This window comes from Stigmatopora argus, chromosome 19, assembly GCF_051989625.1.
Source record: "Stigmatopora argus isolate UIUO_Sarg chromosome 19, RoL_Sarg_1.0, whole genome shotgun sequence".
NCBI classification, from domain to species: Eukaryota; Metazoa; Chordata; class Actinopteri; order Syngnathiformes; family Syngnathidae; genus Stigmatopora; species Stigmatopora argus.
Genome location: NC_135405.1, coordinates 3,949,490 through 4,069,422, shown reverse-complemented (window position 1 = coordinate 4,069,422; position 119,933 = coordinate 3,949,490). Strand labels below are relative to the sequence as shown.

The 119,933-nt window shown below is 39.9% G+C and overlaps 2 protein-coding genes, 1 long non-coding RNA gene and 10 other non-coding genes across 19 annotated transcripts; 4 read left to right on the top strand and 9 right to left on the bottom strand.

Moving 5' to 3' along the window:
• Positions 1-17,375: 17,375 nt before the first annotated feature.
• LOC144065044 (uncharacterized) lies at positions 17,376-23,338 on the bottom strand. 5 transcript variants are annotated; one of them, XR_013296947.1, is made up of 4 exons: positions 19,945-23,338; positions 19,275-19,373; positions 17,779-19,185; positions 17,376-17,709 (listed from the first exon to the last, which is right to left on the bottom strand). It is a non-coding gene; the product is annotated as an uncharacterized LOC144065044 (long non-coding RNA). The 5 variants fall into 5 exon arrangements; XR_013296949.1 differs by having other exon boundaries at positions 17,376-18,387; positions 18,448-19,185; XR_013296950.1 differs by having other exon boundaries at positions 17,376-19,185; positions 19,945-20,046; positions 20,211-23,338.
• An 8,148-nt stretch (positions 23,339-31,486) lies between these two features.
• On the bottom strand, positions 31,487-54,174 carry ptchd4 (patched domain containing 4). Its single transcript, XM_077587410.1, has 3 exons — positions 53,200-54,174; positions 47,342-47,837; positions 31,487-33,601 (listed from the first exon to the last, which is right to left on the bottom strand). Exons 1-3 carry the CDS (start codon positions 53,797-53,799, stop codon positions 31,938-31,940), a joined length of 2,760 nt encoding a protein of 919 aa, XP_077443536.1. The 5' UTR covers positions 53,800-54,174; the 3' UTR covers positions 31,487-31,937.
• A 5,605-nt stretch (positions 54,175-59,779) lies between these two features.
• On the bottom strand, positions 59,780-61,527 carry ift20 (intraflagellar transport 20 homolog (Chlamydomonas)). 3 transcript variants are annotated; one of them, XM_077587413.1, is made up of 3 exons: positions 61,370-61,505; positions 61,180-61,260; positions 59,780-60,332 (listed from the first exon to the last, which is right to left on the bottom strand). In XM_077587413.1, exon 3 carries the CDS (start codon positions 60,327-60,329, stop codon positions 59,931-59,933), a length of 399 nt encoding a protein of 132 aa, XP_077443539.1. In that variant the 5' UTR covers positions 60,330-60,332; positions 61,180-61,260; positions 61,370-61,505; the 3' UTR covers positions 59,780-59,930. The 3 variants fall into 3 exon arrangements, with proteins under 3 accessions (XP_077443539.1, XP_077443540.1, XP_077443538.1); XM_077587414.1 differs by having other exon boundaries at positions 61,180-61,257; XM_077587412.1 differs by lacking the exon at positions 61,180-61,260 and having other exon boundaries at positions 61,370-61,527.
• Positions 61,528-62,761: 1,234 nt separating this feature from the next.
• Positions 62,762-62,833, top strand: trnah-gug (transfer RNA histidin (anticodon GUG)). The gene has a single exon. It is a non-coding gene; the product is annotated as a tRNA-His (tRNA).
• Positions 62,834-64,023: 1,190 nt separating this feature from the next.
• trnah-gug (transfer RNA histidin (anticodon GUG)) lies at positions 64,024-64,095 on the top strand. Its single transcript has one exon. It is a non-coding gene; the product is annotated as a tRNA-His (tRNA).
• Positions 64,096-65,142: 1,047 nt separating this feature from the next.
• Positions 65,143-65,214, top strand: trnah-gug (transfer RNA histidin (anticodon GUG)). Its single transcript has one exon. It is a non-coding gene; the product is annotated as a tRNA-His (tRNA).
• A 4,916-nt stretch (positions 65,215-70,130) lies between these two features.
• trnah-gug (transfer RNA histidin (anticodon GUG)) lies at positions 70,131-70,202 on the top strand. The gene has a single exon. It is a non-coding gene; the product is annotated as a tRNA-His (tRNA).
• Positions 70,203-71,025: 823 nt separating this feature from the next.
• On the bottom strand, positions 71,026-71,097 carry trnah-gug (transfer RNA histidin (anticodon GUG)). The gene has a single exon. It is a non-coding gene; the product is annotated as a tRNA-His (tRNA).
• A 347-nt stretch (positions 71,098-71,444) lies between these two features.
• On the bottom strand, positions 71,445-71,516 carry trnah-gug (transfer RNA histidin (anticodon GUG)). The gene has a single exon. It is a non-coding gene; the product is annotated as a tRNA-His (tRNA).
• Positions 71,517-72,535: 1,019 nt separating this feature from the next.
• Positions 72,536-72,607, bottom strand: trnah-gug (transfer RNA histidin (anticodon GUG)). The gene has a single exon. It is a non-coding gene; the product is annotated as a tRNA-His (tRNA).
• Positions 72,608-72,961: 354 nt separating this feature from the next.
• Positions 72,962-73,033, bottom strand: trnah-gug (transfer RNA histidin (anticodon GUG)). Its single transcript has one exon. It is a non-coding gene; the product is annotated as a tRNA-His (tRNA).
• A 2,596-nt stretch (positions 73,034-75,629) lies between these two features.
• On the bottom strand, positions 75,630-75,701 carry trnah-gug (transfer RNA histidin (anticodon GUG)). Its single transcript has one exon. It is a non-coding gene; the product is annotated as a tRNA-His (tRNA).
• Positions 75,702-76,062: 361 nt separating this feature from the next.
• Positions 76,063-76,134, bottom strand: trnah-gug (transfer RNA histidin (anticodon GUG)). Its single transcript has one exon. It is a non-coding gene; the product is annotated as a tRNA-His (tRNA).
• Between the last annotated feature and the right edge of the window lie 43,799 nt (positions 76,135-119,933).

The following is a 119,933-nucleotide window of genomic DNA, read 5'->3' as shown; positions in this document are numbered from 1 at the left end:
AGTGGGAATTGTTCCCTCGCTGTGTGCACACAGACGGATACAACTACGTCAGAAACTCATAATGTAATTAAATAAGAAATGAACGTGTTTTATAATTGCTTCAACATTCAAGCTTGTATGTTGTAATGTCGCAGTGTGATAAAAAATGAAAAGCACATCATGATTTAGTAATTACTGTATATGCTGCGTAACAATTTTCAAAAAATAAAATACACAGAACCAATTTACATCAGACTTTAGCAAACTAGATTAAGCCCTTTTGCAGGCGTCTCAGGTTTTTTTTTTTTAATCCTGCCCTTGCCATCAAGTAACAATAACATTACATACAACCACTTCGTTTGTAACTACATAAGTCTGGTTTTATACATATTTTATATTAATGTTAAACTCTTTAGATGGTCTAACTTTGAATACAGTTTGAGCAACTTTTCGTATAGTATCCTGTTCTATTTATTTGCGTCCAGGGTTCGAGTAGAGCAGGGGTGTCAGACTCGGGTTTGTTCGCGGGCCGCTTTAACGTCAACTTGATTTCACGTGGGCCGGACCATTTTAGATATAATATTTAGATTTTTTTGATATAAATGGATTAAAAGAACTGGATTAAAATCCCTGAATAATCCGTTTTTTTATAGATCTAAAACAATGTTTATTTTAGCTGTTTTTATATATTTTAGATTTTACAAAATTATTTTTGAACTAAAAACACAGAAAAAATTGATTAAAAATTACAATTATTGATTTAAAAGGGGCAAAATCAGGAAATTTAATATACATCTATATCTCTTCATTTTAATTTGATCCTAAAACAGAAAGTCGGCACTGATTTACTTTCCCGGGCCACACAAAATGATGCGGCGGGCCAGATTTGGCCCCCAGACCGCCACTTTGATACAGGTGGAGTAGAGCTTTAACAAGTGTCGTTGTCGGGGTCCTACAAGTTTAGAGTTGGGAATACACAATGTTTTGCCCCTAGTCTTGCAGCGTGTGCGGTCGATTGGTCGCCGGTCTTTTGGTCACGGTCTTTAGGTTGCCCGGATGTTTGGTCGTCGTCTTTTGGGTCGCCGGTCTTTTTTGTCGCCGGTCTTTGGCTCGTCTTTTGGTCGCCTGATCGGCTACTGCCATCTACTGTCAGGTTCATTGGACGCCTATGACAGTCAATGGCAGCAGCCGATGTGTTAAATGAGTGCTCTTATTGATATTTTGATGTTTGATAAAAATGACCATCTAATCTAAAGTATTTCAACATTGCAAGTTCTCCCAGAGAGAATGAAGGTTCATTGGACGCCTATGTCAGTCAATGGCAGCAGCCGATGTGTTAAATGAGTGCTCTTATTGATGTGATAAATGAGTGCTGTTATTGATATTTTGATATTAGATATTTAGATCGTTTCAACAGTATTTAGATCGTTTCAACAGTATTTAGAGTCTAAATACTGTTGAAACGATCTAAATACTGTCTAACTAAAAGTATACTAATACTTTTATTTGTTTGATAAAAATGACCATCTAATCTAAAGTATTTCAACATTGCAAGTTCTCCAGAGAGAATGAAGGTTCATTGGACTTCTTCAATAAAAACACCATCTGCTATTTAATAAATTGACAGTAGATGGCAGTAGCCGATCAGGCGACCAAAAGACGACCCAAAGACCGGCGACAAAAAAGACCGGCGACAAAAAAGACCGGCGACAAAAAAGACCGGCGACAAAAAAGACCGGCGACAAAAAAGACCGGCGACAAAAAAGACCGGCGACCCAAAAGACGACGTCCAAACTTCCGGGCGACCTAAAGACCGTGACCAAAAGACCGGTGACCAAAAGACCGGCGACCAATCGACCGCGTACCGTCTTGCAGTACCCAGAGAGACTCTTCTTGATTTGAAAATCTTTGAGTTGAGATATTGAATATTTATCCCCTAACTGAAATGAAATGTTACAGGTAATAAGTGATCCAAAGCTTCACTTCTTTGCTGGATGTGTGTTTAGCAAATCTGCTTCAGAGTTTTGAGATTATTGTTCATTCTTTTGCTCTTGCATGTTCTCCCTGTGGGTGGGATTTCTATGGGTACTCTGGTTTTCTCTCGAATATCCCAGTTAATGTAGACCAGACATAATCGAAAAATCGTGATGTAGGCTCACCCCTATTATAACTTTTTTTCCAGTGCTGAGTCCTAGTAGCAAGAGTGGCTTCCGCTTACGAGTTTCAGGGTGGATTTTCACTTTTTTTAACTTAAAAAAATAAATGATAATTAATAGCGGAAAAAATCGCGAAGTTGTGAATTTGCGATAAATGAAAACGTGATAATCGAGGGATTACTGTATTGTCTGCGATTAGCTAATGACCAGGTCGGAGTGTAAACCCCATCCTGCCTATAGTTACCTGGGAAATTTAACAGCACCCCTGCGACCCTTGTGAGGACAAGCAGTATGAAAAATTAATGAATTAATATTTTTAAGTTTAGGAATATAAAGAAATTTGAGCCAATCTCAAATGTTTCATTTGTGGTATGTAATTTATCAATGTTTACAGTGTACTTAAATGCACCAACAAATCCTGAGAGTTAATATTTTGAATATATTTGGTTGATACAGCACTTGTGTTTTTTTGCACAACTACAAGTATAATATTCCCCCATTCATACGTTTACATAAGAGCAATATTTCGCAAGTCACTTTATATGCTCCTTTGCTCTCGGGCCATGGAGATTGTGGTTAAACCATGCGGGCAATATTTATGATTGTGCATGATTTTTTTTTCTTAAAATTGACAATTTAGAACAGAGCCAAAGTTGTAAACTGTGAGAGTCGAAGAGCGACGACACCTTACGTCAGAAGCAGGAGAAAAAAAATACAATCTGCCAAATTATTTTTTTAAATATAATTTATTATTTATTTTTAATGCACCCTGATGAATTTGAGTGTGTTTTAAGAGAGAATAAAAATAAGAGAAGCATGAAATGAGGCAAAGAGCCACAGTATATACAAAATATGATAAGAACCATTGAATTTGGCCGGGAGCCGCGTGTTGGCCACCCCTACTTTAGAATGTTGGCAAGCACAAAACAAAATGTCTTCATCAAATGTGTGGGCATGACAGCTTCATTTGCATTCTGAATGACCGTGTATTGTAGCAGCAGAAATAACTAAGAATATTTGAAAATAAATTATTCCATATTTTTTCATGGCGCTTTAAAGCCCCATGATTGATAATGCTGGTGACTCAAGAGCCCTCACTGAATAGGCTTGTCCTACATTATAACCTTCGCAAATTACCACCACTTGTTATGACTAACGTAGATTATTACATTTTAACTGCCTGTTACTTTTATTTCTCTGCTCTGTTTCAACTGGACTTTTAAATATCCTCCTGATGATGTCACTTAAAAGCAGTGGCTGATTTTGCCTACAACATCTGCTACGCTACAAATCATAAACATTTGTTTCCAATGAAAATGAATAGGTTAGAACTTTATTTCATCCCGTAGTATTCAGGAAATTTCTTGATTGCAGTAGAAAGACAGACACAAGACACACAAGACATTATAGACCTAGTTAAAAAAAACTGGAGCCACAAGGTGGGTACCTTCTGCAGACTGAGACTGAGGTTACCGCACAGTCCCTCAGTAATGATGATGAATTGTTTACCTGTCTGTACCAACCACCAGGAAAAATCAGGAAACCAACTAACTAAAAGCAAAAAAATAAAATAAAATTCTAAACATTTCACCTCCATTGTGCCACAACACTGCAACTGCACTTAAATTATGTTTCTGCCGCAGAGGCACATCAATCGCTCAATCAATGCATCCTTTTGACTGAGGATGGCACAAAATTAGGTCTAGTGAAATCTATTTTATTTTTATTTACAGCTATATCTGCATGAATAGAATCTAGCCCTCTCATCCATCATGAATATATTACAATTGTTTTGTCATTATTAAGAGTGCTATGTTAGTTGACACTCAAAATCCATCAAGCCTATTGCAAATAGCTTCTCTGGTCAAATTTATATAACATTGAGCTTCAGAAGACTTTCTCAATGAGAAGGTGATGGTTTCATTGAAAATAAGCAATATTTTAAAATTATTATTAGATAGCCCCTCTAAGATGTGATATAATCATGAAACTGGCAAGGTATGAGTAATTTGATGTATCATCGTTATATACAAATGCAGACAGGATGCCCTCTATACTGCTTAAATTTGTACTGTGGTGTTTCTCTGAGCCGGTTATAAATGCTGCAATAAGCCTTGTTAATGTGTTTCCCTGTTTTCTTGACACCAATCACAAAGCACGCTCTCCAATCTTAAATGTTTGGATATCTCGCACTGTCTGTAGCACTTGCCTGCCACTGAGCCTATTGTTATAATGTAATGTTTTGCTTTGGGTCAAACAAAACATAACCAACATGCTGTATTTTGTGAGATGTCATACATAATTGTGCATAATTTATGTTAAATGCCAGCAATGAACACAAATGATGGTACTGCTTTTTAATTTTGTGTTGCGATGTAGAATTGATTTCTGTCATGTATGATTGTATGAATTACAGGACAAAAAAAAACCTCTACATTAGCTCTGCTATGCTTCGACTTGTATTTTAGCCAATAAAACCACTTCTCATTAATTTAGCAAAACTTGATTTTTAGAGTTGATTTAAGTTTTAAAGTACTATAACAAGGCAAAACTTACCATATTTTCTCGCATATAAGCCGTACAGTGGTACCTCGACATACGATCTTAATCCGTTCCGGGACTGAGATCGTATGTCGAGCATTTCGTAACTCGAGCGAACGTTTCCCATTGAAATGAATTAAAAACAAACTCCGGGGTTTTTTCCACGACAACGCACTCTTAACCGAACAAACAAATTTAAATTAACTTGGATTAATATATACAGACACACTCAAACATACGTTTAATGTAACTTTACACAAAACTGAATTCTAATTTTGATTTAATTTTTTTTACCTTCGTTCTGGCCGGGTTAGTTGTTTGCCACGCCTCCACCCTCACGTTCGCTATCGATGGGCTGTTTGCTGCTGTATGTATTCCCTTCAAAATATTCCGAAAATGATGCACACAGATGTCCTCACAATAAGATAACACACGACCACTTGCCAACGAGAAGTACTAGTCTTGAAACAGCGATCGCTCCGCCAACGGGAGCTAACAGGCTAGGGCGAAAACAGGAAATGCAATAGCCTACCCACGTATTGATTGTGGGTAATGAAGTTTTATTCTGAGAAAAGGTGCCATTGCGTATCGGCGTTGTGTGCACGAGTATACTTCATTACCCAGAAATCCCTCTTTTTGCCCGCGCATGCGCCTTGTGCGTTTCCTGGTCGAAACTCGTCTGAATAAATCGTTCAGTGCTCGTAGATATCAGTTATACACGAAAGAGATGCGGCAAAAAAGACTGCGCTACAATGATAAACAGCCTCTCATGTCATGGCCACCTGGCTTGGTCGCATCTCGAAATTTTGATCGTATCGCAGGCGAGTTATCCGATCAAAATTTTCATCGTACCACGAGCATGTCGTACCACGAGCTGATCGTAGGTCGATGTACCACTGTATTTGTAACTCAAAAAATTGAAGACTGAATCAAGGCTACAGCTTATATGCGCACAAGATTTACAGCGCTGCTATACTCTATTTAATATGAATGATTGTCAACCCACTCCAATTTCCTATATTGGGACAAGAATTGTCACTTTTAACATACTTTAGATAACGGGATAATCCCATAGTGCCTTGACAGTGTCCATGTAATCCAGCCAGAAGACCAGCCCCTGTGAGCTGTAGCCTCCGCGCACATTTAGAAATCATTGAAAATTATATTTTCAGTTACGCTGTCACTACTGAACAGCCTCTGATAGGCAATTCTTCTTTGAATGTGGTGGATTTTAGAATGATAATGGGCATAAAACAAAACGTGCATGATGGGGCTGGAAAGTTTGTTTGGCAAAGATCAAGATTAATTTTTCCAATTTCAAACAGGCAGTTTTAACATAGTTTTTTTTATTAGATCTGAAAACTCCCACTTTTAAGTGCTAAAATCAACCTTAAAAAGCAGTGTTTTACTTGTGTTATTTTAGCTTATCGGTGTCCTTTGATTTGTGTAACATTTAAAATCACCATTAAGGTACTTTGTCCATGTGCTCTTTTTAACTAAAAAATAATTATTTTCTGACCACTGCATTAATTGCCAGCATTTTTTTCTAAATGCATTCAACAAGGCCCAGCGGATGAGTGGTTAGCACGTCGCCCTCAAAGTTCTGGGGTTCTGGTTCAAATCTAGGTCGGTTCACCTGAGCGAAGTTTGCATGTTCTCCCCGGGCCTGTGTGGGTTTAATAATAATAAATAATAATAATCGGACATAGGCTTTGTCATCATCATTGACTCGACAAAAGCCTAATTGTCATCATACCCAGAAACTGCATATGACGAAATTGGTGGTGCTTCTCCATAAGGTGCGTTTTCCAGAAACTGCGTATGACGAAATTGGTGGTGCTTTTCCATAAGGTGTGTTTTCCCGGTAAAAGACCCAAATAAGTGAAAATAGTTTCAGACTCGTAATTTGGCATTCTGCCGTGATGGATACATCGCATGACCACCCGAGCGGATCACTTACCTCTCACTGTCTTTTACTTAAAAGAGTGTGAGTGTGCATGGTAGTCCCGTCTTTACTTATGTGCCCCACTGTACATATGTGTATGTGTGTGTGTGTGTGTGTGTGTGTGTGTGTGTACATACATATGTACAGTGGGGCACATAAGTATTTAGTAAACCACCAATTGTGCAAGTTATCCTACTTGAAAAGATAAGAGAGGCCTGGAAGTGTCAACATGGGTAAACCTCAACCGTGAGAGACAGAATGTGGAAAATATTTTTTTAGTTTTTAAAGAATTTATTTGCAAATCATGGTGCAAAATAAGTATTAGGTCAACACCAAAAGTTCATCTCAATACTTTGTTATGTACCCTTTGTTGGTAATAACGGAGGCCAAACGTTTTCTGTAACTCTTCACAAGCTTTTCACACATTTTGTCCCATTTCTCCACTTGATCTCCTCTAGAGCATTGATGTTTTGGGGCTGTCGTTGGGCAACACGAACTTTCAACTCCCTCCACAGATTTTCTATGGGGTTGAGATCTGGAGACTGGCAAGGCCACTCCAGGACCTTGAAATGCTTCTTACGAAGCCACTCTTTTGTTGCCCTGGCTCTCATCTTCAATGTCCTTGCTGATGGAAGATTTTCAATTAAAAAAAAAGGATACATGGCCCCATTCATTCTTTCCTTGCAAAAAAACAACCCCAAAGCAGGATGTTTCCACCCCCATGCTTCACAGTGGGTAAGGTGTTCTTCGGATGCAATTCAGTATTCTTTCTTCTCCAAACACGAGAACCTGTTTCCAACAAAAAGTTCTATTTTTGTTTCATCTGACCATAACTCCTTCTCCCAGTCCTCTTCTGGATCATCCAAATGCTCTCTAGCGAACTGCAGATGGGCCTGGATGTGTACTGGCTTCAGCAGGGGGGCACGTCTGGCAGTGCAGGATTTGAGTCCCTGGTGGCCCATTGTGTTACTGATAGTAGCCTTTGTTACTGTGGTCCCAGCTCTCTGTAGGTCATTCACTAGGTCCCCCCGTGTGGTTCTGGGATTTTTGCTCACCGTTCTTGTTCTCATTTTGACGCCACTGGGTGGAGCCCCAGATCAAGGGAGATTCTCAGTGGTCTTGTATGTCTTCCATTTTTCTAATACTTGCTCCCACAGTTGATTTATTAACAGCAAATGTTTTACCGATTGCAGATTCAGTCTTCCCAGCCTGGTGCAGGTCTACAATTTTGTCTCTGGTGTCCTTCGACAGCCCTTTGGTCTTGGCCATAGTGGAGTTTGGAGTGTGAAAGACTGAGGTTGTGGACAGGTGTCTTTCATACATATACATGTATATGTATTTATGGTGAGAACAAGAAGCTTGTACATTTTCATGACGAGTGGCTTGTTAAATAGACCTTATTCAATCGTCGAATCTTCCAGGAGTCAAAAGCATGGGAAGCAGAACCCATCGAAAATGTTGAAAAGCCTGTCAGCTGACGTTAATCTTCCTAATGCCTTTCCTGACTGAGTAATTGATCTGTGCATAGCCGATCGATAGACCTCTATTGGTCATTGGAGACATTCAGTTTAATCTTAATGAAATTTACTGAACGGCAGGCTATTTAATTGCGATTTCCACTATTGTGTTTAATGAGAGAGGCTGCTTTGACAAGAAAATACCACTGGAAAAAAAAAAACTTATTGCAAATGGTATGAATGTTTCGTTCTCCAGTTAAAAGACAATAAAGCCATGTAAAGATAGTTATACATGTCATTTAATTTACACTAAAAGAGACATGTCAGATGCATGTTTTGAGTCTCATCTCATTTTCTGAACTGCTTTCTCCTCACTAGGATCGCGGGGGGTGCTGGAGCCTATCCCAGCTGAATTTGGGCCAGTGGCGGGGGACACCCTGAATTGGTGGCAAGCCAATCGCAGGGCACAAGGAGACAAACAACCAATCACTCTCACACTCATACCTAGGGGCAATTTAGAGTGTCCAATCAGCCTACCCGGAGAAAACCCACGCAGGCCCAGGGAGAACATGCAAACTCCACACAGGTGGACCGCCAGGCCACCCTGTGTTTTGAGTTACCTACTGAATGTTTTGAGTTTCAACTAAGATGCAAGTTCGCCTCCAAGTGGTACATTTAGAAACCACATGACAGTATTTTCTTCTAAAACACTTAGTTGTCTGCATATTATACATATGATAAATGCATAAGTGGTACAGAAATTGTTCAAATTGATTAATCGGGACATCACTTTAATATTAATTGAGTGTTAAAGAAAATGTTTTATTTGTCAAATCCGTTCCAATACAAAGAGCATATGAAATGCAGGGTCGATACAAGTACAGTAAAATGGGAAAAAGTCTTCAAAATTATTGCTATTTTTATGTTTAAAACCAGAACACACTAAAATCGATATTGTTTTTTTCTTTTTGTTTATGGTTAGTGTATTGTCAATCCAAAGAAAAATAACAAGGCTATACGTTTGAGAAAACCCTCAGTTGAATAACAAGTTTTCTCTAAATTATGCAATTTTGGATATTTAACCACCTATCTATTCTCCTGAAGATATTTAAAAGATTTAGCGACACTGCGAGTAAAGGGAATGATGAGGAAAAAAAACAAACATGGCCCATGACCTATGATCCTTCAAATTTCACTGCTTTAATAACAGACGTAAATGATATTCTCACAATGGTTCAGAAAAACTTTCTATATATATATATATTTATATATATATATATATATATATATATATATATATATATATATATATATATTTATATTTATATATATATTTATATATATATACATAATCGGGGTCGGGGGGCCAATATATATATATATATATATATATATATATATATATATATATTGGCCCCCCGACCCTCGTGTGGATAAGCAGTTCTGAAAATGAATGAAAAAAAGTTCTAGATTATTTATTAGGATGACTCCAAACTTTAAGATGGAGAGTGATCTAAATAAATAGTTCATTGTAAGTAATTATCGCAGAAACTCACATTTGGCAATGTACTCCACTTCTAAAAAAGAGAAGAAAATCTGTCGCCATGAAAGTGAAAGGAGAAACACGTTAGTGAAGAAATCCATCAATATTTTTGTTATTAGCAGGGCAGATGTTAGATAAACTCTGTAGCTATGAAGTTCTGATTAGATGCATATTCTTATATGCTGGGATAAAACCTGCTATAAATAGCAGTGATAGACAAATGAATTTAAATTTACAGCAGATAGATGAAAAGATCCACGTGATTGGGCGTCTATAATTGTTAATGGCACTAAAATAAATAAGAAGGGAGAACATTGAAAAAGAGGAGGAAGAGGGAGCACAAATAATCCATTGCAAAGACATGTGACATGATTAAAAAGTGGCTAGAGACAAAAATACTCTATCCAGGGTCAAAATATCCTGGTGCAATAGCATAGCAACTAAGTGAAATATGACAGCAGAACGTCCTGCTGTCAGTCTCTTAACTGAGCAAATTGAACATTTGGGGGATTATAAAAGTGACACTCGGTTACACTTCTCTTAAAATTTGCAGTGTCAAGCAGTAACTTAACCGTACTGGGAACTCTGGAGCCGTCACAATACTCAACTCGATTTCTGCACGTAGGAGGAGCTAATCAAGACTACTGTCTTATCTTGTACTTGCACTAAAACTTCATAGGCTGCTAACCACTTTATACACACACATGTATGTATATATATATATAGATAGATCTAGATATATAGATATAGATATAGATATATATATAGATATATATATATACATGTATATATATATGTATATATACATATACATATATATATATATATATATATATATATATATATATATATATATATATATATATATATATATATATATATATATACATATGTGTGTGTGTGTGTGTGTGTGTGTGTGTGTAAAGTGTATAAAAACGACTGTTCTACGTCATCTTCAAAACATGGACATTGAGTTGGGAGGACAAACCACCTCGTGGAGCGGGGTAAGCACGCCACCATCTTTTCCACATTCAATATGGCGGGGCAATAAATTAAGCAGCTGCGTAAATTAAGCATTTTTATCTTGCTACCGGGAGACTTTTTAGGAATTAATCGACCCAAAAACGCCAATCAATCTGTTAGTTTACACCCAGGTTGAACACACCGTCGACAATTTAAGTTTGGGCTCCTTTTCCCCACTGACTGTGTGCCGTATGTGACTAATTCTCTTAGCATTAGCGTCACGGCGACACTTCCCATTTGATTTAAAAAGTATGTTGCCCGTTTTCTCTCCATAATTGAGTCGTGTGTCTTTTAATTTAATCAAACAAAGGCGAGACATCAACGCACAGTTTGCTGGGTAAAGGCTCAATCATGAATGACAACAAAAGGCACGACTTATTTCCTGGTGTGTTGTATGTAATGAGAGTTTTCACTGTGAGTGCTAAACACCCGTTTCTAATTTGTAATTCTAATTGTTGTTTTCACAAAAAAATCATTTATAAAAAAAAGTGTTAATCCAACTTTCTCTTAGCTGTTAACGTCACTCTGTATGTTAATCGCCTTGTCTGGGAAAGAGAAAATAGCATGGAGCACTCACTAACTTATTTTCATTCTTTATCTTGACCGTTGATTACATTTCTTGTAAGTTTTCTCTTGCCTGTAATAATTGTTTGGCAACTTCCAAATAGCTTGGTTAAATCACGTTTTCCCTCTTCAGCATCAAGATGCAGCTATTCCTGTGTGCCCAGAACACTCCCTTGAGGTTACAGGAGAGGAGACTGCGTAAAACTAGTTTAAAAAAGACCTAATCCAATCTGTTGAATCTCCTGTCTCTGTATATGATAACTTTTGCTTTTGCACACTTCAGGCCCACGTCCAGACACTCCAAGAGTGGTATAAGAGGATGTCGGACAAGGCAGTCGCTGAGCGCATTGTTCATGAGTACAAGGGTAATACTCATCTTTTCAAGTAAATTACTATATTCCATTCTGATGAGCATTTTATACATAAATAAATAGGTAATAAATAAGTTAATAAAGAAATAAGCGTGTTGCTGAAATATATATATATATATATATATATATATATATATATATATATATAGTTAGATGTACAGTTTTAGCACCTATCTCTAATTCCTTAACTCAGTCTGATCCTGTCTAACAACTGTGCGTGTTCAGCATCGAAGGAAGAGACCAGGGTTTGCGAGTTACTCCACAGATGATTTATTCCAGATATTGATCCTTACAGAGCTCCGGGCCCCCTCCCAAATAATAATAAACCAGCTGCGCGTCGTAATGCACAGTGGAGGATGAGAAAGACAACGGTCCACACCCGCGTTTGCAGTTACAGACGCTCCTCTACTTACGAACGCAATTGGTTCCGAGTGATTGTTCATAAGTTGAATTTGTTTGTAAGTTGATTCAGTGCTATATTTTGTATTATAATTTATGTTTAAGGCCGATAGAAGTATATTGAAGGTTTATATAAGTGCATTTGTATGTTTAAGGCTTGTATAAGTAACACGCATTGGTTTGTACTGAAAAAAAAACATTTAATAAAATGGAGAGAATATGTACAGTACTGTAGAGAGAGAGAGAGAGAGAGATTAAGTATTAGAAACTGGCCAAAAGAAGCGACCTAATGACGATTGCACAGTTTTCTTCTTTTTTTCATCATAAATGATGCGGTAGCACTGTATGGCATCATTCAATTGATTTGCAAACTTTGTGCAATGTTCAATATTTGGGTCCTGCTGCTCGATCTTTCTGTTTATAAATGGTACTGACGGTCGAACGATTCAAGTTGTATGACCGTGCAACGCTCACCACTCTCACGCGCATCAAGCTTCGTTATTATTGCCACTCGTTTCAAATGAAATGGCTTGCCTCTTCCTTGCAGCTCCCTCAATAGAAGCCTTTAGCTTTTTACCAAGCATATTCAATATTGGATGCATGAGATATTTAATGATACAAATGAAAAAGGTTCTTTGCACACTGGAGATACATTCACGCACTTCCGCACTGCAACAAAGAAGAAGGTAGATGCTGGGTGAGCTGAGCTCTCACAGCGCCAGGCGTCGGTATTAGCGGCGGAAAGAAGTACTACTCCGAAAAAGGCGCGAAATACAAAATTGGACTTGCGAACATTTTTGGACTTAAACGCAATTTGCAGAAATGTTCGTATGTACCGTTGTTCGTAAGTTGAATGTTCGTAAGTAGTGGAGCGTCTGTATATAGTAAGGCTTTTTTCTTTAAAAAATCGACATAGTATAGTAAGGCTAAGAAAGTCGGAGAATAAATCTGACTTCTGATTCTTCTCCTAGTTATTGCTGTGGTCCAGTGGCAAAAATATTGGTTCAGAACTTGAGGTGGGAATCAGGAGTGAGTTCAATTCCACTCTTTGCAATTCACAAATTGTTTATTGAGGTAATGAAAAGGATAGATATAACTTCCAAACACATCATTTCAGAATTCACTGTGGTCCAGTGGCAAAGACAATGGGTCAGAACTTCAGGTGGACTCTAGTTCAAATCAGGAATGAGTTCAATTCCACTCTTTGCAATTCTCAAATTGTTTATTGAGGTGATGAAAATGATAAATATAACTTCCAATCATCTCATTTCAGAAGTCACTGTGGTCCAGTGGCAAAGACAATGGGTCAGACAGACCTTAAGTTAGTGGATTTGACTGCCATGTGGGAGATGGGGTTCGATTCCCGCTCTCGTTTGACTAATCACTACACTAGTAGTTCAGTAAATGGGTAATCCTTTTTTCATTCAAATAAAGACTTAGTCATTTTTTTCAGCAAAACAATATTTCCGGTCAGCCTTCGGCTGACCGGAAGACAGTTGGGAGGGGGGGGATTCCTGGTGGTGTTCGACAGTCGGCCTTCGGCCGACTGCCGACACTATACAGTCGTTGACTGGCGACACCGGGACGTGAACCCTCGACACCCACGTCGCAGGCAGGTGACTAACCCACTACACCACGAGGCGGCCCGCCTATACATGTTTGGAAGTTATATTTATCCTTTTCATTACCAAATAAACAATTTGAGAATTGCAAAGAGTGGAATTGAACCCACTCCTGATTGGAACTTGTGTCCACCTTAAATTTCAACCCATTGTCTTTGCCACTGGACCACAGTCACTTCAGAAATGATGTGATTGGAAGTCATATTCATCCTCTTCATTACCTCAATAAACAATTTGACAATTGCAAAGAGTGGAATTGAACTCACTCCTGATTTGAACTTGTGCCCACCTTAAATTTTGACCCATTGTCTTTGCCACTGGACCACAGTGACTTCTGAAATGAGATGATTGGAAGTTATATTTATCATTTTCATCACCTCAATAAACAATTTGAGATTTGCAAAGAGTGGACTTGAACTCACTCCAGATTTGAACTTGTGTACAACTTCAATTTCAACCCATTGTTCTTGCCACTGGACCACAGTGTCTTCTGAAATGATGATATTGGAAGTTATATTTATCCTCTTAATTACCTCAATAAACAATTTGAGAATTGCAAAGAGTGGAATCAAACTCACTTCTGATTTGAACTTGAGTCCACCTGAAGTTCTGACCCATTGTCTTTGCCACTGCACCACTGTAAAGTTGGAAGTTGTATTTATCCTTTTCATTACCTCAATAAACAATTTGAGAATTGCAACGAGTGGAATTGAACTCACTCCTGATTCCCGCCTTATGTTCCGACCCAATGATTTAGCCAGTGGACCACAGCAACAACTAGAAGGTGAAGAATCAGAAGTCAGATTTATTCTCCGACTCTCTTAGCCTTACTTGCTGTCATTTTTTAAAGAAAAAAAGCCTTACTATACTATGTCGTTTTTTAAGAAAAGAAGCCTTACTATACAATATCGTTTTTTAAGAAAAAAAGGCTTCCTCTACTATGTCGTTTTTCAAGAAAAAAAGCCATGCTATACTATGTCGTTTTTTAGGAAAAAAAGCCTTACTATACTATGTCGTTTTTTAAAGGAAAAAAGCCATACTATACTATGTCGTTTTTTAGGGGGGAAAGCCATACTATACTATGTCGTTTTTTAGGGAAAAGCCTTCCTCGACTATGTCGTTTTTCAAGAAAAAAAGCCATGCTATACTATGTCGTTTTTAGGGGGGAAAAGCCATACTATACTATGTCGTTTTTTAAGAAAAAAAGCCTTACTATACTATGTCGTTTTTTAAGAAAAAAAGCCATACTATACTATGTCGTTTTTTAAAGGAAAAAAGCCATACTATACTATGTCGTTTTTTAAAGGAAAAAAACCATACTATACTATGTCGTTTTTTAGGGGGAAAAGCCATACTATACTATGTCGTTTTTTAGGGAAAAAGCCTTCCTCTACTATGTCGTTTTTCAAGAAAAAAAGCCATGCTATACTATGTCGTTTTTTTTAGGGGAAAAAAGCCATACTATACTATGTCGTTTTTTTAGGAAAAAAAGCCTTACTATACTATGTCGTTTTTTAAGAAAAAAAGCCTTACTATACATGGTCTTTTTAAACAAAAAAGCCTTACTATACTATGTCGTTTTTAAAGACAAAAAAGCCTTACTATACTGTGTCGTTTTTAAAGAAAATAAGCCTTACTATACTATGTCGTCTTTAAAGAAAAAAGCCTATACTATGTTGTTTTTTAAGAAAAAAGCCTTACTATACTATGTCGTTTTTTACGAAAAAAAGCCTTACAATACTATGTCGTTTTTTTTTTAAGAAAAAAAGCCTTACTATACTATGTCGTTTTTAAAGAAAATAAGCCTTACTATACTATGTCGTCTTTAAAGAAAAAAGCCTATACTATGTTGTTTTTTAAGAAAAAAGCCTTACTATACTATGTCGTTTTTTACGTAAAAAAAGCCTTACAATACTATGTTGTTTTTTTTTAAAGAAAAAAGCCTTAGAATACTATGTCATTTTTTAAATAAAAAAGCCTTACTATACATGGTCATTTTTTAATAAAAACCCTTAATATACATGGTCATTTTTAAAGAAAAAAGCCTGACATAGTATTTATTTTTTAAACAAATAAAAGCTTTACTTTACATAGACCACTTTTTTTTAAAAGAAAAAGCCTTACGATGTCCAGCCATTCAAGTCATTTTGCATGCCAGCTTTACGTTTGTACCAAATCTTGGGGTATTCTTTGCTCAGTTATGAAGCACGTCTAATAAGATGAATAAATATTTGACATTATCGTCGACAAGGAAAAAGAGTGTCGCCAAACTTTCGTCAAAACATATACAGACGCTCCCCTACTTACGAACGCAATTGGTTCCGAGCTGGTTCATAAATTGAATTTGTTTGTAAGTTGATTCAGTGCTATAGTTTGTATTATAATTTATGTTTAAGGCCGATATAAGTATATTGAAGGTTTATATAAGTGCATTTGTATGTTTAAGGCTTGTATAAGTAACACGCATTGGTTTGTACTGAAAAAAAATAAAAAATAAAATGGAGAGAATATGTACAGTACTGGAGAGAGAGAGAGAGAGAGAGAGAGAGAGAGAGAGATTTATGTATTAGAAACTGGCCAAAAGAAGCGACCTAATGACGATTGCACAGTTTTCTTCTTTTTTTCATCATAAATGATGCGGTAGCACTGTATGGCATCATTCAATTGATTTGCAAACTTTGTGCAACGTTCAATATTTGGGTCCTGCTGCTCGATCTTTCTGTTTATAAATGGTACTGACGGTCGAACGATTCAATGCCCGTGAAACGCTTACCACTCTCACGCGCATCAAGCTCGTTATTATTGCCACTCGTTTCAGAAGAAATGGCTTGCCTCTTCCTTGCAACTCCCTCAATAGAAGCCTTTAGCTTTTTACCAACCATATTCAATATTGGATGCATGAGATATTTAATGATACAAATGAAAAAGGTTCTTTGCACACTGGAGATACATACACGCACTTCCGCATTGCAACGAAGAAGAAGGTAGATGCTGGGTGAGCTGAGCTCTCACAGCGCCAGGCGTCGGTATTAGCGGCGGAAAGAAGTACTACTCCGAAAAAGGCGTGAAATACAAAATTGGACTTGCGAACATTTTTCGACTTAAACGCAATTTGCAGACATGTTCGTATGTACCGTTGTTCGTAAGTTGAATGTTCGTAAGTAGGGGAGCGTCTGTATAGTTAAACAAAAATGAATATTCATTCGCTGATTCTAATGATATGCGGACTGTCCCACGACGATTCTGGAGGGGTGTCCCCTCCTGAGATCTGCTTGCCCGCGAATCCACGTCTGGCCTGGTCGCCCTCTCCGCAGGAATTCCTTTGTCTCTGGTATCATCTGGACCATCGCCCTCTCCGCGGGGATCCCTTTGTCCCTGGTTTCATCTGGACCACTTATCACCGGGACCACTTGGCACCTGGACCACTTATCACCTGGACCACACCTTGAAGCAGAAACTCAGACAAAAGACCTATTGTTCATTGTAATTGAGTTGAGAACAATAGTTTTAATCCTACTGTGGTACTATATCAAAATGAAACAGCTACATTAAAATGAAGGAGTAAAATATGTCATATTCTTCTATATATATATATATATATATATATATATATATATATATATATATATATATATACATACATACACACATACATACCGTATTTTCACGACTATATGGCGCACCGCATTGAAAGGCGCAGTGTCAGTATTTGACACACACACAAGGCGCACCACACCAATACAGGCAGCCAGGCATGGCAAAATATACACCAGTTTAAACATACGGACACACGCTAAAAACCAGTTTTTAAAAAGGCAACGGAAGCAAAACTGAGTTCGGTTGTACTTCATTTAGCCATTTTACAATGTAGTCACGTTTTTTGATCAATCATCACCCACAAATCCATCAAAGTCCCCATTTTCTTTGTCCGAATTGAACAATTGTCCAAATGATTCATCAAAAACTCTGAGTTCCCTCTCTTCGTTGTCGGAGTCACTCACATTGATGGTCTCGAAGTGATCTTCCTCACAGGTTGCCCACTTGATGATGCCTCCCTTGCATCATGTGACGTCTCTGAACTTTGCACTCTGGAGAATGCTGGCAGGCTTCTGGGAGGTAAATGTATTTGTTTATTGTAGAATATCCAAGTATTATAAATTAAAAGCATAAAACTTCACCATAATCTTGTGTAACTTGATCTATTTCAGTGAGGTTTCACTGAACATAAGATGCAGTGTCTTGTGATTTACTTCTTCCCCTCTTATATAGGTAAAGTCCACAGCTCTCTGGCTCGTGCTGGCAAAGTGAGGCATCAGACTTTAAAGGTAAGCAGGATCTTATTTTAGTCAAATATATTAAAGATTAGAAACTTAATTTAATATTGGCTTCTTAAAAAGTCGATTTTGGAGCAGTAATTTGTTTTGGTACAATCCTAAATGTTTTTGTCTTTAGCAAAGTTCAATTAAGTGTAAAAAATCTGTCTTAGAATAAGACAGTTATAGGTTAACTATGTCTGCAGGTGGAGAAAACACTGGCCACACCAATCAACACTGCTAAGTGTGCTGTTTTGAAGATGTTTTCCTGTTAATAAAAAACTTTAACTTGTCATGTAACTTGCATTTTTTGCTAGGTAAATGTGAAGAATAACATGTATACACTTTAAGAACATTTATTTTTCCACAAAAATTCAATGTAGATTTTGAGATACGTTCTCGTAGGCCGTCCAGCAATTAAAAATGGAGCAGTGCAATCAGTCCTTTGCTCATAGTCAGCAGGCCTTCATCCCACTGCAAGAAGAAAGCAAAATTAAAGCCACAAGAGGGGACAAATGGAAATATTAGACATACCCCTCTGATGACTTTAAAGCTCAGTGGCTTGGTCTACTTTTTCTTTTTGACCGCTGCAGAGAGACTCAAAACTAAGAGTCTCTATAACAGGGATCTCTAACTCCAATCCAGTCTATTTTCCCATGTCTTCCAACACCAAAATCAAATAATCGTGACCGTCCCACCCCCTACATGAGTCTATGGAGTCCCTCCGAAGCTCTTTTAGCATTAGACTGCGGCACCCTCATTGCAGGAAGGAGCGCTTCCGCAGATCCTTCCTCCCATCAGCTGTCAGGCTTTTTAACAAAAAAAAATGGCTGTGTTAAGACCTACCGTATGTATGCATGTATATTGCTGAAATATATATATTTCAGCAACACGCTTATTTATTTATATATTTATTCATGTATTTATTTATTAACTTACTTATTGCCTATCTATTAATGTCTAAAATGCCTTTCCTATTTCTGCATCCTCACCCTCTTGCTACTGTGACAACGAAATTTCCCGAATACGGGATGAATAAAGTTATCCAATCCAATCCAAGCCCTTGGACATCTTGCTGATGAGTTGATCATTTGATTCAGATGTGGTGGGCGATATGGAAAACATACTGGACAGGGGCCCTCGAGGATCGGAGTTGGAGACCCCTGCTCTATAACGACAAGTACCAGTGGGGGGACGTTTTTGATGTCAAAGACTGCGCCGTTCACCGTGTCACCCTTTCTTTAGTGTTGATTTGGTAAACTTGGGTGGGCCCTGAAAAGAAGAAGGTTACAAAATGAGTAGATTTAGTACACATGACATGAAAATAAGAAATAAAATAACCTGAAACATTTGGATCCTACCTCATCCACAACTTCTGCCTTGACCTCTTTGGTCTCGTCGATTTATTCAGCCTTCACCTGCTTTGTCACCTCTTCCACTGCCTCCGTGGCTTTAAACCTCTACAAAACACCACAGCGTGATTATGTAATTGGTTATTTAACCATTTGGATGCACAAATGACCCACATTAATTTCCCCTGTTATTTCATCCTAGATGTTTTTGTCAATCATTTCAAATCCATTACCTTTTTTAAAATAAATATCCCAAAAAGTCATCTTTGCTTCCGTTTTTCTCTTCTTACACTGAGGAAAAATGGTTATTTTACCATATGTTAAACTTGAGTCAAAAATGACCCCTGGGCTATTGTTGAATATCTCACTTAGGCTTTGTCATAACCACATTTAAAACTAAAAATAAAAAGGTCCAAGCTCAGGGTAAAGGTATATTCATTCTACAAGTGTACCGTTTATTCCTTACACCTCCACTGATGGCACTTGTGTGGGTGATTTAACCACACGGGTGTCATGTTATCAAAAATCAACACCAAACCAGTTAAAGTGTTTTCATTCAAAATGTAAATGTATCACAATAAAAAAGCTAATTGAGCAAAGTCTTGAATACTGAACGCTGATATTTTATGATTAAACGGACAGAGAAAATAGAAACTAGTATTTAAAAAAAATGACTCACTTTGCTGACAAACAGCTCATTATGGCGTCGACAAGCTGCTCCTTTTTTGGCCATTTTGGCCACATTCTTGATGTTTCCCAGCAATCTGTGCTCGTTGAGAAACTGAAACACACAATGGAATATTTCTTTTCAAACATAAAGAGCAATGTAGCCAATTTGTTTGCAAACATTTTTCTGTCTCCAACCATGTGGGGCTACATCACGCCAACGAGGCATGCTCCCGTCAAAAAGTACTCTTAAAATGAAATCCCCAAATGACAACGTACCGAATGCGCTGCATCGTCCTGTAAGAACTTTATCAGGTCTTTCTTCGGTAAATCGTGACTTCTGAGCTGCTCTGCAGTCCACTGCCGTACTGTGGCTCATCCGCCATTTTGAAGAATGGCGGCGGCCATTTGAACTCTGACCTCGGGGATGCGTATTAAAAATAATTTCATAATAGTAACGTATATTCGACTAATACGTTATTATGAAAACAATGTAGTATTTTTTGTGTCTATTTTTTGTGCATTTCACATCTACACCTTCAATATTGCTACATCTGAATCAATCCAACCCTCAATAACTATTTTATGGCTATAAAACCTTTACTGCAGCTACAGCTGCGACACATGCAAAAAGCATCAATAGTAACCTCATACAATTGAAATATTATTTAGGATATGTATATCTGCTTGTGCAGCTCGGTGCAGATACAGTTTGGTAGCTCTGGCTAGTCCACTCTATCACTAGCCAATCATAGTTTGTGAAAGCGATGACGTATCGCTATGCCTGCGAGAAGGCGTTTGTTGTTGCCAACTCGAAATCTGATTGGTTAAAGCAACAGTTTTAGCGACGCTTGTTTTATGCTGCAGGGCCTGCAGAACTGAGTGTGAAGGCCTCGAGGTAGATTTCTGACCCTGTCAACAAATAATGGCTTAAATGTGATTGGTTAAATGCTTAAATATGAAAACACACATCTGGAAGCGGTGGCCCGGTGAAGCGAGCAGTTATCGTGTCGGCTTCACGGCTCTGGGGTCCTGGGTTCAAATCCAAGTCACGTCCACCTGTGTGGAGTTTGCATGTTCTCCCTGGGCCTGTGTGGGTTTCCTCCAGGTACTCCGGTTTCCTCCCACATTCCAAAAACATTCATGGTAGGATGATTGGACACTCTAAATTGCCCCTAGGTATTGGTGTGAGTGTGCATGGTTGTCCCTCTCCTTTTGCCTTGCGATCGGCTGGCCACCGATTCAGGGTGTCCCCCGCCTCTGGCCTGGAGACAGCTGGGATTGGCTCCAGAACCCCCCGCGACCCTAATGAAGATCAAGCATTTCAGAGAGTGAGATGAGACATCTGGAAGCAGCACAACCACTGGAAATGCAATGAAAGGAAACTGACAGACAATTTGGAATTATTTGATAAGTATTCATGGACAAAATATAATTAACATCAGTCTGTGATTCAGATATTTTTTTTACGCCAGCAGAGAAGGCCTTGCAGGCCCTGACGTTCCACCACTGAAATATGTAGATATATAGATATATGGATATATAGAGAGATATATAGATATACATACGCATGTCTTTTGGCATTTCCTCCCAGATACGTGTGAAGGCATCACTGAGCTGTTGTACAATCTGAGGAGCATCCTGGCAGCACCTAATGAACCGACACATAATTTCCCACAGATGACCTATTGGGTTTAAGTCAGAGGATCGTGAAAGCCATTCAATTGTTTCAAATTCTTCCTCCTTCAGATTCTGCCTCCATACTCTTGCGACATGAGGAAGCCAGGACTTATGTATTAACTGATTCATTTCTAACATACAATATAGTGTGTTTAGGTTGTTTGTTACCTGATATGTTTCGGTGTTACGTCGATGGCAAGACGTCATGGCGAAGTAACGAGGAATTAGGACCCAATCGCAGGGAAGCAGGCGAGGACGAGGGAGGTGGAGCTCAAACCAAAACTTCAATAACTTAAACAGGGTCTTAGAAAATAACAAAGACTTAGAAATCAAATCACATAACCAAACCCGACAAGGGTAGACACGGGAAAGGGAGGAACGAGGCACAAGGAACATGGATCGAGGTAACGAAACAACGCGTGGACAGACAAAAGCAGACGATGCTACGAATGACATAACAATCAGTGGGGTTTGAATAGACTGACATGGGTTGACAGGACAATTAGGAACACCTGGGAAACACACGAGGGAGCAAGCAGGGAATACATCAGGGACGGAGAAACCCCAGCTGAACACAATGGGCAATCACTCAGACAGGACACCAGGTGGAAAAAAGCATAAAACCAAGCAACCCTAACATTCGGCATGTTACTTCCACCTTCATCAGAGTATCACTCAGTGAGCAGGTGCAAGTAAACAAATCAGTGACCAGTAAACTAATTAGTTATAACGTAGATAACTACAAGAATACAAAATGAACTTAATCTAACAACAACGACCTACTGCACCAGCGTAGGGTCTGACAATAGGTTCAAGTATTTCATCTTGATATCTTATGGCAGTTAGAGCACCATTTCCTAGGTTAGAGGACTATGCGTCCCTCCAGGGATAAGCCTCCCCAGACCATCACTGACCCACCCACCAATCCTATCATGTTGAAGGACGTTACAGGCAGTAATGTTCTCCTTGTCTTCTCCAGACTCTTTTAAGGCTATCACAGGTGCTCAGGGTGAACCGTATATAAAAAGTACAGGGCGCGAGTCGCAGATTTGCCAGTTCTGGTGCCAGTAGAGCTCCTCTGTGCTGGGCAGTGAGAACAGCACCCAGTACAGCAGCGGTCTCTAACCTTTTTCCCACCGTGGACCGGTAAATGGGAAGGGTGACAACTTAAGACAAAATTGTGTGGGGATGGGGTGCACGAACGACCTCCACTACGGCAAAATAAAACAAAAAAACCAAGTCCCAAGCATAATAGCAATTATTTATTATTATTATAACAATTTTTCTCATTTCAAGTAGAAGGGCGAGATTGAAACCGTTAATATTCATTACTCTAACAGATCGGCACCAGGTGGCTTCCAGACCAGTACCGGTCCACGAACTGGTGGTTGGGGACCACTGCACTACAGGATGTCGGGCTCTCAGGCCACCATCATGAAGTCTGTTCCTGATTATTTGGGTAGAGATATTCACGTGTGGCCCTTTGGAGTTATTCTGTAGGCCACAAGCAGTGCTAAGCCTGTTCTGCCTTGCACAAAGGTGTAGGTATCGGTTCGATTGGTGGTTTGACCTTCAACGGTCATGTTCTAGAGATTGTGCTGGCAGACACATTAAATATTTTTGCTGCAGCACGTATGGATGTGCCAAGACAGAGAACTTGGACAACCTGTGCAACCTCTGTAGGGTTAAGAAATCACTTCATACTGCCAGTAAAAATAAATACTCAAGCCAAAACTATCACAAGTTCAAAATCCCCTTAAAACTATTGAGAGGGAGAAACTTGAAATGTTCTCCTCATCTAAAACCACTTGTTTTGAGGGTTTTCTAATTGTTTATTTATTAATTCCATGAACACCTATACAAGTAAAAGTGATTAACGATGCCCTCAATATTTTACATTGAATTAGCATAAATCATTCCATAATCTTTAATGCTACGCCTTACACCCTTTAGAAATTATAAAAGTATAATATTTTAATATGAAATATATGTGAATGTATCAAAAAAAGAGAAAAAAAGAATATTTGTTAAGCAATTAAAATGGGTAAGAAAAGCAGAGACAACTTCTGGGTGGAATATGTATATTCGTAGGTGAGGGGTAAGGGCCGCGTGGGGCGCTGGAGCCTATCCCAGCTGACTTCGGGCTCCAGGCAGGAGACACCCTGAATTGGTGGCCAGCCAATCGCAGGGCACAAGGAGACAGACAAGTACTCACGCCCACACTCATACTTGGGGGCAATTTAGAGTGTTCAATCGGCTTAGCATGCGTGTTTGTGGGATGTGGGAGGAAACCAAAGTACCTACAGAAAACCCACACAGGCACAGGGAGAACATCCAAACTCCATACAGGAAGGTTGGAACCCACCAACTTTATAATCCATGCAGTTTATAGAGTGAGAACTCATTCAATCATTTCATTCATTTTCCGAACCGCTGGACCTCACAACCTTCTCTAGTGGTGTTGGAGCCTATCTCATCTGACTTCGAGCACCAGGCGAATTGGTGGCCACCCAATTGCAGGGCAGACAACCATTCACATTCGCACTCATACCTAGGGGCAATTTAGAGAGTTCAACCAGCCTAACCTGCATGTTTTTCAGATATGGGAGGAAACCGGTGCAACACAACAAAATACAGATCAAAGGTGCAAAACAAAACATCTACGACATAGGGATAAGCCATTTTCAAAAATAACCTTCTACTCAAGATGGAAGCCAAATCACCCAAGCATACTATGCAATGAGGATTTTTAAAAGGCTTTGAGTTTGCTCGTATGAAAACAGCACACAGGTTGAAAAGATAGAAATGCTAACCATCACAGGTTTCCAGTTCTTGCATTGGAGTGACGAGTCCCCTAGTTTCTTACAGAAAAGAGAAGCCTGTGTTGTATTCTACATCTCTTAGCTGTAAAAATGGGTACCCAGATGTTTCGTCGAAAGACGTTTGGTCCCCGGACATTTGGTCGACCGGACGTTTGGTAGACCGAACGTTTGGTAGAACGGACGTTTGGTAGAACGGACGTTTGGTAGAACGGACGTTTGGTAGAACGGACGTTTGGTAGAACGGACGTTTGGTAGAACGGACGTTTGGTAGAACGGACGTTTGGTAGAACGGACGTTTGGTAGAACGGACGTTTGGTAGAACGGACGTTTGGTAGAACGGACGTTTGGTAGAACGGATATTTGGTCGCCGGGTTGTTACCGTTGAAACCAGCTCTCAAAATTATAATCATGAGAGAGAGTGAGAGTGAGTTTAATATCTAAATATCTAATATTAAAATATCAACAGTAAACTCTCTGTCATAATTTGACAGCGAGCGAATCCGTCGACCAAACGTCCGTTCTACCAAACGTCCGTTAGACCAAACGTCCGTTCGACCAAACGTCCGTTCGACCAAACGTCCGTTCGACCAAACGTCCGGTCGACCAAACGTCCGGTCGACCAAACGTCCGGTCGACCAAACGTCCGGTCGACCAAACGTCCGGTCGACCAAACGTCCGGTCGACCAAACGTCCGGTCGACCAAACGTCCGGTCGACCAAACGTCCGGGGACCAAACGTCTTTCGACGAAACGTCCGGTCACCGTAAAAATGAGACCGAAGAAAAAAATTATTCAAAGCACACAACCAAAATATTGACAATCTGTTTTTCGGATTATAAGTCGCAGTTTTTTTTCATAGTTTGGACGGGGGTGCAACTTATACTCTGGTGTGACTTGTGTGAAATTATTAATACATTATATAATTTCACATGTTTTCATACTAAACCGCAAGAGAGCGAAGATTTCATTGGATTTAGTGATTTGGAGTGAAACTGATAGTTTGGTAAACTTGTTAGCATGTTCTTTATGCTAGAGTTATCTGAATAACTCTTAATATGTTACGTCGTTACTGACATTACCAGGCATGTCAGTCATGTAACGTTAGTATACCGTACACTTATTCAGCCTGTTGTTCTCTATTTTATTTTAAATTGCCTTGCAAGATGACATGTATGTTTTTGGTGTTGGATTTTATCAAATAAATTTCCGCCAAAATGTGACTTATACTCCAGTCCGACTAGTTTTTTTCCTTCTTAATAATGCCTTTTTGGCTGGTGCGACTTATACTCAGGTGCGACTTATAGTCCAGAAAATACGGTAAATGTAAATCACCAACATTGACAGCGCACTGTGTAAGGAATAAGATCTAGTCTACTGGTAACATTCCACTGTTTATTACTGGTCTACTGTGTTCAATTTTTACCATTTTTTTCTTTTAGTATAAAAATCATGTCAATAAAAATCTGTCTTTAGCACATACTGTATTTCTTTAGAAAATATACAAAATAGTATAATACATTTATTTTACACATGGAATATCCTCTGGCTTTTGTTGAAAATCATACATGACTCATTTTCTTATTTTAGCAGCTCGTGGTAGGACAGAATATGTATTGAAAGAACAAACATTCACCAGAAGAAAGTTTGCGAACAAAATAAAACAAAGTTCCATACATGCTTGCATACAATGCAGTGCCATGCAAACACAATCAATTTCCCCCCCAGCCCCAAAAACTATTTTTTTCATGCCTTCTTGCTATACATAAATACATACTCTTTTCTAAGGAGGGCAACGTCTGATTGGTGGCAGGTAGAAGTGCGAATTCAACACTGACTTGTCGAAAGAACCTTCCCCATTGCTGAGGTGTCTTTTGTGGCTAGAAACCAATAGTTGTTAAATTCACACACAACACTCTATTCCATCACATATTTCACACAATTCCGTTGATCCGTCATGGACAGTGCAATCATTCTACTTGACAAATACTCTCTCTCACAACACACACGCACCTACGCACACAGATGACTGTCTATGCGTGAACCATTCACTTTGTCATTGGCACTGCAAGTAAAGTTTCTCAATAACAAACTTGAAACAATGCACTGTCAAGCTGCCTATTTCATTGAATGATGCCATTGAAAGTCTTATGTCTATACAGGCATGTGACCTATGAACTTGGTTTCCAAGATGGCGACAGAATGCATTTGTCATTAGTATTACAAAGAAAAAAAATGAAATCAAAATCTAATATATGAATAAAATCATGTGGAAAGAATAAATCGTGATTATAATTTTATATATCTCCTTATATATAAAATTGATAATCAAATTATAATAGTCTGGATTTTAATTCATTAAAGGTTATTGTAGTGCATAATACTCCCATGATTTCAAAAGAAAAAGTTGTCTAACAATGTAGAGCAACTTATGTACATTTAGTTACGGATGCATTATAATCATTAGGTACACTGATATGATCTTTGACCTCAATAACTCAAAAAGGGATGTTTTGGTTGTGTAGATTTCTCTTCAACTGGGACACAACACAAACCAAAATGGAATATTGTCTAAGACACAGTAATTATTTAATTTTCGAAACCCAAAATTACATTTAACTGATTTTTGATTTCATTTTCAAAATACCATAATGCTCTTTTAATATTTGTTAAGAAAATGTAAATTTCCCCACTCTAAAAAAACAATTTGTGCTGCAAATTCAAATTTGGAGAATTAAAAACAAATTGTCATATCTAATTACTTTTTAAATATTTACGCACAGTTGGGAAAAGTAAAGGTTAATTTGAAATACAGTGGACCTCTACTTACGAACTTAAATGGTTCCAGAAGTTTTTTTTTGTAACTTGGATTTTCTTAAATAGAGGCGTATTTTACAATTTTTAATACTACCCCTAAACGCTTTAAACATTATAAAATTATACCAATTTTGTATGAAATATGAATGCAAAAAAAATCAAAAATATAACATTTTTAACCAAAACAAAACAAAACCGAAAGTCCAATTCTTCCGTACTGTCACTCTCTCTTTTCCATCACTCACTCGATGCGGTCAAGAGTCGTTAGATTACAAATAATAAATACAAGCAACTTGTTTAGAACCAAAAGAAAATTGTTGCGCTTAAAAAAAACTATTTTGAAAAATGGGTGTTTAACAAATAAAAGATTGAGTTTACACACTGAGAAGGTAAATAAATGTAATCACTTGTCTATTAGGATCCGACAGCCGTTTCTGGCCACCATAAAACATTTCAACTCTCTACGTTGCATGGTTTGGACAAACGTAGTGAGAGAATCTTAACATACACACAGACACACACCCATCCATAAATCACGGTTTATAAGGATTATAGAGGTCGAAGCCTTGCCACCACCTTGAAATGCAGAAGACTGTGCTGCCATCTTGGTGCGCTTCAATTGTTGCGGGCAAGAGTCGTTAGGTTACAAATAATAAATTTTTGGTGGGGTTAAATCTTTTTTTCCCACCTTTCCAAGTTTGTCAATGTTTGATCTTCCTTTTTCGTTTTTTAGTGACTTGGATTGCGATATTTCAAAACTTTTAATAAAATTGCATTTTTCACACAGAAAATGCAGCACAAAATGCTCTATACAATAAAATACAAGCAAAATTAGAGCCGATGCCACATGTTCTAATTTGTTATTTCAGTTAGAAAGTTTGAAACCCCAAAAAAACCTTTAATTCATTACATGACTAAATGAAACCCTCCAGAAGTGCTGCTCACATCTTAAAGTCCTCAGCAGTTATTATTCACTTACATAATTAGGGTTCGTATTTAAACACCGGCCAAGCGCAGTAACAATGTTTTGTTTACTGATTTCTGTGTATTGTAGAATTCCCCATGTGACGTATAAATGTGCTACATTTAAAGAGAATGAGAACAGAAGCTTTGAATTGTGTTGAATGTTATTGGCATGCCCACTCTTGCAGGAGCACAAGTCACCTGATTTTAAATACCTCTGAATGCATGTCTTTAAGTATGTCAACACAGATGTCTAAATCAGCTCACAAAAGGCATAAAAATAGAGTAATATTTAATCAATACTGTATATGAACCAATATTTCTTATCACATGCAAAAAAGGGATTCAAACTAAGGTGCAAATATTACCCCAAAAATTAAATATAAAAAAAAAACTGAACTAAGAATCTCTAGATATATTGAATTACATATTTATTTAATGACAATGTTTTGTTCTGTAAAAATAAAGGACAGGGCCTCATTATACTAATGCATAATGATTAGCTGACTTAATCATGCTTTGGTTTGACTAAAAGATTTGTTTTAACTCTCGATCAAGTGTAAATATAGTAAAAATATATTAGTTACCCATTCAGCCTAAAAGCTATGACTAAACAATTGGAGCTTTACAATTTTATTTCTTTTACTATGAATTTGTGATGGAACTTTACCAAGTAACAACCATGCCGGGTAAATGTATGACATTAAAATATCATTTGTGGAGCTAACTAAAAATGACATCTGATGTATTTTTTCAAATGTAGTTTAGAAGCTGTTTTAACATTTTTTTATTTCATCCCATCGTGTAGACTTCCCTGGTGGTGACACATTTAAATGATGAATAGTATCAATCCTAAATGATCATTTGGTCTTCCCCAATATGGGAAGATCTTTTGTGATGTACCGTACTTTTCATGTAGTTCGATTGTGCGACAAGTTGGAGGAGAATGTTGCAAAACAAAAGGATTACTTTTTCTGTGTGGTCAAATGTTGGTTGCCTGATTTTTTTCCAATTGCCGCATAAATGAACTGCAAAAAACGGAATAAACACCTATGGTTGATCATGAGATTAAACTGCGTTTTGTCACACTAACATACCCATACCTCAGTCTCAGGCTGCAGAAGTTCCGCACCTTGTGGACTTCCTGTGTGTGGCTCCAGTTTTTTTTACCTAGGTCTACAATGTCTTGTGTGTCTTGTGTCTGTCTTGCTACTGCAACCAAGAAATTTCCTGAATACGGGATGAAATAATCTAATCTAATCTGATGATTTCCACACACTGCACAAACTGCTGTATAATTTCTATTTATTCATTCATCTTCTGTATTGCGTATCCTCGCAAGTGTTGCAAGGGTTGCTGGAGCCTATCCCAGCGAACTTTGGGCAAAAGGCTTACTACATTGTAGACTGGTCACCAGTAAACCGTAGGGAGAGACAGACGACAATTCTCACACCCAATCATACCACCACTACCAAGCCGGAATCATTCCTACGTTCGTCTGCACAAAAATCAGGCGAATGAACCCCTACACCATCAGGTGCTGTATAATTACTAATACTTGTTAATTTATAGATGTAAGTCTGGACTTTGGCTGCCACTTTTTCTGTATTAAAATTTAGATATATTCATATATTGTCATGTTATCATTTTTAGAACCATTTCAGGACTGTCATTATATTAAATATATGGAATATTTTAATTTGACCGCATGAATGCTCCAGAAATCCTCATTATATTATGTAAAGTTTAATGCACAATTGCAATTTAACCAGCGCACTGAGTAATTTTTAATGCATGAGACAGTGCTGTATTAGCATGCATGTATAGCGCTCAGATAAAGTAGTATGCTCATCTGACAGAACACTGGGGACTTTAAAGAAAACTTGGATTCCTGCTCTCATCTCATTTTCTGGACCGCTTTATCCTCATTAAGGTCACGGGGGGTGCTGGAGCCAATCCCAGCTGTCTCCGGGCCAGAGGCAGGGCACACCCTGAATCGGTGGCAGACAAGGAAACAGACAACCATGCACACCCATATCTAGGGACAATTTAGAGTGTCCAATCAGCCTACCATGCATGTTTTTGGAATGTGAGAGGAAACCGGAGTACCCGGAGGAAACCCACGCAGGCCCGGGGAAAACATGCAAACTCCACACAGGTGGACGTGACCTGGATTCGAACCCAGGACCCCAGAGCTGTGAGGCCGACGCGCTAACCACTCCCTCCACCGGGCCGCTATGGATTCCTGCTCTATGCTAACAGAATTCTGCTAATGGTAAAGTCTCGTATGTATTTGTTATTTAGAGAATATTTAAAATATTAATAATAAACATTCATGCATCTTCCGTATCGCTTATTCTCGTACAGGTTGTGGGGTTTGCCCTAGCGGCGTAGCCTATCCTAGTTGACTTCGGGCAAACGGCAGACCACACCCTAGACTGGTTGGCAGTCAGCCGTAGGGCAGACAGAGAGACAAAAGACCATTTGCACTCACAATCATATCGGCACCAGCAGAAATCGAGCCCGTGGGTGCCCGCCCTGAAGTCAGGCAAGTGAACCACTACACCATCAGGCGGGTCTAATAATAAACAAATGGACTCAAACGAAATTTGAGAAAAATACAGTCCTCTTGTAGCACGACCATGGCTGCTTCTCTCGAAGCCTTCTCTGGTATTCATACGTTAAAGTGTTAAATAGCATACTTTTTTTGCCAGTAACTGATCATTGTATCCTCACTCCCTGCAATTATCATTATAACTTCTTGCCACCCAACCCACTGTGCATGTGCCGAAATATGCCAACAAAGATCCTCCTATTGGAATTCTACATTTCATTGACTTCAATTAGCGCTGGCAATCAGACAACTTTGGAATAGTTGCAAATTATACGTGTGGACTGCTGTACGGCCTTCAAAATGAAGCTAGATTCTTCTTTTTTTTTACATTTTCCATCATATTCAGCACAAATCCAGACAGTAACTATGAAAAACGTAAGCATCAGTGTGGAGAAGAGGAGCATACATATCAGTTGTATTCTTCATAAATCCCCAGTAGTATGTTCAAACATATAAAGAACATCATAATCCAGATTTTGCTATGAATTGACAATAAAGTGTATAAAAAAGGTAAATAAAAGTGCAAACATGTTTTGTTTTTTCTGGGACTAATTAGCATATGGAGACCACTGTCAATACTCAGTGCATTTAATTGGTTAATCAAATTTTCCGAGAAACAAATGTGCACTTTATGGGTCTGAAAAATGAGATCAAGATCTTAAATATAGATGAACTGCCCCTGATTTATTGGTAGTTTCTTAATGATTACATTTCCACCAGCCTGTTTGCACTTTCTTGGCTGTACAGACTGCTTTCCACCACCCTACATTTGTCAATAAGGGCTGTTGGAGATAAAATTGGACTTACAAATATTTCAATAGAGTAATCTACTATATATATATTCATAATTTGTGTACACCTCTCATAACCTAGTTTCACATATACTGTACCTAATAGTAGAAGTATGAGTATGTTGTGGTTTGTACCAATGAAAGACACTGACAGTACATATGTACTGAAAGGTTGTCCAATAAAACTGCGCTATACTAAGGACGCCTTAGCTGCTATTGGCCAGAAGCAAGCAGTGCACACATTAAAACAGGTGACGGATATTCTCATCGCACTGCATCTGAAGAGTTGTTTCATGACATTAACAGCGAAAAGGACAAAGCAATCAAACATTTGTCACATGATCCGGATTCTCTCTAACGTCTATGCATTCAATCTCTTCCCTTTCTCTTTCCCTCTCCCGCTCCCTTTCTTTCCGCTTAGCCCGTTTCTTTTTCTTGTGTCTCTTCTTAGACGGTGGGAAGAAGGTGAGGAAGACGGGCAGGATGACGAAGCAGTGAAGCACGGTGCAGCTGGCTGTGAGGAGCGAGCACTTGAACAGTGTGTAGGTCAGATTGGAAGGCACAAACACTAAAGGTATGATCCCAATCACAAAGCAAGATGTGTTCTGCAGGATGGCCGCACCATGCTCCTCGAGTGCCAACTTGATGCACTGTGTCCTTGTGTGCTCAGTGGCCAGCACAAAAGTATATAAGTGCGGTGCACAGTGATCCATGGCAAAGTTCAGGGTATAAATAAGGCACAGAATTGAAATGCTGTCCATACCGACATTCCAAAGTGTCATCAAACCTAAGACGCCTAGCTCCACTGATGTAACTGTGAGAATGAGCCAGAAGTTCCCCAAGGGGTTAATGACAAGGAAGAATGTAAGGATAAGGATCGTGAGTACGCTAAAGCCTGAGGTCAGGATTGGAGAGATGACAGAGGAACTGTAGCGGTCCATGAACACAAAAGTGGGATTGAAGGCAATGAATTTGATGCTGTCAATTAGCATCAATGGGCGAAGCTTCTCTAGAAGCTCAACCACCTCCTCGCGCTTTTTTTCTGTGGTCCGTGCCACTAAGTATAGGCGTGAGGCAATTATATCGTACTCATTGGTGTCACGGTTCTTTGAAAATATGATGTCCTCCGTGAACTGCTGATACTCAGGGCTGCGCAAAAACGACTCTTTGAGGATATTGATGAATTCACTCTTAGTCGATGCGCTCACATTCACCACTCGCAGGTATTGGAAAAAGTTGTCAATCCAAGAGATCTTGTTGAAGCCGTGACCGAGGGTTTTCAAGTGCTCCTGTACTGTGGAGTTCCAATACTCAATGGGCTCGTAAATGTAAAACCCAATCACAGGGCTGTAGTTGCTGAAGTATTTCTGCTGAGTCATCGCATATGAAACACTTGGAGAGTTACTCGCCAGCAAGTTCACAATGTTTGAACCGTCGCTAATTTGTAAACATCCCATGAAAGAGAAAGAAGCATAGATGAGATAGAGAATAACCACAAAGGGTTTGACATAGGTATTGGTAATCCACTCCGTGTAGTGCTCACGCAAGAAGTGCTGAATAAAGTGGTTCTGGTAAGGGACACTGTCATGGTGCGTAGAAAGGTCATGGCCATCACTCATCATGGTTTTAAACCAAGTGGGCTGCCGTTCCAAGTACTCCACTGAGGGGATTTTACAACAGAAAACGCTGTGATAGCGGTTCTGCTCCAGTTGTCCGGCGAATACCAAGCAGGAGCCGTAGAATGAGAAAACATAGAAGTAGTTGACCAGGATGGCAACACACATGCTCTGGCAGAAAATCTTCACAGACTCAATATTGGTAAAAGGGCTTGCTCCCATGCCAAATGTAATGATGTAGAGTGAGCTGGTCATTGTGTAGCACACCATCACATCAGCAAATGCATCAGCCACACGCTCCTTAAAAGGCAAGTTTTCCCTTGTTCTCCTCCAGCCTGCCAGCAGTTCAAAGACGCCCTTGGTTCCATGGCCTATAAAACACAATAAAGAGAGACCAGTGAATCATAAAGTATACTTCACATTTTTAACTGCACAGTTTGTAATTTACCTGCATATACATTTGTATCTTCTGTGCATCTACAAATATACGTACAGTGGTACCTCGAGAAACGAGCTTAATTAGTTCCGGGACTGAGCTCGTATGTCGATTTACTCGTAACTCAAATGAATGTTTCCCATATCTGAAAAAGCACCCAAAATAGAATATTGGATTGGACAAACATTTTTATTTGTTCTAATTCGCCATCTATTAACAAAGTAACAAATAACTAGTGGTTTAATAGTACTAAAATGCGTTTAATATTACTAAAATTAGAGGAATTTCGCGGAGGGGAGAGAGAGGGACAGGGGGGAGACTTTTTGCATGGCAACGCGCTCGTAACATAACAAATTGAAATTAACTTGGATTACGATGCAGACACCCTCAAAAATAAGTTTAATCTAACCTTACACTAAACTTAATTCTAATTTTGTTTTACATTTTGATACCTTTCTTCTGCCGGGTCGGCTCTATTTGCCCCGCCTCCACCCTGACTTTCAGATGTAACCTATCGAGGGTTGTTTGCTTTTGTCTTCCCTTCAAAATTGTCCCAAAATGATGCACAGAAATGTCCTCACAATAGAATAACGCACGATCACTTGTCAACGAGAAGTAGAATGCTCCTCTCGTATTAACGAACAGGCTCCGCCATTCGCACTGACGAAAAGGGGAAAAAAAACACTGAAAAAATGCAACGCTCCGCCCAGTAGAGACATTACACGAGGGAGTTGCAACCAGAAAGACAGTGCCAATGATGTTCTTAAGAGCAGCCTCTCGTCTCCGCTGTATGCTCCTATATAAAAATGTGTCTCGTATCTCAAGATAAATATGTGCCCGAAATTTTTATCGTATCTCAAATTGCTTGTATGTCGGGGCACTCGTATGTTGAAGTATTACTGTTAAAGAGTAGATTGTGTAGCTGGTTGTTAAAAAAAATGTCTGCCATTGGTGCTAGAAATATGGCTTCACTTAACCAAGAGAAGAAGCTGAAGTAAAATAAGGAAAGGAAAAAATGCATAGACGGCAAGCTGCAACTCGATGCTTATCTGATTTGGAGCTCATTGGAGATTCTCTGAATGTATGAATGCTGAATGACTCAAAACCGGAACGGGTGGATGATGACACGCTTGAGAAGAGGAGTTGAAGTAAAATGTGGTGGATACAGAGATGAGAAGTTAAGAGCAACAGCACATTAAAACAGAACATTATGCTTTATTTAAAGCACATATGGGCAAACCTTTGCCTCATGGGACACTTTATTATTTAAAACAGGTTGATGAACAGATGGCTAAGATCATTCAAAGGTGATATAGGGGAAAACAATATTTTATTTGTTGATAATTAAGATAATCATAATCAAGGAATTATTTATATGCATAGGTGAACCTGAACTCTTTACTCACCATTAAAGACGTTAAGCGCCCCGTTATTTGTGGTGTTCGGGTAGTGTAATTGCAGTTTAGATGTATCGAATTTTATAAAAAATTTATTATTATTGTTGACAAAAAAAAATTTGAGGATAATTATCGTTATCATATTATTGCCCGGGTCTAGTAGAAGTCCAACAGCCCAATTTTTCTGTGAGCGGGGGCAACAATAAAGTAAGCCAAACCAAAGCATAAAGCATAAAAATACAGTAAATTGTCAATGCATATCTTTTGGTATAGAGAAGGGGTGGGCAAACTATTCCACAAAGTGGGTGTGGGTTTGCATTCCAACCCATAGGGGGCACCTTTTCACCAATCTGGTGTCCTACAAGTGCAATCAGTGGATTGCAATCAGGTGCTTCTTGTTTTCTGTAGAAATCTCATTGGTTAAACTCTCTATGCTGGATCGGTTGGAACAAAAACCTGCACCCACGGCGCCCCTCGAGTACCGGTTTGCTCATCCCTGGTATAGAATGTACTTTGATACGCCTTTCAACCTCACCAATTTGATGATGCAGCTGCTTGTTTTTTTTTCTTTACATGGATGAACTGATTCATAATTGCCTGCAGAACCTGCTGCAAGGGCCAATCACATACCCTTTTCCACAAGAGACAAGCTGTGCTGTTGGAAGGCACTGCCGCAATTGGTTAGAAGCAGGGCTGGCTGTAGAGTGAGTGTAAGATAAGAAACTATAGCTCAGTATGAAAGGATGCACAGACGTGAGCGATTGTATTTCAAACCTTTCTCACTTGCAGGTTGAGGGCTCAATGGAGGAGGGCAGTTTGTCAATGGCTGTCCGACAGGCTATTTTATCTAGAACTGAGGTTGTGTGAAAGTTTGCGTGGGTGTGTGCACGTGTGTGACTGTGTTCAATAATCCAACAACCAGATCACGTCACTGTAATAATGGAAGCCTTGGCTGCGTTTGCCCTTCTGTCCTCCTTTGGCCCACACCAAAATGCCACCGAGTCATTAAAATAAATCACTTCACGAAAACCTTTGTTGCTCTCACACCCCAAAAACACATCAATCATTTGGTTAGAGAGCATGTCAGCTCTTACCACCCACCAGACAGTCTACCAATCAGGATGGCTGCAGGAATGACAGCAGAGACAATATTGTAAAGAGGACGTTGGATTGCAGACAAGATCGAAACTCAATAAAAAACACACAAGGAAAGTGAAAGTGATGACGAATGCATGTAAGGGCGAAATCAATCTTCAAATATAAATCAATATCTGGCAGAGAACACTTTTTATAAATGCCAGTCCTCTGGCCTTCTATCACAAAGAACCAACTTTTGATTATGGAAAATATCTAGTTGTAGGTCCCCATATTGCACAAATATGAGGCCTTTCTTCTCTTGGGTCAGATTTTTAAGTCTAGTTCCCTTTCAAGGTGCTGTAGTTACCTCATTTATCAAGATTAATATGTTTCAAGACCTCCCACAATAAGTGAATAAACGCGATGTAGGTTTTTATGGTGACTATTGAATATTATTTGAACCCTCTCAGTATTATTTAACCCACCTTTTAGAATACATTTCACTATTTATGCATTAACTATATGTTAACTATATATACACACATATATATATACACACACATTATATATATATATATATATATATATGTATATATATATATATATATATATATATATATATACATATATACATATATATATATATATATATATATATATATATATATATATATATCAGTGGCGGGCCGTCAGGGCCTTCAAGGCCTTTTCTGCTGGCCTAAGAAATATCTGAATCACATTATATTTTGTCCATCAATACGTACTTATTATTCCAAATGGTCTGTTAGCTTCCTTTCATTGCTTTTCCCCCTGGTTGCACTGCTTCCAGATGTGTGTTTTCATATTGGAGCATTTAACCAATCACATTTCAGCCATTATTTGTTGCCAGATCAGATCTGCCTCAAAGCCTGCACAATCAGTTCTTGCGGGCTCTGCTGCAGTTAACTAGACTGTTGCTTTTAACCAATCAGATTTCGAGTTGGCAACCCCACAATGATTTTTCATAGGCGTTAGCATTTTACTGGCTGGGTCATGTCATTGCTTTCACAAACTATGATTGGCTAGTAGACGGGCCAAAGCAGCCAGAGATCGCAAACTCCACCCACATGGCCGACAGAAGCAGAAGCAAAAACAAATTGATTCTGTTTGCTCACAAAGCTATTTTCCAGTCAACTCCGAAGCTAGCAAGCCTGTTACAGCCGGGAAAATGGTGTGTGGGGCACTTTCAGCGCGCTAACTTAGCTCCACAAGCAAATAGTATATTGCCTCCTCTGATTTAATGCTATTTTCAAAACGGACTATGCCGGAAATATGACAGGACAGGCTCGACTTTCACCATTAGCTTCGATGGCGATAGGAAAGAAGGAAGAAAGAAAGGAGGATGGATATTGTGTAAAAAGGATTTTTGGTGAGTAAAATTACAAATATGGCTATATTCCTAAATAATGATTCGATTGTGGGCCAAGTTCTGATATCTGAAAAGCTCCAGTGTTTGTATTCAATCAATAAATGATGCTAGGAAGTGGATTTTACGTAATTTTAGTGCATTTTTTGTCATTTCACGTATGGACGTATCGACGTTCATTGCTGTCTTTTTACCGGGGAAATGATACTCCGGGCCCGGTTCTGATGTCTAAAAAGCTCCAGTATTTGTATTTAATCAATAAATGCTGTTTTCGGCTGGATTTTACCCCATTTTCGGGCAATGTTTGCCCGTACGCCATTGACATTCATCGCTGTCTTTTCCCGGGGAAATCACCCCCTGGCCTGGTTTTAATGTCTGAAAAGCTCCAGTATTTGTATTTAATCATTAAATGCTGCTAGGAAGTGGATTTTACCCCATTTTTGTGCATTTATTTATTGATTACTTTTTATGTGTCGCAGCTGTAGCTGCAGTAGAGGTTTTATAGCCATAAAATAGTTTTTGAGGGTTGGATTGATACGTTGAAGGCGCTACCAGAAAATGCACCGCCCGCCACTGATATATATATACACATCACCCATCCTAGGTGTTTTCTGTCAATTTACTTAGAACGCGGGCTTTGTTGAATTAGAACGTAAAAAAGCATTTGTCCACTCCTCTTCCCAGTTTAGATTATAAATTTAATGATACATTACACTTTAAATTAATAATGTTTATGTTTTTTAGTTCTTTTACAATATCACAATGTAAACCCGAAGTGTGATTTTCATTCGGATATTAATACTGGGTCTGTTGTCAGGTAAACATCCGTTTGGGTGAAATGTCAAATACTGAAAGGTGACAAAATCGATGCAATCTGTTAACGTACCTGTAAATACAGAATTGTGCATTTTAGCATGAGATTTACACACGTGTTTGACACAGACCACTGGGGGTTCTCCTCATAATGTCAAGCAGTATTGATCTTCACTCTACAGTCAGCGCTGCCCAGTCATAAGATAACATAGCCACCCACTCCCCCACTCACACTTTTATACAGATACACAACCACCCACATGCATAAGTCACCGTAGGACTTTTTTTACTACACCAAGATTGTCAAAGACGTGCAAAATATTAAGTAAAATTTTTGGGAAGCAGTCCAGCGACTTTGTGGTTAGCGCATCGGCCTCACAGTTCTGAAGTTCTGGGATCGAATTCAGGTTACTCCACCTGTGTGGCGTTAACATGTTCTGCCCTGGCCTGCGTGGGTTTTCTCCGGGCACTCTGGTTTCCTCCCACATTCCAAAAACATGCATGGTAGGCTAGTTTGACACTCTAAATTGCCCCTAGGTATGACTTGAGCATGAAGTCAGCTGGGATAGGCTCTAGCACCCCGCTGCGACCCTTGTGAGATAAAGCAATTCAGAAAATGAATGAATGAATGAATTTATTGGATTATTTAAAAAAAAGAATGCTCATGATATATCCTGAATAAGTAAGTTAGAAGCATCCAATCCATTCAATCAACAATTCTGTTATGTTGTTTCCATCCTATGTAGGCTTTTCATGGCAAAATATGCACCACTTCAAAATATTAGCTACACTTACATGTAGCTGACATTCAAGTTTACCATCAATATTCAGTTTTTTTAAAACATTCAAAATAAATTTCTCTTCTCAGTTTACAGGGTTGTAGAAACATTATCACGCACGGAGAAAATCATAAAACGAATTGTGACATTTCCATGCTGCACCAAACCCTACAAACACACGCACAGATATGACTTGTTAATTTGCAATTTGCACTTGTATAGACTTCAAGCTACTCAAAAAACTTTGACACTAAATCCTCATTCAACTAGTAAGGACACAACATCAGGAACAAAGTGGGGGTTCAGGATCTTGCGCTAGGATACTGAGGGTAGGGAATTGAACCCACAAGTTAGGAGAATGACTACTCCACCACTGATTTTCACTTCCACTCGTACTTGATGGCCAGTTTCATTTGACGTACAAGCAGTGTTTTCTGGTACTCATTAAAATACATCAGCAGATTTGTCTGTGTTTGACTCAAATGCTTTCATGAAACCTACCAGATGTTTCAATGACATTGTCATCAAAGTATGTTAACAGATGTGCCAAATTTAAATAAATAAAAAAAACTCTGTCTAAAGCTCGAAAATATAAATGCCAACAGCCTATTGATAACAAAATCTTGTATGGAATACAGTGGGGGTCCATGCATTTTCTCGTAGCGCCTTCATCAAATCAATCCAACCCTCAAAAACTATTGTATGCCTATAAAACCTCTACAGCTGCGACACATAAAAAAATCAATAAATCAATGCACAAAAATGGGGTAAATTCCACTTCCTAGCAGCATTTAATAATTAAATACAGATACTGGAGCTTTTCAGACATTACAACCGGGCCAGGGGGGTGATTTTCCCGGGAAAAGACAGCGATGAACGTCAATGGCGAAACGGCAAAAATTGCACTAAAATGGGGTAAAATCCAGCTGAAAACAGCATTTATTGATTAAATACAAGTACTGGAGCTTTTTAGACATCAGAACCGGGCCCAAACTATCATTTCCCCGGGAAAAAGACAGCGATGAACGTCGATACGTCCATTCGCGAAATGGCAAAAATTGCACTAAAATGGGGTAAAATCCACTTCCTAGCAGTATTTATTGATTAAATACAAATACTGGAGCTTTTCAAACATTACAACTGGGCCAGGGGGGTGATTTCCCCGGGAAAATACAGCGATGAACGTCAATGGCGAAACGGCAAAAATTGCACTAAAATGGGGTAAAATCCAGCTGAAAATAGCATTTATTGATTAAATACAAATACTGGAGCTTTTCAGACATTACAACCGGGCCAGGGAGGTGATTTCCCCGGGAAAAGACAGCGATGGACGTCAATGGCGAAACGGCAAAATTTGCACTAAAATGGGGTAAAATCCACTTCCTAGCAGCATTTAGTGATTAAATACAAACACTGGAGCTTTTCAGATATCAGAACCGGGCCCACAGTTGAAATATTATTTAGGAATATAGCCATATTTTACTCACCAAAAATCCTTTTTAACTGTACACAATATCCATCCTCCTTTCTTTCTCCCTTCCTTCTTTTCTATCGCCATCGAAGCTAATGCTGAAAGTCGAGACTGTCCTGTCGTATTTCTGGCATAGTCCGTCTTGAAAATGGCTTTAAATCAACACAACAATTTATTTGCTTGTGCAGCTCGCTACAGATACATATGTTTTGTTTTTACATCTAATATGTGTTGTTTTTTCCTGGTTGTATGTCCTCTCATTTGTTACTATTGTTGAGAAAGTCCCAGTAATTCGATTATGCAATACGCCATCAATAGTACAGTCAGGTCTTCATCAGGCTAGTGAATTTTTCCTGAAAAAACCTGCACGATCTAAGGACTAAAAGCAGAATAATTGAACCTTTCAAACTGATGGAATTACACACTGGTTACAGCAACCATAAATTTGGGTCTGCCAAATTTGGCCCAACACACACAATACCTGGATTGACAAGTTCCCAGAATTACTCAATGTTAATTGATTAAAACCTAGTCTCAGACCTGAATGAGTCCTACTTGTTCAGTAGCTGCCTCACATCACCTATTTAAATATGTAATATTTTATTTATATATATATATATATATATATATATATATATATATATATATATATATATATATATATATTTATATATATATATATATGTCCATGATTGTGGAATTATTTATTTAATATATATATACATACACATATATATATATATATATATATATATATATATATATATATATATATATATATATGTGTGTATGTATATATATTAAATAAATTTATATATATATATATATAAATATATATTTATTTAATATATATATATATATATACATACACATATATATATATATATATATATATATATATATATATATATATATATATATATATGTGTGTGTATGTATATATATATTAAATAAATTCCATGATTGTGGAATTATTTATTTAATATATATATACATACATATATATATATATATATATATATATATATATATATATATATATATATATATATGTGTGTATGTATATATATATATATATTAAATAAATAATTCCACAATCATGGACACTAGTCAGTAACAACTCAGATGCAAACAATGCAGTAGTATACTTAGTATATAAAAACAAATATTTAGCCAAGGTTTACTTCCCTCTGATTGATCCCAGGGCTGTTCTAATTGTAAGCACTAGCATTAGATTGAAGACCAACCTTTAAAATGTAGACATGAAAAAGTGCCAAAAGCAATTTTTGTTCACATTAAAACAATGAGTGTTAAGCAACTTTCAATTAATGCTCCCACATGTAATTGTCTTGCCTGATTCTATGTGAATGTACTAGATCAAGATGAAATCTACATTAGATTCACCCATGGGAATCAATAAAAAGGTGTGCTAGAATCATCTATTTTTAATGGGACAGGCTGCCGGAAGTGCTGATCTTAAACGGTTTGAATGGAGCTAAATATAACACATGACAGTGTTGGATTTTAAAGGGTTGGAAATAGTCATTGCCAATCAAATTCATGACAAATGTATATTTAGAATAAACTATTTAAATATGCTGTCTGTCAATATTTTCTTGTGATGTTAATCCGATAAAAGAGGATATGAGACAGCCATATCTTTTATTTTTCTGTTCAAGCACAAAGTGCTGGGTGGTTGGTATGCATGTCACGTCAAATTTGGAGAATTAACGGTTCAATCCAGGGCTGTGGCCTTCAAATCTGGTGTTTGCATAATCTTCTCATGCCTGTATGTGTTTACTCCGGATACTTCGCTTTCTTCCCATATTCCCAAAACATGCATGTTTACAGAATTTAACTGAACACTCCAAATTGTTCGTAGGTGTTAAAATGACCATGAATGGTTGTTTGTGTCACGTAACCTGCGACTGCCTGGCAACCAGTTCAGGGTGTCTCTGTCCCCTGTCAATAGTGGGCTGGGATAGGTTCCAGCTGCCCCATCCGTAACAGTACAGATCACACAAAACCAGCATGCACTCAATATGCGAGTCTAAAACTAGTATAACTAAAATAGTAGAGTCGGGGGCTGCGTGCCATAGTTGTCCTATCGACTGATTTATTTTATTTTATCGTGATAACAATTTTAGTATTGGTCCATACATAAAGCGCACTGGATTATAAGGTGCCCTGTCTATTTTGGAGAAAATTTCAGACTTATGTGCGCCTTATAGTCGTGAAAATACGGTACTATTGAGTTCATTGCATTAAACGTTGATGCCTACCACAGTGACAATATCCATGATCAGACAGTCATAAAATAGCACAGTTTTAGACAGCATTGTGATCGCAATTTTGTTTGTGTAATAGCCAGGCTTTAAGATGATTGGCAAAGAGGTTCAGAGACGAGAGTTCACGAATGTTAATCGGTATTGAGTTCCATGTGTGGCACGGACAGAGAAGGTCGTTTGGCATATGCCGTATTTTCTCGCATATTAGCCGCCTCCGCGTATAAGCCGTATCCTTAAAGTTGCCTTAAAATCGTTGAATTTGACAATTTCTCTCATCTAAGACGCCCCCTGATTCACAATTTTCACCTTCATATTCATGGTTTTAATAGGGAGTACAAATGGGTTACTTTGAGGGGAAAAATGTAAGAAAAATCATCACACATGGTATTTCTGAGATACTATATGAATCGAAAGGATCATCTGTTGGATTGGACATTCCTAAAGGGTGTTGCCTGCACATCGACAATTTCAAAAAGTAAGTCCCGTGAGCAGTACAACCAGGAAGTGTATCCGTAGCGGTCTAGTTTGTCATCCCTAGGTGAGATGGCGGTGCCCTGAGCGAGCAATGGCAGTCACAAGTGAGTTTTTTTCACATTTTATGCAAGATATATATATTTTTCTTGAATTTCATTCATAGACGTCAACATAAATTATCTTTCGCGTTTTATCTGTTTATTTATTCTCTATTTTGAAATAAATGACCGATTTGTCTTGCATTATGGCGTTTCGTCTTTGTAACCTTGAAGTTTTGTGCATGTCAAGTCTAATTTAAGCGCATATAAGCCCCACACACGTACAAATTAAAATTACAGTTACAGTATGAATTTCAATAAAATACACCTTCCTTCTGTCATCTTTCAAATAATATTCCTGTAAAATCATACACCTAACTTTGAGTGCAGCTTGGTTAAATTTCTTGGTCCATCAAAAGAATTTTAAAGGCCTGTATACATTTCTGTGTGAACTTTAACCATCCATTTTCATTTTACCATATATCTTCTAACATAGGTGGGCTAGAGAGCACTTAAGGTTAGATGTGCAGAAATGCACAGACTGATTGGCAGTAATTCCCATGCATATAGACCATGGGAGTTCAAATCAGTCCTCCAGTGGGTGCAGTTTTCCTTTTAATTTCCCCAATCTGGTGTCTTAAAAGTGTAACCAGTCATTTGCAGTCAGCTGCAACTTGTTTCAGAAGAAACGTCTATGGTTAAACTGTCCGTGGTGGATCAGTGGGACCACTCATTCCAGTCCTTTGTGGAATCGTTTGGACAACCCTGATATAGTTAAACAATTCATAAACAACCCAATCTTGTAGGTAACAACAAAGCCAGGAAGTCATAGATCCATTCATCATCTCTCAGGAAAACTTTAAAATGTGATTCATATGCTTTATAATTCATTTATATTAATAATTAAAAAATCTCTTCCCAGTCAACATATTGCTGTGTCTGCAGGCTAACTCATTAAAACAAATCTAGAAACTGATTTCAGTAAACTAGGCCACTTCCAAGCTGTTATTAATAGCTGGCCCTAGGTGGGATTTCTCATAACTATTAAAATAGGGAAATATATGTAGGGAAGTCTCAACATGGGGTGCCACATTAGTAGATGGGCCCCTCAAGTGAAAAGTCAGTATCCATTTCACTTGGTAACCCTGATGTGACGTTGATACAGTGATAGGAGGAGTGCGTGTCAGTCAGGACCTCCAGGGAGGAGGTTGGACATCTGCTGTCTCTAAGGTCCTGTCACATAAAATTATAGCCCTAATCAAGCCCCCTCCATCTCTTTGCCCATATCCCCTTGTGTTGCCTCTTCACTCCTTTACACATCAGTTTTATTGCAGCTCCTATATATTTATTGTTTATGTCCAATACATTAACTATATAACTTTGTGCGAGAAATTCATTTAGCCTCTTGTTTCTACATTTTACTTAAATTTCATGTATGTGAGCCACCCTCAAAAAGTGCGATGTAAAAAAAAAAATAACTGAGGAATGAATGCAAGCTAAACTTCAACTATATAGGAGAGATGGCATCAATATTCTTTCTATGTATGGCGAATCAAAAATATACGTACAGTGGTACCTCGAGATACAAGTGCCCCGACATACGAGCAATTTGAGATACGAGTAAAATTTCGAGCAAATATTTATCTTGAGATACGAGACAAACTTTGATATACGAGCAGACAGCGGACGCGAGAGGCTGCTCATAAGAACATCATGGGCACTGTCTTTCTGGTCACAACTCCCTCGTGTAATGTCTCTACAAGCAATGGGCGGAGCGTTGCATCTTTTCAGTGTTTTTTCCCCCTTAGTCGCTAATACGAGAGTTACGAGAGTATATACTACTTCTCGTTGGCAAGTGGTTGTGCGTTATCCTATTGTGAGGACATTTGTGTGCATCATTTTGGGAATATTTTGAAGGGAAGACAAAAGCAAACAACCCTCCATAGGTTGTATCTGTAAGTTAGGGTGGAGGCGGGGCAAATGGAACCAACCCGGGAGAAGAAAGGCATCAAAATTTAAAACAAAATTGGAATTAAGTTTAGTGTAAGGTTAGATTAAACTTATTTTTTAGTGTGTCTGCATCGTAATCCAAGTTCATTTAAATTTGTTTGTTATGTTTCGAGCACGTTGCCGTGCAAAAAGTACGCCCCCAACCCTTCTTTGTCTCTCTCCCCTCTGCGAAATCCGTCTAATTTTAGTACTATTAAACACATTTTAGTACTATTAAACCACTAGTTATTTGTTACTTTGTTAATAGATAACAAATTAGAACAAATACAAATGTTTTTCCAATCCAATATCCTGTTTTTTCAGAGGGTTGGAACAAATTATTATTTTTTAGTTCATTAATATGGGAAACGTTCCTTTGAGTTACGAGAAAAACGACATACGAGCTCAGTCCCGGAACACATTAAGCTCGTATCTCAAGGTACCACTGTACATCATGAATGGTTTCTCTAATGATAAGAAAACTATTAGCAGTTGCTCTGAGGGCTTTGACTCCCTAAGAATGTGCAAATAGCATAGTTTCAATTGTCTTGGATTCGATAGGCTAGCTTCAATAATTATGGATGTACCAAAATAGGAATCCGATGGTTTAACATCACCACAGTTTTGATCTTAAGGTATGATATTGAGATAATGTCAGAAAGCTCACAGTATCGCAAAACATTGTACCAGCTGGTGCGGAGAGGCACACACGAGAACTGAAACACTTCGCTACCAGAGTCCTTATCCATCAGATTTAGTAGTCTTTGTGCATTATCTCGGAGGTTTTGGTGGTGGAGAAAAAAAACCCATCTTCACTTCATATGGACTGTGTATTTCGTTCCCTGAAGAACCAATGTTTCCATCTTTTTCATTCATTCATTTTCCATTTCCTTTTGTTCACAAGGAGCATGGGTGTGCTGAAGCCTATGCCAGATCAAATGAGCAGTAGGCGAGGTACACCCTGAAGCCAATAATTTTTATATCGGTATAAGAAAACAACATGCCACCTGATGACGCAGTGGTTTTTCTGCCTGACTTTGGTGCAGGCAGTCTGGGTTTGGAGCATGAGTGGTTGTCCGTTTCATTGTGCCTTGCAATTGGCTGGCAACTAATTTAGGATGTCCCACGCCTGTTGCCTGTGGTTGGCGGGGATAGGTTCCAGTAAACCTTGTGTGGATAGGCGGTATGGAAGATGAATGAAAAAAAAGAAAGAAAACGACGATATCAAGAAAATGCCACGTATTATATTAACATGATATTGTGACTCTCACAATACTATCCGTAATTCCATCCCACATCCCTACCAATATTGGTCCTGTCAGAATATATCGATACGAGTTGGCTAAGCACAAAAAACTGACATTGATCAAAAAGTGAAACAGCAATTAAGATTGTTATTTCCGATATGGCGTTTTGTTCTAAATAATCGTTTTCATTAAAATGATAAAATATTTGGCCAACAACATTTTCAAAAACAAAAGTAGTTTTAGGGAAATAATACAATCCAAGGGATTCAGGAAATCTGACACTAGCCATAAGATTTTCATTAGACAATCGGTGGCTTTGCGAAATCGAAAAGAAAATATGCGGGCTGAGTGACTTTCAGGTCTGTAACCTGGGAATTTCCTGTATGAACTGGTTAAAAACATGCTTTCATATCATCGATTCAAGCAGCAAACCTACATCAACATCCGATAAGACAGGGGTGTCAAACCGGTCCTCAAAGGGCCGCAGTGGGTGCAGGTTTTCATTCCAACTCAACAAGAGGATACTTTTTGCAAGTGTAATCAGTTAATTAAAGTAAGGTGCTACTTATTTTAGAAGACACCTGATTGGTTAAAATGTCGGCACTGGATCGGTTGGAACAAAGACCAGGACCCACTGCGGCCCTCGGCGGAATCGGTTTGACACGTGCGATAAGACTAAAAACACTCCCATACTCACCCATAGCAAAGAATGGAATACCCAAGAGTGTTGAATTGAATTTCCCATCTGATATGAAAAAGATTCCTGCGGCTGTCACGTTGGCAATGCAGATGGTCAACACTCCTAGGAGGCCCAGGAAGGGTTTCCCTCTCAAACAGTCCCGCATGGAGCTGGAAATGGTGGCAGCTAGAAGCACCAGCACCAGGCTAACCAGCACTTCCCCCTTGGCTAGCACTCCTGTCTGATTGAAGTCTTGCCACAAGCTAAAGGAGGTGAGGGAGTGGATGTGGAGCTGGTCCGGTCCATGAGGAGCTTCGACAGTAGATATCCGACTGACCAGTGCGCAGAATTCATTTTCCCAGCGCTCTGCAATGGCATCCTGTACCACAGGTCCGTTGTTGCGGAGGTAGTAGGTGATCTGGACGGCACGGGCGAACTTAACCTGCTGGTCCCGACTGTTTGGTGAGAATGATACGCCTCCCAGCTGATGACCGATGAACGAGACGCGACCATCCTGTAAGAAGTTTAAAAGGACATGAGAGTAAGCATTCAACAAAGAATTGATTCTCTTTAGTTTGGTTGCAGACTTTAATATATTTTGCTCAGAGTAATGAAATGTAAAACCATTTTATCAGACAACCAAGCAATTGCTTGGACGCATTACAAATTTTACTCCATCGAAGGTAGAGTTCAACAAGGTGCTTGAAAATAATACATGAATGAGAACATGTTTCAAAATTCAAATTTTGCAAATGTGGGTTACAAGCGCCGCACATCTTATGTATCAATTCCAGTGGTTGGTCATCAGGGCCTGCTAGGCCTTCTTTGTTGGCCTAAAAAATATCTGAATCATAGACTGATGTTAATTTAATTATTTCTATGAATAATTATTAAATAATTCAGAATTATCTGTCAACTTCCTTTCATTGCTATTCCCTTGGCTGTGCTGCTTCCAGATTGTGTTTTCATATTTAAACATTTAACCAATCACATTTCAGCCATTTTTTGTTGTTGTTGCCAAGGTCAGAAATCTACCTGGAGGTCTTGATAGCCATAAGCCCTGTAGCGAAGCATAAGTGATGTTAAATCAATTTAACCAATCAGAATTAGGGGCAATTTAGAGTGTCCAATCAGCATACCATGCATGTTTTTGGAATGTGGCGGAGTACCCGAAGGAAACCCACGCAGGCCCGGAGAGAACATGCAAACTCCACACAGGTGGACTGACCTGGAGTTGAACGCAAGACCCCAGAGCTGTGAGGCCGACGTGATATAACCACTCGCACCACCGGGCCGCCTCATTTCAATTTAAATGTTGGTTTTCCATGCTAATGCTAATTCCTTTCTTCCAAAATGTGGGGGTAACGTTCCCCTCTCTGTAACAAATTTTATAGTTTTCAGTTTATCACTTCACTAACATTTACAAATACGTATGTTATGATGCAATGCTAATCCAGGAAGTCCTTGAATATATGATTTTATCATTTTTTACCATGAAATGTTGCAACCACCGCAGTAATTCCCACAGAAATACATTACATGATTGCTTGTGTTTAAAACTGTTCAGGCCCCCATTAACCATGTGACCACCCAGCGGCAAGATTGCAATTCTCTTTCTATATAGCTCAGGTTCCAGAGTAATGCAGACAAAGAAGACGTTAAAATGTTTATATTGCACCAAGCAGCCAAACCAAATCTTGACAATTTTTGTACAAAACTCAGATACAAAACATCAACCATGTTGTTGGATTGCAGGTTAAGTTGATATTTTGTTTAAAATTAATCGAGTTGCTGCCTTCACTATCGTCACACCTTGACATAATTTCAGTCCACAGCTATGTACGTATTTGCTGCACAATGCAAAGACATTAAAAAGCTAATTCAATCATTCATTTTCTGTACTTATTGTGTTTTATTAAATTTAAATCTTTATATCATATTCCTATTGTATACAATAAGGGTATGACATAAAGATTTTAACCCATTTTAATAATTATATGTCAATATGTAGAATATTGACAATAATAATTCTAATAATTATTGTTATTAAAATGGGTCAGAAATGGTGGGGGATTCCTCAATTCGATGTTGATCATAAAGGTAAAGAAATCAGCTATTGTAGATTTCTGACATCTTTGGCAGAGTATTTTCCAAAAGGGCAATTTTTAAATATTTTGTGATATTTAATCTAGGTTAATGGAACTTTGAATTGAAAACAAATTGTTTATGTCTATAACATTTAGCGTTTCAGCAACCTGCTTAGATTTGCAAATGTCAAAAGAGGCGCATCCTTGGATGTGATTCTTACACATTATTATTTTTTGTTTTTATGCTACTGATATTAGTATCAGAAGCATCTATGGTGCAGCACTAAAATGCTGGCATCGGCATCAGCGAGTACAAACAAATAATGCGCCAATCCCATTTACTGGCACAAATACGGAACTGTTAACGCAATGCATTGTGTCACCTCTCTCACTGCTGTGTGATCACGCATTAAGTGCATGCCATGCCAAGCATATCTTGCTGTTTGCCTGCTTCAGGCCAATGAGGGTAGGGCAATACCCTCGTTTAACTAATGACGTGAAAGCTTTTACATTCTCATCTCATCTCATTTACTGAAGCGATTCATCCTCATTAAGGTCGCAGGGGGTGCTGGAGCCTATCACAGCTGACTCTGGCGCAGAGGCGGGGGACACCCTGAATCGATGGCCAGCCAATCGCAGGGGACAAGAAGATGGACAACCATACGCACTCACACCCATACCTAGGGACAATTTAGAGTTTCCAATACGTCTACCATGCATGTTTTTTGGAATGTGGGAGGAAACCAGAGTACCCGGAAGAAACCCACGCGGGGGAGAACATGCAAACTCCACACAGGTGGACGTGACCTGGATTTGAACCCAGAACCCGAGAGTTGAGGCCGACGCGCTAATCACTCGCTACAACGGGCCGCCTCGCTTTTACATTCATTTTAGATTTTCAGATTAAACTTTATTCATCTTGAGAAATTCACTTTCTGGACCTCTTTGTCCTCACAAGGGTTGAAAGGGGTGCTGGAGCCTAACCCAGCTGCCTTTCAAGCACGAGGCAGGGAACATCCTGAATCGGTTGCCAGCCGATCACAGGGCACAAGGAGAGAGACAACCATTCACGCTTACACTCACCTAGGGGCAATTTAGAGTGTCCAACCAGCCTACCTTGACCATGCATATCGTTGGAATGGGGGAGAAGACTAGAGTACCCAGAGAAAACCCACGCAGGCCCGGGAGAACATGCAAACACCACACAGGTGCACCAACCTGGATTTGAACCCAGGATCCCAGAACTGTGAGGCCGATGCACTAACCCCTCAGTCACTGGGCTGCCTTAGCCTTCTCATGCTATGGGAAAAAACAATCGTGCCAAATGATTGAAAATGCTAGCAATCCAGGCAAAAAAAATCCTAACAGAAATTTCAGCGATTACAACAGCGTGAAATCTTTCTAAAAATTAGTTTCAATTCATCAAATTTAATTAAGCCTCTATGAAGTTAGGATTGATTCTGTTGGTTGCTATTGATTTATAAAACCATGAAACAATAAAATTATAATGCATTTTTTGGGTTGTAATTTTTTTTAGCAGAGTTGGGAATATTTTAAGATGAATCATGATATACAATTTATGTTGCTCAGTAAGGTGGACTTTTTTTAACAATGACCATGTGTTTGTTTTCTTTTCGTTTTTGATACATTTTGTTGATATATTGGTTGAGTGTTTCGCACGTGAGCCTTCCAACTGTAGGGTTGAGGGTTTGATCCCAGGTCCAGACATTTGTGTGAGGGGTTTGCATGTTCTACCTGGGCTTACATGGGTTTTCCTCCCAAATGCCAAACACATGCATGGTAGGCTGATTGGACACTCTAAGTTGCCCCTAGTTATGAGTGTGAGCGTGAAAGGTTGTCCATCTCCTTGTAACCTGCTTTTGACTAGCCACCAATTCCTGGGTGTGCCACGCCTGGCGTGTGCGGTCGATTGGTCGCCGGTCTTTTGGTCGCCCGGACCGCGACAACGGGCGACCAAAAGACCGGCGACAAAACAAAGTAAAACAACACGGTCTACGCATCAATAAAAGCCAACAATGGCCATGAGCAGTTTCACTGAGTGTATAAGAATTTGTATGTACATGAGTTGTCCCCTTAGGAAGGTACGTCAGTCAGGGTCTTAACAAGTTCTCCAACAAAAAACAATAAAAGTCCGGGAAATTTGGAGCTTTTCTTTAGCCTAATAATTAATAGGGCATTAAGTATGACTAAATAGTAATTTGCAGTTTGTATTTAGGGAATTTGACTAACGATTTAAATGGTATTTATCAATAACCTTCCGGGCGACCAAAAGACCGGCGACCAAAAGATCGGCGACCAATCGACCGTGTACCCACGCCTGGTGCCTGAAAGTCAGCTGGGATAGACCCTTGATCTCAGAGAAATGAGAAATGTGCTAACCAGTCAGCAACAGCGTTGCCATATGGACAATCAGATCACTGATTAGAAGAATGAATTGAACTGAATTGAATTCAATTGAATACAGCAGAACAGAACATTCTTTATTTGTTCCCCATGTGGGAAAATAACCCCTAAACCCCCACCACAGCACATATAAACATAGTAATATAAATTAATAACAAATGAAAGAGCACACAAAAAACGTTATATAGAATAAAGAATATTAAAAGTAATAATCAGAAGACTTATGTGCTAAAACGAGTGCAATTGTTTTCAGAACAATTTCACTATATAAATGGCTCTAAATGATAACTCAATTATTGAAATAGCTTAGAATTAATTTGATAATTAGCTGGCCACCTCGTGGTGTAGAGGTTCACTCGACTGTCTTCAGTGTGGGCAAGCGCAGGCTCGATTTCCGCTAGTGGCGGTATGATTGGGATTGTGGATGGTTGTTTGTCGGTCTGAGTGCCCTACGACTGACTGGAGACCACTCTAGGGTCTGTGTTAGGCTCCAGCAACCCTTTCAAGGATGTCAAGGATGGACAGTATGGAAGATGAATGATAATTGGCTTTTCATTAATCCATTATTTTTTTAAGCTTCTTAACCCTTGTCTGCGTAAGTCAAAAGATGCTGCAGAATAGCATTGTTCCATTCATAGCTCACGACAAAAGTGCAGTGAAGGGCAATTAACCCTCTGAGGCTCAAAGAAAAATGTAGTCACGGAAACTCCGATATTTGGAGGAAATTATCCCATGGAGTCATTATATACATGGAATGTGATTATCATTTAGTTGCTCCAAATCGGCAACACCTGCTTCGAGAGGATTAAAGTTAATATGATAGAAAACGACTGAACAAAAGGCAATTAAATATAGCAGACATCACTGTGTCTTTTATTCAGAAAATGAATCCAAAAGGTTTACGGCAGCCTGCATTGCATTATTGGATCTTTGCAATAGGATTTCAAAAAGATGAAAAATTAATTCTGACTCCGTTGCAGTCATGTAATGCAGCATGTGTTGCCAGGAGATGGCAAGAGGGATCCACTACATAAAAAAAAGAAAGGGGATATCCCTATGTGTATGCGTGTGTGCAGAGCTGTACACCCATTGGAGCCAATCAATTCACCTGCACCAACACATGGGAGGGTTAAACCAAGCAAAGCAATTGCACATGTTATGGAAAGGCTTCCCTCATATTCTTCCACGGCACATTGCATTTAGCAACGCACAGTGCAAATGCTGCATTCATTCAGAAATCGTGGCACCACGCGTCGCTTCGCATTTTGCACCATCGCAGAGACTCTCTAGTATATTTTGGATGGGAGGGAGGGGGTACTATTGGTCGAGGGCAGGCCTGGTTCTAAATGCAGGGCACAAGCTCACCTTTAACGTCGTGTTGGGGTAGCTGACGGGCACCTTGTGGAAAGTACTGTTGGAAAGCACCGCCTGTCTGATGTCTTCGAAGATGGTGATGATATCATCCAGGAGGCAGCGCTTGTCCCTGTGGCTCAACACGCAGAGGTGCGCGAACGTGTAGTTGAATCCTTTGTAATTGACCCGCAAATCCAACACCTGCTTGTGAACTTGCACCACCTGATCGGCCACCTCTAGGATGTTCCCCCCGGACTTGGCCAGCAGGATCAGCCTGCCATATCTGCCCGGCGTGTGCAAATCCGAGTACAATTTATGCTTGGACTGGTCGATGTGAAAGAGGCTGTTGGCCAGACTTCGTTCAATCTTTGCCAGACTGTGCGTCGGGGCCACCAGCAACTCGAGGTCCGTCTCGGGCTTGAATCGGCTCAGCACCGTAGATCCGAAAATAATGGTGAGAACTGCGGGCACGGTGAGAAAGAAAACGGGGTGTCTGCTAACAAACAAGCCTAACCAGTAGAAGGAAGCCTTGAGCCCTCTGTGTATCACTTGCCGCAGCATCCTCCAAAAAATCCAGCTCGCAGATGCCCCGTCTCCTCCGATGAAGCACATGTGACATCAGACTCCCGTTTCCCAGCTTGGTCCAATTCGTAAGAGAAATAACGCCATGCACACATGCGCGCGCGCACATACACACACCTGGAAAGACAGCATTGCAGCAATTTGCTGCGAGACGCGACGAGTCACACGGACAGTCGGACAGTCCCTAATTCAATCCTTCATCCGCCTCTTCTTTTCTCCAAAAGGATCCCCCTTGTCTCGTTTCAAGCCATAGCGCCCGTGTGCGGGGAGGCGAGGGGGGTGGGGAGCCGCGCAAGCCCACTTTACTGGATCTGCTGCACACCATTGACGAGTCGCGGCGGTGCTATGCGTGCATGTGCGCGGCTCCTGTCTGCCGCCACGCGTTCCGTCGCCGGTGGAGCCTGATTCACGGACTTGATTGAAAGCGCCTGACGTTGCAGAGATGGGTGCAACCCAACGCATTTGCCAGGTGCTGCCTGGTTATTTAAGCAACCGTGGCGGCAACGTGTTAACATCTGCAGGTGTCGCTGGGCGGGGGGTGGGTTCGGGGGTGAGCCTCGTTAAACGGAGATTCGTGCTGAGTGGGTTGCATTTGGTCAGGCCATGTGGTGCCGTGAGGGTCAAAGTTGCAACACTCATGGTGTATATCTTTCTTTGTTATTTATGGTAAGAGCATGGTACATTTACTGAATGGCAGTGGTTAGCACGCTCGCTTCACGGTTCTGCGATTTGGGGCTCAAACTCTTCTTGGTGGTTTCCGTGCTTCTTGTGAGGAGTTAATGTTTTTCCCATGTTCACGTTAGTTTCCTCGAGGTACTTTCCTTCCATATCCCAAAAAGTTTTATGGTGGGCTGGTTGATTATTCAAAATTGACCCTAGGTAATGAGTGCGAATGGTGGTTCGTCTTGCTGTGCCCTGCGATTGGCCAACAACCAAATCAGGGAGACCATTGCCTCCTGCCCATGGTTTCCTCGGATAGGCTCCAGCGACGAACCCTGCAACCCTTGCAAGGTTAAGAGGAATGGAAAATGAATGAATGAAACGGCAAGTGTAGACAGGGCCACCTTATCCAACGAGCTAAGGTGGGCTGAAGCAAGAATGGCCTAATTCTCTGTTAGCACCCCCTGAAATACACCACCCCCTCGTGACCTGCGATCGGCTGGCCACTGATTTAGGGTGTCCCACGCCTCTGGCCCAAAGTCAGCTAGGATAGGCACCAGCACTCCCCGCGACCCTTGTGAGGATAAGCCGTTCAGAAAACAAAGCTTGAATTAGAACTATTTCTTGGTGCTTTTGGCAGCCCCCTGATGGTGAAGGAGCCCTTAGCAGCCGCTTAATTTGCTGATGTCCTGCCACCCTTGTGAGGATAAGCCAGAGGTGGGCAAACCAGTCCCCGAGGGCCACTGTGGGTGCAGGTTTTTGTTCCAACCGATCCAACACAAACAGTTCAACCAATGAGGTTTCTGCTGAAACAAGAAGCACCTGACTGCAATCCACTGACTGCACTTCTAAGATACCAGATTGGTGGAAAGGTTTCCTCTTATAGGTTGGAACGAAAACCCGCACCCACTGCGGCCCTTTCTGGAATAGTTTGCCCACCCCTTGGATGACCGGTTCAGAAAAAGAATGTATGTATCATTGTTAAACAAAAATGTGCCTAAGCCTATTGGCTGCAGAGATCGAAACCAGTTCATCATTTCATTCATGCAATGCTTTAAAAAGTTAACTTAAATTGGTGATATGCATTAAGACTTTGGAGTTAGAATTGGCGAAAAAATATAAATAGATGACACACATAGTAGGGTTATCAACTCAGGCAGACAGAAACTATTCCAGTAACAGTTTGAATATGCACTAGTGCGTAATTAAGAACCAGTACAGTGCTTGACTCCCAGCACACACAGAGATGCATGTCATAAACAGGAAAATAACCTATTCAGCAGCCGACCACTTCCTTTAATTAAGTGCATGACAATTGGATATTTTGTATACATACTGGGTGAGGGCAAATACAAAAGGCTATATTTTATTATATGAAATTATGTGAAAGCCGCTAGTTACTGAGTAGGATAACAGTTACATCTGCAGAAAAAGGTTGGAGACAAAGCACCATTCAGTTGAATCAGAAAATGTCTCAAATCTTTTGAATGCAAGTGTATGCTGAATGTGTTTTTCCTCATGGTGTGTTGGATGTTTTCAAAGAATTGGGGCTTTAGGAAGACATATGAGAATATATCTATTATCATTAACAATTTATACAATGCAATTCCTGACCAGTCCAGGGTAAACCTGCTTGTTGCCCAATTAGTGTGGATGTACTCCTTTTAACTGCAAAATATATATATTTTTAATTTTTTTTACAACAAATGGAAACATTGTTAAACTTGTTTTAGCCACACCATTTAGGAATTTCTGCGATCATAGAATTTCATAAGCCTTCATAATAAATGGTGAAAGTGCAGTTTTGGGCAATTACTAGCAAATTATGTCAATGCTCCAATTTGGTATGAATATGCATGTCATTTTTGATTCCTTTTGCTAAATTTGGAATAAATACCATAACGATGTTTATTGAAAGTGTGTAGCAAACAAAGCAAACAATCTGTCTGTTGATGAATTTACTTCTGTTATGTCTGAATTGAAGCTTTTTAATTTGGATGAACTGGAATCAATACTAATACAGTTGAATGTTAACGTGTCTGTCAGTCACTTTACTCATGTGGCTAACTGCTTATTGACTAGTCAGGGTTTAAACTTTATCCTCGAGTCCTACTAGGAAGGTCCTACCTCTAAAAATCTATATCTTTTAACGAGACAATCTTGTCCTTAGTTTACTCACTTTTAAGTTAAAAAAAGAATGTCAGTCATTTTTCGTGGCAATTTACAGTTATTATTATTTTAAGTTATAGCTACACATTCATTTTTCTTTTCTTTTGCTTATCCATTATCAGGTCATGCACCAGACATGCTCGGACTTCCTCATGTGTGTGACATTCTCAGGCAAGCTAGTAGAGATGACCTCACCATTGGCTTGAGGGTCTGTCTCCCAGTGGAACACACCCTAAACAACTCACCTCACTAAACAGATGCCCACGTCGCCATATCATTCTTCTGTTGTTGGGAAGAAGGATAACTCTTTACTAAACGTTCTGCAGAAGAAACTCACTTTAGCCACTTGTGTGCATGATTTGCTTTGTTACTCACAACCCAGTTATTGACCACAAGCAGAGGCCCAGCTTCGCCAGTTCCACCTGCTTGGGCGACAAAGCCTCTCCACTTACAAAGCAGCCGCGGGGGCAGTTTCTCATGGTACCTCTACTTGTGTCCTCTCTGGGTCTCCGTATTAAGGTTGATGCAAAGGTACAAAGCCAAGTTTGGACAATCGCCCCCGGGCCATAAAGGCCGCCAAGTGTTTGCGTCTTTATGGTGCTTTAAATAAACAAAGTATTTTTTGTCTAAAGGTTTTGCATGTACCGAATAAATGAGCCCAAAGTTGGACTTTTTGACCTTAAAAATGCAACGGACAGTTAGAAAAATCGATTGTTTGAAAAACTGGGGCCCAAATTCAAAAATCTAACACAGTAACATCCTATAGCCGTACATTTGCAATTTCTTGTTCGAAACCGCATTCAAATCAGATGTACGGTGTTGTCTCCATGTTGTCCGATGTTAACGGACAAACACACAGACATTCTCAGAAATTGTAATATGTATCGATACAGTGGGGCAAATAAGTATTTAGTCAACCACCAATTGTGCAAGTTATCCTACTTGAAAAGATCAGAGAGGCTTGTAATTGTCAACATGGGTAAACCTCAACCATGAGAGACAGAATGTGAGAAAACCCCCAGAAAATCACATTGCTTGATTTTTAAAGAATGTATTTGCAAATCATGGTGGAAAATAAGTATTTGGTCACTACCAAAAGTTCATCTCAATACTTTGTTATGTACCCTTTGCTGGCAATAACGGAGGCCAAACGTTTTCTGTAACTCTTCACAAGCTTTTCACACAATGTTGCTGGTATTTTAGCCCATTCCTCCAAGCAGATCTCCTCTAGAGCATTGATGTTTTGGGGCTGTCGTTGGGCAACACAGACTTTCAACTCCCTCCACAGATTTTCTATGGGGTTGAGATCTGGAGACTGGCTAGGCCACTCCAGGAACTCATTTTGACGCCATGGAGTGAGCTCTTGCATGGAGCCCCAGATCGAGGGAGATTATCAGTGGTCTTGTAAGGCTTCCATTTTCTAATAATTGCTCCCACAGTTGATTTCATTACACCAAGCGTTTTACCTATTGCGGATTCAGTCTTCCCAGCCTGCTGCAGGTCTACAATTTTATCTATGGTGTCCTTCGACAGCTTTTTGGTCTTGGCCATAGTGGAGTTTAGAGAGTGAGAGACTGGGGTTGTGGACAGGTGTCTTTTATACCAATAATGAGTTAAAACAGATGCTATTAATACAGGTAATGAGTTGAGACCTCGTTAGAAGTTAGACCTCTTTAACAGCCAGAAATCTTGCTTGTTTGTAGGTGACCAAATACTATTTATTTTCCACTCTAATTTGGAAATACATTCTTTAAAAATCAAAGAGTGATTTTCTGTGTTTTTTTTCCACATTCTGTCTCTCATGGTTGAGGTTTAACCATGTTGACAATTACAGGTCTCTCTAATCTTTTCAAGTAGGAGAACTTGCACAATTGATGGTTGACTAAATACTTATTTGCCCCACTGTAGGTAAGGATGGACTGGTAAAACGATTGATTCATCTTTTGGCTTTGCTCCCTCTTCAATAAGAAAAGTCACATCAATGCAGACACTGTGTCAATCTCGCTGTCGATCTGCTCCATTTCCTCCACTTTTGGAAAGACCCTAAAATACTTGAGTCAATCCAGTTGGCTAATCCAGGGTCTCCAGAAAATCAACCTAATGCAATCTAAGATAGGAAAAGACCACACATATGTTGTTGTACACACTTATTTTCCATCCTCATCAAATATAATTACAAAATGTGTGACATCTTGATCTTTGAGTACTTACAAGCAAATTTATACATTTTGTCTGCAGATTTGTCTGCACTACCGTGGACAGAAATTCAAGCATTGACGAACCATAAGTATTGGCATGGTGGGCAATTGGTTAGCAGGTGTGCTCAAAGTACAAATGATGCAAGTTCGAATCAAGGCTTTGACCTATCTGAATTGTTTTTAAATACTGCATTTTCTACCAGTAAATGAGTGAAATATGATTTTTTAAATCATTTTTCCCACATTCCAAAATTAGGCATGGTAGGCTAAGTAAATACTCAAAACTCTAGCCAGGCTTAAATGTGAATCTTAATGTTGCTTTCTCACCACATTCGATACCAGGGATGGGCAATTAGACCACAAAGCCCCAAAGTGAGTGCAGGTTTTTAGTCTAATCAAACATAACGACTCCTTTTCACCAATCCGGTGTCTTACAATTCTAATCAGTTGATTGCAGTCAGGTGCTGCTTGTTTCCTGCGATTGGCTTGCCACCAATTCAGGTTGTCCCCCGTCTCATGCCGTAAGTCAGCTGGGATAGGCTCCAGCACCTCCCACGACCCTTGTGAGGATAAAAGCAGTTTATATTTGTCATGGATTTTGATTGATGCCCCCTTTTTTGGAAACTACAGAAGCAAACACATGCAGATGTTTAATAATTAATAATGCTACCATACGAGGAGCACTACAGCTAACGCCTCAGCACTATGCACAGCATGCTTTCTGAATCTGCAGATGCAATATATAAAAATCCCCTGAAGGATTGGATTTGAATTTGTGCACGAGTGCTATAATTGCTCCGTTTTTTTCCACCAGTCATCCCAAAAAAATGGTGTATTCCTAAGGCAGATATAAAGTGCTTGAGAACAGAAAAATGTATGAATGTTGAGTCTAGTTGAGGTATATTCCATTCTTGTGGGGAGGCACTATAAATTAGGTAATATGGTATTCTAATTTACAACCATTTCAATGAACCACCACCAGATAATAGTACTAGTTTCCTTTATTTTGTAAAGATAACAGCTACAGTACTAGAGAAGAAAAGAATGCAGTGAAGTAAACAATGATGGATCTCCATCTATCCATTTATCAGAGAGTGCAGACATGGAGTTTCTCTGCTAGTGTTCATCACATCATCACTTCTGCAAAATGTATTGGTTAATGAATTCATTTTGTTCAGATTCTACCTTAGACAGGGTTTCATACTCAATGTGATATCTCTTAAGTTGCATCATCTTCTCTGCAATGAGCGCTGAGAGTTGCTGTTGCTGAGCTTCGCGTTGCTTTGCCATGAACTTCAACAGGTTTCTTGTTCCAAGGGCCTTCAATTTTTCTCTCTCGGTCTCATTTGCCAACTCATCCACGAGGTCCATGAGACCACCAATTATTTTCAGAAACTGCACAATTTTGTCCAAAAATTCTTTGCAGTCTTCTTTGAGCTCTGCTGTCTTTTGGCTGACATCTGGCTCAAGGGCTCGTAGCTTGTTGAGTTCATCAAAATAGCAGCCTACCTCTGCCAAAGCCTCTTTAGCCATAGTCTGTATGGAAAAAAAAAACCTTGATTCAGTAGATGTACCCTGTATTTTGTATTTTTTTTGTATACCACATGTAAATGGTTCTGTTAATAAAAATAACAAAGCAAATTATACATTCATTTCATTTCTGAATATATAACTATATGTATTTAATTTATAAATTATATTGTATTTGTTTAAAATAACAAGGCAGCCTGGCGGATGGGTGGTTAGGACAGGGGTGGGCAAACTATTCCACGGGTTTTCATTCCAACCCATTAAGAGGGCACCTTTTCGCCAATCTGGTGTCCTACAAGTGCAATCAGTGGATTGCAGTCAGTTGCTTCTTGTTTTCTGCAAAAATCTCATTGGTTAAACTGTCTGTGTTATATCGGTTGGAACAAAAACCTGCACCCACAACGGCCATCGGGGACCGGTTTGCCCATCCCTGGTTTAGAGTTCTGTGTGGAGTTTGCATGTTCTCCCCAGGCCTGCGTGGGTTTCCTCTGGGTACCCTGGCTTCCTCCCACATTTAAAAAAAATCCATGGTAGGCTGATTGGACACTCTAAATTGCCCCTAGGTATGGGTGTGAGTCTGCATTGGTTGTTTGTCTCCTTGTGCCCTGCGATCGGCTGGACACCGATTCAGCGTGTCCCCCGCCACTGGCCCAGAGACAGATGGGATTTGCTCCAGCACCCCCCGCGACACTAATGAGGATAAAGCTGTTCATAAAACGCGATGCGACTAAATAAAAATATAAAAACACTACAGGAAACACCAGGCCAAAATGTATTATTGACGTCTTTTTTCCTCCTTATAGTCATTTTGTTACATGAGTGTTAAAATATGGTTAGCTTGACTCAAACATACTTTCGAGCTGTAGGCAAAGATTTTAGAGGCTCCGACTGCATCAGCTATTAGAGTCCGCCGGAGATGAACAGAAGGAGGCTACTTCACCCGTTTATGGCCGAGGCGGGGAAAGTCAGAAAAAAACTCGTTTGTTCACCAAAAAAAGCTCTAAATTGACGATGAACTAGAGATTAACTCTCGAATAACTTACTGGTTAAATTCGGGAGATGAAAACAGTGTCCCGGAAACAATGCGGAACTATCGCCACCTCAGCATTCCGTCTCCCAACAACTGTAAACGAAGACGCGTGGTGATGATGTCATCATCAAATGCCCGTCGTTCGCGAGTGCAAATCCTCTGACCAAATTGTATAGTTGTTACCTTTTGTGTCAAACATCGATGATTTTGTTTTCGGTAATTATATTAACTACACATAGAGAGCCGGTAAAGGAGTTGGAATAAAAGCCTTAATTTAGAATGTGTGAATCGGTATCTCGAATACTGATCGGGGTAAAAAATAATAATAATAATTAAATAAATTGGGACAGTAGTATTGTGTGAGTTCTGCACTCGTTTTCACTTCATTTTCCCTTTCGAGACGTGTTTATGACACAACGCCTTAATATGGCATCATATGATTAAGTCTCATTGGCTGACATCGTCATCAGCAAAAATTCTGGGTTAACTACAAAAAAACTTTAAAAATCTTTAATTTTGAAACTGACAATAATCTTTGACAACGAATTTTATAATGAATATTTGTTTAAAACAAAATAAGTTTATAAGTTTTAAACATAACATTTCATGTATTTGTATGCATATTCCCTCCCTGAAAACCCTAAATGATTGCGATGATAAACTTTACAAACACAATGCATCACCTATTTACTCAATGCAAGACAGACAATTTAGAATAAAAACAAAGATAACTGGGTAAAGAAGGTATTTTATTGACCAAATCAATAAAAACCAATTCTTTCCCCACAAAATTTAGTGTTTCTTATTATTTGTAGCAATGCAGGATTTCATACATTTAATCTGTTCTAAAGATGGTTTTACTCTGTAACAAAAACTGTCACAATTTGGTTTAATTTGCAACAAAGATGCCAGAGTATCCGCTCCCATTGTCTTCCTATACTCTGTATGTAGTTTCCTCATGTGGCTGAAAACTCCCTCTCACCGTCAGCATTAAAGTGAGTGAGGAAGGCAGAGCAGAACTTTGTAAATCTCTTTCATCAATGGAAAGCGATCTTTCTGAAATGCACTCTTTAATTTAAATATGTGTGACCAAAAGAACTCTGGGTTAATTGGTCTTCCATCTTGGCTTTTCTGTGGGATGAGAGCATCAGGTAGTATTTACTCGCATATAAGCCGCATTTGCAGATAAAAAAAAAAGATGACTGAATTGAGGGTACAGCTTATATGCACATAAAAAGACGACATGCACTGTTTAGCAAAAAAAATGTGATTTAAAAAAAATATTTTTTTCCCATACAAAAGTTGTTATACGGCGTACACAATTTGAAATGATCAAAAAATGTATAAAATACGGACAAACCATATAAGTTGACAGGTACACAATTTCACTTCAGAATGCTCATCAGCCGTGATCGTATAGTGGTTAGTACTCTGCGTTGTGGCCGCAGTAACCCTGGTTCAAATCCAGGTCATGGCATTTAGGAAAACATCTTACTGAAAGAAAATGTTGATTTGACATTGTTCAGCAGGCCAAGGTACAAAGTGCTTCCCATGCCAGCTTGCAATTTAATATTAAAACATTTGGAAGTAACACGAAAGAAATATGACATCCTGGCAATCTCACAAAACAAAAATTGGCAAATCTATTTATGACGACGCAATGGGTAAAATGAGATCGGTTTTGCAAAAATATGGTACTTTAAAAAAAATATTTTTTTCTCGTACAAAAGTTGTTATACGGGCGTACACAATTTGAAATGATCAAAAAACGTATAAAACACAGGCAAACCATATAAGTTGACAGGTACGCAATTTCACTTCAGGATGCTCACCAGCTCTGATCGTATAGTGGTTAGTACTCTCCGTTGTGGCCGCAGTAACCCCGGTTCAAATCCGGGTCACGGCATTTAGGAAAAACATCGTAATGAAAGAAAACTGTGATTTGATATTGTACAGCAGGCCAAGGTACAAAGCTTTTCCCATGCTGTCTTGGAAGTAACACAGAGGAAACATGCCATCCTGGCAATCTCACAAAAAAAAATTGGTACATCCCTGTATGATGCCGAAATGGGTAAAACGAGATCGGTTTTGCCAAAAAATGGTACTTAAAAAAAAAAAAAAAAAATCAAGTACAAAAGTTGTTATACGGCTTACACAATTTGAAATGATAAAACAACGTATAAAATACGGGCAAACCATATAAGTTGACAGATATGCAATTTCACTCCTGACTGCTTATCAGCTGTGATTGTATAGTGGTTAGTACTCTGCGTTGTGGCCGAAGCAACCCTGGTCTGAGTCCGGGTCACGGCGTTCCGGAAAAATGACTTACTAAAAGAAAACATCGATTTGACATTTTTAAGCAGGCCAAGGTACAAAGTGGTTCCCATGCCATCTTGTAATATAATATTAAAACATTTGGAAGTGACACGAAAAAAACATGAAATCCTGGCAATCTCACAAAACAAAAATTGGAAAATATTTGTATGATGCCGAAATGGGTAAAACGAGACCGGTTTTGCCAAAAAATCGTACTTTAAAAAAAAAAAAAATTCAGGTACAAAAGTTATACTGCGTACACAATTTGAAATGATCAAAAAACGTATAAAATATAGGGCAAACCATATAAGTGGACAGGTACGCAATCTGACTTCAGGATGTTCATCAGCCGTGATCGTATAGTGGTTAGTACTCTGCGTTGTGGCCGCAGCAACCCCGGTTCGAATCCGGGTCACGGCATTTAGGAAAAAAATATTTACTGAAAGAAAACAATGATTTGACATTGTTCAGCAGGCCAAGGTACAAAACTTTTCCCATGCCATCTTATATTATAATATTAAAACATTTGGAAGTAACACGAAAGAAACATGACATCCTGGCAATCTAACAAAACAAAATTTGGCAAATCTTTGTATGACGCCATAATGCGTAAAACGAGATCGGTTTTGCCAAAATATCTTACTTTTAAAAAAATATATTTTTTCAGGTACAAAAGTTGCTATACGGCGTACACAATTTGAAATGATCAAGTAATGTATAAAATACAGGTGTTGGGGTTATTTTGGGTACTATTATAAATGTGCTTGACATATTTATCATTATAAGTGTAATATTAATCATTATAAGCAGACAAACGCTTAGCATAATTGTTACCGAAGGACACTTCCCCCTGCAGCTGGCTCCGAGGACGTTTAATTGTTTTGCCCTAGATCCGAGAATGATTGATTTGACATCTCACCCAGTCTCGGGCTCCGAGGACTGTTGATCTGGGTTCGCAATGAAGATCTGTGAAGGACTCTTAAATTGCTTTGACTTGGATTCCAGAGCAGATGGTCATAATCAAACCGATTTCCGAAAATTCTCGCATATTGTTTTAAAATAGTGTTGCTCGTTTCACCTAATATGGAAATTGTTTTGCTTGCTTGTATAAATTCTTATGCAGTTGTTTTTGGTTTTCGACCTTAATTGTTGTTTTGAAGACTTGATATGCACTTGTTGTTGCAGTTGTATTTTGACCTTAATTGTGTTATTCGGTTAGCTAATGCAATTGTTTTGAATAAGATAACCTTAATTGTTTTGATTCTAATGCAACTAAATGGCCAGAAGAGGATGTCTTTCTTTAGAATGATCCGTCACGGGGACGAGGATTGATTCCCACTTGCAAGTTAATGCTGGATTACGTGCTCCGATGTCTTCCTTTTATTAAAGTATATCTATTAATGAACCTATCATCAGGAAAACCATATAAGTTGACAGGTACGCGATCTCACTTCAAGGTGCTTATCAGCCGTGATCGTATAGTGGTTAGTACTCTGCGTTGTGGCCGCAGCAACCCCGGTTCAAATCCGGGTCACGGCATTTAGGAAGAACAGTTTTCTGAAAGAAAACATTGATTTGACATAGTTCAGCAGGCCAAGGTACAAAGTCCTTCCCATGCCATCTTGTAATATAATATATATTAACATAATAATATAAAGTATTATAATATATATCACCAGGGAGCCAAACCATTTCACGCCGATAGCATTAACCTCTCACCTGATCAAGACATTGGAGAGGATCATTCTCAATCACCTCAGCCCCCTGATGAATGCAGAGCTGGACCCTCTGCAGTTCGCCTATCGTCCAGGCATTGGTGTTGAAGATGCTACCACCTACCTGATGCACAGGTCTCTTTCACACCTGGAGAACATGGGAAGCACAGTGAGAATGATGTTTTTTTACCTCTCCAATGCGTTCAACACCATTCAGCCTGTCCTACTGAGAGGGAAACTGGAAGAGGCTGGAGTAAGGAACCACCTAGCCGCATGGATCATCGACTTCCTCACTGACAGACCACAATATGTGAGACTCCGGGACTGTACCTCTGATGTGGTAGCTTGCAGCACGAGGGCCCCATAAGGCACAGTGCTCTCCCCACTCCTCTTCTCCCTCTACACATCAGATTTCAAACATAATACAGACACCTGCCACCTCCAGAAGTTCTCTAATGACACCACTATTGTTGGAGGAGTGACGGACGGGAACGACTTGGAGTTCAGGGGAGTCATCACAGCCTTTGTTGACTGGTGTAGGCAAAACCACCTCTTCATCAACACCAGTAAGACAAACGAAATGGTCATCGATTTTCGGAGGAATCCTCAACAGACCACTCAGGTGAACATCCAGGGTACAGACATTGAAATCGTGGAGAATTTTAAGTACCTGGGTGTTCACCTCAACAACAAACTAGATTGGTCCACAAACATAGATGCCCTGTACAAAAGGGGCTAGAGCCGCCTCTACCTACTGAGGAGTCTACGGTCCTTGGAGTGTGCAGGACACTGCTGAGGACTTTCTACGACACTGTGGTGGCATGTACAGTGTTTTATGCAGTGCTCTGTTGGGGATGCGGGAGCAGGGAGAGGGACAGGAGCAGGCTGAATAAGCTGGTCAGGAGGGCCAGCTCTTTTCTGGGCTGTCCTTTGGACTCTGTGGAGGAAGTGGGAGAGCGGAGAACGCTGACCAGGATGATGTCCATCATGGACAGCACCTCCCACCCCCTGCATGAGTCTGTGGAGTCCTTCCGAAGCTCCTTTAGCAATAGACTGCGGCACCCTCATTGCAGGAAGGAGCGCTTCCGCAGATCCTTCCTCCCAGTAGCTGTCAGGCTCCTTAACAAAAAATGGCTGTAATAAGACCTACCGTCTGCATGCATGTACATTTATGTGTATGTATTTATATATGTGCTAAGCAACACGCTTATTTATTTATATATTTATTCATGTATTTATTTATTAACTTACGTATTACCTATCTATTTATGTCTAAAATGGCTTTCCTATTCCTGCATCCTCACCCTCTTGCTACTGTGACAACGAAATTTAAGCCATATAAGTTGACAGGTATGCAATTTCACTTCAGGATGCTCATTAGCCGTGATTGTATAGCGGTTAGTACGCTGCGTTGTGGCCGCAGCAACGCCGGTTCAAATCTGGGTCAAAACAAAAACAATTTACTGAATGAAAATATTCATTTGACATTTTTCAGCAGGCCAAGGTACAAAGTGCTTCCTACGCCATCTTGTAATATAATATTAAAATATTTGGAATTAACACGAAAGAAACATGAAATCCTCAATATCTCAAAAAACAAAACAAATCATTGTATGACGCCCAATATTTAAAAAAATATTTTTTTCTCGTACAAAAGTTGTTATAAAATACGGGAAAAACATATAAGTTGACAGGTACGCGATTTCACTTCTAGATGCTCGCTAGCCGTGATCGTATTGTGGTTAGTACTCTGGGTTATTGCTCCAACATCCCCGGATCAACTCCTTATCATGGCATTTAGGAAAAACAATTTACCGAAAGATAGCTATGATTTGAAATTGTTCACCAGGCCAAGGTACAAAGCGCTTCCCTTACCATCTTGTAAAATAATATTAAAACATTTGGAAGTAACACAGAGGAAACATGCCATCCTGGCAATCTCACAAAACAAAAATTGGCAAATCGCTGTATGACGCCGAAATGGGTAAAACGAGATCGGTTTTGCCAAAAAATGGTACTTTTAAAAAATATATTTTTCCATGTACAAAAGTTGTTATACGGCGCACACAATTTGAAATGATAAAAAAACATATAAAATACGGGCAAACCATATAAGTTGACAGGTACGCAATTTCACTTCAAACTATGTAATTATCAGCCGTGATCGTATAGTGGTTAGTACTCTGCGTTGTGGCCGCAGCAACCCGGGTTCGAATCCGGGTCACGGCATTTAGGAAAAATGATTAACTGAAAGAAAACATTGATTTGACATTGTTCAGCAAGCCAAAGTACAAAACACTTCCCATGCCATCTTGTAATATAATATTAAAACATTTGGAAGTAACACGAAAGAAACATATTATCCTGGCGATCTCACAAAACAAAAATTGGCAAATCTTTGTATAACGCCGAAATGGGTAAAACGAGATCGGTTTTGCCAAAAAATCCTACTTTTAAAAAAATTAATTGTTTCACGTAAAAAAGTTGTTATACGGCGTACACAATTTGAAATGATAATTATTATTGCCGCTCATTTCAAAGGGAATGGCTTGCCTCTTCTTTGCACCTCCCTCACTAGAAGCCTTTCGCTTTTTACCAACCATATTGAATAATGGCTGCACGAGATATTTCATGATAAAAATGAAAAAGGTTCTTTGCGCACTGGAGATACGTCACGCACTTACGCAACTTACGCAACTTACGCATTGCAACGAACTGGGCAGAGGAAGGTGGATGCTGGGTGAGCTGAGCGCTCACAGCGCCAGGCGTCGGTATTAGAGGCGGAAAGAAGCACTACTCAGAAAAAGGCGCGCAATACAAAATCGAACTTACGAACATTTTTCGACATTAACGCAATTTGCAGAAATGTTCGTATGTACCATTGTTCGTAAGTCGAATGTTTGTAAGTAGGGGAGCGTCTGTACTCAATTTGAAATGATCAAAAAACGAATAAAATACGGGCATACCATTTAAGTTGACAGGTACACGATTTCACTTCAGCGTGCTAGTCAGCCGTGATCATATAGTGGTTAGTACTTTGCGTTGTGGCCGCAGCAGCCCGGTTCAAATCCGGGTCACGGCATTTAGGAAAAACAGGTTACTGAGAGAAAACATTGCTCTGACATTGATCACCAGGCCATGGTACAAAGCCCTTCCAATGCCATCTTGTAATATAATATTACAACATTTGCCAGGATGTCATGTTTCTTTTGTGTTACTTCCAAATGTTTTAATATAATATTGCAAGATGGAATGGGAGGCTCTTTGTAACTTGGCTTGCTGAACAATGTCAAATCAATGTTTTCTTTCAGTTTATTGTTTTTCCTAATTGCCGTGACCCGGATTTGAACAGGGGTTGCTGCGCCCACAACGCGGAGTACTAACCACTATACGATCACGGCTGATGAGCAACCTTAAGTGAAATCGCGTACCTGTCAACTTATATGGTTTGCCCGTATTTTATTTTTATTGTGAGGGCTAATTCCCCAATATCAAAATAATCTTCAAGCAGAGGAGGCACCGAGCATGTAATAGTTTTAGACTCCGTCGGCCTTCTCGGAGTGGTGCGTGGCAGGTTGCGTTGCACGACCGTCGTGGCTCGCTAGCTTCTTTGTCTCTTGTTCGCCCCCACCCTTCCGAAAAGAGTGAAGCAGACGGACAGAGCCCACGTCGATCTGGTAGCTCTACTTTGCCAAATACACATCCGAAAAGGGGACCGCGAGCACTTTTATTCAAGGTAGGCGGAGACAAACTTTAGGCGGGAACAACAAGGGGAGGTGCTATATACAAAGTGATGACAGACCTTGACCAGTAGGTATCACACGGTTTTGCAAAAACATCATACTATTTAAAAAATAGCTTTTTTCACGTACAAAAGTTGTTATACCGCGTACACAATTTGAAATGATCAAAAAACGTTGCCGCAGCAACCCCGGTTCGAATCCGGGTCATGGCATTTGGGAAAAATAACTTACTGGAGGAAAATATTGATTTGACATTTTTCAGCAGGCCAAGGTACAAGCACTTCCTTTGCCATCATGCAATATAATATTAAAACATTTGGAAGTAACACGAAGGAAACATGTTATCCTGGCAATCTCACAAAACAAAAATTGGCAAATCTTTTTATGACGCCGAAATGGGTAAAACGAGAGCGGTTTTGCCCAAAAATCGTACTTTTTAAAAATATTTTTTTCACATACAAAAGTTGTTATATGGCGTATATAATTTGAAATGATCAAAAAACGTATAAAATACGGGCAAACCATATTAAGTTGACAGGTAGGCAATCTCACCACAAGTTTCTCATCAGCTGTGATCGTATAGTGGTTAGTACTCTGCGTTGTGGCCGCAGCAACCCCGGTTCAAATCCGAGTCACGGCATTAAGGAAAAAAAGCTTAGTGAAAGAAAACTATTATTTGACATTGTTCACCAGGCCAAGGTACAAAGTACTTCCTATTCCATCTTGCAATATAATATTAAAACATTTGGACGTAACACGAAAGAAAGACATTACATCCTGGCAATCTCACAAAACAAAAATTGGCAAATCTTTGTATGACGCCGAAATGGGTAAAACGATAGCGGTTTTGCAAAAAAATCATACTATTAAATAAAAAAAAAACACACACAAAAGTTGTTATACGGCCTACACAATTTGAAATGATCAAAAAAGGTGTAAATTACGGGCAAACCACATAAGTTGACAAGTATGCGATTTCACTTCAGGATGGTCATCAGCTGTGATCGTATAGTGGTTAGTACTCTGCGTTGTGGCCGCAGCAACCCCGGTTCGAATCCGGGTCACGGCATTTAGGAAAAAATGATTTACTGAAAGAAAACAATGATTTGACATTGTTCACCAGGCCAAGGTACAAAGAGCCTCCCATGCCATCTTATATGCAATATTATATTAAAACATTTGGAAGTAACACGAAATCGCGTACCTGTCAACTTATATGTTTTATGTTTTTTTTTAAAGTACGATTTTTTTGGCAAAACTGATCTCGTTTTACCCATTTCGGCGTCATACAAAGATTTGCCTATTTTTGTATTGTGAGATTGCCAGGATGTCATGTTTCTTTCGTGTTATTTCCAAATGTTTTAATATTATATTACAAGATGGCATGCGAAACACATTTTACCTGGGCCTACTGAACAATGTCAAATCAAGGATTTCTTTTAGTGAATTGTTTTTTCCTAAATGCCGTGACCTGGATTTAAACCGGGGTTGCTGCGGCCACAGCGCAGAGTACTAACCACTATACAATCACAGCTGATGAACCTACTGAAGTGAAATCGCGTACTTGTCAACTTATGTGGTTTGCCCGTAATTTACACCTTTTTTGATCATTTCAAATTGTGTACGCCGAATGACAACTTTTGTATGTGAATTTTTTTTTTTTTAATAGTATGATTTTTTTGCAAAACCGCTATCGTTTTACCCATTTCGGCGTCATACAAAGATTTGCAAATTTTTGTTTTGTGAGATTGCCAGGTTGTCATGTCTTTCTTTTGTGTTACGTCCAAGTGTTTTAATATTATATTGCAAGATGGAGTGGGAAGTGCTTTGTACCTTGGCCTGGTGAACAATGTCAAATAATAGTTTTCATTGACTAAGTAGTTTTTCCTAAATGCCGTGACCCGGATTTGAACCAGGGTTGCTGCGGCCACAACGCAGAGTACTAACCACTATACGATCATGGCTGATGAGAAACTTGTGGTGAGATTGCGTACCTGTCAACTTATATGGTTTGCCTGTATTTTACACGTTTTTTGGTCATTTCAAATTGTGTACGCCGTATAACAACTTTTGTACGTGATTTTTTTTATTTTATTTAAAAAGTAAGATTTTTTGGTAAAACCACTCTCGTTTTACCCATTTCGGCATCATACAAAGACTTGCCAATTTTTGTTTTGTGAGATTGCCAGGATGTCATGCTTCTTTCGTGTTACGTCCAAATGTTTTAATATTATATTGCAAGCACTCTGTACCTTGGCGTGCTGAACAATGTCAAATGAATGTTTTCTTTCTGTGAATCGTTTTTCCTCAATGCCGTGACCCGGATTTGAACCGGGGTTGCTGCGGCCACAACGCAGAGTACTAACCACTATACGATCACGGCTGATGAGCATACTGAAGTGAAATCGCTTACATGTCAACTTATATGGTTTGCCCGTATTTTATACGTTTTTTGATCATTTCAAATTGTGTACGCATATAACAACTTTTCTACGTGAAAAAAAAAATGTTAAAAAGTACGATTTTTTGGCAAACTGCTCTCGTTTTACCCATTTCGGCGTCATACAAAGATTTGCCAATTTTTGTTTTGTGAGTGTCAAGTTCTCTCTACTTTCTTCAAATTTCACCCCAAACTTGAAAAGGGGCCCCGATCTTTTCACCACAGGAACAACTCAAATCCTTCCTGTTTACAATTTTATTGAAGTTTATGGTGATGGGAAGTGATTAGGTTGAAAACCTTAAAGAAGGAGGAAAGAAGGAAGCATGTGACATCATTCAAGTTTCACGTTACTATGGTGATCAAAGTGTTGCTCTTGAGTTTACTAATAACATCTTGAATTTACTACAGCAAAGGAGAAGAGCGTTGAAATGATAGAGTGGAAATGAATGGGTACATTAACTGATTGAGTAAATCAAACACAAATATTCACTTTACAGAGATGGGTCATAAGAGTAATCCAAGTTAAGGGAAAATACAAAGAATGCAACTTATGGTTGTGATAAACAAATTAAGCATCAATCAGCTGGCATCTAGGTGGTACTTATTTTATCCTACCAGTTGCGTGTGATCGGGTCTGAAGGGTATTCCTTGCTCCTTTCTCGCCTGTCTCCTTTCAAGGCTGGACTCTGAATTTTTTATATCCTGGCTCCTGCCTTATGATCTCAGGCAGGAAATGAAGTGAGGTGACTTTGATTTGGGTTTTCTTTTCTGCCCCCTGTTGGCATGGAGGAGGGGCAGACATATCTTCTCCAAAGTGAGATTGCCAGGATAACACGTTTCTTTCGTGTTACTTGCAAATGTTTTAATTTTATATTACAAGATGGCATGGGAAGCGCTTTGCACCTTAGCCTGCTGGACAATGTCAAATGAAGGATTTCTTTCAGTGAATCATTTTTCCTAAATGCCGTGACCCGGATTTGAACCGGGGTTGCTGCGGCCACAACGCAGAGTACTAACCACTATACGATCACAGCTGATGAACATGCTCTAGTGAAATCGCGTACTTGTCAACTTATGTGGTTTGCCCGTAATTTACACCTTTTTTGATCATTTCAAATTGTGTAGGCCGTATAACAACTTTTGTATGTGATTTTTTTTTTAATAGTATGATTTTTTTGCAAAAACGCTATCGTTTTACCCATTTCGGCGTCATACAAAGATTTGCCAATTTTCGTTTTGTGAGATTGCCAGGATGTCATGTCTTTCTTTCGTGTTACGTCCAAATGTTTTAATATTATATTGCAAGATGGAGTGGGAAGCGCTTTGTACCTTGGCCTGGTGAACAATGTCAAATGAAGGATTTCTTTCAGTGAATCATTTTTCCTAAATGCCGTGACCCGGATTTGAACCGGGGTTGCTGCGGCCACAACGCAGAGTACTAACCACTATACGATCACAGCTGATGAACATGCTCTAGTGAAATCGCGTACTTGTCAACTTATGTGGTTTGCCCGTAATTTACACCTTTTTTGATCATTTCAAATTGTGTAGGCCGTATAACAACTTTTGTATGTGATTTTTTTTTTAATAGTATGATTTTTTTGCAAAAACGCTATCGTTTTACCCATTTCGGCGTCATACAAAGATTTGCCAATTTTCGTTTTGTGAGATTGCCAGGATGTCATGTCTTTCTTTCGTGTTACGTCCAAATGTTTTAATATTATATTGCAAGATGGAGTGGGAAGCGCTTTGTACCTTGGCCTGGTGAACAATGTCAAACAATAGTTTTCTTTCACTAAGTTTTTTTCCCTTAATGCCGTGACCCGGATTTGAACCGGGGTTGCTGCAGCCTCAACGCAGAGTACTAACCACTATACGATCACAGCTGAGGAGAAACTTGTGGTGAGATTGCATACCTGTCAACTTATATGGTTTGCCCGTATTTTATACGTTTTTTGATCATTTCAAATTGTGTACGCCGTATAATAACTTTTGCACGTGAAAAAAAAAATTAATAGTACGATTTTTTGTGAAAAAAAGTACAATTTTTTGGCCAAACCGTTCTTGTTGTACCCATTTCGGCATCATACAAAGATTTGCCAATTTTTTGTTTTGTGAGATTGCCAGGATAACATGATTCTTTCGTGTTACTTCCAAATGTTTTAATATTATATTGCAAGATGGCATGGGAGGCTCTTTGTACCTTCGCCTGCTGAACAATGTCAAATCATTGTTTTCTTTCAGTAAATCATTTTTTCCTAAATGCTGTGACCCGGATTCGAACCGGGGTTGCTGCGGCCACAACGCAGAGTACTAACCACTATACGATCACGGCTGATGAGTGACCTGAAGGGAAATTGCATACCTGTCATCTTATATGGTTTGCCCTATATTTTATACGTTTTTTGATCATTTCAAATTGTGTACGCCATATAACTTTTGTACCTGAAAAAAAATATTTTTTAAAAAGTAAGATTTTTTGGCAAAACCAATCTCGTTTTACCCATTTCGGCGTCATACAAATATTTTCCAATTTTTGTTTTGTGAAATTGCCAGGATAACATGTTTCCTTCGTGTTACTTCCAAATGTTTTAATATTATATTGCATGATGGCAAAGGAAGTGCTTGTACATTGGCCTGCTGAAAAATGTCAAATCAATGTTTTCCTCCAATAAGTTGTTTTTCCTAATTGCCATAACTCAGATTCGAACCGGGGTTGCTGCAGCCACAACGCAGAGTACTAACCACTATACGATCACGGCTGATGAGTAGCCTGAAGGGAAATTGCATACCTGTGGACTGATATGGTTTGCCCGTATTGTATACGTTTTTTGATCATTTCAAATTGTGTACGCGGTAAAAAAAACTTTTGTACGTGAAAAAAGCTATTTTTTAAATAGTATGATGTTTTTGCAAAACCGTGTGACACCTACTGGTCAAGGTCTGTCATCACTTTGTATATAGCACCTCCCCTTGTTGTTCCCGCCTAAAGTTTGTCTCCGCCTACCTTGAATAAAAGTGCTCGCGGTCCCCTTTTCGGATGTGTATTTGGCAAAGTAGAGCTACCAGATCGACGTGGGCTCTGTCCGTCAGCTCCACCCTTTTCGGAAGGGTGGGGGTGAACAAGAGACAAAGAAGCTAGCGAGCCACGACGGTCGTGGAAAGCAACTTGCCACGCACCACTCCGAGAAGGACGACGGAGTCTAAAACTATTACATGCTTGGTGCCTCCTCTGCTTGAAGATTATTTTGATATTGGGGAATTAGCCCTCACAATAAAAATAAAATACGGGCAAACCATATAAGTTGACAGGTATGCGATTTGACTTCAGAATGTGCATCAGCCGTGATCGTATAGTGGTTAGTACTCTGCGTTGTGGGTGCAGCAACCCCGGTTCAAATCCGGGTCTCGGCATTTAGGAAAAACGATAAACTGAAAGAAAACATTGATTTGACATTGTTCAGCAAGCCAAGGTACAAAGAGCCTCCCATGCCATCTTGTAATATTATATTAAAACATTTGGAAGTAACACGAAAGAAACATTACACCCTGGCAAATGTTGTAATATTATATTACAAGATGGCATTGGAAGGGCTTAGTACCATGGCCTGGTGATCAATGTCAGAGCAATGTTTTCTCTCAGTAAGCTGTTTTTCCTAAATACAACGCAGAGTACTAACCACTATACGATCACGGCTGATGGGTCAAGCTGAAGTGAAATCGCGTACCTGTCAACTTATATGGTTTCCCCGTATTTTATACGTTTTTGGATCATTTCAAATTGTGTACGCCGTCTAACAACTTTTGTACGTGAAAAAAAATATGTTTTTAAAGTACGATATTTTGGCAAAAGCAATCCCATTTGACCCATTCCGGCGTCATACAAAGATTGGCCAATTTTCGTTTTGTGAGATTGCCAGGATTTCATGTTTCTTTGGTGTTACTTCCAAATGTTTTATTATTATATTGTTATGATGGCATGGGATGTGCTTTGTACCTTTGCCTGGTGAACAATGTCAAATAATAGTTTTCTTTCACCAAGTTGTTTTTCCTAAATGCTGTGACCCGGATTTGAACCGGGGTTGCTGCGGCCACAACGCAGAGTACTAACCACTATACGATCACAGCTGATGAGCATCCTGAAGTGAAATCGCGTACCTGTCAACTTATATGGTTTGCCCTTATTTTACACGTTTTTTGATCATTTCATATTGTGTACGCCGTATAACGAGTTTTGTACGTGAAAAAAATATATTTTTTAAAAAGTACAATTTTTTGGCCAAACCGTTCTTGTTGTACCCATTTCGGCATCATACAAAGATTTGCCAATTTTTTGTTTTGTGAGATTGCCAGGATAACATGATTCTTTCGTGTTACTTCCAAATGTTTTAATATTATATTACAAGATGGCATGGGAGGCTCTTTGTACCTTGGCCTGCTGAACAATGTCAAAACATTGTTTTCTTTCAGTAAATCATTTTTTCCTAAATGCCGTGACCCGGATTCGAACCGGGGTTGCTGCGGCCACAACGCAGAGTACTAACCACTATACGATCACGGCTGATGAGCATTCTGAAGTCAAATTGCATACCTGTCAACTTATATGGTTTGCCCTATATTTTTTACGTTTTTTGATCATTTCAAATTGTGTACGCCATATAACTTTTGTACCTGAAAATTTTTTTTTTTTTTTAAGTAAGATTTTTTGGCAAAACCAATCTCGTTTTACCCATTTCGGCGTCATACAAATATTTTCCAATTTTTGTTTTGTGAGATTGCCAGGATGTCATGTTCCTTTAGTGTTACTTTCATATATTTTAATATTATATTACAAGATGGCATGGGAACCGCTGTGTACCTTGGCATGCTTAAAAATGTCAAATCAACGCTTTCTTTCAGTAAATTTTTTTCCCGAATGCCGTGACCCGGACTCGGACCAGGGTTGCTGCGGCCACATCACAGAGTACTAACCATTATACGATTACGGCTGATAAGTAGATTGAAGTGAAATTGCGTACCTGTCAACTTATATGGTTTGCCCGTATTTTATACGTTTTTTTATCATTTCAAATTGTGTATGCCATATAACAACTTTTGTACGTGAAAAAAAAAAAAAAATTAAAAGTACCATTTTTTGGCAAAACTGATCTTGTTTTACCCATTTCGGCGTCATACAGCGATGTGCCAATTTTTGTTTTGTGAGATTGCCAGGATGGCATGTTTCCTCTGTGTTACTTCCGAATGTTTTAATATTATTTTACAAGATGGCATGGGAAGCGCTTTGTACCTTGGCCTGGTGAACAATTTTCAGTAAATTGTTTTTACTGGTGAACAATGTCAAATCAATGATTTCTTTCAGTGAATCATTTTTCCTAAATGCCATAACCCGGATTTGAACCGGGGTTGATGCGGCCTCATCGCAGAGTCCTAACCACTATACGATCACGGCTGAGGAGCATCCTGATATGAAATTGCGTACCTGTTAACTTAAATATTTTGCCCGTATTTTATACGTTTTTTGATCATTTCAAATTGTGTACGCCGTATAACAACTTTTGTAAGTGTAAAATTTTTTTTTTTTTAAAGTACAATCTTTTGGCAAAACCGCTCTTGTTTTACCCATTTTGGCGCCATACAAAGAATTGCCAATTTTTGTTTTGTGAGATTGCCAGGATGTCATATTTCTTTCGTGTTATTTCCAAATGTTTTAATATTACATTGCAAGATGGCATGGGAAGCACTTTGTATCTTGGCCTGCTGAACAATGTCAAATCAATGTTTTCTTTCAGTTTATCGATTTTCCTAAATGCCGAGACCCAGATTTGAACCGGGGTTGCTGCACCCACAACGCAGAGTACTAACCACTATACGATCACGGCTGATGAGCAACCTGAAGTGAAATCGCGTACCTGTCAACTTATATGATTTGCCCGTATTTTATTTTTATTGTGAGGGCTAATTCCCCAATATCAAGAAGAGGAGGCACCAAGCATGTATTAGTTTTAGACTCCGTCGGCCTTCTCGGAGTGGTGCGTGGCAGGCTGCTTTCCACGACTGTCGTGGCTCGCTAGCTTCTTTGTCTCTTGTTCGCCCCCACCCTTCCGAAAAGGGGGGGAGCAGACGGATAGAGCCCACCTCGATCTGGTAGCTCTACTTATGCCAAATACACATCCGAAAAGGGGACCGCGAGCACTTTTATTCAATGTAGGCAAAGACAAACTTTAGCCGGGAACAACAGGGGGAGGTGCTATATACAAAGTGATGACAGACCTTGACCAGTAGGTGTCACATGGTTTTGCAAAAAAATCGTACTATTTAAAAAATATATTTTTTCACGTACAAAAGTTGTTATACCGCGTACACAATTTGAAATGATCAAAAAACGTATAAAATATGGGCAAACCATATAAGTTCACAGGTATGCAATTTCCCTTCAGGTTGCTCATCAGTCGTGATCGTATAGCGGTTAGTACTCTGAGTTGTGGCCGCAGCAACCCCGGTTCACATCCGGGTCATGGCATTTAGGAAAAACAACTTACTGAAAGAAAACTATGATTTGTCATTGTTCACCAGGCAATGGTTCAAAGCGCTTCTCAGGCCATCTTGTAATATAAAATTAAAACATTTGGAAGTAACACGGAGGAAACATTACATCCTGGCAATCTCACAAAACAAAAAATTGTAACATTGCTGTTTGACGCCGAAATGGGTAAAATGAGATCGGTTGTTCCAAAAAATCGTACTTTTAAAAAAAATAATATTTTCACATACAAAAGTTGTTATACGGCGTACACAATTTGAAATCATCAAAAAAACTCAAATTAAAATACCGGGAAATCGTATTACTTGACAGTAAATTCAATTTTAGTTCAAGATTCTCATCAGCTATGTTCGTATAGTGGTTAGTACTCTGCGTTGAGTCCGCAGTATCCCTGGTTCAATTGCACTTCAAGAAGATGAATGAATGAGTAAATGTAAAAAGGATGCATTCAGATTTAGTGATATACAGAGTTATATGATTTCAAATTGTGTACGCCGTATAACAACTTTTGTATGTGAAAATATTTTTTTTTTTAAAAGTACGATTTTTTGGAACATCTAAAGATCTCATTTTACCCATTTCGGCGTCAAACAGCAATGTTACATTTTTTTGTTTTGTGAGATTGCCAAGATGTAATGTTTCCTCCGTGTTACTTCCAAATGTTTTAATATTATATTACAAGATGGCCTGAGAAGCGCTTTGTACCATTGCCTGGTGAACAATGACAAACCATAGTTTTCTTTCAGTAAGTTGTTTTTCCTAAATGCCATGACCCGGATTTGAACCGGGGTTGCTGCGGCCACAATGCAGAGTACTAACCACTATACGATCATGGCTGATGAGCCTCTTGAAGTGAAATCGCGTACCTGTCAACTTATATGGTATGCCTGTATTTCATATGTTTTTGATCATTTCAAATTGTATACCCCGTATAACAACTTTTGTACGTGAAAAAATATATAAATTTTTAAAAGTACGATTTTTTTGAATACATATATACAGAGTTATATGATTTACTTATAAATGCTACTACATTCAAAATATTCAGGTCATTAAAAGCATTGATGCGAAAAAATTTGTACCAAAAAACAATCCCAGTTACGAAATTAAACAACCGAAAATTGGGCACTCTCGGCAAATGTGAACCTTGTAATGGTCAGGGTTGCGGCCACTGGCAGCGTATGAGTGCAAACATCCAACCAAAAGTCCTCTTTGTGAGCACTTTTTCCAGTTACATGGCTGATCAGTTTGGTGAGTTCATCACTGAGTTGTTTCATTAGGTTTTTTTTTCTGAGTGTGCATAACATAATTTAAAGTTATGATGTTGTGTGTACATGAAGCCACTATTTGAGTAAAATAAGGGTAATATCATGCAGTAACTGTGCGATGTTATTGTCAAAAACGGCTGTAGTATCCTGCCAGGAAGCAAAACTTGCTTTGTTTTGAAACCAGAATAATCGATGCACGGGGGAGACAAAACACCACTGGCCACTCCTTAGTATTACATATAAATTGTCAGTTGTGTGTATTTGAAAGCAAATGTTTGCCCACCACTCATTCTCACTAACATGATTCCTCAAACCCAAGCACTTACAGACCCCGTCTTCATATTATCATTGTTTCCAATGTGAAATTATGATAGAGTTCCTTGCTATTGTGTTCCCTGTCAACAAATTAAAGGGAATAAAGCATCCTCTAGCTTTTAATTAAGCAAATCAAAATTTCAAAAGATAAACCAGTTCGACATGATCTGCTTGCCCTATGTCCCCAAGCACCAACACAATTAAAATCACAAAAAAGGATTAATGGATTATTGCAAGACAGAGACATCAGCTTGGGTGCATTGGGAGTTCATCTTAAATCCATTTTCATTCCTTTTGTCCAGCCTAGAAGCTGAGTTAGTGTGTATTGGTGTGTATTTTGAAGTATACACTGTCTATGTGCTTGGTGTGCCCATCCTTTATGACTATTTATAAAATTATTTACTACTATTTAGGTAATAAAGAGACATTTTTGAACAATACATGTTAAAAGAGTTCAGCACTGGGTTATCTTATGTAATTAAAGATTATTTGAGGAAGTAGTATCAATCTACAATCTAACAAAATACATTATTAATGTATCTGTTATAAGTGAAATACTAAATACAGCTCAAAATGGACAATAAAAGAAAAAAATGAGGTTCCTTGTGCGAGGGGTGGCGCTGGAACAACAAGATTCACTTACAGACAAGAAAAAACAATTAGAAAATCAATTTATTTTCCATTCATTTTCGTACCGCTTATCCTCACAAGGCCGCAGGGGTGCTGGAAACTATCCCAGTTAACTGTGGGAAGTTGGTGAGGAACACCCCGAACCATTCACCCACATACATACGCAGGGACAATATAGAGTGTTCAACCATCGTACATTCCATGCTTTGGGATGTGGGACATGTTCTCAATCGTTTATTCATTAATTCCATCATGGGATAAGATGGAAGAGCTGTCGGCGCTTACCAGTAACGGAGCGGAGGGGCTCTACTCTGCTACTGTTGTCCTCAGCTCCAGACTACTGAGGAACTGTGCGGATAAGCTTGGAAGAGTGACTCTGCATATTCTCTACCTCGGTCCCAGTCTGCAGAAGTTCCCCATCTTGTGGAAGACTTCCTCTGTGTGGTTCCAGTTTTTGTCCAACTTTACAACTTCTTTTTGAGTCTGTATCCGTTTTAGCTACCGCAACCAAGATGGCGCCGTTCAAGTGGCAGCCGGCGGCGGTAGCTCCGTCCATTCTTGCTCGTTTTGTGTTTTTGCTGCTTTTCTGTCTTAATGATTTGATTTGGTGATTCTCAATGATCCCATTTACTTTGATTTGCACTTTGTGCTTTTGCTTTGTTGTTCTGTCTAATTACCCTCTTGCTACTGCCACAACACAATGAAATTTCCCAAATACGGGATGAATAAAGTTATCCAATCCATTCCAATTCACCCATCCTCGAAAAGGTTGCGGGGGTTGCTGGAGCCTAACCCAACAGTCTTCGGGCAAACGGCAGAAAAGACCCTAGACTGGTCGCCAGTCAGTCGTAAGGCACACAGAGAGACAGACAACCACACCAATGCCACCGAGTGGGAATCGAACCCAGACTGCCCAAATCAAAGTCAGGCGGAAGAAACACTGCACTGTCGGGTGGCCAATGTTCTTAATCATGGGCTTACAATGGCTGAGGGTGTTAGAAAGGTGCTGCAATTTTTTGGGAAAACAATTTTAATCACATTTCTACTTAAATTCATTTTTTTCTTGCTTCACCATGCTGTCTTTTCATTTCTGTATTACAATGGCTAGGTTTGTCAACAAATGCTATAAACAATAAAAAATGCAACATAACTCTTGTTCAGTGGGTTGCAAACAAACTACCCCCGCCAACCCACACGCACTGATGTGTAACTTATAATTGACAATAACTGTCATCAAATTCTTCCCATCTCATGCCTAAATGATCTATCCAGAGTACACTGTTATATATAAAACAGAACTAGTCAATTGGACTGTCTTGCCGGTAAATGACGTCAAGAGGACTTGTCATCCTGATAGCACTTGTGTATTGACACAGGAATTTGATTTTGAGAGATGGACTGAGAAGTTTAAGCAAATAAATGTTTTGCAGGTAATCCATGGTCTCTGTTACTTGTACGAATTTTTTTAGAAATCCACAAACTTTTGCAAATGTCGAAATTCGAAAAAAAAATATCAAAATGACTGAAAAAGTCCAATAAAGCAACAAATATCATCAGTTTGAAACTTTCATATTTGTTCAAAGACGGAGGTAAAAAAATGTTTTAGCTTACAAATTATATAAGGCATTTTTTTGGAAGTTAGAGATTTCTCTACATTTGAATTCTTTCGATGACTGAGTGTTTAGCCCGTCGGCCACAGAGTTCTGGGGTCCTGGGTTCAAATCCAGGTTGGTTCACCTGTGTGGAGTTTGGATGTTCTCCCCGGGGCTCCGTGGGTTTTCTCTAGGTACTCCAGTTTCTTCCCACATTGCAAAAACATGCATGGTAGGCTGATTGGACACTCTAAATTGCCCCTTGGTATGGGTGTGAGTGTGTATGGTGGTCCGTCTCCTTGTGCCCTGCGATCGGCTTGCCACCGATTCAGGGTGTACCCTACCTCTGGCCCAGAGTCAGCTGGGATGGTACTCGGACGTTTCGTTGAAAGACGTTTGGTCCCCGGACGTTTGGTCGACCGGACGTTTGGTCGACCGGATGTTTGGTAGAACGGACGTTTGGTAGAACGGACGTTTGGTAGAACGGACGTTTGGTGGAACGGACGGTTGGTCGCCGGGTTGTTACTGTTGAAACCAGCTCTCAAAACTATAATCATGAGAGAGAGAGTGAGTTTAATATCTAAATATCTAGTATCAAAATATCAACCGTAAACTGTCATAAATTGACACCGAGTGAACCCGGTGACCAAACGACGGTTTTACCAAACGTCTGTTCTACCAAACGTCCGTTCGACCAAACGTCCGGTCGACCAAACGTCCGGTCGACCAAACGTCCGGGGACCAAACATCCAGGGACCAAACGTCTTTCGACGAAACGTCCGGGGACCAAACATCCAGGGACCAAACGTCTTTCGACGAAACGTCCGGGGACCAAACGTCTTTCGACGAAACGTCCAGTCACAGCTGGGATAGGCTCCAGCCCACCCCTCGACCCTTGTGAGGATAAAGCGGATCAGAAAATGAATGAATGGATTCTTTCTTCCCATAAAAAGTTGGCAGTATAAACTTGCTCCAAGGTAGCAGTTTGGGTCATTAAATCACAGTTAAAAATCAATTTTTCCAAAAAGGCATTTTAATCGAGATGTGCGAACAGTGACTATCTGACCCCTTGTCACGCTTAGTCTTGTGTAACAGGACAATGAAAGATGACCTTTCAGATAGACAAAGACTCACAGTGACACATCAATGTTCAGGACTGTGGCTTAAACTATAATGTATTTAATCTGTGTGCCGAGGACAGACTCGTAAAACGATTCAGCAGCCTCCTCAAAATAACTTAATCAATATAATATGTAATGAAGAATGGCCATGCTCAGGCATGATGAGAGAAAAAGCATATTACAAAGAGATGTATGAATGAAATTTCTCCTCCATGTGGCCTTCCCATTATTTGAAACTGCCCTTGTATCCCATCCCCTTATGAGCTTTCCCTTCTATTATGAAAGGGGTCGATCTATATGCATGCGAACAAGCTTGGGTCTGTGTCCTTCACCCCAACGCCCTTTCTATGCAGTTGCCCCTTTAATGCACTTTCACCTTTGCAGCACTCTCTTTACTGTGCTATTTTTGGTAACATTATTTGAATGCTTCATAACACAATGTCACAAGACTGTCATAATCATAATGTGATGTCTGTCATGAACAAGTGTCATTCAGTGTCTTATCCCTAATCCAAGGACAATTAAAAAAATGTCAACTTTGTATCAAAAGTGACATATTTTACACTTATTGAAAGCTGTCAAATTCATTCACACTAAATCAGTGGTTTACAACTATTTTTGAGCTGTGGCACACTTTTTTCATCTCACTTTCTGAACTGCTTTATCCTCATTAGGGTCGTGGGGGGTGCTGGAGCCTATCCCAGCTGACTCCGGGCCAGAGGTGGGGGACACCCTGAATCGGTTGCCAGGAGATCGCAGGGCACAAGGAGACGGACAACCATTTACACTCACACCCATACCTAGGGGCAATTTAGAGAGTCCAATCAGCCTACCACACATGTTTTTGGAATGTGGGAGGAAACCGGAGTACCCGGAGGAAACCCACGCAGGCCCGGGGAGAACATGCAAATTCCACACTGGTGGCATGACCTGGATTTGAACCCAGGACCCCAGAGCTGTGAGGCCGACATGCTAACCACTCACTCAGCCGGGCCGGTTTGGTTAGCTGTCTTGCGTAGGGAACTCCTAATCTCTCATAAGGTCAGTGACTTTCCTATTTAAAATACACTTAACTAACTGAATTCTTGACAGAATCACAAATTTAGCAATTTATAGCTAATGTATTTGAACATGCACAAGCCAGTGAATTTGATATTACTGTAATTTTATTGAATTGTCACAATGCAAAATGGCTGAAAAGTTATGACACCTGTTGTCATTGGCTCACAGCATTATATCTTCAGCTTTATATACCATTTATTGATATTTCTAGATTGGGACAGATTGTTTCTTACTGAATAGTAAAGCCCCAAATAGAAAAGGAGTCAACCATATGAATCCTGACCACAGGTAGAAAAGCACCCTAAATCACTAGCGATGATCACCAGCTTCTTTAACGAGAGTAATTGCTGTTGCCACACCAGTTAATAGCTCCAGTTATTCATGGATTATTGCATAGTTATAGATTTCTCTTAGCCACATGTGAAAGTATCACAATTTAGTGAAAGAGAAGAGCTTGGATAATTTTCAACAAATTTAGTCTGGTTTGCTCATGACCACAGCAGTGCAAACAGCCCTTTTTAATGCGTCTGGGAAATTATCCTCTGAAAATATAGCTCTTCTTGTGTTACCATTACAATTACAGCAGTGTGTATAATTTTTGCTATTATAGTTTTTATCTTCAACTTCAGTCTTGTGCTTTTAGATTGATAAAAGTGTGATCAAACAAAAAATATTTTCATTCTCTCCAGCAACAACAGCAACAGAATAAGAATGTAATTTTGAGAATTAAAATATTCCCATAAGTAAATACATTTTTTACTGTTCACTAAACCCTGCTTTCTTTCTCTGGTGGGATGCAAATGTGCCCTGCAGTGAAGATTTCCAAAACATGCTGCTTTCACATGCAAGCGTCTGCTGTCGGTTAGAGCTCACATGCCATGCTGACAACATGGATTTGGGTAATGGTCCAGCAACAACCTTCACATATATAGTGTCAGGATCCCACTGAGAGAAAGAGAATGGCAACAGAATCAGTGACTCCGGCAGACATTTAAATGGAAAACAGAGGAACAAGTAGTTCATTTTGTTCATTGTGTATAGCATCCATCCATGATCTGCTTCATTTATCCTCATAAAACAGTCAGCTAGATCAGTGGTCCCCAACCACCGGTCCGTGAACTACCTAGTGCTGGTCTAATATTAATGTTTTCAATCTCGCCCTCCTACTTGCAATGAGAAAAGTTGTTATAATAAATAATAATAAATAATGGCTATTATGCTTGGGACTTGTTTTTCTTTTTTGCCGCCGTGGGAGTCGTTCGGGCACAGACCCCACCCCCACACAATTTTGTCTTAAGTTGTCGCCCTCCCCATTAGACGGTCCGCGAGAAAATAGAAGAGCTTTACCGGTCCACGGAGAGAAAGGTTGGGGACCGATGAACTAGATCACTCGAAGGTGATCTGACCCAACTAATTTTTGGAAAGAGGGGAAAGGATCCCACAGAGTTATTTGTTACTCTGTTAGGAGGTGGTGAATTACAACCAATAAAAATATGTTTTTCCATTGTAATATCCTGTTTTTTTTGTGTTTTTCTCAGAGGGGGAACAAATTATATACACACATATATACATATATATTATGTGTATATATATGTATATATATCTATATGTGTATATATATCTATCTATATATATATATGTATATATATCTATATGTGTATATATATATATATATATATACATATATATATCTATATATATATATATGTATATATCTATATCTATATATATATATATATATATATATATATATATGTATCTATATATATATATATATATATATATATATATATATATATATATATATATATATATATATATATATATATGATCCAATGCCAGAGCTTTTCATCCGGAAATAATAATGCAAAAAATAATCAAAGGATTAAATAATATTTTTACTATTGTATGTATATATGGCCGCCCCGGCAGGTGAGTGGTTAGAGCGTTTACCTCTCAGGGGGGGACCTGGGTTCAAATCCAGGTTGGACCACCTGTGTGGACTTTGCATGTTCTGCGTGGGTTTTCTCCGGGTACACCAGTTTCCTCCTACATTCCAAAGACATGCATGGTAGGCTGATTGGACACTCTAAATCGCCCCTAGGTATAAGTGTGAGCGTGAATGGTTATTTGTCTCCTTGTGCCCTGTGATTGGCTGGCCACCAATTCAGGGTGTGCCCTGCCTCTGGCTCCAGCACCCCCTGCGAACCTAGTTCAGGATAAAGGCTGGACACACCCTGTATTAGTTGCCAGACAATCGCGGGGCACAATGAGGCGATTAACCATTCACACTCACACTCACATTCATACCTTGGGTAAATTCAGGGTGTTCAACCAGTCTGCCATGCATATTTTCAGAATTGGTGAGGAAACCAGATTAACTGGAGAAAAGCTACAGCTTGAACAGCTGACTGTGAAAAGCATATCAAATTATTTAATGGTACTTTAACTAAACCTTTTATGGCCAAGATATTATATTTGATACATAAATTCTGGGTAATTCAAAATTTCCCAAATAAAAACTGATGTATCATTTAAATATGATGCAAATTTATGCACAGTATAAGAAATGTTGTAGTGTTTTTGTTTCAGGGGATCATCAGTTTAAAAAAAATGCTGACATTTATTTAGTGGTTATTAGTTTCAAAGGTTTAATGTGTGTATAAAATAATTACAATATTTGGTGTAGAATGGACTTAACAAAGCTCAAAGAAAGCAGTCACTGTCACTTTGGTGTGTTGCTAGTTAGCCTACTTACAGAATGTTAATTGAATCTGAATATTTCTTCATTTAAATCTGCCTTCAAAATGCCAAATTAGTCTTCCACATAGAAATGTATTGAAGTATTTGTACAGTATTTCGAGTTGGTCTATGTACCATTACACTTCACCACAAACTGTATGTGTGTACATATAATAACGCAAAGCCTTTTTCTCTCTCTGCTGAACTGTGAAGTTCAGCAATTTATTTTTACTGGGGAGTGGTGACTCATGAAGAACTCTGAAGATAGTGCCTGCACAATGATACATAGGCTTTCCCATGTTCACTTTAGGGTCTCCTTTTCTGCTTCATAGAATTATACTGTGTAGCCACAAAATGGAAAGTTCTTTCTCATATTGGAGATACAAAAAAAGTGTGGATTTACTGGAGTTTCAGGATAAAAAATAAATTATTTTAATAATCCTAAATGGCATTCCTATAGTGGTAAAAGGTCTTTAACTCTTTATCTGCCACTGACAGTGATTGATATCCAATCCATTTGGACTAAAAGGTTTACGTCCGTCAATAGCACTGAAAGATTTACACAAGGTCTGGAAGTTGACAAGAAGGTCGTCAGTGGAATTTAATGTTTGGATTTGGTATTTCTTGTGTCTGGCATGAAAGTAGTTCAGCATGAATTTGGTAGTGAATTTGGTTTTATCTGGCTGTCCAAATTTCAAAACTAAGGACTTGACAACCTAAAACTGAGAGAGCCAAAATTAATTTCATTGAGAGCAACAGCATTTCACCTCAACACAATTATATACAGCTAACGATTGTCATTCCAAACAACATATTGTCCAATAAACTAATGAGTAGTACTGCTAATTCGAAATTAAGGCTCAATTTGAATATTATTCAAACATGTGAACATCAACATCTCTCCAAAAGGTATCCTACAAGGTGGCCAGAGTTTTTTTCCGGCTTCATCCCCTCTCAGCTCAAAATGAAAAACTAGGGAATATGAAAAAGTAATTGAAAATTTTCAACTAAGGATGGAGAATCCTCTGAAACCTTAGCCTTTATTTTTACTGGGTCAAAAGTGTTAATTGAATTGAATTGAATGCCTTTTGTTGTCATTATAAAAGCACATTGAGATTTAAAGCTTCACCATAAAGTGTACACATAAATAAGTACAGTGGTACCTCGAGATACGAGCTTAATTCGTTCCGGGACTGAGCTCGATTGTCGATTTACTCGTAACTCAATTGAACGTTTCCCATAGAAATGAACTAAAAACAAATTAATTCGTTACAACACTCTGAAAAAACAACAACAAAAACAGGATATTGGATTGGAAAAATGTTTTTATTTGTTCAAATTGGCCATCTATTAACAAAGTAACAAAACACTAGGGGTTTATTAGTACTAAAATGTGTTTAATAGTACTAAAATTAGACGGATTTCACGGAGGGGAGAGAGAGAGAGGGATAGAGAGAGGGAGGGAGAGACTTTTTGCACGACAACGCGATCAAAACATAACATAAACAAATTTAAATAAACTTGGATTACGATGCACACACTAAAAAATAAGTTTAATCTAACCTTCCACTAAACTTAATTCTAATTTTGTTTTAAATTTTTATACCTTTCTTCTCCCAGGTTGGCTCTATTTGCCCCGCCTCCACCCTGACTTTCAGATGCAACCTATCGAGGGTTGTTTGCTTTCGTCTTCCCTTCAAAATATTCCCAAAATGATGCACACAAATGTCCTCACAATAGGATAACGCACGACCACTTGCCAGTAGTATATACTTCTCTCGTATTAGCAATCGCTCCGCCATTCGCGCTAACTAACGGGAAAAAAAACACTGAAAAAATGCAACGCTCCGCTCTGTGCTCGTAGAGACATTACATGAGAGGGAGTTGCGACCAGCAAGACAGTGCCCATGATGTTCTTATGAGCAACCTCTCGCGTCCGCTGTATGCTCGTATATATCATAATTTGTCTCTTATCTAAAGATAAATATTTGCTCAAAATTTTACTCGTATCTCAAATTACCCGTATGCCGGGGCACTCGTATGTCGAGGTATTACTTTAGTTATAATAAGATTTATATACAATAAAAATGAAGTGACGTAAAATAAGTGGCCAAAGTGTTCCAAAGACATGCATGGTGGTCTCTAAATTGCCCCTAGGTATTGGATTGGATTGGATTGGATAACTTTATTCATCCCGTATTCGGGAAATTTCGTTGTTCCAGTGGCAAGAGGGTGAGGATGCAGGAATAGGAAAGGCATTTTAGACATAAATAGATAGGTAATAGATAGGTAATAAGTAGGTCAAGAAATAAATACATGAATAAATATATAATTAAATAAGCGTGTTGCTTAGGACATATATACATACACATAAATGTACATGCATGCATACGGTAGGTCTTAACACCCAGCCATTTTTTTGTTAAAGAGCCTGACAGCTGATGGGAGGAAGGATCTGCGGAAGCGCTCCTTCCTGCAATGAGGGTGCCGCAGTCTATTGCTAAAGGAGCTTCGGAGGGACTCCACAGACTCATGCAGGGGGTGGGAGGCGCTGTCCATGATGGACATCATCCTGCTCAGCATCCTCCGCTCTCCCACTTCCTCCACAGAGTCCAAAGGACACCCCAGAACAGAGCTGGCCCTCCTGACCAGCTTATTCAGCCTGTTCCTGTCCCTCTCCGTGCTCCCGCATCCCCAACAAAGCACTGCATAAAACACTGCAGAGGCCACCACAGTGTCGTAGAAAGTCCTCAGCAGTGTCCTGCACACTCCAAAGGACCGTAGACTCCTCAGTAGGTAGAGGCGGCTCTGGCCCCTTTTGTACAGGGCATCTGTGTTTGTGGACCAGTCTAGTTTGTTGTTGAGGTGAACACCCAGGTACTTAAAATTCTCCACGATTTCAATGTCTGTACCCTGGATGTTCACCTGAGTGGTCTGTTGAGGATTCCTCCGAAAATCGATGACCATTTCCTTTGTCTTACTGGGTATGAGTGTGAGCGTGATTGGTTGTTGGTCTCCTTGTGCCCTGCGATTGGCTGGCCACCAATTCAGGGTGTCCCTTGCCTCTGGCCCGAAGTCAGCTGGAATAGGCTCCAGCATCCCCACAACCCTAGTGAGGATAAAGCGGTTCAGAAAATGAGATGAAATTAGCTAGCTTCATGTGTGGGTTTTGGTTGACGAACTGGTACTGCGTGTACAATGTGTCCGTATTCCTTTTCTTCTCAAATCCCCCAAGTGTTACAGCGGCTAAGCTTTAAATCTCTGACTGTCTTTTTCAAAGAGAGGAAATAGACACAGTATGCGTTGGAATGTGCGCCCACACATATGCATGCACAATTTCTCAAGTCACCATAAATATTCCAGTCACCTCTAAACCTATTTTCATTCAAACTCATCAGTACAGAGCAATTTATTTTGGAAAGAAAATGTCATCATTATGTTTAGTCGAAATATTAACTTACTGTGCATGAAAGTAATAGCTTGCTTTTCTCAAACAAATTATATACCTGTCCTGGGGTTGTTTAAAAATGGAAAATGCAACTGTAGGAGGTGAGGAAGTGATTAACACTGTAATCAAAGCCCACCTGTGAACCTTGTTCAATTCATAAATGTTGCTGAATTCATATTCTGAGATGAATGCCATTTTGAATTTTAACTCTAGGACATTTATCATTCACTTTATTCATTCATTCATTTTCTGAACGGCTTATCCTCACAAGGGTTGTGGGGCGTGCTGGAGCCTATCCCAGCTGACTTGGTGGCCAGCCAATCGCAGGGCACAAGGAGACGGATAGCCATTCACGCTCACACTTTTTAGAGTGCCCAACCAGCCTACCATGCACATTTTTTGGAATGTGGGATGAATCTGGAGTACCCGGAGAACATGCCAATTCCACACAGGAGAACCGACTTGGATTCGCATCAGAACCAGAACCCAGAACTATGAGACCGACACGCTAACCACTTAGCCGTCAGGCCGCCCTCATTCAGTTTATCCTCACAAGGGTCATGGAGGTGCTGGAGCCTATCGCAGCTAATTTTCGGGCACGAGGCAGGGGAACACCTGGCCAGCCGATCACAGGGCACGAGGACACAGACAGCCATTCACGCTCACACTTATACCGAGAGGCAATTTAGAGTGTCCAAGCAGCCTACCTTGCATGTTTTTGTAATGTGGGAGGAAACCAGAGTACCTATAGGAAACCCACGTAGGCCCGGGGAGAACATGCAAACTCCACCCAGGTGGACGGACTTGGATTTGAACCCAGGACCCTAGAACTGTGAGGCCGAGGCGCTAAGCACTCAGCCGTCACAAAAAACAAACACAAAACACAGTTTTATCCCATTTCACTGTCAGCAAAATGAGTGATGTCATGGGTGAATGCCTTCTTTTTACACTGCGTCTTTTCCATTTAGTACTAGTATTACTGTGGTGGCCAATATTATGGCAGTTTTTTTCCTAATAATTTGAATTGTTTTGTTGGAAAATGGTTTGTTAATATGTGTTGTGTAGTCCTGAGAGTTTATTTTTAAATACTCTTTGACAAGATTGTATCATTTAATTAGTGTGTAAAAATCCGTGATAATGGGACTTAAAAGGAGATTCCCACACACTTAAGTTAATGAGTAATGAGGGGAAATCAGTGAATGGATCCACTTTAGGACTGAACACTTAGGAATACAAGTGGTACTTCTGCCTGAGAGCCACTGAGAAAGAGTACTTTTTGAAGTGAAGCTTGAATGTTTGTCAGTGTAAATGAAGGGTGAGAGTGATTCCATTATTGTACAGAGCAGAATAACCGAGGCTGAAAGCTTAAGTCAGCACCACTGTACCGTATTTGTCTGACTATTCGTTCATTCATTTTCTGAACAGCTTATCTGGACCAGGGTCACGGAGCCTATCCCAGGTCACTTTGGGCACCAGGAGGGTGACACCCTAAATTAGGGGCCAGCCAATCGCAGGGCACAAGGAGACGGACAACCATTCATGCTCACACTCATACCTAGGGGTAATTTAGAATGTCCAACCAGCCTACCATGCATGTTTTTCGAATGTGGGAGGAGACCAGAGTACCAGGAGAAAACCCATGCAAGCCCAGGGAATATAAGCAAACTCCACACAGGAGGACCGACCTGGGTTCGAATCCAGAACCCCAGAACTGTGAGGCCGATGTGCTAACCACTTAACCGGTGGGCCACCGTAGTCTGATAATGTATATTTTATATATACGTTTTATATATATGAATAGTGTAGCTTTGCATGTATACATGTACTGTAGTTAACACATGTCATTCTTTGCCGACATCATAGTTTCTATTCACCTCTTGAATTTCCATACTTCTTATCATCATGTTGCAGGGATTTGAAGTACTGGGTTACACAGTGGATTGAGGCATTTCCTCAAACAAAATGATTCTAAAATATTGTTGAGAAATAAAGAACAAAACAACAAAATAAACTCCAAATGGGGGGCAACTTAAGCCTGTTCTCAGATTTAGACAAAAACGCAGTACGGTTCAGTAGATCTTTGCCTTGTTTCAATGTCCTCCATTATCTGCCTCCCCTAAGTCTAGGTTTCTTTTATCAACTCTTCTCTTAAGCAGCCACACTTGGGCGAGTTGTATGAAATCCTGGGAGATGCAGTCCAGAGATTGGTGGCCATCTTGTCTGGATTTCCTCAATTCCTGCCAAGGAATGTAACACCCCTCCACTACTCAAACATCTGCAGACCTGTATTACCCAATGGACTAAGGTGGACTGCAGCCCAGGAATCTCCTATCCAGGAGGGCATATCATCAAGTAATTCATTTGCAATTGTTACACCCTGCATTCGATCTTGACACACAGGGGGAAATAATCAGAACAGCGAGATGTTGTTGTTACTTCAATCCAACTTTTACTGTAATGATTCAACACACCTCCCGTGCCTCAAGCTATTTGCTAAGACATCAATAATCGAATACCGATCTACTTTAACATGCCCCACACTTGCCATGTGGATCCAAGGATCACCAATCGAACACCGATACACACATTCAATCCAAACTGGTCATAGCTTCTTTACATGCAATCATTAATAAATCAAACACTCTAGCATGTCACACTAATAAATCAAACACTCTAGTATGTCACACTAATAGATCAAACACTCTAGTATGTCACACTCTCCCCCACAAAAACAAATGTCGTCCCGACATCAGTATATTCCAAATATCTTCCCCTTGTTGGTTGTAATGCTGAACAGTCTAGCGAACTTGTCATTTCACATCCTCTTCTGTAAGCTGATACTCATGAAAACTCCAGGCGGCAAGGGCCACAGTTCTAATATAATCCACAACTCGTACGGTCCACGTTCACTGGATGGAAACTGTAATCACAGTCGTAACAGTCCATGTTCGCATAATACATGCCACCCTTGTAGGCTCAAGCCTGTTGGAGTCCATACATAAAGGGTGGTTGAATGTAATATGGCTGCAGGTGTACTAACCAAGGAACCACTCCTGGTGCAGGGTAAGCAGGTAGCAGCTGATGTGGTGACTGAGTACTATAACAGGAGGGGACACCAAGCTGATCATAGGTCGTTCGTCGTGGTGGATGTCTCTCCCTTCTTGGCCGTTCATAAGTCAACGCCTCAGGTTCATTCACAGTGGTTGGCGGAGAGGTCTCTGATAAATGATCATCACGAGGATCTTCAACAGCCAGATTTGTTCCCTCACCAGGCAGGTCCTCCCGCTGATAGTCATCTTCTCATTGTACTGGTCCGGAAGCAGGGCCCTTCACTCCGAGTCTCTGATTCGCTGACAGTGGCCTGTGCTCAGACTCCATCCCTTGGGCATCTCTCTCATTTAGCACCTGGAGGGGCTCGTAGTGAAAGTCATATTCGTCACCACTGTCTTCGTCTGACTCTTGAAGATGAGATACCGGCTGCTGTTTCTTTCTCTGCATACTTTTGCCAATTTTTCCTTCTTCTAGTGTTGCCTCAACAGGTAAATGATCACAGGACATCAGTAGATTTCTGTGCAGAACTCTGGAACGCCCTTTACCTTTTTCTGGCCTGACTTCATAAATTGGTAGATCAGATCCCATTTGCCTCACCACTGTATGAACTGTATCTTCCCAGAAGTCACGGAGTTTTCCAGGTCCTCCTCTTGGTGTCAGGTTTTTTATCAGGATGCGTTCTCCTGGTTGTAGCACAGAGCTCCTCACTTTGGTGTCATAGTGCTTTTTACCTCGTTGTGCAGCTTTCCGTGCACTCTCGGTGGCAATGGTGTACGCCTCCTCCATCCCTTGTCTCCCTTTCTCCACTTTGGCCTTGTATAACTCCAGCTTGTCAGCTTTGATTGCGCGTTCTCTCAGCGCATCCAGTTCATCGCGATAGGCGCGGGCTGCACGGGCGTCTACGAGCAGCTTCAAATTCTCCTGCTGGAGCCTCTTTATTTCTTCCTCCATGTTTTCCTGCTGGTGTCTGTTGTCTAGCAGTTGTCTATTCCTCTCTTCTAGCTCTTGTCTAAGTCGTCTGATCTTTGCCTTTGAATCGGTAGGTTCCACCATCAGGTGTTGCTGAGTTCCCACCTGCTGCTGTTGCATGCTGGGAGGATTGACGATGGCCAGTGGACTGGGTGTGCCACAAAGCACACGAACCACACCTTCCCTTTCCTGAGTTAGCTCTGCTATAGTCTCTTCTTTTAGTGGTCTGCCTCCTCGGATTTTACATCCAGCTTGGAAATGTTCTCCACTCCCACACCGATAACAATGTGTGCACTTCACATCTCGCCCTCCCTGCTGACAAGCAAAACACCTTCTTGGGACATAAGCAGGGCGGCTAGTGTTCCAGGGGGGTGCTGGGGGCTTGCTGTAGTAATTTTGTTTTGCAAAAGGTGGCTGGGGCTCCCTAACTGGTCTTCTAACTGAAGGTGGGAGGTAGGACTGAGGCTGAAACATAGCCTGCTGTAGTGTCTCTCTGATCTGAGCTATCTCTGCACTGAGATCTTTAAGAGAAGCAACACTTGCCTTAAGTTCAGTCAACTCCGCTCGTACCTCACGGGACACTTTTGGTTTTTCTTCTCCAGGGCAATTGGTAGGTCGTAGTTCTTCTGAGTGCACCTTGCTAATATGTGTCGCTGCCTGTGGGGTACTAAACTTCTTTTTATTTCTCCTTTCTGTTTCATTAGCACAGGCTACATTTAACCGCTCTAGCAAAAGCTCATCTGAAGTCTTACAGTTCAGCAAGAGAGGCTGCATATCTACTCTAACACTGTCACTCTGGAGACCAGTGAGTATCGTGTGCAAGCACATACGCTGGACTAAACTTTGGTTTTACTGGATTCCTGATTCTGATTCTCGAGATGCAAACAGTACCTTCTGCCTAAGAACTAAGACTCGCATTAAGAAACTTTGAGGAGTCTCTTTGATATGCTGCACTTCTGAAGCTAACTGCACATAGAGGTCGGTAGCACTCCTTTCCTGAAAATGAGCGCGTAGGATGCGTTTGAGTGTGGGAAGAGTGAGGTTAGGTTTCTCTTCCAAATAATTACGTAGCTGCAAACTCGGGGAGATAGCTCTGATAACTGCATCAATAATTTCCACATCTAAGTAACCCCTATTCAGTCCATTTTCAATTTGATGAACAAGGCTGGAGAATGTCAGCTTGTCCCTCTGGCCTGGTTCACCTATTTGGCCGGCAATTTTGAAGTCCTTGCGACAGTATGAGCTTGGCTGGGGCTGGGGAGACACACCCCCTTGAGGGTCCGCAGCATCTGGTAGCTGGGGCAAAGTTATTGGAGTCTCTTCCAATCTTGATTCTTGCTTTTCGTTTTCATCTCTTTTGACCTCATGCTTCATATCTGATATTTTATCCTTCAGTTTCAACAATTCAGACATGCCTTCATCCTCTACTTCCTCTAGTTCTTCTCTTTCTAGGTACTTTACAATGTGAGCCACTAATGATAGACGCGATTTCCGTTTAACACTTCTTAATATGTTAAGAAAATCACATATTTCCAGTAGGTTATTTTCCGTCAGGTTGTTCAATGTTCCTACCACCTCTTCGAGTAACTGTTCCATTTTGTTGACGATCTAGGAGCTCTGTTGACTGTACAGGAGTGAACTCTGAACTGGTACGTCTTTACTGTCCCTCTGATGATCTCGTAGGCCTCAGATGACAAGTATTCAACCGCCAACTTCCAGTTCTTCTTAAACAGCAACACCTCCTCTCACTGCCATCGGCCTGGTTTTGTGGGGGGATTTAGCTGGCTCAGAATTCAGTGAGCAGGTCATGGACACTGGACATCTGAACAGCAATCCCAGCGGTGCCTCCAAAATGTTACACCCTGCATTCGATCTTGACACACAGGGGGAAATAATCAGAACAGCGAGATGTTGTTGTTACTTCAATCCAACTTTTACTGTAATGATTCAACACACCTCCCGTGCCTCAAGCTATTTGCTAAGACATCAATAATCGAATACCGATCTACTTTAACATGCCCCACACTTGCCATGTGGATCCAAGGATCACCAATCGAACACCGATACACACATTCAATCCAAACTGGTCATAGCTTCTTTACATGCAATCATTAATAAATCAAACACTCTAGCATGTCACACTAATAAATCAAACACTCTAGTATGTCACACTAATAGATCAAACACTCTAGTATGTCACACAATGCTTATCATCTTACCCAAACAATAAATAGTAATATAGTAGTATAATGAAACTGTTAATGTTCACATTTAGTGGATATCCTGAATCAAAAGTGTGTTGAGTAAGACCATACAAACTTCCATAGAAAGCTTCTTAAAACGTACATCTGCTACTCGTCACCAACTGACTTGCCACCAATGCCACACCTTCGTCTGTGCCTTTGTCGCCAATTCCTTCCACCTCAATTGTATAGTATATGGAGTACCTACTATATAGTAATTGGAACTTTGTTTGACAATTTGACTTGCGAACGATCGTCTGGAACCAATTGTGTTCTTATTTTTTTCTTCTAAAGATGGCTATTAGCATTTGGCTATAATCTTACATATTTACATGTATATGTTCATAAATATATATTGTCCCTTAAATAAATCTAACTCAAACTCAAACATTGTGGTTTTGGTTACCTTTAATCCATCTGATTATGGTCCAGGCACATTTAACAGTAGCATTGTCTTAGATACAAAATAGTCATGTAGAAAATGTCGATCGACTCTAGTTCAGGATGTCCGTGCTCCACTATAATAATAAAAAAGCCTGTAAAATTGAATAGATGTTTGTAACTTGTGAATTGTCCTTGTTTTAAATTGCACACATGGTCCGTTTTTTGCGTCAAATTTATTTAAAAGATGAAGAAGACCTGGGCTATAATCTTGCAGTGATTAGTGCTCTCTGCATTGTGGCGGATCAGAGTAAGAGCATGCTCAGAACTCCCTTAGCTTTGTATAAGTTATTACCAAAATAGTGGAAGAACGTTATATCACTACTTAATCGTTCTGAGTTTGTTTATTTTTTGTGCACCATACAACAGGGTAAAAGAATGGAAACATTTAAAGAGATTGCTTTTAATTTTTCAAGAAAAGCATACAAAATCTCAAAAATATTTCCACAGACATACTACTCATATAAAGGTGACTAAATGAAAAGGCGGTAGGTTTTAAGAATTAACAGTAAGAGACTATCAGTCACAGTTGACTGCTGTCTGCTACTGTACTTTTTTTCTGATCCCTGCTAACATAAAGGAAGACAGATTTGTTTCCCTATTGGATCAATGTCTGACTCTCCTTCTGCAGTTCCTCCCTCATTTATCTTCTCGACTTTGATTGCTTCGTTGGAGCGGAATGGATGATGCCTGACTGTGAATGTTGGAACTCAGCAGTTTCTGTGCTCATCCATCTCTGTTGGATTCTGTTGTGGTTATCCTTTTATCTAGCTGAAACTGATAATATTTACTACTTTGGATACCAGAGGGGCTGCACTTTTCCGTTTTTCCTGCTGGAGGTTTGGCTTTTTGCCTCTGGGGATTATTTATTGATTCTTTTTTTGTCTCATTTTGTTACGAGGTGGACCATCATTCTTTTGATATTGTACAATACACAACAGCAGGATGAATAATTACCGTATTTTCTCGCATATTAGCCGCTTCCCCAAATAAGCCGTACCCTTAAAATTGCCTTAAAATCATTGAATTTTACTATTTCTCTCATATGAGACACCCCCTGATTCACAATTTTCACCGCCATAGGAGTGCAAATGTGTTACTTTGAAGGGAAAATGTTAAGAAAAATTATTGCACGTGGTATTTCTGAGATACTGTATCAATTGAAAGGATCGTCTGCTGGATTACACATTCCTAAATGCTGTTGCCTGCATGTATACAAATTCAAAAAGGAAGTCAAGTGACCAGTACAACCAGGAAGTGTGTCCGTAGCGGTATAGTTTGTCATCCTTGGGTAAATTGAGTGAGCAATGGCAGGCACAAGTGAATTTTTTTCACGTTTCATGCAAAATCTTTTTTTTTTTAATTTCATTCATAGAAGTCAAAAAATGTGTTAAGCATTTTATCTGTTTATCTTTTCCTTATTTCAAAATAAATAACCGTATCGGCCGCATTGTCTTGGGTTATGTCCTTGTCACCTTGCAATTTCGTGCATGTCCAGTCTAATTTTTGTGCATATAAGCCATACCCTCCATTAAGTCATTAGTTTTTTGAGTGACAAATACGGCGTATATGCGAGAAAATACGGTAAATTGTTTAATTCTTCCTGGGGCTCTGGTCTGGTAAAAATAACTACAAATCTTAATTGTCACAAATGCATTGTATTTTATATTTATATGCAAAATAACATTTGATTTATATTAGATTGGTTTCAGTCATGATAACTTTCTTAAATGATGCCTTTTCCTTATTAGTACAAGTGAATGGGGAGTTAAATCTCTAAGGAGAACATTTGACCTTTTGCTAATGACACTAAGGAATCACTGTAATTACCTATGAGCTCATTGCGAAAGGAGTTACCTGCCAGCTGTCTCCCACACAATAAAGGTCATTACACAGGCATTTTTAATCTGGACATTAAAAAGATCCTGCAACAGAAAAAGTGTTCATCCTTTACAAATGAGCAGGCTAAGGGGCACGCTTATTGCTCGCAGCTAAAAAGAAGTACTGGTGCGTCATACTCGAGACTGCATCAGTGCAGTTGTTTCAATAAATGCTAGAATGCGCAGTTATTTTTTTATTTGGTTCTAAACACAGGAAATATATTTGAAGATAAGGATTGAGAAAAAAATGCATAGGCTGAAAACGGTACTCGGACGTTTGGTCGACAGACTTTTGGTCCCCGGACGTTTGGTCACCGGACGTTTGGCCGACCGGACGTTTGGTCGACCGGACCTTTGGTAGAATGGACGTTTGGTCGCCGGGTTGTTACTGTTGAAACCAGCTCTCAAAATTATAATCATGAGAGAGAGAGAGAGAGAGAGTGAGTTTAATATCTAAATATCCAATATCAAAATATCAACAGTAAACTCTGTCATAATTTGACAGCGAGCGAACCTGGCGACCAAACGTCCGTTCTACCAAACGTCCGGTCGACAAAACGTCCAGGGACCAAACGTCCAGGGACCAAACGTCCAGTGACCAAACGTCCGGGGACCAGACGTCTTTCGACGAAACATCCGGTCACGATCAATTGAGTTCTGAATCACCAAGTAATTGTAAGAAACTATTATTTCCTCAGGTCCCAAGATTTTTTGGACTGGACTAAAAATAGGAGCCCAGGTAACATCGCCTAGAACACTTGCTTTCTGGCCCACTCCTACCTCTATATAAGACTAAGCATGCTATCCGTGGCTATTTAATACAAGTTCAACTTCCTCATTTACTTCACCATCAAGCTATACGTAGTAGGATGACAAGTTAAAAGCTCTGATCTCCCAAATATATATTCTTTCTTGTTTCTGCACTGTACTGTAATCCTTCACCAATTCGCCACTTCAACATTTACAGCTTCAGTACATCGCAGTTTTTTTTATTTAAAATATAAAAAAGGTCATAAAAATGTCAAAGAATGATACAAAGGACAAGGCACGAATAGTACAAACAGCCAAGAAGGACGTCGTCTTGTCTTTTCTTTCATTTTCTTCGGATTACATTTTGCATCGCACACAAAAAGATTACGCTGAGCCTATTTCCAGCATTTTTTGGATTTTGAATCTCCGTTTAAAATGCCTCCTAAGTGTCCAACGTCATCCAAGGCATCATAAATGAATGCATTACATTATGTTGTGTGTATTTGGGGTTTTGGGATGGTTTGTACACTTTTCGCCTATTGTGTCCCTCATGATTACCCTTCCCTTGTGTGACTATATGTGTGTGTACTTTGTAATCACCCCATCCATCTATTTAAGCCCTTGTGTTTGTCAGTCTTTGTGGCATCGTCTGCTTCACGCTATGTGACCATGTCATGTATCAAGTTTCTCTTTCCCCCACGTCTTCCATGTCAGGATTGGTTTTGTTATTTATTTCTAAGTGCTTGTCATTTTCTTTATTTCCCCTCCAGCTTCAGTTATTAAAGTTTTGTTCGATCACTCCAGTCCACGTCCTGGATTGCTTCCCTGCATTTGGGTCCTATTCCTTCTAACACTTCAAGAAAGAAGAAGCGAACATTCGGAAGACGTTTTCCAAGGACACCAACTGAGTGGTAACCACGGGGGATAAAATCATCGTTAAGATGGAGAATGCTCTAGTGCTCTGGATCTCGGACTGTAGGAAAAAGAATACTAACATGATTAGATACTAACTGGATACATGATTAGAACCAAAGCCAAGACCTTTTACGATCGCTTAGCTCCTCACCAAGACAATGAAGACGAACTTCAGCCTCGTTCCAGTGCCACAAGTGAACCTCATGGTTTTATGGCAAGCAAAGGCTGGTTTGAAAAGTTTAAGAAGAAGTAGGGTCTACAAAGTGTTTCTGTCATGTTCTGTTGCCTACAATGAGTGTTTCTGTCATGTCTTTTCAGCAGCTGATGAAGCCAACAAGGTGGGGCGGGATCAGCACACCTGCAGCTTATTGACACATCTGGTATTTAAGGACACCCGCCACAGCCAACGGATTGTCGGAGTATTGCGTGCCTTGTCCTTGCTTACCGCCCTGCTTTTCCAACACTTCCCTGTGACGTTTTACGTTTTTATTATGTATCTTCGTACTTTGAAAAGCTTAGTTTATTCACCGATACGGTCGTGCTGTTTTGTTCTTTGATCCTTTTGATATGTACTCACGTTTTTTGGCGTGCTCTTTTTGTTTAATAAATTCCAGTTTTTGTGAATACCGACTCCTTCGTTCATTTGTTGTTGTGGATCCATCTTTAATTGGCTTGCCGAGTCATAACAGTTTTGCTGTATGGGGAAGCCTCCTTGGCAGACCAAGAGGCAGTGAAATGTCACAGCGAGGAAGAGTTTCCTCACAAAATTCTAGAGAATGGTCTGTTATAGCGGCCCGGCGGATAAGTGGTTAGCGCATCGGCCTCACAGCTCTAGGTCTTGGGTTCAAATCCAGGTCGGTCAACCTGTTTGTAGTTTGCATGCATGACCTGGAAAGGTGACAAGTGGACATGACCGGGATCTGAACCCAGGACCCCAGAGCTGTGAGGATGACGCGCTAAGCACTTGCCCCACCGGGCCACATGCCCCCATTTCATCTATCTGCATTTTTAAACCTTTTTTTACCCTAATACTGTTACAATTCCCTACAGTATTGTTACTGTTGGAGTAATCATTATTATAAATGTGTTTGCAATGAATATAAAGCCTTATAATATACATGCTTACTATATTAATCAATATATTTGCTTATTAGGAATAGTAATGCTCATCCTAAATGTGTAACTATATTAAACAATATATATATATATATGTGTTGATCGCTTTTATGTTAGAGTTGAATTAATATGTGAAGACAAACGCTTACGCCAAGGTCGCTCTCCAGGACAGCTGGGTCCAGCGAGAGATACAAGTTCGCAAGGACATAAAACAATACACTGAGTTCTTGCTCCGAGGACTGAGTACTGGAAGATACGCCTCAACCCTTTCCCCAGATACAAGTTCGCAATGAAGATCTGTGAAGGATGCTTAAATTGTTGTTGATTCAGCGGATGGCTATCAATCAACTCGCATATTGTTTTTCCTTTGTGACGCTAGGTTGACGCTAGGTTTGCTTGATTATGGAATTGTTTTGTTTCTTGCTTACGCAATTGGAATCGATAACCTTGTAATTGTTTTGATTTGAGGCCTTAAATGGGCAGGACATAATGCCACTCGTTAGAATAATCTTGATCGGCCGAGCGGTGGGATGTATTCTCTTCTTGCAAGAATTAAATGGTGATTGTGACTACAGATGCCTTTTTTATTGAAAGCTCAATTGGAAAAACCTAAGGATAAACGTACAATTGGATGAACCTAACATTTGGTCCTTCGAGCCGGATATGAACCAGCGACCTAAGGATAAACGTACAATTGGATGAACCTAACAGTTACATTTTGTGAAAATAATATATAATAATTTGCATATTAAGATGGAGTGAACTGTTAAGAAAGAAATGATTAAATGAAAGAATTCTAAAAACAGATCCTGGGCTACCTTGATGCTTGAACATGCTTTTCTGCTAAAAATTTATTCATCAGACTTCTTGGTCATAATGAATGTGCCATTTGACAAACTCCAATGGTGAGACTCAAGAGTGCTAGTGAAAATGATCAAGGGTGCATCACCAAAAACTCATTTGAAACAATTATCTCAGCTAACTGTCACAGTCTTTGCATCAGCTTGCAAGTCTGCATGCTTTGAGATGTTGTAAAAATAGCAGTGCGAAGATGAAAGAGTTGAAAGATAAAAATGGATCACGGGACATGCCTCCAATCCTTTAAATAGAAGGAGACAAAAAAAGCAATGATCACTGCCTCTTTGTGATGTGCCCTGTCACATTATTTCCTGTAGTGACCATAAATTACCATGTTCTATCAGTCTTATGGGGCTGGTTAAAACCAAATACTTACCACTACCACTACAACTACTAGTAGTAGCACATAAAGCAACAAGCATAGCAAATGCTGCATCTAGAATTAAATTCTATGGTGCATCAATGTCAAGCCTTATAACTGTTCCTCTCTGACCAAGATACTGCAGAGTAAACAGCAAGGTAATTAGATATTCCAGGCACGGTGGCCACGGCCATAGGCAGTTTTCTCTGTGAAACACCTATTACCAGTTTGATTTCCATAGCTCAACTGACTGTTTTAAATCTTGCTCTTAATTCCTCTTAGACGAGACCAAGCAGCTCCTTGTCTATGCAAATATCTGGTTCAGATCCAATGTGGTTTGTGTGTTACATAACATATTCTAATTGGGTTATTTATAAGAGCGGAATTTATGATGTGGATGTTTTGGATGTCCTATGAACAGCTACAAGAGTTTGTGCTGCTAATGATCGGATCAAGGGGCAAGCAGTGGGGAAATCGACGGAAGTGATTAAAAACCCTGTAGTGCTAGGGACTACCACTCGGGGCTGGCTTGATTAAAACATCCTCAGAAATCTTCCATTACAAAATGCTCGATTTGAAAATAAAAATAAACTAATTCGAACCCTGTTCAAACATTGGTATATTTGCCGAAACTTTTGCTCCATGACAATTGTATGGGGGCTGATTTATTTTATTGATTTATTCATTCATTGATTTTCCGAACCTCTTATCCTTACATGGGTCTTTAACAGTGGCGGGCCGTCAGGGCCTTCAAGGCCTTCTCTGCTGGCCTAAGAAATATCTGAATCATATTATATTTTGTCCATCAATACTTATTATTCCAAATGGTCTGTTAGCTTCCTTTCATTGCTTTTCCCCCTGGTTGCACTGCTTCCATGTGTGTTTTCATATTGAAGCATTTAACCAATCACATTTCAGCCATTATTTGTTGCCAGATCAGATCTGCCTCAAAGCCTTCACAATCAGTTCTGCGGACTCTGCTGCATTAAACTAGACTGTTGCTTTTAACCAATCAGATTTCGAGTTGGCAACCCCACAATGCTTTTTCATACGCATTAGCATTTTGCTGGCTGGGATATGTCATTGCTTTCACCAACTATGATTGGCTAGTAGGTGGGCCCAAGCCATAGATCGCAAACTCCACCCACAATGGCCGACAGAAGCAAAAACAAATGGATTCTGTTTACTCACAAAGCTATTTTCCAGACGGACTTTTCCAGTAAAAAATTGACATCATTAAGAAAAGGCGGTCAACTCCGAAGCTAGCAAGCCTGTTACAGCCGGGAAAATGCTGTGTGCGGCACTTTCAGTGCGCTAACTTAGCTGCACAAGCAAATAGTATATTGTTGTTTTGATTTAAAGCCATTTTCAAAACGGACTATGCCAGAAATATGACAGGACACGCTCGACTTTCATCATTAGCTTCGATGGTGATAGGAAAGAAGGAAGAAAGAAAGGAGGATGGATATTGTGTACAGTTAAAAAGAATTTTTGGTGAGTATAATATGGCTATATTCCTAAATAATATTTCAACTGTGGGCCCGGTTCTGATATCTGAAAAGCTCCAGTGTTTGTATTTAAGCTCCAGTGTTTGTATTTAATCACTAAATGCTGCTAGGATGTGGATTTTACCCCAGTTTAATTTTTGCCGTTTCGCCATTGACGTCCATTGCTGTCTTTTCCCGAGGAAATCACCCCCTGGCCTGGGTGTAATGTCTCAAAAGCTCCAGTATTTGTGTTCAATCAATAAATCCTGCTAGAAAGTGGATTTTACCTAATTTTAGTGCATTTTTTGTCATTTCATGTATGGACGTATCGACGTTCATCGCTTTCTTTTACCGGGGAAATGATACTCCGGGCCCGGTTCTGATGTCTAAAAAGCTCCAGTATTTGTATTTAATCAATAAATGCTGTTTTCGGCTGGATTTTACCCCATTTTCGGGCAATGTTTGCCCGTACGCCATTGACGTTCATCGCTGTCTTTTCCCGGGAAAATCGCCCCCCTGGCCTGGTTTTAATGTCTGAAAAGCTCCAGTATTTGTATTTAATTATTAAATGCTGCTAGGAAGTGGATTTTACCCCATTTTTGTGCATTGATTTATTGATTATTTTTTATGTGTCGCAGCTCTAGCTGCAGTAGAGGTTTTATAGCCATAAAATAGTTTTTGAGGGTTGGTTTGAAGGCGCTACGAGAAAATGCACCGACCGCCACTGGTCTTTAATGTACCCCAATTTTCAAATCGTTATTTTTCATTGAAAAAGTACAAAGCTATATAACTTTTTTGGGACCATGCTTCCTACTGAGAGACTTCAGAACTTTCAAGGCTTATATCATCTCTTCAAAAAGAATAAAACAACAGAAGTCTGTATCAATCATTGCACTTTTTCTGAAATGAATGAGCTGAAAACAATCAGACAACAGCTTTCAAGTGCCCATGTCTCCCATGCTAAAAAAAAAGGTTGGGAAACACTACTGTACACCATGAGGTGGCCATTCCTATTTCAGGTTATCCCAAAATTTGAAGTCTGGAGAGATAATAGGTCAAATGATTCCATTTGTTGTATTACAGTAATACCTCGACATACGAGTGCCCCAACATACGAGCAATTTGAGATACGAGTAAAATTTCGAGCAAATATTTATCTTGAGATACGAGACAAATTTTGTTATACGAGCATACAGCGGATGCGAGAGGCTGATCATAAGAACATCATGGGCACTGCCTCTCTCCCCGCAACTCCCTTGTGTAATGTCTCTACGAGCACTGGGCGGAGGATTGCATTTTTTCAGTGTTTTATTTCCCCACTTAGTCAGTGCAGAATGGCGGAGCTTGATCGCTAATACGAGAGGAGCATACTACTTTTCGTTGGCAAGTGGTCGTGCGTTATCCTGTTGTGAGGACATTTGTGTGCATCATTTTGGGAATATTTTTAAGGGAAGACAAAGGCAAACAACCCTTGATAGGTTGCATCTGAAAGTCAGGGTGGAGGCGGGGCAAATAGTGCTAACCCGGGAGAAGAAAGGTATAAAAATTTAAAACAAAATTAGAATTAAGTTTAGTGTAAGCTTAGATTAAATTAATTTAAATTTGTGTATGTTATGTTACGAGCGCGTTGCCGTGGAAAAAGTCCCCCCCCCTCTCAGTCCCTCTCTCTTTCCCCTTCACGAAATCCGTCTAATTTTAGTACTATTAAACACATTTTAGTACTATTAAACCACTAGTTATTTGTTACTTCGTTAAATGATGGCAAATTAGAACAAATAAAAATGTTTTTCCAATCCAATATCCTGTTTTTGGTGTTTTTTAAGAGGGTTGGAACATATTAATTTGTTTTTAGTTCATTTCTATGGGAAACGTTCATTTGAGTTACGAGTAAATCGACATACGAGCTCAGTCCCGGAACGCATTAAGCTCGTATCTCGAGGTACCGCTGTATTTCTTTTCAGCAGTTCAATTCAGGGGTAGAGAACCTATGGATCGGGAGCCATATGTGGCTCTTTCCATGGGTGCAAATGGCTCTCCACTAACCTGTGAGGTAAAATATGGAAATCACTGGTGAGAGAGCTATGTGGCGTTGACAGTAGCTCTACCACCACTTTAATCATAATTTTGTTTTTTATTACTCTTCTGCATGCATGATATCATTGATACTGATTTATTAGCAACAGCATAACGATGTTGTCAAAAGAATTCAGATACTTTTTGTACTTTAAAAGTGGTGAAATGACCAAAAAAAACACACATTTTCATGTATTTTTACTTTTCAATTCTGAGAATGGCTCTCAAGAAATAACATTGGAAAATATGAATTGTTTATGGCTCTCTCTGTCAAAAAGGTTCCCGACCCCTGGTTCAATTGAAAGGTGTGTGAGGTGAAGATCAATTCATACTCCAAGAAGCAAAACTAACCTTCAATCTTTGTCTTAATCTCTAACAATAAGATACTAAAAGCTCTTACTTCTTATCAACTCAGATATTAAACCATTCCACACTTTTTTTTTTCAACTAGAGCACCTGAATCTAACCACATAGGACAGTATCTGTAAAAGAAGATGCTGAAAGCTCTTCCTTCTTATCAACTCGGATATTAAACCATTCCACACATTTTTCCTTCAACTCAAACAATAGAATCTAACCACATAATGCAGTATATTCTGTTGTATTGAACTGTCTACCCATGCCTCAAGTGTATCTGCAGTATGCAGACGCTCTCTGCAAAGGGGTTTCCCAGGCCAGGCATTCCCCCGCTCTCTTATCTTTTTTTTTTTTTTTTGCTGCTGATGCAGCCTGCCCAGGATTATGCTTTTAACCAAGTCCAAGATGGTTGCCTCCAGCTTCCAACTCCCTCCCTCATTTGGTCTCTCCGTCTCTGAAGGGGAGAGTAAAATGCAAGAATTTAAAAATAAATGACCCTGGAGGAAGAACAATGTTCTTTCCAAGCTGCATCTGTTGTGCAAAGATCTTTACTATCATCTACCATGTGAATGCTATATACTCGCTAACAAAGACTCATATTTGTTACTGATAAATGCTCAGTTTGCAGACTTTATGAATCAAACAGGTGTATTAATGACTGCGGTGTTACTCTAAGTGGTAAAATCTTTGTATTATTTTTGGACATCAATTTTATTAAAACTCCCTCCCAACCCGCAAGTAATTAATATACCACCAACTAATTCAAATCTGCAGGCAAAGACTAAGGCTGTGCACTCCAAGCAAAATGGAAACCCAGTTAAAGCTTGGTATATATAAATAATTCACTACAGTCCCAGGACATATAAAATGTCTCCATAATTTATCTTGAAGTTGACAGGACTAACCCAGAATTCTGAAATGCATTTTCCCTGATCAGACGGGTTAGCACAATGCCTTTAAATACTGGATCCCGACCTATTTATGTGGAGTCTTCCCAGTGCCTTCGGTTCTAATGTCCAAAGAGCTCCAGTATTTGTATTTAATCATTAAACGCTGTTTTCGGCTGGATTTGACCGAATTTGAGAGCATTTTGAGCCGTTTGGCGAATGGACGTCTATAGACGTTTTTTTGCCTCCATCGCGATATCATCGCGACATTTTACCGAGGAATTCACTTCCCTGGGCTCGGTTCTAATGTCCAAAGAGCTCCAGTATTTGTATTTCATCATTAAATGCTGTTTTAGGATGGATTTGACCCGATTGCTGTCATTTTACGGCTCGGTTCTGCTACATCTGCCCGCCCAAGAGTGCTTATTCCCGGACTGCCATGCCCGCCCAAGAGTGCTTATTCCCGGGCTGCCATTGATGGTAGACTAACATTGATTTTTACTATAATTTGGACAACACCGGCGGCGGGCCGGATTAAAAATCCTAACGGGCCGTATATGGCCCGCGGGCCGAGGTTGAAAAACTTGTACACACACGATCCGGGGGCGGGGCGAGTGCGCGAATCCCGTTTCGGCGAAACCTCCGTTCGGCCGAATGAACGTTCGGCGGAACGTCCATTCGTGCGACCTGCCCGTCTGTCAAACGTCCGTCGGCGAAACGTCTTTAGGCGAATCATCCGAGTACCGATGATGTCGCTCACACTGGTACTCAGTGCGCTCAGGGAGGTTGTCTTTCTGCTCAGACCAACAAAAAATTAGAGGGAACATTGGTGAGGACCCACCCAGGATCGAACCCTCGACCCCAGAACTGTGAGGACGACAGGCTAACCACTCGGTTGCCGTGCCGCCTCAGTTCAAAACATACTTTTCAAAATTTATCTTTAATGTCGAACATTTTTTGGCATGGTGAGCGAGTGGTTAGCACATCCGTCTCACAGTTTGGAGATCGAGTGTTCATTCCACGGTGACTTCCAACCCCCCTGTGGAGAGTTTGCATGTTCTCCCCATGCCTGCGTGGGCTTTCTACAGGTACTCCAGTTTTCTCCCACATCCAAACAACATGCATGGTACTGGTAGGAATGTTGAACACTCTAAATTGTCCCTGCGTACGTATGGCGTGAATGGTTGTTTTTCTTTATTTTCCCTTTGAGTGGCTAGCAACCAGTTTATGGTGTCCCCTGCTCACTGCCCACAGTTTGCTGGGATAGGCTCCAGCACCCCTGTGGCCCTTGTGAGGATAAATTGTATGAATTAATGAATAATAAAAAGATTATTCCCATTTGCAAGTGAATTTTCTTTTTGCTACAGGTTTTTGCATGAGTCACATCCTTGTCACATTTTTAGACACAAAATGTCACTTGTAACCACAGACGAAAAAACGACTTCCAAATGTTGTATTATTAAACTACTACTCCACTTTTGACTTTCCCATGAGGGGTCACCACATCAAATCAACTTTGTCCACTTCACCCTGTCCTTTCCATCATTCTCCCCTACACCAAACACTTTTATGTCCTCCACTTTTAGCCCTGTCCCCTGGTAATTGCAATCTCAATATCCTTCCATCGATATAGTCCCTACCTCTAGATTGCCAGCCAATCACAGGTCACAAGGAAACGGACACCCATTAATGCTTACACTCATACCTAGGGGCAATTTATAGTAGTGTTTAACCAGTTTAACCCAAAAACCAATGCAGGCCACGGGTGAACATGCAAATACAGGACGATCAGAACCCACCGGGGATTGAATGCTTGATCTCAGAACTGTGATATGGTCTTGCTAACCACTCGGCCACCGGACCCCCCGCTTCCCTTAATAAATTCCTATTTTAGTGTATTTATTGGCCTGCTTTAGTAATGTAATTGGATTGGATTGGATAACTTTATTCATCCCGTATTCGGGAAATTTCATTGTGACAGTAGCAAGCAAAGGCATAGTTATAAGTTAGACAGTGTACTTTGTGCTTTTTGCTTTGTTGTTCTGCGGCCTTTGACTGTACTAGGTTATATTATAATGAAACCAGTTCATATAAATTACATTGAGATGAGACGAATCACACCAAGCAAGCTACCCATGCAATCAGCACTGTTAATGAAAGAGAAGTGGAAAATTAAATCAACAAAAATAGCATGGTTGGTGTTTCTCTTTTTAAGCAAAAGAATCTTGGAAGTTTAATTTAGGCATTTATACCCATGCATGTGGTCGCTGTGTCAATGTGTACATATGAATCTAAAGCTGCGTGCAGCAGCGAAGTGGGTGATACAGCTTGTAAAAACTGCCTGTTGAATAATTGATTATGTACATAAAGTATGGCTGTGAGGAAAGGGTCGAGAGTTGGCAACACCAAATGAAAGAAGAGAAAATAGACAAAGCGGTGAAGGGATTTGTAGCTAAAGTCTTTCAAAAAGCCTTTAACACCCCCAGCAGAGCACTCCTGTTTCATCTCACCTTTAGTTTTTCCCTCACTTCCCCTTGAATACACCTACAGCAAACATGTTTGAAAAGAGCTTTCACATTCTTTTCCACATCAAACTCATCCACCGTGCCCTTTGGGAACTTGCAGAATTCATGGAGCACAACCAGTTGTGCCCCCAAACGAAATGAAAGAAATTGGTCCAGCAGACTGAATGAGCGTGGAGCTGACAGCACAGGCCCCTGTACCTGAACAGCAAAACAGAAACATAAATGATTTAACACCATATTTGGATAGTGAAGATTGTAAAAAAGGAAATAATAGCACCATCTGATTGATTTCGTTGGCAATGAGAAATTGTTTATTGTATGAATTGTGATACTTTTGATAAGGAGCTTGTGTTACAACGTGGAGGTGAACACACAGCTGGACTCAAATACAGGAGGCTGGAAAAGAGGCAGTTTGCAGATCAATATTTATTGACGTGGAGGGGACCTCAGGTCAGTTCAAGGAAGAAACACAAAATTCACCCGCTTTCCAAATGTGGACAGGGAAGGAAACTCCAGAAGCCAAGGAAGGACGTCGTGGCACAGTTGCTTGACAAAGTGAAACACTGGCAGATAACACTAACATATACGGCTGACTGGCGACCAATCCCTCCCACATTCCAAAAAACATGCATGGTAGGCTGATTGGACACTAGGTATGCGTGTGAGAGGGTACTCGGTCGTTTGGTCGCCGGATGTTTGGTCGCCCGGAAGATTATTGATAATTACCATTTAAAATTGTTGCTCAAATTCCCTAAATACAAACTGCGAATTATTATTTAGTCATACTTAATGCCCTATTAATTATTAGGCTAAAGAAAAGCTCCAAATTTCCCGTACTTTTATTGTGTTTTGTTGGAGAACTTGTTAAGACCCTGAGTGACGTCCTTTCCTAAGGGGACAACTCATGTACATACAAACTCTTATACACTCACACGTCGCCTCAGTGAAACTGCTCATTCATGGCCATTGTTGGCTTTTATTGATGTGTAGACCGTGTTGTTTTACCTTGTTTTGTCGCCGGACTTTTGGTCGCTGGACTTTTGGTCGCCGGACTTCTGGTCACCGGACGTTTGGTCGCCCGTTGTTTGGGTCCAGGCGACCAAACGTCCGCGACCAAACGTCCGGCAACCAAAGGTCCGGCGACCAAAAGTCCGTCGACCAAACGTCCGGTCACGGTGTGAGAGTGGGTGGTTTCCGTATCCTCGGCCCTGATATCGGCTGGCCACCGATCCAGGGTGTCCCCCGCCTCTGGCACAAAGTCAGCTGGGATAGACTCCAGCACCCCCCATGACCTTAAAGTGGTTAATTGAACCAAAAAAAACTATTTCAACGGCTTGCCGCTCTATTTTTCAAACTTTCCTTAGTGCCGTTCAGTTACAGGTATTTTTCGACTAGCTGGTCAGAATTTGGAGAAGATGCGGTAAATTTTATGGATGAAAAGAGAAACCAGATAACATATGCACATTTATTTAACAAAAGGCACAAATAAAAGGCGATTACTGGTAAGTAAATTAAAAATCACTGGTGAAAATCAAGTGACACGTCGCTGTTGTAGCTGTCCTCGTCATTCACATCACCTTCCGCATCAGCGTCGAGTTTCTGAGTGAGTTCACCTTGGCTCGCGCTTGCTGGAGAAGTTGCAAACCAGTCTGAATCGGGCCGTCTGACCTGAAACAATGGGTCTGGCAATCCTCCGAGCCGTCGAGAGCGTTGGTCAGTCCGCATCCCTTGAACGACTTGATGATTAGATCCTTCGGCAGCTGGTCCCAAGTATCGACAATCCATTTCAAATAAACTTCCATTGTTGGTGCTCGCATGTTGCCGAATTTGGTGTCGCTTTTCTCGCCGTGCAACACCCAGGTCTCGTAGAACTGTCGGACTTTGGCCTTGAATGGAACGTTCCAGCAGACGTCGGGGCCTGTATAAATTTGGTGCAGCCTCCTGGAATCACGGCCACATCAATTTGGAGCTTCTTCAATTGCTTCTTGGTGGCATCGCTAATGTGACAACGATATGAATTCCAAGCAAGAAGGCGCTTGCCATCTGGCCATCTTCTCAGGTTGAGCATGATAAAACCGCTATTTCACCGGCATGCCGCTCTATTTTTCAAACTTTCCCCCATAGTGACGTTCAATTAGAGGTGGATAGAGGTCTTACGGTGTGTGTGTATATATGTATATATATATATATATATATATATATATATATATATATATATATATATATATATATATATATATACACACCGTAAGACCTCTAGTCTTTTATATATATATATACTTATATATATATATATACATACACACCGTAAGACCTCTAGTCTTATATATATATATATATATACTTATATATATATACTTTCCTTTAATTTTGTGAGTAGTGTATATATATATATTAAGGGTGTTTACAAAAAAATAAATTTGGCAATATTATATTGCATGATTCTCGTATCGATTCAAAGTCCATCTGAATTGATCTTTACACTTGCGTTTTTGGTGGAAATAAACAATAAACGACTGGACCACTGCATCCACTACTTGACACCACTCAAACACCGTACCCTGACATCTAGTATCAAGACATCTCATTGGGCTTGGATGCACAGGGATGATGTTTGCCCAGAACAAGTCCCATATGGAGTTCTATACATCCTTTAAGATGTTTATTTTTGTTGTTGTTGTTTTCCATATTCAGAATTTAACAAATGCATTTTGCAACCCAGCATTTTGGCAGTTTTGGATGAAAGCTGGTTTGCACTAAAGTCTCCACTAAAAAGAGGTCCATTAGTTGTTCAAACATAAAATAATTAACTTTCAGAAATAAATATAGAATGTATAAATGTACTTTGTCGGGGGATTAATCGGAATCGAATCATGATATACACCATCCAAGATCATTTTACATTTATTCATTCATTTTTTGAACCGCTTTATCCTCACTAGGGTCGCGGGGGGTGCTGAAGCCTATCCCAGCTGACTTCTGGCCACACCCTTAAGCGGTGGCCAGCCGATCGCAGGGCACAAAGAGACAGACAAACATTTAATCTCAGACTCATACATTTAGAGTAGTGCAATTTAGAGTCTCCAATCAGCCTACCATGCATGTTTTTTGAATGTGGGATGAAACCGGAGTACCCAGAGAAAACCCACGCAGGCCCAGGGGAGAACATGCAAACTCCAAACAGGTGGACCGGCCTGGATTTGAACCCAGGAGCCCAGAGCTGTGAGGCCGACGTGCTAACCACTCGTGTCGCCGGGCTGCCCATCCAATATCCTTCCAAACTTAATCAGAAATCATCTTATTTAATATTTGTCAATGGTATAGAGCCCCCCCCCGGATGCCAAGGTAGAAAAAAAATATTTGTCATTCAGGATAGATAAATCTAACACTCATTCCTCACATCTATAGACTTTACATTACATATGCATAAAAACAAACATCCACCTACATCACATTTTAGAAATGAGTCAACCAAGTGTCACAGGCATTCTTGAAAAATGATGGTGCCATGACACACACGTACACACATGCATACATAATGAAATGTGTGTACCTCCTTTCTGCTTCATTGAGATTGATAAATCATTAATAAATGGACATGGCAGGCCAGGCAATTTTCATTGAGTGCACTTGAAATTACAGCTTTGACATTGACAAATTTTAATGTATTTTGTGATGCAAGATAGAGATTGATTAGACTTCTTTCACCATCTTCGCTGCCAGTGTTGCCGCACTGCATAAGCAGATAATGCTCTGCGCATTGTGTTGCTATGTGGTCTAAAGTGTACCATTGCATGTCGGAGTCTGGGCGGATATCTTTCGAGGTTTATTCAGGGACTGTAAATGTCTGGTACAGTGTTCAAACTTCCTTTGACAGCGCATAGTGAATAGTCCTTAAGTGACCTGTCATAAAACAAAGTGGCTGTATTTTTTTTCTTCTGTCAGGCAACCTATTTTCAATCTCCACTCTGGTACATAAAACAATCATACAGTTCAAAAAAGTACTCCTGGTATTGGGTATTTAGGGTAACCTTAACCCCTAACCCAGTGGCGGTCTGTGCATTTTCTCGTAGCGCCTTCAACGGGTAAAATCCACTTCCTAGCAGCATTTAATGATTAAATACAAATACTGGAGCTTTTCAGGCATTACAACCGGGCCGGAGGGTGATTTTCCCGGGAAAAGACAGCGATGAACGTCAATGGCGATTCTTTGGCAAAACCGATCCCGTTTTACCCATTTCGGCGTCATAGAAATATTTGCAATTTTTTGTTTTGAGATTGCCTGGATGTCATGTTTCTTTCGTGTTACTTCCAAATGTTTTAATATTATATTACAAGATGGCATGTGAGGCGTTTTGTACCTTGGCCTGTTGAACAATGTAAATTCATAATTTTCTTTCAGTAAGTTGTTTTTCCTAAATGCCGTGACCCAGATTTGAACCGGGGTTGCTGCGGCCACAACGCAGAGTACTAACCACTATACGATCACGGCTGATGAGCATTCTGAAGTGAGATCACGTACCTGTCAACTTATATGGTTTGCCCATATTTCATACGTTTTTTGATCATTTCAAATTGTTTTTCAAATTACTGGAGCTTTTCAGACATTAAAACGAGGCCAGGGGGGTGATTTCCCCGGGAAAAGACAGCGATGAATGTCAATGGCATACCGGCAAACATTGCCCGAAAATGGGGTAAAATCCAGCCGAAAACAGCATTTATTGATTAAATACAAATACTGGAGCTTTTTAGACATCAGAACCGGGCCCGGAGTATCATTTCCCCGGGAAAAAGACAGCGATGAACGTCGATACGTCCATATACGTCCATACGCGAAACGGCAAAAATTGCACTAAAATGGGGTAAAATCCACTTAAACAACAAACCAATGCGTGTTACTTATACAAGCCTTAAACATACAAATGCACTTATATAAACCTTCAATATACTTATATAGGCCTTAAACATAAATTATAATACAAAATATAGCACTGAATCAACTTACAAACAAATTCAACTTATGAACAATCGCTCGGAACCTAACTCGTTCGTAAGTAGGGGAGTATCTGTATAGCCATATTTTACTCACCAAAAATCCTTTTTAACTGTACACAATATCCATCCTCCTTTCTTTCTTCCTTCTTTTATATTGCCATTGAAGCTAATGCTGAAAGTCGAGCCTGTCCTGTCATATTTCTGGCATAGTCCGTCTTGAAAATGGCTTTAAATCAACACAACAATACATTTGCTTGTGCAGCCCGCTCCAAATACAGTTTGGTAGCTCTGGCTAATAAGTAGCCTCATAGATGGTGAAAGCGATGACGTATCCCTACGCCTGCGACAAGGCAATGACGTATCCCTCCGCCTGCGACAATGCATTGTGGTGTTGCCAACTCGAAATCTGATTGGTTAAAGCAACAGTCTTATTGACGCTTGTTTAAAGCGGCAGAGCCCGCAGAACTGATTGTGAAGGCCTTGAGGCAGATTTCTGACCCTGGCAACAAATAATGGCTGAAATGTGATTGGTTAAATGCTTCAATATGAAAACACACATCTGGTAGCAGTGCAACCATGGGGAAAAGCAATGAAAGGAAGCTAACAGACAATTTAGAAGTATTTGATAAGTATTGATGGACAAAATATAATATATGATTCAAATATTTCTTAGGCCAACAAAGAAGGCCTTGAAGGCCCTGACGGCCCGCCACTGCCTAACCCCTAACCCAGGGGTGGGCAAACTTTTTGACTTGCGGGCCAGAATGGATACTAAAATTTGACAGAGGGGCCAGGCCAGGAGAATTTGGACACGCAATGTAATTTACCAAACCTGGGGATTGAAATGTAAGAAAAAAGACACATTTGAAGGTGAAAATTTATTTTCAAATTTACTTTCAACATTAAGAAAATATTATTATTCAACGAAACAAAGCAGTCTTTAAACTGAGAGTGATGAGCGGCATTTTAATTAAGATACTGTACTGCTGCTGTGCGTACATGTGCAAGTTGCTATTTTTAACACAGTAGAGAAACTCACATTTCAGTGGGAATCGTGTTGTTGTTCTCCAAGTTACACTCCAACAAAGGTCTAGACTAGTGCGACATCGGGGAAACGAGGGTATTGCAGGGCAAAGGGTAATGAATGAGGTCATTGATTTTTACTATAATTTGGAAAACGTCGGCGGGCCGGATTAAAAAGACTAATGGGCCGTATATGGCCCGCGGGCCGTAGTTGGCCCATGTATGCCCTAACTCTTAAGGAGGAGCAAGTGGTTCAGAAAATGAATGAATGAACCAGATTTGACCTGTCCTATCTGCTGTGTGTAAGAGCAGCTATTTATTTATTATTTATGGAAGTCTATTCCCTTCAATGGTAACTATTGACGTAGGCGTTCGAACCTGAATGCCCACGAGTAACAAGGGTTCATTATACTTTAAAACAGTGTTTCCCAACTACTGTGCCGTGGCACACTGGTGCGATGATGGCACACCCGAGCAATGGTCAGGTGTGCCGTGGGAAATTGCCAGAAGTTATACAATGTAATATTCACAGAGAAAAATTAATATGAATATAACAAGATTAAAATTGAAATAACACAAGGTTAAAATCAGAACATGATGAATGTTATATTATAGATTGTACTATTACAAGATTCAAATTGTGAAACGGTCATTTTGTTGCTTATTTTTGTCTAACATGAATCAATTAGTTGTTTGGTTTCGAGGGGATCAACTTTTTGCGACATAACGTCTGTGTGAGCACAATTTTTTTGCATGATATTAGAAGATTTAAGTAATATTTGGAGAAAAGTCATAAAATTATCCGATTAAAAACATTACATTACTTATTTTTGTATCCCTCGAACCACAAGTTGTTCAGGGTCCACAGACATTGACTTTTGGTGACATTAGGTCAGTGTAAAAAAATAGGTTTTGGAATAATTTTGGAGGTTTATGTGATCCCTGCTGATAAAACTATGATGAGAATGATTATTGTTAATATATAAATTAAATTAAAAGACTTTCAGATTGTGGCGTCCCTTGAGATTTTTACAAAAAAAGTGTGCCGCAGCTCAAAAAAGGTTGGGAAACACTGCTTTAAAAGACCAATCAAATCACGTAAATAATCACCAAATTACCGCTTTAGTTACACGTCACTGATATAAACAACATTTCCTGCAACACAAAAAGGCATGTTTGACTTTTAGATAGTGGTTGTCTGTCTCTCTGTGTGGCCTGCGACTGAGTGGCGATCAGTATAGGGTGTAATCTGCCTTTCGCTCTAAAACAGTTGTGTTAGGCTCCAGCAACCCCCGCAAACCTTTCGAGGATGGGCGGTATCATGGAAGATTAATGAATGAATGACTTTTATATATAGGTCAGGGAGCAAGAGTCAAAATACATATGTCAACTTCAATTTTGAACCGAAATGTATGTTTTTGTAGATTTTCTTCAACAACAGCAAAAATGAAAAATTAGCAAATGCAGTCCAGATGTTTTCTTTAAACATGTGCCTATACTTCAGGTAAGTGATGTCTGAAATCAAGCATGCGTGGTATTAAGGGAAGAAATGGCGCTTTCTAGTGGCAAGAGAGTAAAATGCATTAAGTTGTACTAATTATGCCTTTAGAAGCAGAAAAACAAAACAAATTCTATTTTAAAAATACCTGTTCTCAGAAAGCTATCATTATTAGCACAATTGTTTTATGATTAAATAAAACAAAATGAGAACATTTTATGACTGCCCAATTTAATTTATTCATTCATTTTCTGAATCCTTATTTGGGTCACCGGGGGTGCTGGAGCCTATCCCAGCCGCCTATGGGCACCAGGCGGGGGACACCCTGAATTGGTGGCTAGCCAATCGCAGGGGATGAGTAGACGGACAACCATTTACTTGCACACTCATACCTTTGGGCAATTTAGAGTGTCCAATCAGCCTACCATGCATGTCTTTGGAATGTGGGAGGAAACCAGAGTACCTGGAGAAAACCCACGGAGAACATGCAAACTCCACACAGATGGACCCACCTGGATTTGAACCCAGGTCTCGCAATGTGAGGCTGAGGCACTAACCACTCATCCGCCGGTCCACCCGAAGTGAATAATGATTTAATTTAATTTAATATAAGAAAAAATAAGAGATGGCAGGGATTGTTTTTCAAAAGTTTTGCAATAAAGTTCATTCTTCTGCGTGTTTAAAAAAAATGTCAGTATCGTCAGTGTCAATTTAGTGTTAGGGTTAATTGCTTTGATGGCCTGGTCGAAGAGTGATTAGCACATCCTCCTCACAGTTCAAAGATCGAGGGTTCAATCGCCAGTGTGTTCTGACCTTCCTGTGTGCACTTTGCATGTTCTCCCTGCGTGGGTTCTCCCAGGTTACCCCGGTTTCCTCCCACATTCCCAAAACATCCACCCAATGCTGGTTGAACACTTTAAATTGTCCCTAGATGTGAGTGTGAGAATTAATGGTTGTCCGTCTCAGTGTGCCTGCGATTGACTGGCAACCAGTTTAGGGTGTCTCCGCCTGCTGCCCATAGTTGGCGCTAATAGGCTCCAGCAACCCCAGTGATACATATGTATAGTAATTTTATCACAACAAGGTACACCTGACTATGAGTTGCACACAAATTTCATGAGAAAACTGCGATTGGCTGGCAGACCATTCAGAGTGTCCCCTGCCTCTGGCCCGAAGTCAGCTGGGATATGCTCCAGCACCCCCTGCGACCAATTTTCCCTCTATTTTTTTGTTTGTCTGGGCAGAAAGACAACCTCCCTGAGCACACTGAGTACTGGTGTGAGCAACATCATCATTGCTCGCTATGGGCACACACCAGTTGCAGGTGTATGTCTACTACACATAAATGATTTAGTAATAATAAAATGTAATGATTAATATCTATGAATCTATGAATGGGTGGCCCGGCGGATGAGTGGTTCGCGCGTCAGCCTCACAGCTAAAAAAAATAATTAATTAATTAATTAATTTTAAAAAATGGGATTTTAGTTTGTGCGCTCCATATGATTAGCTGTGCGCAGAGAACACGAGAGTAGTGCACAATTGCGCACGCGCGCAGCTTAGAGCGAACATTGCCCGCGACCACTGTTCCCTCTAAGCTGCGCGCATGCGCAATTGCGCACTACTCTCGTCTTCTCTGCGCAGCAGCAATCCTATGGCGCGCAGTAAAAAAAAAAAAAAAAAAAGATTTTTTTTTTTTTTTTTCCCTTTCTTCATGATGGCGCCGTTTAAGCGGCAGCCAGTGGCAGTAGCCACGGACGTTTGACAGACGGACAATACTAGTATTTGTATTTAATCATTAAATGCTGTTTTAGGATGGATTTGACCCGATTGCTGTCATTTTACGGCTCGGTTCTGCTACATCTGCCCGCCCAAGAGTGCTTATTCCCGGGCTGCCATTGATGGTAGACTAACATTGATTTTTACTATAATTTGGACAACACCGGCGGCGGGCCGGATTAAAAATCCTAACGGGCCGTATATGGCCCGCGGGCCGAGGTTGAAAAACTTGTACACACACGATCCGGGGGCGGGGCGAGCACGCGAATCCCGTTTCGGCGAAACCTCCGTTCGGCCGAATGAACGTTCGGCGGAACGTCCATCCGGCGACCTGCCCGTCTGTCAAACGTCCGTCGGCAAAACGTCTTTAGGCGAATCATCCGATTACCGATGATGTCGCTCACACTGGTACTCAGTGCGCTCAGGGAGGTTG

What these genes read in the sequence shown, in the direction of transcription:
- ptchd4 (XM_077587410.1), bottom strand. Translation starts at nt 53,799, where the DNA reads ATGTGCTTCATCGGAGGAGACGGGGCATCTGCGAGCTGGATTTTTTGG. An exon ending in ACCCCAACACGACGTTAAAG is followed by an intron (nt 47,838 to 53,199) that starts GTGAGCTTGTGC and finishes AACTTCTTACAG; the next exon opens with GATGGTCGCGTCTCGTTCAT. An exon ending in TATTCCATTCTTTGCTATGG is followed by an intron (nt 33,602 to 47,341) that starts GTGAGTATGGGA and finishes TGTGTTTTATAG; the next exon opens with GCCATGGAACCAAGGGCGTC.
- ift20 (XM_077587412.1), bottom strand. Translation starts at nt 60,329, where the DNA reads ATGGCTAAAGAGGCTTTGGCAGAGGTAGGCTGCTATTTTGATGAACTC.